General features: G+C 45.3%; 1 non-coding gene and 1 pseudogene across 1 annotated transcript; one reads left to right on the top strand and one right to left on the bottom strand.

Moving 5' to 3' along the window:
* Nucleotides 1-33,965: 33,965 nt before the first annotated feature.
* Nucleotides 33,966-126,640, bottom strand: LOC115331426 (annotated as a pseudogene).
* On the top strand, nucleotides 47,078-47,150 carry Trnas-gga. Its single transcript has one exon. It is a non-coding gene; the product is annotated as a tRNA-Ser (tRNA).
* Nucleotides 126,641-144,179: the final 17,539 nt, after the last annotated feature.

The raw sequence follows: 144,179 nt of genomic DNA, 5'->3' as shown, positions 1-144,179 counted from the left end.
CGCGAACGGTTTTTGAAAGAACTGCGTGTTGTACTCCGGGCGCAAAGGCTTCGTAGCCGTTCGAAGGGAAAAGGATTCGCGATGACGACGTAGCGTCTTGCATCTTCAGTAAGCTAGCGGTTCATGTTTCCCCGCTAAATTTAGAAAGGGATACATGAACGAAATTACTGTCACTGATGGATTTAGCGGGAAAATTGACGTCACGTGACATAAACACCAATTTAGTTTCCCGCTAAATTTAGCAGGACAGTTACTCCGATGGCGAAGCCGACCCCACTTAATGCGGAAATGGGCGCCTAAGAGTTGTGATCTAAAATTCATTATTTGATTAACTCGCCTTTCCACCTAATGCACTTCGTCATATTGTCACACGTCAAACATCCATCCGAATTTAAATTGTCTTTCACTCTTTAAAATGCTCGATTGATTAATTGGTCCAAATATCTGGAATAACCTCACTTTAAGGAAGTTAACAATAGTTAGCAAATTACATGAGACTCATGCAATATAGACGAATCCACTAGTGTCTTTGCAAGTTCATATGACGTTTTGCTTGTACGACCGAAACGGGGCCAGGTATTGTAATCAACGAATATATTTTTACCCATTTATGTCGCGAACGGGCTATAAAGGCAATATTTGTCCTTTTATACAGCGACAGATCGCCGTATTTGCACGCGTATATGACGCAATATGGAAGCATTTACGCCCTTATATGGCCATATATGGCAGCATTTGCCCACTTATGTATCGATATCTAGCCGTATTTGCTTCAATATAATTTTTCATATATAAAATATATCGGGGCCATATATAACATTTTCGCACGGGTGAGCAGTTACTACGTTATTGGAGAGGCAACATTACTTCTTCGAGGGTACGCTGTTGCTCCTTGTTTGAAGGGGCAACTTTATTTCACCAAGGTAAAGTCGTTGTTTCCAAGTTGAATGGGCAACTTCTCTTTCGCGATGGAGTTGGCTTGTTCCCTGGTTGGGGTGCCAACTTCACTTTCCTGATGGTGTACAGTTCCTCCCTGGTAGAACGGTGCATATTTTCGACCTTGGTGCCTTGCCCATTTTGCTGTTGTCCCCTTTGTCACCTGTGTGACAAAGGGGGGTAACGGCCTGTTACCCCGGAATTGTGCAATATTGGGCCCTTTTTTAAAACATGCAATCCAAAAGCACTAGAGGTTCAAGTTGCTACACGTACCCCCGGATGAAGAAGAGCACAAATTGTTTACTAAGAGAGTACAATCTACACCGTTGGATGAAGGCGTATTGTGTAATGTAAATGCATTAAACAAAGCGCCTTTTCCGCTAAATTCTCCCAGAGCGGTTTGGAAGCACGCCGTCCGAGAGAACATATCTGCATCGCGCAGTCCACGCTGTTGCACTTCCGCGCTGCGTGAAGGAAGAGGGCTGCCTCCGACGCACCGAGGTACAGCATTTACCATGACAGTAGAGATAATTTTCCCCGCTGTTTTGACGGTTATGCACAACAAAAGATAGCTGCAACTCACCCCCCCCCCCCCCATTCCAAAGGCAAGACCAATAGTCTCTGCTCGGCCAACCGTTCCAGTGACGTAAAAGCTGTCCGTGCCAATACCACTGGATTTTCGCAGATTTAGGAGTATTTTGTAGTAACGTTTCTGAATAAATTCAAACGTGCCTTAATCATTTTGATAAGCCCTGTGAGTACACAAGTGCGTTGTGTAAAAAAGTATAATAAACCACCCAAAGCCCCTCGAAACCAAGCATCACTAATCATGAAGCACGCATAAGGCACGAACACCCTCGATATTCTTTAGCGATATTACGCGAGCGCCGACCGGCCCGTAGATCAGCGTATCACCACGGCGTGAAGTGGCGAAATTAACTAGATTAAGCTCGTGCTCAGAAGCCACTCGGCGAAGTCTGCTAAGCTGTTCCCAGAAACGTGATGCACCCCTGGTCCTGTCGCCACCTCTCCACCACTAACCGGTGATGAGGGGGGTGCTTTTATCATTACGACCTTGCTGCCTAGGGGTGGCGGGGAAGCGGGGGGTTACTTATCCCCGGATTGTGGTGGAGAAAATGTTGCGAATAACAGGAGCAAGGGGGTTGTGCTTGAAAGAATAGCCTTGCAGATAACGCAGACTTCGGCGCATGCCTTCTGCACACGCGGTTAATCTCGTTGATTTCGTCACTTCAGCCATGATGATGCGCTGATCCATCGCCGGTCGGCGCTCGCGTGATACTGAGAAAAACTCGCGTGGCTCCACAAGATGTTTTGTGCACCACGCGTTTATCAGACTGATCACGACAGGCTGTTCTTTTTGTTCATCATCTTATTACATCACTTAAACAAATCATGGTGAGCAGTAGACGAGCCATATATTGTTTTTTCGCTTGATCTGAAATTTCCTCTATTGTGTTATGAGCCGTCGTATCTGAACCATATATATTTTTTGTTTTTTTACTTTCTTTATTGTCGCATACAGGGCTGGCGTGGGCGAGTACTGGGGTTGTAAGTTGGACAATTAATGAGAAAATCGGCGAGATCAACTACCGCTGCGATTTGCCAGCGCCAAGGTCAAGCGCGTAGCTGCGATCGGAGACCTCGCGAATTTTTCGACATGTGTCCAACTTAGGGCCTCTGATGTTCATATCTTTAAAGTAAGCAATATAGTTATTAAAGGTAAGGGGAAAAGATAAAAAGAGACGGTTCAAGAGTGAAGCAGAGTTGGACTTGCGGATACACAAAAAGAGGCACGGTGGGAGATGTGGCTGCACAAACCACTATCGTTGGTTGTCTATGAACTGCGATAGTATTCGTCTAGGACAACCTCAAGGACGACGCCTAAGACGACGTCTAGGACGACGTCCTAGAGGACGATATCAAAGACGACGTCTAGGACGACCTCTTTAACGACCTCTAGGTCGACATCCAGGACGATGTCGAGGACGACTTCTTGGAGGACCTCTAAGGCTGTCTTGAGGACGACCACTAAGATGACTTCAAGGACGATGTCCTAGGGAAACGTCAACGACGACGTCTAGGGCGACCTCTAGGACGACCTCTAGGACGACGTCGAGGACACATTTTAAGGTCGTCATGTCATTCGAAGAGGGTACGAATGTGAAGGAGTTTGAGAATGGGAGTTGAAATTGTCCACTAAGCATACCTATTGCGCATTACGAAGTCATAATATCCAAGATATCCGGGGGGTAGCTAAAGAATGCTATCGCATCATTACGGAGGCAAAATAAAGTCACACACAGAAAAACACATAAACAGAATGAGGGCAATGGAAACAAAGGGGGCAGCAAGGTGACCACCAGATAGAATACAAAAAAGAGATACCGAGAGAGCGAGAAAGGTAGATACATACACATTAAAAGAAAAAGAAGGACAGGCAGAAAAATTGATACACGAATAAGGCTAAAAGAGGGACGATAAGGCAAAAGACAACAAGACAGAAGGTGACACTTAGAGAAATACAAAGGGCGACAAAGAGGGAAATAAGAGATAAAAGGGACAAAGACAAGGAGACACCAAGAGCTATGTACAGATAATGATAGAGAAAGAACGAAGAAAGAGAGATGAAAGCACGGAGAAAGAATGAAAAAAGAGATACTCAGAAAAAAAAAGACAGGGTGGAAAAGGCGTGGGAGCGAACAAAGATGAGGCATAGTTCCTCCCCGCCGACCTCTCAACAGAAAGAACAAAAATTCTGCAATTTAAAGCCCGTTCAACGCAAAATATTTACGCGACAAGAACTAAAAAAAAGTAGCGGCATGTCAGGGTTCGTGGTGGCGGCAATTTGGTCGTCGGCACTCACTTTCAAAAGAAAAGTGAAGGAAAACAAGATTAAATACAGAGAACACTGTAGCTTATGGCAAGAACAAAGGAGTGGAGGCCAGCCACGAAGTCGACTTGGGCCTCAGGGTTATCGGAGTTTTCCATCTGTTGCGGTAATCTAAAGTGAGGAAAGAAAAATAAAGCACAAATCCTCCAATATTTATTTTGAGATCTCAAAGCACAAATCCTCCACTATTTATTTCGAGATCTCAAAACAACTTTTTCGCTAACTAGATTCGATTTAGCTGCACTCGCGATGCTAATGCCCGAGTTTCACTATATCACACATATATCTCTGAAAAAACAGCAATTTGATAGTTTGTTTTTCCTGGAGATTATTATTACAACACTCTGAACAAATATTTGGCTTTTAATGGTGATATTTTTAAAGGCAAGAATCCCGAGCTCGTAGTTTTATTTTTGGCAGTTGCTCACGCTGATTGAGAGTTCTCGCATTCGACATGCTTTCTTGAACGAAGAACTCGCGCTTGAAGCCTTGCAGTAGAATTGTTGTAGACTACAAAAAGCTTGAAATCAAAACATAACGCGAAAAAATCGAAGGGAGAATGAGCAGATATAAGTATAAAACGATGTGAATACGTTAAAAAAGCGTAGCTACTTTTGTAGTGCAAATGAATCCCCGAGATGAGATCACTATGGAGCATGCCATTTCTAGCGCTTGAGACATAATAACTGAGACCCTTAGCCAGTTGCCTGAAAGCCGCGTCCCAGCAAGTCGCGGACCGCTCTCTGCCCGCGAGCCGCGTGTTTGAGACCCCTGCACAAAAGCGACAACCAACAAAAAACAACAAACAAAAAGCCGACACCGGCCGGCACCATTGCAGGAAGCAAGCAATGGTGCCTTTGAAAGGCTTTCAGCCTTTCGGTGATCCTGAAGTAAGCATGAGTGATCGCAAGTCAGCCAAAAGAACTCTCGTGTTTGAGGCTTGTCGGTGCCGTTTATCTTTGTTTGTCTCTCTAGTGGGACTCGAACAAAATACATCGTACAAAAGACACGGCGTTCCACGAAATACCACGAAAGTATTATCTGCGGATACGTCTCGGGAGTCGTTCGACGCATGTTTGCCTCCTACATGTGTATGCTTGTAACATGTCTGTAGAGAGTGTTTTTTGTATGACCAATGCGACCGGACCGTCACAAAGTGTCAGAGAGTGGAGAGTTTTAGAGCATCGTTAATGCGCATCTAATGTGCTCCCTCCGGTACGAACTTGGCATGTGCGAGTCTTCCGCGGTAGCGTATTTGCAGTTCGTACCGAAGAGCCCATCGTACCGTATAGGATGTGAAAAGATGGTTTCCTAAGTCTCTCTAGTATCTATAGACTCTCTTTTGTGGGATCCATCAGTATTGTGGTCGCGATTTTTTGTGTAGTCTCACTACAGTCACTAGAGACTTTTCGGGAACCGTTGTTGCAAACTCGATATGATACGATGGGCCCTCGGTTACGTACTGCGCATGCGCTATCGCAGAAGTCTCAGATATGCGCAGTTTGTACGAGAGGGCCCATCGTACCTTATCGGATGTGCAAAAACAGTTCCCTAAAACTCTCTCTTATGAGCTTTGTATTTTACACCATGGAGTGTAAACCCATGTTTAACGGGCACGTAAAAAGCCTTGAGAACACACTTAAAAAAAAAAAAAGATTTTTTAAATACAAATCGGTTACAGGTTAATTTTAGCGTATTACTTTTAAATATCAGGTGCTTTTGACACTGGCTTATCAACAGACACGAAAAAAAAAATACAACGATTTGGCATAATCGCAAACTAAATGGTACACCTGCCTTGTGCGTGCCACTTGTGGGGGAGTGCGTGCAGCGTGTTTCACTGCTCGGGTAAGGCTTGACAAAAGCGAAGAAATGTTGCGATTCTGTATAATACGTCACGACTCTCTGCTCTCACCAAACGCAAAGGGAAAGAGAGGCTTGAACGCTATTTTGAAAGCGCTGTTGCGGCTACTTGGCGCATCAGTCGGAAATGTAGTTCTGATATTCGTGATCCTGAAAACCAAATAAAGATTTTTATGTTTTTTTTTGTTTTTTGTTTTTTTTTAATTCAGAATCGCTTGAGTTTTCCTTTAAGGCCATGTCCAACGAGTCGTTGAGGAAATCCTCCTTAAAGTGATCCTCGGATAACATTCACTTTTGTATTCCGTCGTCGTTGCACCGTTCCGTTGGAGATGATCGTCTCGCCTTCTTGGCGAGAGGAGGGAGCCAAGCATGCCAGACGCCTCGGGACGCCCGCAGTGCAGACGAAGACGACTCCCTGGTTTCGCGAGTCGTCTTCGCCTGCTCTGCGTCTTTGATCGCGTTACAGCTGAGGCCGCCGTTCTCGGTTCATGTATTAGCCTTCTTGTTGCTTCTTGCCTCTTGAGCTTTAGGCGAACGCATATCACGTTGTTTCGCAGTCCCCTCGGCACGGCGCAGTCGCTCCTCTTCCTCGGAGGCATGGTTGCATTATCTGAAGAAGCTCCCTTCTCGCGGAGTGCGCGTGATGCAGATTACGTGGTCTATCCGCAACAACCAATGGCCGATCCGTAGGTTGTATACAGAACGATGTACATACAAGTGCGGAAATATAACTCAGAAATTATAAAAAAAAAGTGATTGGTGCTAATCGGAGTTACCAGAATGGCTTGCTTTGTTTCCGACAGCATCTAAATCACTGCACGCTTGAAATGTAATAATCGACTTTGAGCATTAATACCGTAGCAGTTCTATGGCTCACTCAAGCAAATATTCGTGGTTTTCATTTTTGTGGGCGCCAAAATGGTCTTTGTATTATTAGTGTTTACATACTTGCTACTGAGGCTTCAGCGTTGCACCAAAACTTAATACTTCGAGATTTCTAGTGACAGGGAAGTTGTTCTATTCCATCTGATTCTTGCGTTTCGAGCTTCTATTGACTATGGACGGGAGGTCATTCTGCGCTACCTTACGGGTGTTTAGTCTAGTATGTTTTCGGCGCAGGAAGAAGAAAGCGTGTGAAAATTTGATCGAGCATTTTATGTCGAAGCAAAAAGAACAGATGGTTAATTTTCGGTACTCAAAACTTCTCAATGCATGGTCGAGAGTAATAACAATGCCAAAGTTACAAAGCCCTTTTGTAACAAAGAACATTCGCCTACTATGCAGTGCCAAGTATTCAACTGTTTTTTTGGTTGTGAGTGACCTGAACAAAAAGGAAATACATAAACGATGCGGTAGAACGTTCAGTGTGTGCACCCGAAAAAATGATAAAAGCAGTAAACACGATGAGACATCAGAGGCATCTAGATGGCGTGAGCTGCAACCGGATTCAAGGCATCAATTTCACAGAACATTGGTCCATTGTAATGTTACAATTTTACTGTAGGTCAAGTAACAGCCAGAAAAGATCTTTATGGGCCACTGGAGCGCATTCGTATAGACAGAAAGCGGCAAACGACGTTCAACGGAACATTCAGCTTGCTTGCATGGTGATGCAAGAACGCTCGTGGAGGGTGACGTTGCACGAATACACAGCACTAGTTTGGTTCAAAAGCTTCCGATTTGTTTTTTTTTTTTTTTTTAACATTTGGAGAGGATGATTTATTCATGCAATGAGCTAAACAGAAAGACATACCCGAACATTATTGTACAGGGCGTTTAGGGACCATTGTTTTAAAATAATGTACCCTTTCTGCAAGGTCTTTGAGATAAAAACAAAAACAGAAAACACAGCCTTGAGCAAAATTATGCCGTTGGTGAAGACGTCACAGGCTCGGCGTTCAGCACGTACCGGAGCGAAAAGTTAAGTCGTCTTAAGTTGCGCAGAATGCCGCATTTTGCGTAAAATTCTGATTACGGTGAAACGAAGGAGGCTTTATCGCGCACTTCAGACTAGTGGCGATTGTAAGAGTTTGGATTCATTCATCAGGACTAGTTCATTAAACAAGGCAAAATTATATTCCTGAAATCACCGGCACGAATTTACTTCATTACGTTGGTTTATCGGCGCAAACGTGGCCTTCTGCGCTAATGACGGAGTCGCACTTGCATGACATACCTTGACAGTTCTCCGCCAAGAATACTAACGAAAGAAAAAAGATGTTGCCCTTATGGTCATCAGAGCGCCAGCTTTCATGCACCACGTTGATGCGCCTTAACTTTGGCGGATGATTATTTTACTTTAGCTTTTAAAGCATTTTTTTAATGAGTCAGGTGTCTGCATGTAATGTTTGATTTTTGCATGTCACTCTAATGGAACGAAAGCCTTTTGTTTCCGCGGTCCCCGTTGTAGATGATAATATTTTTCCAGAGGGATACTTGCTAGACACCTAACGTGCATCGCTCAATAGTAATACACGACCACACGCCGGTATGACGCTCATCTATATCGAAACGGGCACGGGCGGTTATTGAACCCAGGAATCGTGTGTTCTGCATCGCGAGATTTCACTCCATGTGGTTCGAGCTGCAATGCGTTTACACATTGGGCAACCGATCTCCCTTGTATATTAAAATAAAACACGAAATTTACGCAAAATTCGCATTATGAAACACAAGCACATCGTTGAATTAAATGAAGAAAGATATATGAAGAAGACGTCGTATTCTTCTCGTTTAGGCATTTCGTTTCTGCCGCGATCATTTCGTAGATTATGTCCGTCATGTGATTCCAACTTCGGGCATCCAACCCAAGTTAACTTTTGCGAGGGCGGTCACCATTAGTACAGAAGAAAATATATACTTAAACTAGAGGACGTTAGCGAACAAACAATGGTTTCTGCCACAATATGTAAGCGAAGTTAACGCTCTTTGCAATGTGCAAACAAAAGACTGCATGCTTACAAAGCCGAAAACTTTTTATCGGTCACTGTGCGTCTAGAGAAATAAAAACAGAGGTCATAAGTACCCATGTCAATTTTCAAAGTTAGACGCTGTTCTTAAGTGTCGCTTGTGCAATTAAAAAAAAAACGACTTGCGAATATGAATATATTCATATTCTATATTAATAACCGGGGTCATCATTTTAGAGTGCTTTACGATTTCAAGAAGTCACCAAGAAATACAAACATTGAAGATTAATAATTTTTTAGTGACGTCTGCCCACTTGGCGAGAGCACCAGGGCGACCCGCCGATATAATCTATTGCGTCCCGTTCAAAAATAGACAATAGCTAAAAAGACTCAAGCCATAAAAGCAATATATTACGACGATGCTTCGTGCCTATTTGCCAATTCTACAAGTAGCATCTCTCTGTCATTTTCTGTTAGAAGGCAAGTTGCGATACCGTGTCATCGAGAAAATCAATAAATCCAATCTGCCGTGTGCAACCTCAAGAAAACATTATCGACTCAAACTGGAGATGTAATCTAAGGTTAGTCATCCGAAGAACCGTCTGAAGGAAAGGCATTTATTTTTTGTTGGGACCAAAGCTCCTGTACCAGGGTTGCGCAGAAATACTCAAAAATGTATTTGTAAATACAAATACTGGGATACTTTAAAATAGTAGCTAAAATACGGATACTGAAATATATTTGTAAAAGAGTATCGCGATACGTATCGGAAATATTTTTTGAATAGAGGCAAAAAGTAGTTGGAAATACAAATACAGGAATACATTTTCGGGAGGGCAGAAATAAAAATACAAAAATACTGATACTGCAATACATTTTTCAAATTTATTTGAGACCAAATTAGATGAAGCTTGGAGTTGGAAGTGGACGTTTTTGATCCTGAAATTACTTTCCCGTAGGCTCGGCACTTTGTCTTGAAGAAAGTGATTTGGGACGACGAGGAGTCTTCAATGGGCTCAGAAAAACGTTCCACCAAGGACTGACCGTGGTCCCTCCCCTGACATTCTGTCTGTCTGTCTGACGAGGGATGCCGAAAGACTTAGACCTCTAAATAAGTTCTCTGTCATCCTAAGTCCCATCGAAACGTCATCGCACCCCTGTCAAATAAGAACGCCCCTGTCAACATTTATCGCATGACGTCACGGTGGAATGAACTGGTATTCTTTATCTGTAGGTGTGGCCTTGAACGTGAAACTTTAACACGCTGCTGTATGAAAGGACGATACATACATTCGTCGTAGGTTACCTCGTTGAAGATCGTGCAGGATTTTTGAGAATGGTGGACCACCTGAAACATCCTCGGACACATGTATTCTCTTCTGTTAGGGTTGAAAAAACGATACGGTGGCATTCCTGTTGTGAAGGTGCTTCCTGCTGACCCTCCGCCACCGACGCATGGATTGCAGTCATCAAGTTTCGCCTTGCATACTCCGAATAGAGACCTCGTGGATTGCGATCTGATATTGCCGGCAGAGGTGCGAGCTCTCTGAGAAACAGCGCGCTCAAGACGATCCGCAGGTGTACGAAGTCTGGGTCGGCACAGCGAGGACACGTCTGACCTCCTTCCTGGGTTTCGGGTCACCAGGCAGCGGGTCACTTTCACGTCGGCTGATGACGCACCCTTGAGCCGTGCACAGTGGCGTACTAACTTGCGGTACTAACTTGATTTTGAGTGGTGGGGCAAACCCAACCGTCCCCCCCCCCCTCCCCCCCCCCCCCCCCCCAGTGCCGGGGGGCGGTGCCCTTGGTGTCCCTTGGGCACAGCCGGGAAGTGTTTGCCCTGCCCAGTGGCGGCTGTTTCAGGGGAGCAAAACACATGCCTTGCCTCCCCACTTTCAGAGCTGGGGAGGGGGGTGGGGCAAGCGCTCCCCTTGCCCCCCCCCCCCCCCCCCCGGTTGGTACGCCCTTGGCCGTGGAATATTACGGGCGCAGCCGCAGACGCCTTCAAATATCTGTTGAACTTCACTGCGCGAATTATCCTATACTATTTCAAGTCAGCCAGTGCCAGGCTTGTACTGCAGCGGACTGTGACTCAGCTTTGCCGGATGGGTGTACTGTGTACGTTAAGGCAAGAGAGGCGGTTAGCAGCGGGCTTTGGATGCCCGCAAACAATGACTCAAGAAACCCCTACCTAAGGACCTGCGGCACAAGATGCTCTGACTCCACTCCTGGCACGCCACCTAGTTGAGTCCCCGACTGCGCAACAGTTCTCAGAAGAGAGAAGAAGGCGCATAGAAAAATAGTTTGGAGAATCGGAAGGAACCTTGGTCAGCATGGTAACAATACGCCAGCATCTCCTTGACCCTGGAGTCCTCAGAAATAAAAAAAAAAAAATCGTTCAGAATTTTTTTTTGAGGGGGAGGGGGGATGGAGTATTTCTCAAGAAATGTAACGAAATACATTCCACCCTGATTGTATCGCGATACAAAGGAACATTCAAGATGTATTTCGATACAGAAATACAAATACTGGTGAAAAAATGTATCGCGATACAGAAATACAGATACGAAATATATTCCTGAAATACTATCGCGATACATTTGTATCGCGATACTGCCCAACCCTGTCCTGTACACATAAATTCTTGCATGTTGGCGGTTTCACTCGAGCCTATTGTGAAAATCGATGTCGGTATCTCGTCTATCAATGACGTTTGAACAAAGTTCGTCATGTCAGAAAAACAACATCTGTCTAGAATCCTAGACAAGCGGACTCGATATAAGGACGAGACACGCAGGTCAAAACATCAGATCGGTCATATGATGCCTTTGAAACAAGATCCAATATGTCTGTGCGCCTGTCAATTACCCGGAAGTTGAACACAGGTGAGCGCAAGTGTGTGGTCGGCACCTGGAGGAATTCCCTCATATTGCCGACGAAGCGTAGGAACGATCAGACGTTGCATCGTGCTTGTCTTTCACTCTTTACAGGGCGTGTCCCTTTACGTATCATCAAACATCAACGCTGTAAGGCCTCGGTATACCGTGGTATTTCCGAGTGGTTTATTTTTACAAGTGCACCGTCACTTAGCGAAAAAAAAGACGTGTCGGGATTGTAGATGGGAGCAGTAAAACAATTAGATTAACATTGCAGCATTTAAAATCTAATAATACATCTTAAATTTTATGTCGGATCGATGTTTTTTTTTTTTTTTTTTGGGGGGGGGGGTGGGGGGATTAAATGGAAAATGTTTTGTTGTGGGTTATTCGGTTTTCTGATGCAACGAAAGTAGAAAACGGACGAGATAAAATAATTCGTACAAACTCTTCCGTTTTTTTTTTTGTTTGCCTAATAAAGTGCCACAAGATTCGGCAATTTTTCTTCTATGCTTAATTCTAATAAATTAATTCCCCTCAACAGCCCCCCCCCCAGAAAAAAAAAAGAAGTTGCTATTTGCAACGAACGAGTAAGTCGAATATTTCGTAACAACTTCAAAATCAAATACACCATCTAGTCACACCTTCATGGTAATTTAGAGTCTGAAAAAAAGCGAAGCAAATTTTACGAATTCATTAGAATTCCCCTAGAACTATTCTACCCAGCCGTTATTCGTTGACTTAAATGAACTTGCTTCCGCGGTCACAAACTTCCCACCAAGTAACAATTTCGCATTTGTTTTCGCAATCTGCAGCTCTACAACAACAAACAAAATTCCTCTCTAAACTCCGACACTAGTATCAAGGCGAAGAGACACAAAATGAACACACGAGAAGGTTGCACACAAAGATGACCAAAAAAGGAAAACTATTTTTAAGAACCTCGTTTCCATGCGATCATAAATCACGTGTTATGCATTCCGTCTCCTTTTAACCAGGTCGTCTTTCGAACCTTGCCACTACTTCGAATAACGTATTAAAGTCTTATAAACGATGGGTAAGACTACTTTCTTCGATTATACGTATTTATTCACTTGGTGCACCTGGCTAGAGTATTGCGCATCGTTAAGTAAGCCCAAATGAGCGCTTCTAATCACACTCCACTCCATCAAAAGTGTTTGTTGACCTAGACCAACTACGTCGAAGTTACAGAAAATGTTGGCTAGCCGACAAGTCTAGACTTTCCCACAACCGTCAACTAGTGCATTCAGACCACTCCGCTCGCCTGAACGGAACATCCCCGTGTAGAGGGTAGACCCATGTCAACCGTGCGCGATGGGCAACTTGTCCATCCAAGTGAAATGGCCTATAGACGCTTTGCAGCCGCTGTGGATGGACGCCGCCATAACTGACCTTCAGTTTTTGTTTCCTCTTATTCCGTTTATTTCACTTCATCATTACCATAGCAGGCCAAATTATTGCCATATTAGATTCAACTGTGTCCTTTTCTGAAGCATCGGCCCTTGTAGAGGATCGTCAACTACCGTTTCAGTTGCTCGGCATCTCGGTAAGACAAGAGAAGGTCAGTAATGGCGGCTGTAATTTGGCGCGTGTGTAAAGCGTCTATACTGGTATTTATTTCAGGTACCGCAGCAAAACTTCTGGCTCTTCGCGGGGCACCTTTTGTTTTCACCTTCATGTCTCGAAATAGCATACGCGTATATATAGGTGCGTTTTAGGTTAGCTTTATATTATTTTATCAAGAAACGTTGGAATTGCCAAAAGCATCGCTTATTCTTGTCACAACCAAGCCTTGAAGGAACTACTTTTCGCAACACATGAATAATACTCAAGATCTTTTTTTTTTGTGACAAGAAATTTGATGTCACTTAGTCAACTGGTGTCAGCTACTCTATGAACATAAACGACCATATCAGTGTCAACCAGTTTTCTAGTGTTAACCAGGTCACTACTGTCGAGTATTAAACTCACCGGAACGGTCGAGAGGACAGTGACGCTGCTCCCGAAATCGCAATAGGCACGCAATCTCATAGATTGCTCACCAGTTGCTTCAGTTACCGGTTAAAGCTCGTTTGGGTTTAACAAGTATTAGAGAGTTTTAGGGAACCGTTTTTGCACATCCGACACGGTACGATGGGCCCTCCGTACGAACTGCGCATGCGCCTGTCTTCTGCGATGTTACCGTAATGCGCTGGTGGAACCGTAAGGTGCCGTAAGGCAAGACCGGCACGACCGGCACAACCAATGGCCGACATGGACAGTCTCGTTTGGTTGGCAAAACGGCTATTTCGCTGGCGGAGAGAGCGTTCCGGGGCTCCAAACATGAATAAAATAAATCGTGGCAGTGCCTGGCAGGAGCGCCATGTGTGACAGCAAGTTCATAAAGTTTGAGTCAGCAAATAAGAAAAAGAATAAAGAACAAAACGCAATAGGACTTTTTCAATAAAATAAATTTGTGTTTAGCGTTGCCGGAAATCGTCTGCTAGGTAGCTCAGTGGATTGGAGCGCAGATTTCTTGAGCTCGTAGAGGACCGGTAGTGGAGAGTTTGAATCCCGCTCGGCGAGGCACCATTTTTTTTTATATATATATTATAAGTTTTTTTTTTTTTTGTTCTTTTTATACAAACATTGGGATGTGCATTTTGAGCACTTATCGCCCGTTTTTTACAGCTGTTGCTATGACTGAGGATTATCTGTAGTGGCCACAGAGTGATCAATAAGCCTTCTGCATCAAGGCTCTGGACACTTTTTTAGTTTAAAAATTGTGCATGAATTAAAAATTTCTGTACAAATGCTAATCACATATATCCTATAAAACGAGCCCTTTGAATGTTGGGTGATAGTTCTAATAAGTGTACAGCAGTAAAGTTACAGGTTTTCCTTGATATTTTCTTCGTGGCCGTACCGTACACGGCGCAACGATCGGTACTCGGGCGTACGACCGTGATCGTCTGCTATCTGTACCGTAAGAGAGCAACATGAGCGCCGCATCTACCTCCGTCCCTCCGCCTCCTCCTCGCAAGCGGTTTACAGCAGAAGATATCTTTCAGGGACAGAACGAGCGGGTTGGTATGGATAGTAAACTTGAGGAAGAAAACGATGTTTGTCCGTCCTTTCTCGTTTTCTTCCTCAAGTTTGATATCTTTCTCCTTCGGGAGGTGCTAGGCGCTACTCCTTTTTCGCTCTAGCACTTTGGAATGACGCAGCGTTGAAAAAGAACTTCTCGTTGCAAGGAGCGAAGGAACCGATTAACCTCCTCGTAAATAAAAATAGAGATTTGAGACGCACTGAAAGATACGTCACTCCAAAAATATACACACTGTATGGAAAGAAAAACAGAAATCATTACATTTCTTTCTTATTTAACGAACTCCCAGAGTCCCTTATGAATATAGAATCCACTAGGGTACTAAAAAGGAAACTAAGGAATTGGTGTCAATCATTTGAGCTGTAGATATCGTAGCCTAGCCGTTGGAGATGTTTCGTGCTTTTATTTCATGGTTGCGTGAGTAGACTTGGCTATAAACACCTATATTTCATGCTCTAAAAAGTCTAAAGTGTTCCTTTTTCTATTTATTTGTGCTGCTAATTTTGTGTTCCTTTCATTTCTTTTTTTTTTTTTTGTGGTGCGGAGTGTTTTTTTTTTTTTTTCTCGTAACAACATGTATTGTAGTTGGTCGTCTGGCGCCACATACAAGCAGAACGCTGCTTTTGTGGGCCAGCTCTTTATTTTGTATGACTTGATCTTAAAAAAATATTGAATTACATTGAAAATTGAACTGAATTATCTTTGTACAAGAAAAATGGCCGCATCAACTTGGGAAAGTGAGTATAATTTGGTTATTTTTGTATTTTCTTCGAGATTTAATATTTCTAGTTTTATTAGTCCATAGCTTTCTTAAAAGGGCGATGCGACGATTTTTGTATTTTGCGCAAATACCGCTTAGAACGGACCCCTGACGTCAATGACCTGTGAAATACCCGTTGGTTTTTCACCACACGCAATCGAAGTCGCAGAAAAAAAAAAAAAAATAAACGAGCAGAGTTTACTCTTTCAACTCGCAGCCAGAACGAATGGCTACGTGATCTGGAGCCGATTATATGCCACCAATGTTAATCATGGCCATGCGCTGGGGTTGGCAGGGCACAGGACACGTGCTGAGTTCCAGACATTGTTATGGTTCGACTGTTGTCGTCATTGCAGCGATAGGACACAGGACACTACCCGAATGCTTCTCGAGCTATTGATTATCACGAGCCCAAATCGAATGTCCCCGCCATGCTCGGGTCCGATCTATGAGCCGCATTCAAATATCGTCACTGGGCGGTACTGCTACCGCCGAGCTACGTCATCAGATTTTGCGAAGGAGAGATTGAATGAAAACACTCGGTTTTGTCCTCGAAATTACAGCACAACAAAGGAGTTTCTTGGTCAGTGGCGTTGCGTGCGAGTATCCTCGAGTCCCACTAGTGCCAGTAAGGTCGTGTAAAGTGAAAAACATTCCAATTGAATATCGTTGCACCGCCCCTTTAATACTCGATCCTGCATTGGGCTTCGAGGCAAAGAGACAGGATCGCTAGCAGACGACTTCGAATGTTGATGATAAGCGAGCGCGAGCGTGTTCTTATGCCAAATCGATTTTGCTTTCGGCAACGTTTCAGCATATCAGGACGTGTTTGGTGTAAACATCATTTTTGGTTGATGTAAAACACCGAATCTTGCCCGCTGAGAACGCATGATTTATTAGAAAACAAGTTACCATGTACGGTCGAGGCATTATTTTATTCCCCAAGTATATAAATCTGGTAAACTGAAAGAAAAAAAAAACCAAAATACGCTGGCACATCATTCGTGGTATCCGCACATCATTCCTGGTATCACAACTTTTTTGTTTACTCAAAAGCTACGCCAAGTTGAACGTCCTATGCCTTGCCGCCAGCAAGCGGCTTCTCTTAGTGTATCGGTGCTCGGTGGCACCCGAAAGAAATGCGACTGACTCCGTGTCACGGCACACCTAAAAGAATGTTTATTCCCTCGTGCCCCTGCACAAGTCATGGGCCCCACGGCACGCGCGTGCGTGCCTCGCTTATAGAAAGCGGGAAGTTCAAAAGAGACTCACGCCACACTTAGTGCGCAGACAGTCGTACAAAATCACTTTTTCTAAATTTCTTTCGCTGGATAGAGCCAACTCCAAGTCACGGTCAAAAAGATCGAGCGCCATTGTCGTCGGAAAGCTCGTCTGCTTCTTAGCAGACGAACATTTTAGAACTTCGCTGTGCCAGGGGCGACACGCCGTGGTGCGCCAGGTTTTGTATTACGGAAGCGCATTCATTCCAGTAAAAAAACGAGACGAACTATAAGTAGGTATACTATATTTTTCGTTCTCTATATAATTAGGGTGCGATATTTATTTACTTGAGTTTCTGCGATTTGTGCAAACACACGCAAATTTGTCTTTTCTCGATGAGGCAGATGCAGGTTTCCGTTGCCAGGGGGCGCGACCTGTACCGATCGTCTGCTATCGTCTGCAAATACGGTTCCCCCAAAGCCGTTTCAGGGCACACGATCGGTCCACACGCCCGATCCAAGGTATGGATCGTTTTTGTTTATCGATCGTAATATGTTCCGGTTCCCTAAAACTCTATATTATCTCTGAAGAATAGCTGCGTGACACTAGGGCACACCGCCCCTGATGCACTCAAGCGGAAAAAGAAAGTTTCTTTACATATCTGCATAGAAGTGTTTAACGGGAAGATGGGGTCGGTCCTGCATTCGAGAAAAACACACTTAAATTGTTTTCATTTGGCCATTAGAATAACAGATATCACAATTATGTTTCAATGCGACGCGCCAGAGATCCGTAAGAGCAATTTCAAAATAGGGCTGCCCAAGGCTAGGACCTCTCTAGCCTTGGGCAGCCAAAAGATACGTCCATGACGTTACGTACAGCGACTGTCTTTCACGTTTCCTCGCGTTCAATAATACTTGCGCAGAAAATAGTTTGAATACTCGGGTTCATGGGGTAAGAATCCACTAGAATTCACTTCTAACTCATTTTTATTTCAAGAAGCTCTGTAGCGTCCCTTTAATCGGATAAACACCGATGAACAACCAGCTGCTAAACAACAAGCGCCCAACATGGTACTGCCTTAAAGGGAAAATTAATAGCAATACGAGAGGAGTTAATGAAGTTTGTATTATTGTCATAAAGGAGTAGAGATTGAGCTATGAGACTCAGATGGGAGCTCAGTCGTTCTCTACAAATTCTCCATCCCAAGTCATGCCTTTTTCCAGCGATGGACAACCTGCCGGAGGTCATAATTATAGAACTTTGTGAGTATTCAGGAATTCCTCTGGTTCACCAATCATTTGTTCGTCATCCTTGAAAAGTTTTCAGGCTTATTTCGCAACACTGCAAGCGTGTGCGCCATTTAACCACACTGTCATGAACTTGGCATGGACTCCAAACACGGCCACAAGCTCAAAATGAATCACATTGGCATCTCTTTTCTGTTTTAATTTGTCAAAGTGATGACAAATTAAAGTAAGAACTTTTTATTAAACAAATATTTTTTTCAATAGAATGAACACGTTGCCTACAACAAACACTTACGATGGAACAAAAAACGTAATACTTTTAGTGGGTTACAAATATCACAGATGCACTTAAAGCTTTATACACAAGCTCTTATTAGAAGAAAAAAATAATTACAAACTATCATGCTGAAGAAAAACGAGCAAAAATAGTAGTGCACCTGTTAATATAAAACCTACAATATTTATCACCTACCATGACTGAAGTAACATCACCTACATGACTGAAGTAAAATGAATGAAAAAAGTTAATGCATTTGTTAAATAAAATCTAAATTAATCGCTAATCAGATTTAAGAGAAAAAAAGGCAATGCACAAAATGAATGAAAATGAAAGCTAATTTTTTTTTTCATTCTGCAGTTTTCTTTTTTGTGTTGGAGGCTTTGTTTTGAGTGTAGGAAGCGTTGCTGCACTTCGTTTACAGGTTTTCTTTCACGGACTTCCGAGTTTCTCCAGGGAATTGGCAGTAACAAAAGCTGAAAAGAGAAGACAATAGACAATTAAGAAACTTGCCTTAAGACTCCATATTTACATAATACTACTTAAAATTATTCTTCAGGTCCACATAATTTTAGAAAATTTCACAAAGAGAAACCAACAACAAAAAGTTAATCATCTAAATATATTGAGCACGGGGACCAATGACTATGTTTATTGGCAACTGTGAAATATTGCTGCTGTGAAATAATGTAAAACAAGGTATTTCGTCAATTTGCAATGCATTAAAGGGATCATGAAACAAGTTTACTGCGGAAACAGTCTGGAGCTCGTTACTTTTATTTCTTTTACCTTATCACAAGTACGAGAAAACACACCGTGATCCCTCAAAATGTCGCGAGTGCACTGCGTAATCAGAAAGGAAAAAAGGGTCCATTTTTCATCATGCAGCTTATGGTGGCCACAGGAACTACTGGCTTGGCGCCAATAGTGGTCGAGTTTGCGAGTTGAGCAGGTATCTGCCCAATTTGAAGCTAAGGTTTTTATAAAAGTTGTCATTCACTCATTTGGCCCCCCAATTCATGTCACACGCACGTGACCTGGAAAGGACTCTAAAGTCTGAGGGGCCCCCCAAGCTTGAGTCTATTTAATTTTTTTAATAAAACTAGTGCACCTTGGAAAAATTTGTTTTCTCATCTTCACTGCACATGCGATGGTGAGATACTGCCACACTTACTTGGCCGAAGTCTGAAGACTATTTCATAACCCCTTTAAAAGCCTGCAAACATAACATTCTTTGTGACAGGGACTCTCAAACTTTCTGACATCAGCGAACAAAAATTTACTATTGTTATTGTTAGCCGAGGAGCCCCTTCCCCTCTTGGCATTGTTGCAATCGAGTGTATGAGAATGGTGTAGGAACGATTGAGGAAGTTCAGGTGCTGAAAGAACCCTCAGTATACGTACTAGGAACCCGGTTCGAGAACCAGTGTCTCAGGATATTTGGCTAGAAAGTCGGAGATAGCGTAGCTAGACAATAATTTTAAACACACAGATGACCACATTTTTTTTTAATTTTGATTCTGACATCTATTTTATATTATAATTCAGGGTTTACTGATATAAAAGCAACTGAGGCCATACTGTACAAAACAATTACTTTAAAAACAACTGAACAAGCTGAAAGTTTTTGAAAGATTCAGCAGCCTAAAGCTGGGGTAAACAGTCAGCTATCTTCAGAAAATTGTACACAAAAGTAAACAATACTGAAGCTTCGTTAAGTTTAATCGCTGATATAAATCGAGGATCAAAATTAAGCAGAAGGAACATCAGAGTGGATTATAATCTAGGCAAAAATTAAAGTATGCTAGAACTGGGGCACATTATTGGAAACCAGAGGTGTAGCGCAAGACGTAATGACACAAAAAGACAAATACCTCCCCCAACATAAGCCAAAAAGAAACAACCATCTATGAGTACCGAGACACAAGTCCAATGGTGACCAGACAAAAGCTCACCGGACAGAAGCTCACCCGTTTTTTTCGTAGACCCACACAATAGCTCAGCCCCTTTTTTTTGGCTACCCGGTGAATCACGAGCTGGGCCAAAGTGCGGACGCAATGGACATTGCACTATTTTTAGAAGAAGTGGTACCCCATCTCATGCAACGGTGTCGACAGGTAAGCCATAACAGGCACAGAAGCAACGATTTGGGACAAAAATTTAGGTCACCAAACTGAGGTGAGCTGAAGCTGATAAGATCAATCTGGGTTGACTCAAGGTATGCCACAACCGTCTGGAAAATATTTGCAAGGGGCTCCAGATACACCGAGATCTACCAAGACTGCTGGAGGCAGCCTGTACGGGGCTGCATTTCCTTCTAACCAATCGATAAACTTGTTTCCAGTCTAATCAACAAACCATGTGCCTATCAGATTTAATTCATTGTTGTGTTTTAGTGTCGCACAGATGCACCTAAGTTGTCTGCAGTCGTGTTAAGACTAACATGAAATTTTCACGTGGTGAGCTTTTGACCGGTGAGCTTCTGTCTGGTGAGCTTTTGTCCAAGATTTAAGTCCAATATATGTCAAGAGTAGACTTAGTATTTGTTCCTGTTAAGTTTGATTGCAATAGTGCCTTGCCATTTCTTCTTTACGGCAATTTACTCACCTATCAAGTCCTTAACTCCCTTTTTAGGAAGCTTTCCCTTCAGTGCCGACCCAGTAAGGCAGCAGTTTGTCAGGGCCTCAGTTCCAAATACCATGACCACGAGTTCCTGAACGTAAATGGATGGCTGCTTCGTGTCGACATGCTTCAACTGCGCTTCAGGAAGCGGAATGTCTCAAAGGTTATCTGAAACATAAAAATAGAACCAAATACGGTCATTACATCCATATGAATGCCTTTTAGATAAGCGCATGTGCACGAATGGCCGTGACATGCTGGTGGTAAGGAAGTGTTTGATGAAGAGAGCTAGCTAATAGTAAAGAGGGTAATAAGGCTAGTTTGAACATTTACTATATAAAGTCCACTGGTTAGGCTAGTCACCATCACATTGGCGCAAAGCATTTTTGTTTAATAGGGCGATTGATGCCTCACTCACACGCTTTTTTCCTTTTTCCCGAATTTCATATGCTTCATGCAGTTCTCTGCTTGTTCTGTCATTGTATTTGCGAGAATCTTAACATAATGCAATACCGGGGAACAGAGGCATCTGCTGCAGTGAATGGCGAGGTGGCCAGACAGGCTGGCTCACGTGGCAGCCACATGCTCACGGGCAGGGTCATTCACACATCTGGCCCATATACACTGCCCCTCACAATATTGGTATCTGATACACAACGCCCAAAACACACCCAGCAATTTTATCCTTGTGTTTTATGCTGCAAGGCTAAGACGGCGGGGCTTGGGCCTGTTGATTCTGTGGCAGAGCCAAGCCATCCTATTGTGTGCCGAAGACATCACAGTAGTGCGGTACCGCTGACCGGCTTCCTTGAATTGTGTGACACTGAGTGTACATACCTGCCAACCTGTGGACTTTCAAATTCGTAAAAGTCGCGCGGGTGCGGCAGGGGGGGGGGGGGGGGGGGGGGGGTTACGCGAAGCGATGTGCAGCTTAATTTCAGCCTGGCCAGCGTGCGAAACGCTTACATCACACGTGTACGTGCTACACAATCCAAACTTCTCTTGCTTTTTGGGCGGCATGAAGCACGGAAATTTCGACGTGTAGGACTTCAGGAACACCTGAAAGTACCTCTTTTGAGGTTTCGAGTTCGGCATTGCGCCGCGAAGCCACAGTGACCAGGAGAATGCTACAGTTACACGTGCAACAAACACAGACGCCATACTTTTTGCCTCGAAACTGGCCGAAACAACGAGGCCCAACAACGTCTCAACACGCCGAACCAACGTGCACCTGTGCACCGTTGAACACACGAACAAAGGCTTTGAGCTTTGGATTGGTTTTCGATCCGTGGCCACCAGATAGACTGATAGTAAAAACCACGACGCTGCTGTGGACGGTACCTATCGCCCTCTTGTGGCAATGCAAGATACCACCAACAACGGAGTTACAAAAACAACAACAAAAAAAAAAATAAAAAAATTTTTTGGTAAGATTTGAAGCAAGATTCGTAAAATCGTAAAATTAGTCCCAATTGGTACATTTTACGAAAAATTCGGAAGAGTTGGCAGGTATGAGTGTAAGTATGGTACCACATCTGGTCTCACATTGGGCCTCTCACGAGCAGGTTTGTTTATGCCTCAACTTTATTTAACAAGCTTTTGGCGACCTGAATTATACACATCTGCAGGTAGCTTGCTTCTGGATAAACAAACCCACTCGTGAGAGGTCCAATGTAAGACCAGCTGTGATACCATACCCTCAGTTTCACACAATTAAGGGAAGTCGGTCAGCGCCACCGCATTCCTCTGGTGTCCTTGGCATCCAATAAGATGGCTCGGCTCTGCCACAGAATCAACAGCATAGAGCAGCCGTCTGAGCCTTGCAGCATAAAACACAAGAATAAATTTGTGGATGCATGAATGAACGTGCCCATGAGCACGTGGCTGCCACGCGAGCTAGCCTGTTTGGCCACCTCGCCATTCACTGCAGTAGATGCCCCTGTTCCTTGGTGTTGCACGATGTTAAGATTCTTGCCAGATACAATGACAAAACAAGCAGAGAACTGCATGAGGAATATGATATTTAGGAAAAAGGAAGAGTGTGTAAGTGAGGCATCAATCGCACTATTAAACAAAAATGCTTCGCGCGAAGTGATGATGACTAGGCTGGCGGAAGGGGCCTATATAGTAAATTGTCTTTCCAAATAAACAACAGTTGCGAGTGTGCCAAGGTTAATAGTAATCAATATTATTGATTACTATTAGCTATATCCCTAACAACCATGCAAGTGTCCCTTGAAGAGAACATGCACATGGACTGTAGTAGGTGCCTCCAACTATAATTACGCTTCTCCACTCTGTGATTGCAGCCTCCGGAAGTTTTGAATTGGCAATCTTGCAGCCTGCAGCAGTCGACTAGGGAAGTAATATCGAAGCTGAAGAAAGCATCCTCTGTCGAGCACATTCCAGGCTTGATCTGCGTCGTCTATTAAAACAGTTTCCTGTTTGTTTGTTTTTTATTTTGAAAATGCTAGTCCTTAAAGGCAACGCCCAGAAATTTCTAAGGAACTTCTACACATTATGCGATCGAGCATGAAATGTGTCCCACAGTGGATACAGTAAAACCCCAATTATGCGTCCCCGGTTTATGCACGACTGGACGAGTCAGCAGAAACTCACTGATTTCTTTTGAAGTTCCAATGTGATGATAAAGATTGATTGGCGCCTCTATTACACAATTTCTAGGTTACATTCATAGTTGCATGAGGGTTCTAGCTTCTTCAGATTCCAGCAGATGATCAGCTTAAAGGCTGTTTGGAAGTTCTGCATATCTTTGTCCCGTAATTGTTGTTTTTTGGATTATCCAATGTTCTCACGCAGTCTCCTGAAAGTCATATAATCGAGGCACCACTATATCCTCCAGCTTTGAAAACGCCTCAACCGATTGAATGCTGCGTGCCCTAAAGTGGCTGAATGAGCACTTCCGCTGGCCGCATTCGTGGAGTGTGGCAGCATCACTCGGAAAATCATCGAAAGATAGTGGTGAACCTAATACACTATTTCCATCCAGTTCCCAGAATTTATAAGGCGTGCGTAGAGGCAATGAGGGATATATCTGTTGCAAAAATTGTTCCCTGGGTTCTAACAGAATTATATTTAGGTTATGAAAATGATCAGCAGAAAGCAGTCCCGACATTGTTGGGATGGCCTAAGCCTGCATGAACAGACACCCCATATACAGCATCTAATTAAAAAAAGAACCTTTTAAAAAAGAGGACGGGTCTGCTGAAACCTTGCAAACCACGAACAAAGCAAATCACCGAGATTTAAGGACACGACAGAAACAGAGACAACACGAAACAATTCAGAAATGAAACGAACAATACAGTTAGCGCTGTCTAAAGAACCATTACCTTTCTATGCCTTAACATCGCTAAGCTTCTTCCATAGATTCCAATGCCTACCTCTTCGCACATCCTGGTGGAATGTGGAAACTTAGGCCTCACATTATAAGGTCAGTAAGTATAGCTATGGTTCTAATAGTTCAACCTCTCCAATAGGCACATTTTTTGCTAGAACATATGGTTCGTTCACACTTCTAAAAAGCAGTCTTGCTGCCGACCGAATTTGGTCACCAAAAAAAGACCAAACTGTTCAGGCTTAGCAGAATGGACAATTGGGCGAGTTTACGGCAGAGATCATTATAACTTACAGTGCGACTAGGACAAAGAGAGATAAAGGGGAAAACACGGGCCAAGCGCTTAACGAGCAACTGATTCGATTGAAAAGGAAATACATATGATGATGCTGCTGCTCGTACAGGCATGCCCCTCCGTGGTCCTGGCGCTTTTTCTTTCACTCAACACGATACCAGCCGAATTACCCGAGATCCAAAAAGCCGATCTCGCTCTTCATCAAAGTCACTGTGGGCTGGCTCACACACAAGGATCCGTTTTGTGTTATGTAGTACGTCTGCATCATTTCTCGGGGTAGTTTCTGGTTGTGTCGGAACATCACTGTCGTGTTGTTCAAAAGGGGTTGGCATCCGCAATCCCGGCAATGCATTGTGAGATGTGTGTGAGCGCGGTTCCTTTCATAGAACTGTGGTGTTTTCGTAGTCTTATATTAAGGCAACTCCCAGTTTGTCCTATGTAGGCACGCCCACAAGAAAACGGGATCTTGTAGACCACACCGTTTATGCAGGCGACAAACTGCATTCCGTGTTTGATGCTGCAGCGGCTGTGAGATGTAGGATCGTCATTTCTCGCACGTTTGTTGACTGTAGAGCACACAGATCTAAGCTTGTGGCGGGCGGAAAAAACAACATTCACATTGTATCTCGTGGCAACTTTCTTGAGTCCGTGGGAAAGACGGTGGATGTACGGTATGACTGAAGTTTTCCTTTTCTCTTTCTGCTCGAGGTCACATTGCTCGATCTCTGGATCTGTTTTAAGGTATTTCACAATTTTTTCGCAAGCTGAAGTAATGACCGAATTAGGATACCCCGAATCCTTGAACCGTTGAATTTGGGACATGAAGCTGGAACTCAATTTGTGGATGCATGTGCTTGTTAAAGCTGTCCTCAGACAGGAAAATGCAATGCCTTGTGTGACGAGTTTGGAGTGGGCTGAAGTCCACATTCATCGGATGGCAGGACAAGGTGTACATACAGAAGTCCGCAGTATGCATAGGGTCGAGGGTAGCCTCTGTGCTCAGTAACATCTTCCTAGGCAAGATCCATCGGGATCTGGAACCTTGCTTGGAGAAAAACACCAAGAAAGTGTTTAGGTACGTAGACGATTATTTGGTGTTCGTTGAGAGGGCTAATTTCCATCAGAAGCTTGACGATGTGCTGAAGATCTTAACGAAAAAAGGGCAAGGACTTCGATTCACCTATGAAGCCCCAAAACAGAACCTTATTCAGTTCCTGGATCTCTGCATCAAAGAGGGGGATGATCATGTTTGCATGTGTTACAGTCCCAGAACAGCAAAGGCTCTTCTAAACTTTCAGTCAGCCCACTCTAAACTCGTCAAACAAGGCATCGCATTTCCCTGTCTGAGGACAGCTTTAACAAGCACATGCATCCACAAATTGAGTTCCCGCTTCATTTTTTAAAATTCAACGGCTCAAGGATTCGGGGTATCCCAATTCGGTCATGACTTCAACTTGCGAAAAAATCGTGAAATACCTTAAAACAGATCCAGAGATCGAGCAATGTGACCTCGAGTTGAAAGAGAAAAGGAAAACTTCAGTCATACCATACATCCACCGCCTTTCCCACGGACTCAAGAAAGTCGCCTCGAGATACAATGTGAATGTTGATTTTTCCGCCTGCCACAAGCTCGGCTCTGTGTGCTCCCCAGTCAACAAACGTGCGAGAAATGACGATCCTACATCTCAGCCGCAGCAGCATCAAACACGGAATGCAGTTTGTCGCCTGCATAAAAGGTGTGGTCTATAAGATCCCGTTTTCCTGCGGGCGTGCCTACATAGGACAAACTGGGCGTTGCCTCAAGATAAGACTACGAGAACACCACAGTTCTACGAAAGGAACCGCTCACACACATCTCGCGATGCATTGCCGGGATTGCGGATGCCAACCCTTTTTTAACAACATGACAGTGATGTTCCGACACAACCAAGAACTACCCCGAGAAATGATGGAGACATACTACATAACACAAAACGGATCTCTGTGTGTGAGCCAGCCCACAGTGACTTTGATGAAGAGCGAGATTGGCTTTTCGGATCTCCGATAACTCGGCTGGTATCGTGTTGAGTGAAAGAAGAAGCGCCAGGGCCACGGAGGGGCATGCCTGCCTGAGCCGCAGCAGCATCATATGTATTTTCTTTTCAATAGAATCAGTTGCTAGTTCAGCGCTTGTCCCGTGTTTTCTCCTCTGTCTGTCTTTGTCCTAGTCGCACTGTAAGTTATAATGTTGAGGCTTACTGCTCCCTGCCGTTCCCATATGATGTATCTGAAAAATCAGTTTCCTTAGTACAACCCTGCCGTGCCAGTGTGCGTCGGCGGAGGAAGTTAGGAGGTCAACTTTTGACAAACACCATGCATTATTTTGAGTAGGTTACCTATGCTCATTGCTCAGTGACAACCAAGAAATATGCGAGCACCGAACGAAAGCTGTCCACAGCACGGGGTCTGATTTTCGTCTTGGCGAGAGTGAAGGAGCTAAAAGACTGTTTGCAAATATGTTGCCTGTCAGTGCGAGAAAAAGAAGAGTTTGGGAAGTCATCGCACTGGATTTTCTGTGACCAAAAGGGGGACCGAGCAGAGCACAGATTTAAGATTAATAATTAGTGAAGCATCATCAATCAGGTGCGACTCGTGTTCTCACCGAATGGGCAGTCAAGGCTGACATGACACTCGTGTTCAATCCGCGCTTCACACTGACTCCTTTTAGGTGACATGGAAAATCGGTGCTAAAACCTCAAGTGCGTCTAAATTGTGTTGGTTTCGCCTGCCATGAAGTGTCAATCACCGACGAAAACACAACAAAAAAGACACTGATGTATCGTCTGCTAAGCGAGATTTAAAATGATCTGTGAACGTCTGCTATATCACAAAGGATGCAATAGACCTTTTTTAAAAGCTGCACCTACGTACCCTGGCACCAAAAGACAGTGTGCTGTCGCAAACCAACTGTAGCTGAGGACAGAAAAGGCCGAGCGAGACAAGGAAGGCAAGCGGCAAGGCCATTGCAAGCTGACGAGGCATGTGACAGAGCCTTGCACGAGACATCCTCGCGTCGCCGAAATTCATTTTCTTGCTGCACATAAGCTGACATTCCCTGGTGTGACATATGGCAATACAATTCCTGCCTTTTGTTCTGATTAAAAAGTTTTCTCCAGCAAAAAAGAAAAAAAAGATCAAAAAGGTCTTTGATCGATCCGCTTGCCACAGGATATTCCACAGAGTTCTGACACCTAGCGTCAAAAGTCTGCGATTGTGGTTCGAGCATCAAAAAAATCTGATCAAATTTTGACGCCCAGCGTCAAAATGTCGTGTGAATGAGCCATTAGGGTTAGGAAAAAGACAATATAAAAGATTCACACCTTTAACTGTGATGTGAAGAAAAAAAATTGTTACATACCATATTCTACACAATATCCTCTTGAACCACAGGGCCTGCCACTCCACGAGTCTCCATAGCCGCAACAAGGGGTGGCACACCTGCCGGTAGAAAGCATCAAATTATGAGAAAATTACTGGTTAAACAGTCAACACTGAAATCACAGGCGCTTTGAAGTTACACACATGTGACACCTGGTTTAACATTAAGGAAAATTAAAAGTGCACACGATTAAAGCAAACACTGCACCAAACTTGCTCCTAGACTTCAAACTTTTAATATGAATGGTGGGAAAGCATGAAGCTGTGAAATCCAAGCCTGAAATTCCATGCTGGACATGTGTATACTCACCATAAAAAAAACATTCGTGAAATTATCCGAGCCCTTTAACTTGCACTAGAAATATTGCTCTCCCTTCAGACTGCTTCGCCACCCCAATACCCCTCAAATCTCATTCCCTGACCTTAGTCAGCTCAGTTCAGTGGCTGTCACTTTTATTTTCAAAATTTCTCTCCTAGTCCACATTCAGTATTTTTGTGCATATTTCACTGCTTTTGACAAGGGCACTCACTGTCAACACGCCGCTTCACAAACCGCTCCCAAATCGAGTAAGAATGCTGCTGCCACTCTATATCATACTATGAGTGGCCCCATTTCACCTATGTACAGCTGCAACTTTAAAGAGAAATGCACAAGCTATTCCTGTAAGGAGAACAGCAAATTGAGGCATGAAAATTGACACTGTGTGTAAACATAGAGACAGTCAAACTCCAAACCCAAGCAGGGTCAGCTCTCGCATCACGATTCAGTGCTTTACCATCACAGATATTGCCTACCCTGATTTTGAAAAAGTCTCTCCTGTATCAGCATTCAGTTTAACTAAAAAAACTTACGGAATCACAAAGAATGGTAGCAGCAGTAGTACTCATTTTGGGATATGAAGAAGCTTGTCGACCATTTAACGCAGGGTATTAAAGCAAAGTGTAGATAAAAAAATGTTTTAAACTTTATTTTTTTGCTTTGTATGCATCTTTGTAAGTATGGCCTATGGGCGCCGCCATCTTGCTTGCTGGGGGGTACTTAGGTACACTGTGGGTCGCGCCATAATCTGACTACAACGTCGTCTCAAGGCATCGTAATTAGGTTATGGCGCAGCTCACGCGCTCTCCAGCTAGGAAGATGGCGGCGCCCAGGGGACATACCTGCAAATGTGTATATGTAATCGATCACTAAAGTTATCTTTGGTGCAAATGAACTTCTAAGCAAAAAATCTTTTAGGTTGCGAATTTGCGGCATCGAGCAGTTAGGCCTGGACAAATAGGTTATACTGTTTCACCTTACATCCGGATGCAGAGGACGCTACGTTACAACCTCGACCTCCTGTGCTCTGGCCTCGGCCGCCCTAGCCTCAGCGTCCCCCAGTCAGGTCAATCCTGGTCTCAACCTGCTCCATGCTGGCTTCAGCCTCGGTGGCCCTGCCCTGGCTTCGGCCTCGTTGGCCCAGGCTTTGACCTTATTAGCCCTAGCTTCGGCCCCGGTCTGAGGCTCACTGGCCCTGGTCTCGACATTATTGGCCCAGGTCTCGCCCTCCTTTATCCGGTTCTCCTTGGACCTAGCAGAGGCCTCTTCAGCAGAGGCCAGGGCAGGTACAGCGAAGACAGGTCCTCGAGCTTGTGATGCAACGTCCTCAGGATCCCCAGAAGATGCACGGAGCTATAAACAGAAAATATAAGCAGTAATGATAGATTATCAGAGTTGTACAACGAAGTATAACATTGGAAGTCCTAAGCAACTGCTTCCCAGAAGTGACCTCTGACTGACCCGCAAAGTTGCATTCCCGTTGCCCACCAACTTTTTCTAATGCTGAGGAAAATAACATGATATGTCACCTGCCCTCACAGTGCAAAGGTTACTGAAACAGTATATCTACAGTCTCCAATTACTTCAGCGTTCTGAGAAGCTTGCAGTTTGCATGAATGAATAATTGACAAGTACACTTGAAAAAGCAATAATGACATTGATTAAAATATATCTAACCAAGCACCAAAATGGCAACATTATATAAATCTGATGTGCTCTCCATAAAGCTAACACTTTCTAACAAAAATGTTGTTATACATACCCTGTGACCTTTCAGCTCCTGGCGAAGCTTTTTGAGAAGCTTGTCGTCCACAGTCTTTTTTTTTTTTTCTTGTGGGCTGCTTCTTCTGCAACGAGTGATTTCAATAAAAAAAATCAGCAAGTTTTTGCAAAATTTCGAAAGACGTTGCGAACGTCGCTGTTGAAGCCGCAGGATCACAGCGTGGTTCATGTTCCGAAGTTCCGCAATTATAAGCTGCGCCATTGTAAACTCATTTCCTTGACGTCACACTTCAAGCAGAAGAAGCTCTTGTCGAAAAAATAATCAGCGACGGACTCACCCGGTTTGTGTCCGCCGGAGTATCATCTCGTAGAGTGCGAATCGTCATCATCGGGGAACACCATCTGTGGTTCTTCAGCCCATTTCGACCAAGTTTCCAGTCGCTTCCCGGTCGTTGGATGCCACTCAAGCCGTCCCGCTCACCTTCGATGAAGCAACAGCGAGCGTTATTTCATCGCTCCACCCGGACTGCGCTGCGCCGCCACCGTGTTTATATGCGCCTCCCAGTCCCGCGCACCTCACGGCGCTCGCTGCCGACGACGAGTCAGAGAAGGCGGGAATGGACGCCGTCAAGTCTGGCATCGCGGTCACCGATGCGAAGCCCGGTTGCGACGCTAGGGTCCGTACGAGCTCACGGTGCGCGGCCATGGCTGTGCTTTCTCGTCGAGTCAACGGGAACACTGAACGGCCTCTCCTCGGTGGCGGAAACAATGGACGCGCATCACGGCCCGTGAAGAAGAGTCACGTTCGTCGGCGTGAACGTGGCTGTCGCAGCCACCACTGTTCCGGGAAGGCTCAGCGGTAATCCCACTTCTGAATGCTAAAGTTTTCGAAGTAACATCATCGAACGTTCATAAAAAAAACTGGTTTATTTAAAGACAACAAAAGTGACGGCTGAGCAATCAGGCACCATCTGGATGATTGTATGGGTATGGATACTACTGCAGCACCTTGCAACGCACTTTGTAACGGGCGGTAGCTTGCGCCACCTAGCTTAAGTCTAAAAAGCGATGTATTTGCAAACGTGGTGTCACGCTCACGACTGATAGAAATACCAAGAACTCAAACGCGTCACGACAGCAAAAGACCCCAAATCATTCGAATTTTAACACTGCAATGAAACCACGCGGAGCTCTCAGACGCAGACACGATGGAGCTTGTTTTTTCTGCGTCGACGAAACTCAGGAGCATCGATTTCGCGACCCGGTGCACCACTACACAAACTGTACTGCTTTATAATCCGACTGAGAACTATCGACGACAGAAGATTGCTCGTCGATGTTGGTGGGGCAAATAACACGTAGCACTGATGATTAAACGATGGAATCACAGACGTAGTCGGTCATGCTCGCATATTTGTTGATTGTCACCAAGCAATCACTTTCTTTGTACGCGGTGTTCGGATTCATCCGCCAAGCTCCTGACTTTTGCGGGTTGCGATCTGATATCAGCCTCCCGAAGCTGGTGGATCAAACGGTAGATAGCGTATCTCACTCGCTGTTGCAGGCTGCTCACCGCGTCCGTGTAACCAGAGCGAACTGGAAACGACAACTACTACGCTGAGACTGCAGTGGCTACCTTTCACATTCTTGAAGGTATCAACTGAACGTACCTTTCACAGTTTTTCTTGCGCTCTTGTGAGGGGTAACCACTGCGTCAACGCAACTATTGTTGTCGTTTCCAGGCGGCTCATTTCTTGATCGCCACGCCGGGAAGCTACGCGTCCACAGCGTGTGCGCAACGTATAATGGTCACTACACTCATTCTGGGACGGTGCAATCGCAGACGTAGTCGGTCACGCCTGCCACCAGAACGCTGAGAACTTGATCAGGGGGCTCACGTACAGCACTGAAACGCCACAGCGCTCGAAACAACGCGAGCTGCTGACGCCATTTCATGACACAGACACAGCGACGAAGCCCAATGTTGTCCTCATTTCATGGTGAGCGCAGCTAAGCATACTCGGTGCATGCTCCGATTATCCTTTCAGCGCACTTCCATGGTAAACGTTTCGTTCACTAAAAGAAACCTTAGAGAGGCAACTGATAAGTCGCTGCACGAATACTTACAAGATCCTTCCAGCTTACTTCCATAACGTCCTTCTAGTGCACTAAAAGATACCCAGGGCAGGCTACTAGTAAGACGCTTCGCATGAACTTAGAAGCTACTTAGGTCTTAGCTAGTTTACTAAAAGTATACTCTTACTGTACTTACTTCAAGCATACTAAGAAAGGACACTAATAGTACAAGCCTACTTCTGGCTAGCATCCTTTAAGGACAATTTTAGTATACTTCTTGAGAATGAGTATCTTAAAAGATCGTAAAGTATACTTAAAGTAACCTAGTTTTCGCTAAGGGTAATGCCGCATTCACGCCACAGCTGCTGCGACAACTTCCCTCCCGAGTGCGGCTCCAGTCATGGCGACCACGACTGTGGAGGTTACCTTCGGCCTCAAATAAAACGGGAAAACGTACATCAATAACCGCCACCCGTGCACATACAGGACAGAATGTGCACCACTTACTCCGACTGGAATAAGCTTTCGTCGTCTGCTTTCTGATCTGTATTAAGCGCCGTTCGCCACGCAAGACGCTTGGACAAGTGCCAAGGCCAGCCTGGTGTGACAAAATCCGTCGACTTCAAATTTCCCCAAGACAGGCGCTTCTATGGAAGTCTGACCGAAAAATGACAAACAAGTCTCAAAGTCTGATCCACGGGTTTTCCGTAGTGAGATAGTTAGTTGGCTTGATGGCGTCTATTTTCATCTACTCTAGAGAAAAGGCTATCGCCAAGCCAGTCGTTACTACTGACCTCAATTGCCGCTACGTACTTTACTTGATTAACGACCATTGGTTAATAAGGAATGTTAAATTTTATAGGCGAAACAGTCTTCTGTGCTTGAGCAACTGGTTTAGTGCAAGCCCCGAAGGCTCAGTTTTCTTCCACGCGACACCACTGATTCGTTCGCAGATTTCTATGAGTATGTGTGTTTTAAGGAGTGAAACCTGACGTCCGGAATGAGCGTGTAGTCAAAAAACGACGTGAACGCGCAAGCTACACACGAGGACCAACAAGGTCAGCATCCGCTGCCCCGTCGTGCTGGAGCTAAAATGCGGGAAAAAAGTACACTCCGAAAGAGTGGAAACGAGAATATTTACCAGAGTTGAGCTCTGCACAATACAGCACCAGAGAAATGACAATACATAGACACGTTGGTGACATAGTACTCATAGAGAACACAAAAACATATCTCTGCTTTGGAGACTTGGTCATGTCTCGAAGATGCTTCCCAGAAGGGACGGTGTTACCCAAGGCTGTGTACTTTGACTTTGCAACTGTGTGGTTCTACGGTGCCCTGTCCAGCGTCTGTATCTGCTCGAGACAGATTGATCGCTTCCATCTTCGGCCATGAGAGGTGCTCAAAAGAACAAGGAAGACGAGGACGCAACATTGAGCACGACATCATCAAGTCAGGGAAACTGGCATTTAGTATTGATAAGATAAAAGGACAAAGATGGCACCGAGCGGTCCTAGTCTCTTTTCCTACAGTGGTTAATGATCGATCCTGTAGTAATATATGTTTTTCAGGAAACTTTTGTAGCAATGTTTGTTGTGTACCTGTTTATAAATCTGGAAGCCTCTGATGAATGGGCTAATACGCTCTATTTTATTATTTTTTACTCTTAAAAACCTAATTAATTTTAGATATCTCAAGTGAAGAGAGCATGTGCATGACGCGTCACTTCCAACCGTGAAAGATTTATTTCAAAAACAAGAAACCATAAATCAACCTTAAAAAAGAAACGACGGACGACGTTTTGCTTGGACCTAGAAACTTGGCGTTCCCACTTATGAAGAAGCGAGAGTTTTCGCAAATCGTCGAATACAACTCCGAGAATTAAAAAGAACCATTTTCAACTTCAACACGCAAGAGCGACTAAATTCGAAATGTGTTGAAGCACATAATAATAATCCAATAAACGACAGCCAATCTCCAAAACGCCAAAGTATGCTACTCACACGAAATAAGGTGCCAAAGAGTAGCACCAACTTCAGGGCCGTCACCTATGGGGTGCCGCCATCGTCCAAAACAACGACGCCAAAGACACCGGTGCACACGCCAGGAGTGCTCTCCAGGAGCTCCTCGCAAGACCCGGGTGCGAGGCGAGGGCCATGCCCCTGGTGTCGTTCTGGACGACCGCCAGTCGGCAATGGCTTTCGAGGACGTGCACCAGCACCCAGGTGGCGTTGACGTTGGCCGGGTCGCACGTGTAGTTGCCGGAGTCCGCGGCCTGGACGGCCGGCAGCAGGAGCCGGGACACGGCTGAGCCGTTGTGGCCTTGGCGACCACGACGTGGCCGCCACGCTCGAGGTTCACCAGGCGCTCCTTTTGACCAGGAGACGAACACCGGGGCCTCGGGGCTTCTGCTGATGCTGCACATCAGGTTCAGTGCGGTTCCGGCTTCCACGTGTATGTCCGCTCCTCCCGTGATGCGAACCTTGGGCACTGGGGGGAAGGAGGAGGGGGTGACAAATCCAAATGGACAGCCGGTTTGGAGTCAGTGAACATTATGCAGCATTCCTTGGGAATTTGCAGTGTCTGAGGAATCACTTTCAGGAAGAAGTCGGAAATATAAACTACGTATATAGGGCCTTGATTTAGAACCGGACAAAATAAAACCATAATAATCGCTTGCGATTTACTGGCGCAAATCTGCTGCCCAAACTGGTTTCTCGTGCGCATGAGCGCGTTGACATGTGGCGAGGAGGATAACTTTGGAGTGGTCGGGGAAAGCTTCGAGACAGCTGTCACTTTCGCCAGCTCTTCGTATTTTGTACTGCAAACACGGCCCAAAACCGCTTGACCAAGAAGCAACAGTTGAAGCCACTCTCTTATATAGACACACAAACTACTTCCAGCGAAATAGTTTCCATCTGGCAGATGTCGATAGAACTGCTGCAAGAAGTCAGCGCCAACAAGGGCATTGAAAACAGGTACAGTACCATATTGCGAAAACATTCATTCGGAAGACCGTTATGTCAAGGTGATTTAACTCAATTGATTGTTCGGAGGGATACAAATAAATGTTAGGGGTTTAGCCACTGGATATTTGACTTTTATCTAGATTCATTACGACTAGCGGCGTGATTTATAGTTACGTAGTTAAGCCCGGCGGAAAAAAAAAAGAAAGCAAATTTCAAACTAGTACCATATTGCCTTTTCAACCAGCTCGCCTTTGTAATGGCTCCGTTTTCACTTATGATGAGATACAAACAAGTCATAGTGCACTGACCGACGGCCCTGAGGGTAACCACCTGCCTCGCCAGGAAATCGGAGTTGAGCAAGCACTCGTAGAGGCCCGCGTCCCTCAGCTAGGCGTCCCTCACCTTCAGCGCCCAGCCGTTGGAGCCCAGCACTTGTGCCGTAGATAACCGCTCGTCCGACGTATGCCGGTCGTCCCGTCAGCAGGTGGACGTCGCGCAGGCGTATCCACGAGACCAGCACACGCTCACGTGGCATCATCGATGGGAAGACACATCATCGACGACTGCACTCGGTGAAAGAACATCGTCGGCCAAACACCCTGTCCGGCGAAGAAATTCTCTCACACCAATACCACCCAGTAGACCGGGCCAGCACAATACGTCACCATTAGTGGATTCCTGTACTGCCCCAAGCGGCAAACTTGCCGAGCCTTGAGAGCTTACGTTAGGGTGGTTCTCTAACATCACGATCGGGGTCACGTGGCTGACGGCGCGCGTTTGCAATGCGAGCTGAGTGGAGGTGCCGAAAGCGTTGGTCGGCTCGAAACGCCTCCGCCTTTTCGCCTGCTTCGCTCCTCGTCAAGTGAAAACAGAGCTCATTCGCCCTTGCGACCAATCTCCGCAGCAGGCGGCTGCCATGAAATTGCAAACGTTCCCCATGGTTTGGGATGGAGCATCTCTTAAATCTAGCGGCTCTCTATTGCTAAACCTCGGCAAGAGTACGCAGCAAAGAGGCAGACGCGTGTGTCGTAGTGTTGCCGCGGGATAGCGTCACGCTCGTCGTGAGGCATGACAGGCGTATGACAGATGCGCGCCTCTTCACAAACGGGTGCACAAACTTTCCAGCTTAAAGATCACACGAATAATAAAGCAAAATGAAGATAACTCCGTAAACTTTTGTCACCTGCCAGATCAATCTCTCTTGTTATCCCCCCCTTCCTAGCGTCTATTGTTCCATCTACATTTTTAAGCCCGAATGCAGGTTCTAAACCAGTCTAGACTAGGACAAGTGCGTTTTCGTAAATCCCCTTCATGTTTTGACAGCAGCGCAAGGTGCGTCGATGCAAGAGGCACGTGCAACTTGCAGCCCTTGGGAAGATCATGGTGGCACAACGCACCGATGAGCTAGATTCCAGACGCCATGTTCTTCCCAGATGTGGCGCGCAGCCCGTGCCTCCAGCATTCCCACAACAATGAATGGCGACATTTTTCCCAGGATAAAGGGGCTTTAATGTTTTGTGCACACTAGCTCCATCTGTCATTCTTTATGTTATAATATCCACTTTAAACGAGGCGCCAGCCATACAAAGATACCTTACTGCCGACTTGTGTATTGTTGTTGTTGTTGTTGAAAGCATCTTTATTGCACAAAGGCAGGAGAGAGGGAAGGGGGTTAGGGGTGAAAAGAGATAGAGAAGAAGTAGGAGTTAGCTGTGTGACCCTATTCCAGGACTCCACTTGCTTGCGCCGCCTTGGCCCGCCGGATTAGCAGCTGTTGCTTAACCGGGTCCTCGCTTGCGAGCGCCGTATACCACTCCTCTTCGCTTGCTTCACATTGTGAAGTTTCTTCATTCTTCTCGCAGGCCCACACCATGTGGTATGTGTCTGCCTTTTGCCATCCGCACCACGGGCACGCTGCCGACGCGTATCTGTCGGGGTACCAGGTGTGTAGCTTGTCTGGGGTGAGAAATGTATCCGTCTGTAGCCGTCGAAGGATGTGTTCCCCTTTCTTGCTCAAGGACTTATGCGGTGCTGGAAATTTCTTACGTGCGAGTCGGATGTCCAGTAGACATTTGGAGAACGACCACCGCTCCTCCGTGCCTGAGGCAGGAATAGAGTCCCGGCTCGGAAGAGAATCTCGGGCTGTGGCGTGAGCCACCTCATTTCCTGGATGCCCCATATGGCCTGGAGACCAGATGATCTGAGCCGCCTGCGGGGGGTGTCTTCTCAGTAGCCCGGCCGCCACCTCCCCCACGGAACCCGCGGTGAAGTTGCGAACGGCGCCTTGAGAGTCCGATATTATAGTTGCTTTTGGGTTGCAAGTGATAGCCAGTGCGATGGCCACCTCTTCGGCTTCCGTAGCACAAGACACTCTGAAGGAGGCTTTCGTGACGATCTTCCTCCCGCCTGAGGTAGCCACGGCTGCCGTGGCCACCCCACTAACAGGCCCCGCGGCGTCAACGTAGAGGGTGCCTGGTCGGCTATCCCAGGTCCGAGCGAGGGCCTCGGACCTTGCCATACGCCTTTCCGCGTCCCGTGACGGGTGTTCCTTGGAATTCTGCTTGTTCGAACACCGGCTCGAATATGGTCATCCAGCTTGATCTGGTGTTGTAAAAAGGCGGCGTTCGGGTTCGCCAACTCCAGCTTGTCGAGCAGCCAGCGACCGCTGTCCGTTCCTCCGAGTCTTCTGATTTGCGCTCCAATCTGGGCGTTGGCCAGCTACTCGAAGGTGTTGTGAACTCCCAACTGAAGTAGCCTTTTAGTGGCTGCATATTCCGGCAGTCCCAGGGCATTCTTGTATGCTTTGCGAAGCAGTACGTCGAGCTTCTCTACCTCCTTCTTGGCGAGGTTTAAATGTGGGGGTTCATACATCACCCTCGACACTACAAACGAGTGCACGAGCTGCATGGCCTCCCTTTCTTTAAGTCCGTGGTGCTGGTTGCGAATTCTTCGCAACATGCCGTTGATCTGTACCGTCACCTTTGTGAGCTTGTCAAGCGTACTCTTGTTGTTCCTTCCCTGTGGGATAAGCTGTCCCAGGATTCGCACCTCCTGCGGCTTGGGAACCTCTTGTCCGTCCATCTTGACATTAATGTGAGTTATGAGTCCTTCCCGTGGGTTCCTCAAGACCAGCAACTCCGATTTCTCCGGCGTGCACTGAAGCCCTCGGCTCCGCGCGTACTCTGCCGTAATATCGGCCGCTGCCTGCAGCCTCTCCTCCACTTGACCGTCGCTCCCGGACTTGCACCAGATCGTAATATCATCGGCATATATCGCGTGCTCCACCTTTGGGATATTCTTCAGCTTGTCTGGTAAATTTATCATTGCCAAGTTGAAAAGTAGGGGGGAGAGCACCGCCCCTTGCGGCGTGCCTCGTGACCCCAGTGTTAGGGGGTCCGATCTATAATCCCCCAGTGAGAGAACCACTTCACGTTTCGAAAGAAAACTTCGTATGTAGTTATACGTTCTTTCCCCGCAGTTAATTTGACTAAGTCCTTCTAGTATACTACCATGTGTAACATTATCGAATGCCCCTTTGAGATCAAGCGCAAAAATGTACCTTGTTTGTGCCCGCACCGGGCTCTCGAGTAAGTCCTTATACAGCCACAACAACACATCTTGCGTCGACATGTGCGGGCGGACTCCAAACTGTGTATGAGCCAGTAACGAATTGTCCTCAATGTGCTTGGTTAGTCTCGCATTGATTATCCGTTCAAACACCTTTCCCAGGGATGATGCTAAAACATTGGTCTGAGGTTCCCCAGACTTAAAGGGAAGCTGAAACACTTCTTGAAAAAAACGAGCTAGAGGTGAATTCTGGCGTATTTTTATCCCGTGAATCTGAATATCACTTTTGTTTTCCCCGAAGATGCAACTAAAAGCGAGAAAAAGCGAAAAAACATTCGACCAGTCGTGACGTCATACTAGGATCTTCGGGCCTCCAAGCGCGTGTCGCTCGTGTGTTCAGCGCGTGCAACGGCAAGCTTGCCATTCCCCGCACTGACACCAGTCGTGACGTCACTTTCTGACCTTTCTGAAAATAGCAAGAGTGCGCGTGCATAGCTTTGACAGGCGCTGAAGATGCGCGAGAGCAGATATTCCGAATGCTCCTAGTGTGACGTCACGCCCCGGGAAGGAGGGGCTTCGGCGGTACTTTAAAAATTAATTTCTGAAGCCTCCGTGCACCAAATTGAAAAATAATCTTGATATTCCTGATCCTGGAGGTAGAATGAAGGCCATTGAAATGCTTTTCTCAAATAGAGAACCGCTTCAGTTTCCCTTTAAGTCTTTTCGTGGTTTTGGAATAAATCGTACCTCAGCTTTAATTCCAGCTCTCCGGGGTGGTACCCGTCCTCCAATATTCCTCGTTGAAGTGGCGCACAAGCTCCCGCAACGATCCTTCGTCCAGATTGTATAACTGCCTCGCTGTGATCCTGTCCACCCCAGGCGCCGAATTCTTCTTCTTCGCCGCCAGTGCAGCCTCGAGTTCCCCCAGCGTTATTGGCCTATCGAGCACCTTGTTCAGTTTTCCCTTATAGTCTGGTTGGTCAACCGGGTGTCCCGGCACAGGTATTTCCTAGCCAGACGCTCCATAATTTCGTCGCCTTCAGCCCCCTCCTTATGCATGAGGTAAGTGATCTTTTTCTGTGCCACCGTTCTTGTACCCTCCAGATCCCCCAGGGCCCGAAGAAGTTTCCAGGTTTGTGCGAGACCTAAGCTGCCTTGCATCCCGTCACACAGAGAGTACCAGTTTTGCCTTGAAAGTCGCAATGCATAATCCTCCGCCTCCTCATTCAGTTCCGCAATCTTCTTTTGCAGCTTTCTGTTGCCTCTCTGTCTTTTCCACCTCTTCGTTAATGACCTTCGCGCCTCCCACAGGTGCAGCAGATGTGAGTCCACTTCCGGGTTTTTCTCAGTTGTGTCCACCACCGTTGTATACCGCTCGAGGCTTTGGACTAATTCCGCTGTCCATTCCTCGATATTTTCAATGGTCGCACCGCTTCGCCCTCTTTGCTGGCGCCACTTGTCCCACTGTACAATCCTTGCTTTACCGATCTTCTTTCTGCCAAAGTCCCATGTCTCCCAGCTCGTACACATAATGTAATGGTCACTTCCGAGATTTTCCCGGTGTTCACCCATCTTGGATTCCGGATGCCTCTCACCATCGTCAGGTCGGGGCACGTGTCCCGGCACCTGCTCGTCCCGATCTGTGTTGGCGTCTCCGGGTCCGTAAGCAGGGAGAGTCGCTCCTGGGCAAGCACCTCCGCGATTCTTCTGCCTTTGGCGGTAAGGTGGCGGTACCCCCCCGCCGGATGTGCTGCGTTGAAATCACCTGTTATGACGAGCGGTTCGCTTCCTGCTTTGCAAGCGAAACTCGTGAGCAGTTGCTTGAGGTCCGATCGAGTGGCTCTAGGGTTACTATACACACACAGCACATGTAGTCTGTTGTTCGTTCTTCCCGAGGGGATTAAGGTCACATACACATGGGGAATGCCCGTTATCAACGGTTCTTGTACCTCCACCAGATATTTTTTATGGACTAACACTGCCACATACTGGTCCGCATAGTGAGTATCGTAGCCCTTAATTCTTACATTCGTACACTTTCCAAGTTCTTGAAGAGTGATAACCGCAGGGGGTTCAGCCGCTTGCGCCGCCAACAGGCTGAGGCCACCCCTTTTCCGGCCGATTCCCCTGCAGTTCCACTGCCACACACTCAGTTTCGGTTGAATCCGCATGTTGAGTCCGTGTCCGAGAAGCCCGTTTCAGAGGGGGTTGGTGTACTCCCTCTTGGCCGTCTTCGCTTAAGTTCCTGGCTGTTTCTCATCTCCAGTCTCTCAAGCCTCTTGTTAGACTTGCTCTCCAGAGTCTGCATTCCCGTCAGGAACATCCGCATCTGCTGTTGCATCTGCTGAATTGTCTCCTTCAGCTGCGCGACTACTGTGCGGACTTCCCGGATTAGTTTGAAGTACACGTCTCCCAGTGTGGTTTGCGGCGGCGGGATCGCCTGCTGTTTAGGAGTATCCGTTTTCCCCGCTTTCTTGCGAAGTCGAGTGTTCTCCTCCATCAGCGCTTGAACTTGTTTTTCTAGCTTCTGCTCCGCTTGCGACTTCGGTAGGGAAGGCCATTTGATTGTGTTGGCCAGATCCCTACCCTCTGTTGACGCTTGCGTCCTTCCATTCTTCATATTTGCCGCGCCTCTTTCCTGGAGGTAGTTCCTCGATCTGCTTCTCCTTTTGTTTGGCGTCACTTGTTTACGCGTCTGACTCCGTGACTTCGATCTGCTCTTCATCGACACATCCGATATTGTAGAGCTCCACGCCACCTGTCGCTGTCGTCTTCTCCGGCTCCAGCTCCTACTTTTCCTGCTTTTTGCCGCCATCTTGGGCATATCGGGTCGGTAGAACTTCTGCTTGCATTCTTTAGCGTACGTACGATGGGGGCCCCCACATAGTGCGCAGAATGGTACACATTCATGTCCTTCTTGTGCTCCTGCCTTCCCGCAAGTCTCGCATGCGTATCCCCGTGGCTTAGGACAGACATCCACCCGGTGCCCAGTTTCCCCGCAGTTATAACAGGCTGCCCTCGTCTTCCTGTATATGTAACACCGTTTTTCTGTTCTATCAAACATAATTGTGAATGGTACTCGGTTCCCCAGGAACGTAACTAGCGCCGATTGTGATTTCCCGAGTCTTCGGGCCTCCAAGACCTCTGTGGTGCCTGCACGCGTAAGGCGCTGTATTGTCGCGTTATCCAGCCCTTGTCGGATCCCATGGATTATTCCTCTACACGTCTCCGCCGGTCGGGTGAGATATGCCTCGACCTCCAATTCCAAACCGGGTAGGTGTAGTGTCCTGATCTTCTCGAGTCGCGCCGCGTCCTCGTCGTCATTAGTACAGATAATAAGAATATTCTGAGCGCCAAGTAGTCGAATCTTGTAATCCTGCTGTAGTTCCGTTGCTACCGGCCCTAACATCGCTTCGCCAATCTGGCTTTCAATGCTACGGAGTTCAAATGTCCGCCTGGGCTTGACTACCACTTTCGAGCGATAATGGCGCAAGCTTGGAAGCTTAGGGAATTTCGTAATGTCGGCATTAGCCTCCCTTACTTGCATGGGTGGTGTTGGAGACGTCCGGTCCTGCTGCCGGGACTTCCGGTCTCGGAGCCGTAATTTCGTTACCCAGCTTGGGTCATCCGGGTCGGCTCCGTCAGCGCATAGCCCTGTTCCCTCTTCAGGGCGGCTCTGCAGCCGAGCAGGGTCTATGAAGCTATATTCCATCGCCGCCGGATCGTACCCTCTTATCGAATTTCCGCGGCTCTGGTCTTCCTGCCTCGCCGAAACTTGCTCTTGTGAAGCCACCGGTGCGGCGGCCGGACTCATCATCGTCAGGCCGAGCAGGACGGCCGCCACCGGGATGGAACCGGCTCGCGGCGCGCCGGGCTTCTGCTAGGCTTAACGTGGCTGCCACGAAAAATATTCGTAAGTCCAGTGAACTTGCACTCACCAACGCGAAACCGGTACCGATGAGCTCTAAATCACTTAAGGGAAGGCCATGCTGTCGGTGACCGTCGGCAGTGGAGACCTAAGGCCACCAAAGCCGGTGGAAAAACCGTATCCAACGGAGCCGATAGAAATTGCGTCCGCTCGGGCCGGCCTTCTTCTTCCTTTCGACTTGTGTAAGGTAGTGCCGCCATTTGTTGTAGGTCATGGCCAACTTTAACCATCTTATCCCTGAAACTTGGGTCGCAATTCAGACGGCAGCAGCGTCGCGCACAGCAATCATAAAGTTATGTTCAAGATAAACGAGTAACCGGGTGATATGTGCGTGAGAAACTTCGGATTAAAGGCTTTAAAACTCTAATTAAGAATCTTTTACTCACTAATATTTTGATGCAATTATGTCCTGTATGATATAAAGGGTGGTTGCAGTGATTGGAACAGTTTACAACGATCCAGAAAAATAGGTGCCTATAGGTATATAGAAAGCACAAAATTTCACTGCGTGTGCGTTGAGGTGGTGCATTTGATATAAAATATTAATGTGTAGCTCCCTTTCAGTGCAATATGAGACCAACAGATTGTCCTGCATGGTGGAGGATAAAACACAAGATGGTTTAAATCGGGAATAAAATTCTAATTTTTATCGTCATTTAAATTACACTAATTTTACTGGTCTGTAAAACTTTTCACTCAAAAATAATCACGAAAATATTTTTTACTTACAGATTATCTTTTATTTCAAACATTTATATCTGTGATTGTTTTGTATCCAACTCAAAAGATCATTCATCAAGGCAGACTTTAGGAGGCTGAAAACAAACAAAAAGCGGCGCTCTCGTGAGCAAATCACGATTATGATCTTTCTTTCTACCTTGCACTACTTTTCTTAAGTTAAGTGAAGTTTTATTACAAGCGAATCACAAGACGAAAAAAAAACGTATTACAAGCAAATCACAATGCAAAACATGTTGTTCGAACTGTTTTGTACTTACTAAAAAACTAATCAAGCTGCATTTCTTCGAGTTTTTCGGGATTTACAGAAATCAAAAACTCTTAATTGAAGTGCACTTGAAATGTACAATAATACTTTCATTCACATGTTTCAAAAATTGTTATGAATGGGTCAATAAATTTGTCGTGTTCGAAAATATATTTAGTGATAGAAAATTGTTTTTTAAACCATTAGCACTATTGTCCAGGTACATATACTGCTTATGGACTAGTTTGGACTAACCAAAGTTCGTAACGTCGCCCCGGGATGGCGCCACAAGCACGATGGCTGTGAAAACTGACTACAAAACATCTTCTGCAAGTGCCGACAGATGGCGGAAGTGGTGAGGTTGCGCTCTTTGAACACTCCCGGAAGCTCATGCCGCCGGCTTTGGAGACACGAGGACGCACGCGGGCTGCGGTTCCGTTCTTCGACCCAAAGCATGTGTTTCAGCCCAACTGATGTAGTGTCCTACATCAGTTGGCACTCATCGTGATGGGGACTCCATCGATGGCACTCACTTCATCGATGGCACATACAATGCCACTCATCGTGATGGGGACTTCAAACGTTAACGTTAAAGGCAACATAACGAGTGGCTGCTAGTGCGCATATGGTTTTAGTACAGACTGACGTTGCGCGTAGACACTAACGAAGTCACGTCGCGCAACGGCACCACTAGAGATTTTATCTTCAGTCGCCACGTACAGTGGACCATTTTATTTAATAATATCAAGCGACCGTCGACCGCCGGGACGACCAGTGCCGTGTCGTGGAGGCGTGCAGCGATACGGGAGAGATTTAGCGCGTGCGCACGAAGCCCTTTCTAGTGGGAGCGATGTCTGCTAGGCTATTCCGTTGATCGCACATAGATCCTGCTCCGTTGCAAGGGCGGGCACGGCACTTGCAATGTCGAAGTGCATCGCCGATACGCCCCTCTTGGAATGCGTGCACAATCCTATTGACGGCAGCCTGTGTAACCCCGACTGTTGTTGCGATATCCCTTTGCGTCATGCCGCCTATCGATATTCTCGCAATACGTTTCCGTGTTTCTATGGGCAATACAGCAGGCATAAAAATTTGCGCGCGCCCGCTGGTAAAAGAAAAGTGTGACTACCCGGCTACACAAACTAGATAACGACAGCAACAACGCAGCTGATAATACAAAACAGCAAGCGGAAATCCTGTCCATACTCCGTTTCACTTTGTGTTCTGCCGCAGCCGACGCTACGAGTTATCTTGGCCAGACCATCGCTAAGAGTGTGTCACGTGGCCGACTAAGGGTACAACTGGACGTAGAAGCGCATTGTCACGTATAGGCAGGGTGAAAACACTGGATTGGTTTTGAGGCTCGTAGCATTGGCTGCGGTATATAGTTCAATGCATCGTTGCATTCAGTTCGTCACGTCACCGTATTTTTCATTTCTTTTGGTGAACACAAAGTAAACGCAAACATAAAATAATCGAAAAAAAAACTCGAGATGACGCGCGGTTTATGCCACGCCTGATCAGTATCACGCAAGCAAGCACCGCTCTTTAAAACTTTGCTTAAAGGCGGTTAGCTATGTCAGCAGATAATCAACAGGGGCTTTGTGCGGTCAACGGAATAGGCTAGCAGACGACGCTCGCACAGGAAAGAGCGGTGTCATCGCATCCCTTCGCGGCACCGCGCTGGCCGTCCCGGCGGTCGATGCTCGCTTGATATTATTAAAAGCTTGGGCCGCTGTGCATAACATTCAAACCACAGCATATGTGGCATACTTCACGTTACACGGGTGGGCCAAGGACATGACTTGTCCTCCGCATGAATAAACTCACGTTCACAGTGAATAAATACGTGCAACGAAAGGGCTCTGGTGTTTTATGCACATCGCGCGCACGTCCTTCATGCACAAGATAAGTAAACTGATCTCCTTGCGCCAATGAAAAGGGGGGCTTAGAGAAGTTTCACCCCACGGAAGAGATTTGAGAGGCTGCACTTAGCATTCTTTGTTATGTATAAAACCTGCGCGAAATGCACGCATTTCTTTGAAAATCAGTGTAGCGGTAGCAAAGCTCTCAGGCCATTTTTTTTGGCTACATTATGTAAAATCAATCAAACAAGATATAAATCAAATCAATTTGACTTAACTAAAATGAGTGCTTTAAATCAAATAAAGCTTATTCAGATCAAATAGATTATATTAAAATAAATAAAAACCTAAAATATCTGAGATGAAAAAAAATCCAGATTTGTTTTTCCCGCTTGCTAGGGTGCACGGCGCAATCGTTTTCGAACGACTGAGTTAGCGATGTTTCGAACGCGTGGCGCCGTCTCTCGATAGACGTGGAAAGTGGATGACAGACTACTTCTGCTCTCTGCGATTTTTTGTATCTGGCACCGAGCATTACAAGCATCGCTAACTAGGTCGTTGCGAATCCCTCATTCGTCAACATTTTTTTTTCACAAAAAGGAGCTATGCCTTAACATTTTGTCAGCGAAACCGACCACATCGATGCACTTTTGGTGAAATGTTCAGCTTTCTACTTTGTCGGCTTGTTGTTCTGTGTAAGATCCACTGTACCATCCATATAAAGTGCATAAGACATAGTCTCACTGAATGTGATGCGAACTACGGACGGAATGAAAAGAAATTTGAAAGATGGGTGAGAAAGCATGCTGTTTGAGCCGAACATAGTGTGAATAAGATTTCCGCGACCTGTCGCTTGAGGAGGTATTTCTGCTATTCAGATCCAACGATGCCTTTGTTTTGATTGAGAAATATCTGCCCCAGCCTTCGTTCTAGTCTCTCTATGTTTCGAAAGAATGCAATTAAAGTCGTTTCCGCATCCACCAGGTGCATCATCAGAACTCCCCTGATTTCCCCGAAGGCACCGTCGGTACTCGAGCTCTTTAGTCATCCTAATTGGCCAATGAGAGTACTGGAAAACGCTTTCGCATTGATGAGCATCACGGCTGCAACTAGACACTTTTACACGGTGTACACTAACGCTTCGATCCTAATTGGGATGGCCCACATAAATAGTGTTCTTAGTGTACCGCGCTAAAATCTGCTAGAATTTCCTACAGAGGTGCCCGAAGGTAGTGGAAGCTTTCGCTAAGATTCTGGAAAGATGGGATCACTCGAGTAATTCACGAACACTCTAAAACTGTTTTTCCTATACCGTACCTGTAGAGTTAAATAATAGTTTGTGTCCCTGTAGCGCTTAATTTGGGCAAAATAAAGTAAGGAATGGCTGTCAAGTGTGTTTTATTTTTTTTATTTTACTGTTATTTCAGTTGTAATAAAGGCACAAATAACCCAAATTAATGTTTGATAATTTTTGAACAAGAATGACGATTTCTGTCATTCTCGTCTATATTTTTGGATAAAATTTGGACAAGAATGACGAAAATATATTCTGGTGAAGGGGAATAAGAGGGACAAAGGACAAACACAAATCTCCAAACACAACTAGGTGAATGGTACGCGACCGAAAAATCCGCCTGGTCCGGATATCGAACCCGGGACCTCTTTATTTCCAGTGAAGCGCTCTACCAACTGAGCTAGCCAGGGGTTAGACATCAGCAGAGCGAACGGGTTTTATCAGCTGCCACCAGTCTAACACCAGCAAGTGTGAAACTTGCATTTTAAGGTTATGATAATAATCCAATTAATTGCAAATGTGCAAGCGAGCTGGGCAACTGAGCTAACCCCTGGTTAGCTCAGTTGGTAGAGCGCTCCACCGGAAATGGAGAGGTCCCGGGTTCGATACCCGGACCAGGCGGATTTTTTAGTCGCTCACCAGTCACCTAGCTGTGGTTGGAGATTTGTGGTTGTCTTTATTCCTCTTGTTCCCCTTCTCCAGGGATTATTATCGTCATTCTTGTCCAGCTCGCTTGCACCCTTGCATTTAATTGCATTATAGACATTACCTTAAAATGCAACCCGTTTACCCTTGTTGGGTTTAGACTGTTAGCAGCTGATCAAACCCGTTTGCTCTACTCATGTCTAACCCCTGGTTACCTCTGTATGGGATTCACAAAGAGGTTGTCGACGCTTTCCACTTATTGTCTTCCCGCTTTTCTTTGGAGGATCTGTCTGTGGTAACCAAGAAGACGCTCAAACGTGACTTGGTTTTAAGTTTGTTTCTTGCCCCGCTGTACAGAAGTGTTATTTGCAGCGATGGTCGCCATGTACTCAAACGTGTTAAGCGTATGTGTGTACCACCCGCTTTCAAAACTTTCTTTTTCACATTGCATAGCATAACTCTCCCGGTTAAAGCTTGGCTTAGAGAAAAGGGCGTGGGTGTGCCATGGCCGGTGGAGTACATGTTGTGTAAAAGACCCGAGGCCGTCGTGCACAATTTTATATTATGCTGGGACGCAGACTTTTGGGGGGGACGTCCTCCAGCGTGCGTTAAAGAAAAAGTTCTGTATCAGCCCGTCGGGCATACGTTTTTTGAGCGTAAGCGGCGACGGTCGTGTAGCTTTTGATATGTTCTTTCTTTTAGGACTGTGCAGCATATGGCGGTCATGCAGGGCAGTGCGTCACGCCGACCCCAATACGAAAAAAGTTCAGTTTTATTTCTTTGACCTTGTTAAACAAATAGAAAGTGTTTTTTTCCACCCGTGAGCTCAAGCCCAAATGGCTAGGCCTTTGCAAAGAGCTATTGGAAATAAAAACATTTTAACATAGCCTGCGAAAAATTTGCAGAGAATTTTTATAATTATATGACATGTGTTTTCTGATTTATGCAATAAAAAAGAAAAAAAAAACATGGTTAGATTATTTGGTTAGACGGTCTGCTGCAAATAGAGAGGTCCCGGGTTCGACACCCGGACCAGGCGGATTTTTTCGGTTGCGCACAAGGCACCTAGTTGTGTTTGGAGATTTGTGTTTGCCCTTTGTCTCTCTTGTTTCCCTTCTCCAGGGAATATTTTCGTTAAAGCCAACAATAATTTTCCCATAAATTAAACCAGTTTTATTTCTTTTGACTCCGGAGGTTTTATGCATTCAGACTCTCATTTAAAAAATGCACTATATCTTCGGGCACTTCTGTAGTAAATCCCAGCGCGATACGTGGAACCCGGATTTTCGCGGATTGTTCAAAGTGGGATCGAGGCGTTAGTGTACACGCGGTAGTTACACACAAAGAAAAAACGAACTGCCTTTTTTTTTCCGGTCACAAAAATTCTTAAATGACGGCAAGTACCACAAAATGTTGTTTAACTAAAATACGGACGCAACCACCGGAAAACACCGATGATCGATGTTTTCAAGTATTCCTTTTTTGCAAATACAATTAACGATTGGAATAAGCTTCCCGAACATATCGTAAGTCACAACGATGTTTCAGTGTTCGAAGACGCCGTTAGACTTTTTTACTCTGTTTAAAGAGTGAGCATATTGCCTTGGTGTTATTTTATCTTTTTTTTTCTCTCTTTTTGGGGTTAAATATGCATATATTACGTGATACTTTAAATATTGTACTGCTTTTTTTATTTTTGTATATAGTGTTTTTGTACACGGCACGTACCCTCAGTTATTAGTTATTGGTGATAATATTTGTCAGTATATTGTCATTGTTAAATTTATTCTCACTTTTTACGCGCATTTAGTGCTCTTGTTTTCTATTTTACGCTCTCGGCGCGTTTTGTATTTAATCTTGTAACCGCTTTATTGTTCGTAGCTCTGTTTGAGGTATGAGTCTTATTCTTTTGTGTGTGTGTGTGCGTGTGTTTTTTTCCTCCCTGCCACGGCCCCACGGGCCAGCAGTATGTACAAATAAATAAATAAATAAATAAATAAATATAGTTCATCAAGCAGGGCGAAACGCGCATCGTCACGGCGTCTCGTTGCCTTTCTGGGCATGCTATTTTCGGCTAGACCAATCAGGGGAAGGAGAACAAATATATGGCATCAGATAGTTTAACGCGTACCACGTGTACACTTTGCAGTTGTCCCTAGAATGAAGCGATACTACCCCTAATCGGGCTGATTAACCTGGCGACCTTCCAGATCCTTCCATACTCACGAGATCCTCTCCCTCGGTGCGCACAGGTGGTCGAGCTCGTCCTCGCCTACACATCTAGGCAGATGACCTCCCCGTTAACCAATCGGAGTACAGCGCCTCGCTTTTTCTCTCCCACTCGTCGGAGCAATCAGTGTCTAGCCTCGAGGTCACGCTTTTATCTGGCCTTCACGAAATGTCGAACGCCTTGCCGAAGAACGTTTCACGTTGAAATTGCGAGATTACGGTGCATTCAGAGTTCGCGATTGCTTTAGCCGGATATAGCTAACGCATAAAGCCGATGAGCGTCGTGACGATGCACTTTTGGCGCTGCTTGATTGGCTGCGTCGTATCGAAGCGTCGGCTACGGTTGGACTTGAACTCAACTGAAGTATAGGATATTACGCGTTCCACACGAGCACATATCGGTAGCGTCAGCAGTACACATGACGCACATCTCAGGCCACCCAGAGACGACATACAAGCTAGCGTGCAATAACAGAAACCCGGGCTCACAAGGATTGCGCAAACATGAGAGCCGTCGCGCCGCATTCGCCCGCATATCTACACAAAGTGCCAAAGCGAAATAGTGGAGTCCAATCTAAAATGCGTGTACTGAAGGAACTTCTGTTCGTCGTGTATATCTACAGCAAACGTGTCTAGACGGAGTTTGATTTTAATTCAGACCAATTTATTACAAAAAATTTGTAAGATATCCTTTAGTACTCCTGACAGACTGGTATAAAATGGAAATTACATCGATTGATTGGCGGTTGAGCAATCGGCCAATCAGCGCGTGACATTCCGAGCGTGGAGTGTTCCACGCGCGACAGATCACACGCTGATTCACCGTTCGCACGAAATGTCAATCGATGCAACTGCCATTTAATTTCCATTCTGACAGGGGTATAATACCGTTCCTGTACGTGAGTTATCCTGTTCGAGATAAGTTGAATAATTACTTCTTTCTTTCACCTTTTTAGTTAGTGAAATTAAACACATGGCTTCAATTAGAAGCTGGCTCAGATGGTGTAAAACCGCTAAATATATCTATTTTAGGACGAAATAAAGCACGTAGGGAACGCAAGGTGCACCAAATTTACCACTCCTGCAGCATTTGCATAGCTAGCGGTGGGGAATCACGGATGGTAATTCAATCATTCTCGTTTTGCCACTGCTAGCTTTGCGCCTGCTGCACGAGTGCTAACTCTGGTGCATCCCCGCGTTCCCTACGGACTTTAACTCGTTCTAAAGTTAACTTTTTCAGTTGTTTCTCATTATGCTCAGCAAGTGTCTAAATTTAAACGATATGTTTAGTTTCACTAATGAAAAACACAACGAACCAATTTTAATTCATTATTCAACTTATCGCCAAGATTAGCAACCTATATAATGCCCCTCCCCCCAGTTAGCGCACATGCACAAAGAGCAGTAGTGTATTTTGTTTTACTGGACATTTACTATAACTTTCTTCGAATAAAAAGCAGAAACCCTGTATACTGTCTTTACAGGCAAAATATAGAGATGATATGCAAAAAACAAGGGTCCAAACTTGATGCTCTATTCCTCCTCATGCATGTTTTGCTTCTTCGTTTACTTTTACCCGCTTCGCTCGGACCCGTGGTCTTGACCGCGGCGACTTCATCCTCTTCAAACTGTTCCTCAACAAGTTCTGGCAAGTATTGCGGTGAAGTCGACCGGCGCGACTATCGATGCGGATGCGGATACCGTAAGCCGCCGGCATCATCCCGTGCGTCGCCTCCCCGTGTTTCGCTTCGGTCAGCCGACAACGCAACCGCGCGCACGTCGTCCATGTTTAATAATGAGTCGACCGTCACTGCTCGGCGCTGGTCGAGCAGTGACGGTCGACCAACATATGCTAAGTTAATCCCGGACTTGAGGGCGCTTCCCCCTTCCATATAAATATACATGTAGTACCTTTCATCATCGTCGTCATTTATATTTATTTAAGGGCTGACATCTAGAACACGCAAGGACGCTTAAATAACCAAGGACCCGCCATGAAGTCAAGCTCAGTGACGCCGGAAATACAACTCAATTCAGACAGCCTGGCGCATCGACGGTACTTTCATCGGTTGCGCACCGCTCGGTCGGCAAGTGAGGCTTAGTCTTTCTGCACCCTGCCTGTCGTCTGTTTCGTCTGCACGCTGTTAACCTGACTTTCAATACGATCGGCGCACCCAAAAAAGTTTCGATGCTAACGCGTAGTCACAACGCGATGAAAGACAATGAAAGCTAGCTGAAAGCGGAGCTTTTTGCGGTGTTCACAACTTGGTACCATTCCCAGCGCTCGTGCGTATAGGCTCGCTTGCTAAACCTGCGCTTTGACAATTCGATCAAGACGACGCTCCTGGCCCTGCGACTCCTACACAGTTACACATTGCCTTTCGGCTCCATGAACTGACAAGTGGAAGGGAGAAGGCAAATAGTACGCGTGTTCTCCGTGTGGTGGAGCCATGCACCTAGGCGTTGAGCACAAACCTGCCATGTAGTGAAGCCAACCATCTCCTCGCAGGATAGACTCCATGATGTTACACCAAGAGCACAGACAACAAGGCATTTCAACCTTCTTGACCGACAGTTTAAAGCTCCAGGCCTGCTTACGGTTCTCAGCGAAATAATATTTATTATTCTTTTTGCCATTCACGCGCCAACGAGTTGGTGCTAACTGTTCGCACGATAAACGGTAGCGCCAGAAGCCCCAAGCTACCATTGAAGCAGACGATGTGGCTTTATTTTCCTTGGTTTCGGTCAACGTCACTAGAAGAACTCAGCTCGGAAACTGCCACAGGAGCCCTCTTTGAATAAGTGGCTCCGATCCGTACTTGAAAACCGAACTAGAAGCGATCGCAGCGGCGCTGTCTCTCTCGCAGCGGCCACTTCGGGAACTAGACACCTGCACGTACCGGTTGAGTCGAGTGGCGCAAGGGCCGGTGGAACCATCTTGAAGCGCCATGTTGCAGTAGGTACATTAGGCAACTTTTATGTTTTGTCTCGCGCTAAAGAGTGGTGCTATAATCGTATCTAGTCCGGTCCCGATGTACATGGGCGGTCCGGGTTTTGAGGGAGTGTCTCTTAACTGAGTGTTCTGGTAACGTTGGCTTCGGTAGTTTCGCTATATGGGGCGTGCTGCCACTATTTGCTGCCATGACAGGGGGAGAGAAAAATTTTCGTTTCTCCCATGTTTACCTTCTGTCCGGCTGGGTGAGCGACGACTGTTGGCTCACTAGCCAGAAATTCCATGGGATCTATGCTCTCCAAGTGTGGTGCTCTTAATTTGATAATGCGTACCTGCACAAACAAAGTGTCTCATGTGAAGTTATTTCAATTATCGACAGGCAAGGGACGCCACCGACGTCACCAAGCCAGGGTGATCGCAGGACGACGGCATTGGCTGACGATGCTAGCCTACTTCGATATGCTGCCGACAGATGGCGCAAAGCGACAAACTCGAGAAGGAGGCGCTTCGATCACTTCAATCGACTTTATCTGTACAGCGATGAGTCATCATTCATACTTGAAAAATTCCCGAGGCGAGGAAAAAGGAAGAGACAAACGCAACGAAGTCTCGAGTAAGAACATTCACCAGCTAGCCTGTGCCACAACTATTATTTCGATGGGACATTATGGCACGTACAAATGCAATGTGCACGGTGATAGGGGAAAGAAACCTTGTACCAAATTAAGTAAGTTAAAACACTAGAAAAAAAAAGACACTCGCATCGTGCTAATGGAAGCGTAAAAAAAGCTTTTGGAAGATTGTCTGCTAAAACCAATTGCCGGCTCGTCAAATCGTGCGGGGTAGCTCGACATGTAACTTCGCACTGGAGGGAGATAGGTGCCTACTGTCGATGCCTTGCCGTTCCCCGAGTAGTTCAACGCGTTTAGGGATTTGTAGGTTTTAAGGTGTTCGCAAATATATGGTTCAGGCTCGTCGAATATGTTGTCCATGAGACGCATCGAGGATACCTGCGGCAGATTTGTCATTTTCTTGAGGGACAAATACTCTTTTATTTTTTTTACTAAAGGAAAGAGGAAGGGATGTCGATCTAATACAAGTAAATTTCAAGAGATGCCGCAGATAGTTCTCGGCGATGAGACATTTAAAGTATGCGCTACTCGCTGAGGGTCCTCAAGAACAAACAAATACAAGGCGAACAGGAAGTAACATTGCCCCCGGCAAGTTCGGTTATTTTTCTTTTTTTTTTTTACCTCCGCACACCGTGTATGTAGTCTCAGCAAAACTCTTCCGATGCAAGGCGGTCGCTTCCCAAAAAGTATTTCACATGTTGCTAAAAATATATATATTTCATATGTCTTCAATAGCAATCTAAACAATACATTCTAGACTAAAAATTGGAAAACAAACGGCGGCTAGGCGGCTCTATCTAGCCGCTCGTGCATGTTGTAAGATGGGGCATCGGGCCTGGGCATCTCGTGGAGAGGAGCCGATAGGCATAGTGTATGATGATGTGAAAAAGCGCAAATGGTTAGGAAGGGAAGAAGGGGACAGGACAGAGCGCATACATACAACTGACGCGTATTGAAGGAATTCGAAAAGGACGAAAAGGGGGTGAGGGAATCGAGTGATAAAAAATACCATCTAAAAAAGAAAGAAAAAAAAGGAAAAGAAATAAACGCAGTGAAAGCATGTTTAAATAAATAAATAAAAAAAAAATTCCTCAAATTAAAATGGTAGGTGTTGAGAAAACCATGCGAATTTTTTCGGGTATAACTGTGCTTTTGCTGAGAGTGCCACAGACGGTGCGCTAATACATGAACCTGCTTCTGCCAATATAGTTTTTGCCTCATGGCGTTCACGAGCTCTCTTGTTGCGGGAGTGCCTAGGGACTACCGCATCGTCGAACATCGGTGAACAACCACAGACTTTCACGTGAACAGCTAAGTGGCCAGATGGTGATGATTTGAGCGAAAGGGCATGTTCCTGCAGTCTCACATTTAAACACCGAGCAGTTTGTCCCACATAAACTTTTCCATAAGTGCACGGGATTTGAAACACATTTATAACGCAGCAGCTGGTATACTTGTGCGCAAGTCTTGCGTCGCGTTGTTCAGTGGTAGACGGGGAGGTGCTTAATTGACAGACTCAGAGAACATAAATATTCATGCGGGAAATTGCAAGCACCTGGCAACTTAGCAGCGCATTGCGCGAGATACAGCTGCGAACCGCTATTCGGAAACACACCAGTCATGGACAGATCGAAAAATAGAAACAAGCGAGAAATCATAGAAGCCTTCCACATAGCATCAGGGAAGCACGGCACGTGTGTCAGTGATCCTTCCATTGCACTGAACAAAAAGGAAATTGAACTGCTGAGACAATACATAGCATAACGAGGCGGATACCAGCACCAGCTTCAAGTTCCCCTCTCACACCACAAAAACCGAACGTTTATCAGAAAACGGGAAAAACACCACAAAAATCGAAAGTCCACACATCTTCATGAAGACATTTATCATTATTTCATAGCGTTCGCTCTTTTTCAAACTCATGCATTGGGAAACTCATGCATTGAAAAGGAGGAAAAAGAAAAGAATAAACAGTTGTTAGTCTGCGCCCATTTGTGTTCGTTGTGTTTCTCCTCATCTCAATGTAAACTCATCCTTTTCATTTCAATTTTTAGTCACGCGTTTGTTCTGTAGAACTTCGCAGCGCAGCACGTCTATGAATGTTCAGTGGTGTTTTTGCCATGTTGAAGTTGGGGCAAAATCTCGAGTTTCTTCCATGCCGAAAGAATAATAGGTATTCCAAACCTGGAGGCTATACGCTTCTAGTTGTGAGATAGGCGGTGGATGTACATAGAACGGCAGGCCTACGTTTATATTCAAGTATTTCACTCCTTTTTTTCGGGATACGTCAGACATTCAGGGATGTCAAACAAAAATATAATTGTATATTCAGAATCTCGGAGTCATTCTGCATGCAAGTCGAGGCTTTTTTGGGCCGTGTGGTAGCATGCTTTCATGAGTGCCGCTCTAAGACAAGTCTTTACAATCCCTCTATCTATAATCTTGGAATGTTCCGAATCAAAAGGAACAAGGTGTTTCTTTGACTGTGGTTAATACATACAGAAAATGTGGTTATTTTGAAATATAAGCTTCAGGCCGAAAAATTAAAGCATGCTCTTTGTTGGTAACTCATTTGTAAACTTTAGACCTTGAGCGTTATCGAGCAAGCTATAGCGTATCTCTGTACCAGAATGCAGTGCTTATATCTGGTTGATCAGAAAGTAATTCTAAAGAGTTGTCTTAGCGCGGCACTTATAATATTATGCCACCAAACGGCCCAGAGAAGCTTCGACGAGCAGGTAGATTCTGGATAACCAAGTTCATTTCTGTTTGAGATCTCTGAATGCTTGACGCATCCCAACAAAAGGAGTGAAAGACCTGAATATAAACGTAGGCCTGCCGTTGTTCCGTATATCCACTGCCTATCTCACAAATTGAAGCGGATAGCCCCTAGGTTTAAAATACCTATTATTCTTTCGGCACCGGAGAAACTCGACAGATATTTTCCCAAAGTCAACGCGCCAAAAAACACCGCTGACCAGTGTGACGCAAGACACGTGCACCAGTACACTACCTGCTGCGTTGGAAATGCGTATCAAATACCATGCACTTGTTGAAACGCTTATGTGGGGCGAACTGGCCGGTGCGTAAATGTGAGACTGCGAATTTCGCTGAAATCGTCACCATATGGCCACTCAGCTGTTCCCGTGAGAGACTGTGGGCGTTCCCCAGTGCTCGACGATACGTTAATCCTAGGGCGCTCGCACAACAGGGAGCTTGTGAACGCTATGAGACAAAAACTATTCTGTCAAAAGAAGCGTCATGTGTTCGCGCACAGTCTGTAGCACTGCCAGCCAAAGAACAGGTTTACTTGGAAAAATTCATGTGAATTTTCTCAGCAGCTACTATTTTATTTAAAAATGTTTCTTTTATTTGTTTATTCATTTAAAAAAGCTGTCGCTGCTTTTATTTGTATTTACTCTTTTCTTTTTCTTTCTCCTTCAAAATGGTTCTTCTTTATCAGTCATGAATCCCTCACTTCCGTTTGGTCCTTTACTAATTCCATCAATACACTTCAGTTGTAATTAAGCGCACTTTACTGCCCCTTCTTCTCTTCCCAACCATTTGCGCTTTTTCACATCATGTTGAACCAACTAGCCCTCCAGTTACTTTAATGAGACAGAGTGTAACTTTTATTGGAGGCACCTACCCAGCGTGCTGTGAAGAGCGTCAGCCACACGCCGACTTTCTGCAGGCCAGGCAAGTCTTGAGCTCCAAGGCACCCTGTTCGACACCGATTCAGTCAATTCAGTGGACGCCGCCTTGTAAACATGGGGAAAAGAACCGCGTTGTCACGGCAATGCCATGGTGACGCAGTTATTTGCGCCGTTATTTACATAACGGCACCCATTAACTACGTTTCCTATTGGCCATGAGACTGACGGGACAATTCGTTGGTACGCCTACTTGCCGTTCTACTTCGTTCTATGTAAGGCGAATACGGACACCACCTCCTGCCCCCTATAACCTCCTTGGGATTATTCGAGATAATGTCCTGCACAAACCCCATCGAGCAACACCTGAGTTGCCATTTCTCGGGTACGAAGCCTGTGAGTCGATCTGGGTTCTTCGTGAATGCTGAAGCAGCCAACATGTCCAGTTCATGTTCAAAGTACGTGCTCTAACATTGGTGGACTCGGATGACACGTGCAACGGTTGTTAGATGGCGTGTACTTTAGAAAAGGGCCTATTGAGATTACAAAAGAACAAGACAAACAAGAAACAAAGAACAATAGTATACAGACAGGAAGCTATTTGTGTGCCGGTTAGAGAGAAAAATGGTGGCCTACTACAGTTTATTAGTGTTTAATTTATTTGTAGGGCTGCGCACTTGCTCGATTAGCGTAGCAATTCATCGATTAATGGTATAATTTGATTAATTTTTTTTATCCGCCTAATTCCTTAAACTAAAAAAAATGCAACACATTTATCACACAGAAATGGACAAATAGACCTGTATAACGGCAAGCTTTAAGTTTAAATTTTGAACTGAAAAACTGTAGAGGCGAGATTCTAACTGAACACAAGTGGAGAATGTTATGCCTGCGTCAGCCACTTCAACGCCGCTGCGAGTTTCAGTTTCGCGCAGAAGTGTCCGCTCTGAACAATCAAGCGATATCATTATTGCCGTAGAATATCAACGAACCTCTTAGCGGCTGCGGCTGAAGTAATCATTTGTGTGTCTTGATATCTTTTAGTCGTTCTCAGGCACTCATCAAGATTTATTTAAGATCTGAGATTGTGCGTTCCGCCACTTATCACGTATTCAGCTACTGGAAAAAGATATAAATTTGACTCGTTTTAAATTATTATGCATGAGAATTAACGAAACATATTAATCGGTTAATGAATATATTAAATGATGGTGATTAAGCGGGTTAACATATTTATTTGACGTCTACCCTTATTTATTTCTCACCAATGTGGTCAGATTAAGGATCAGTCACACATTGGAGATTCCTTACGTTTTCTTACGTTACGTTACGCTATGACTCACCAAGAAATCCGTGCCTTGTAAATCACGTGCAAGCTTCTTCGGCAATTGGTTGTTACGCTTCTTACGACACATTGATATCCCTCTGACTTTCGACGTAAGCAGACCTGCGCTCTCCTAACATGAGGTAATGTAAGCAATTGGGGCTGTGTGAACTGGTCCTTATGTGACGTTGTGACGTAGGCGTACGTGAGTTGTGACGTAGGCATTTGGTAAGATATAGTTACCTTCCAAAGGAGCCCCTCAACATGCTAGTCGTCACCCACGGTTTCGCAACGAAACTCGTTTACGTGCATCAAACGTTCCAACGGCGTTGCAGTCGGACGCTCACCCTCTATCGCCAGAAAGGAGATCATTACTATTTTTTTGTGCGTGCAATTATTTAACCGCGGTTATAATAGGGCATTGGGTATAGCCTCTGGTTCAGAAAAAGATAGTACGCCAAATTGCTAGGCAATTGTGTTGCGTACGTGAAACATTCTGGCATCATGTGACACCATGTCACGCGACTTCAATTTCCTCGTTACATTTAGCGGGGAAACTGAATTGGTGCGTAGTTCAGGTGACGTCATTGCGACGTCATTAGAAATCATGCGACGTCGCAGGCCACGGCTTCACGAAATACGCTTTCACGAATTCTTGCGCAACAAGGCAAAGAACGTTTCACGCTAAGGAAAAAAGGCGTTACTTTTCCCCCTATGTTGCAATCGCGTTAGAATATCGTACTGGCTACCCTTCTTCACTATAGCGGCGGTCACACCGCGTACAGATTGTACAAAAGACAGTCTGCAGAAGCTGTCTGAGGCGTGCTTCCGCCTTGACGACGGTCATCTCCCACTGGTCGTACAAAGAGCTGTCTACAGACATGCCTAAAGCATACATATATGTGAAGCAAACACGCTTTCGATATGTTGGAGGCGCTGCATGCGGATAATTTTGTCAACGTGTCTGGAACGCATACCGTATGTTTTTGTATGATGAACGTATGATGAACGTATGATTTGTATGATGAACCTGCGACATAAACCAAAAAAAGAAAAAATATGCCTTAGTCTTAAAATTTGCAAGGCCTTCAGAATTGGGACTGGCTATCCCGATGAAAAAGAACTTTTCTTCTTGAAGTCAAGTGGGCCAAAGGCATCACTCTGTGGTACTCGCTACTTTTCGTAAAAAGCACCGGTACCATTACCTCCCTCCCCCCCCCCCTCAAAATATATTTGCAAGGGTGTTACAACATTGTTAATATACGTTTTTTATTAGTAACGTAACTTCCAAACACGCCATCATAAAGACTGAAGTCATCGAGAACCTTGATATACATTGCACTCCCTTTGATCCCCTTTTTCTTTCACTCCTCAAAGAAATAGAGAACGAGCACCCCCCGCTCTTCCACACATTCCTTGCAGTCTCGTTGTGCGTCGAGAAAGGCAGGGATAGCTTTGATTTCTAAAAGCGCGACTGCATTCGGTTAATGCAGCCCCTTAATGAGGCTTCGATCTGTTAGCTTTCTGATGCGAAGCTCTTATTTTTAAGAAACTCGAGGGACATGGCAATCTTAAGACGGATGTAACTATCCCAAAACTGGAAGCGGGATGGACTCCTTTTTTTTTGAAAACGGATAAGAAATACTTTAAAATGGGGAGAGGACGTTGGCGATACTATCAAAAAGCCACCAGTAACATTTCTTACTACTGGACGAGGTTGGCTCTGTTATAAAATGCGTTAGAAGTACTTTGAAATCGAGGAAGGCCCGGATACGAGTTAATGCCGAGTATGCTGTTTTTTACTGTTCTAAATAATCCATCGTCCACGCACTTCTTAAACCAGCGGTCAGTGCGGACCACTGCAAAGATAAAAGAAAGCCTGCCAGTAGGAAAATACATTAGGGTAATTAGCGTTGGTTTTAAAGGTCCTCCCGCATAACGAATCCATGAAATGTTAATTAATTCGCGCGTGGAAGTACAGCACCTGCCGACGCAGCGGCGGGAGGCAACGAAGTCACAAAACCAAAGTGAAAGCCATCCCCCGTCGAGGCAGAACAGTTTTCAGCAGGGCAAGCGAGAGAATCGCCTAGTCCTCTTTGTGTACCCCTGTGTTTTATTATTAACAAATTTTAAAAACCGGCCTGGAGAAACCCCCCTCCCCTCAAAAAAAAAAGAAAAGCGAAAGGGAAAATTAATATTTAATCAAGCTCAGGTTGTTCAGGCTACCATACAAAATATGTACATAAAGTTAAGGAATATAAGCTCTGAACATGGTGAAAAATCGCGCATAAAGAGACACGCAATTTTTAATCATGTTCAACGTTTACCAACTCGCCCAGCGTACTACTCTTCTACAGTATATAAGCTGCCCAGTCAAACAAAAAGGTTCATTGGGGAGTCTAAGAACGTGCAAGGTAATGTCCATGCTCAATATTTTAATTTGGCCTCTTCAGAATTCTAATAACTTGCTTTAAACAGCATCTGACAGGTATACCATTATAAAAGTTAAGACGTTTTGTGATCATGTCAAAATATAAATCGACAACAATCAACAAATCAATATTACTTTCAATCACAATGAAAAGTGTGGCAGTGCACTTGGCAGGCTGTCCGGCATAATGACATTTTTTATGGTCTTCGAAAGAATACCTTGTAAGTAAACTATTGAAAGCAAATTGTTCTATCTAACAGATATACGACAGTTCATTGCGAAGTAGCAGCTTTGTTCTTTCAAGAACAGGTCCAGGCACTGAAAATTACGTTGTTGCAATCGGTCCTTGACTGTTGAAGGGATGTCAAGGTAATTTAATTAAATCGTACAATTCAGCTTCAAATCGCCACCTATTAGAGCTTTCCCGCTTTTCCTTGACACACTGCGAACTACAAAGAACGGCTAGTGCAGGTAAGAAGAAATGAAAAAAAGTGAAAATTCAATTCAATTCAATTCATTTTATTTACTCCCATTTTTACATATGGGTGACGGAGACAGGGAAAAAAGCTGCAAAATGTGCAGCTTGACAAAGCCCCTGCCCCCTATCGGCAGATCGGCAGACAGGAAACGTTTACAGAAACATTTTAAAGGCGAAAAAACAAAACAGGCAGTTCTATGAAGGAGAAAAAAGTTTAAAAGTTAGAAGTGAATATTGTGCGTATTGTTTTCTTATTTAGTGCATCAAGACAGACATGGTGGTCTCTTAAAAAGTTCAGTAATGTTGGCAATGTATGCTGTAACATTTGAAGCCCATAATTTGTTCTAGGACGAGGTACTCTCAGGGACCCGGCGCTACGTACTCCGTATACCGTATTTTTAACACTTAGTCTAGAAAACCGCAGTAATGGGTGGTTAAAATACTTAAGGGATGCCGCGTATACTGTCGCAAGCTTATATTTGTAATATTCTTGTTTTTTTATTACTTTATGCTTACAGAAAAGTGGATCGGTGTGTGCGTAATACGACGCATTGGCTACGACTCGAATTGCTCTCTTCTGCAATAAAAAAAGTTTATTAAGGTTTGTACTGGTCGTGGTTGCCCACACCAGGTTACAGTAGGATATACGAGAATGGAACAATGCATTATAAATTAAGAGTTTAATACTAGATGGTAATGTATGGCGATGCTTATATAGAATTCCTACGATATTTGAAAGCTTAAGTGTAAGATTTTGAATATAGGAGTCCCATAACATATGTTCATGAAAAATTATGCCTAAAGTTTTAACAGTGCTTGCAAATTCAATTTCCGAAGAATTCAACATTAACTTTACATTAGGATTGCACACTCTACCTTTTGATTTAAAGATAACGGCTTTTGTTTTGGTTTCATTTATTTTTAGGGAATTTGAGACAGTCCATGAACTAAGCTTTTGCAGACATGTGTTTGCATCGGCTATCATTATATCAATATTGTTCCCTGAAAAAAATATACTAGTATCGTCGGCATACATGACAAATGGGGCGTTACTTGCGATAGCGACTACATCATTTATAAATAAATTAAAAAGCAGTGGCCCCAAGACACTACCTTGAGGTACCCCTGTTCGGACTGCTTTCAGCATAGAAGAAAAACCATTAATTTCAACTGTTTGCATCCGACCGCTTAAGTAACTTTCAATTAAAACAAGAGAATGCCCTCGAATGCCATAGAAATTTAATTTTTTAAATAGAATTTTATGATTTATCCGGTCGAAAGCTTTTGAAAAATCGATAAATATCCCCAACGTTAAGAGTTTGTTTTCTATATTTTTTAGAATAATTTCTTTTTACTGTGGAAGAGCTAGTTCAGTAGAGCGGCCTTTCCGAAAGCCATATTGAAAATCAGTAAATATCGAATTTTTTTCACAAAAGTTGTTAAGTCTAGCGTGTATAATCTTCTCTAAGCCCTTAGAAAAAACGGGTAGGACTGAAATTGGTCTGTAATTGGACATGTCATTTCTATCTCCAGACTTATATAAAACAGACACCTTCGCAATCTGCATACCCTTTGGAAAAACGCCAGTCGAGAGCGACAAATTAAAAATATGTGTGAGGTACGGCGTAATGATGTCAATCACATATTTTACCGGCTGCACCTGTATACCATTAAAATCAACACATTTACTGTTTTTGAGGTTTAAAAACACCGAACGTACTTCACACTCATCAGTAGGAAATAAGAAGCAGTTTTCTGCTATGCGTTGAGTTGAACAAAGATCACCACTTTGTAACTGAACAGGGGAAAATAGATTCGTAAGATAGTCATTAAATTTATTTGCTAACTCTACTCCACTGAAAGTTCTACCATTTATTACAAGTTCTTTGATAGTGTTTGCTTTACCGTTACGATTTAGGATATTATTAACTTTTTTCCAGATAACGTCACTTCTATTTTCAATTTAAAACATTTTATAGTAATATGCACTTTTTGCTTTTCTTAACATACTAGTTACTTCATTCCGACACTTTTTAAACATTTTAAGCACATCCAGGTCTTTCGTCCGCACGAAACGCTCATAAAGCTTGTTTTTATTTGTTATCATTTTTAGTATATCTCTGGTAATCCACGGTTTTCTAGACTTTTTGTGTGGCGTTATTTTTCGAAGTTTAAAACATTCTTTATATGATAGACAAAATGTATTAATAAACCAATCATACGCTTCATCGGCCGAATCCATTCAGAGTATCCCGTCCCAGTTTTGAGATTCCACACGGTGTCTAAACATATCTAGCGTTTCCGCGTTAACAACCGGAGAAAAAAATGCACTATTATGACACGGTTTTTCTAGGTTTTCGAAAGCAGAAAAAATATAAATTGGAAAATGATCACTGACATCAGAGCACACAACACCCGCGGTAATCCGGGTCAGAGGTATGTTTGTAATAAATAAGTCAAGAACCGTTTCACTACGTGACGTCACTCAAGTAGGATGCGTGATCACATTAGAAAAACCGTAAGATTGAAACAAAGAAGAAAACTCAACTTGACAAGCGGTAGCACAACTCATATCTATATTAAAATCACCACCCAAAATTAAACTGTAACCGTTTTCACCAACTAACTGAAATACTCTTTCAAGAAATCTCAAAAAAGCAGATTAATCACCATTTGGAGGTCTGTACAATACTGCAAGTAGAGTGTTTCCGAGTTTCACACATAGGGATTCGTAATTTTTAGTCATAGAAGTAATGTCTGTCATGAGACTGCACTGAGTATCTTTTCTTACATACATGGCTATTCCGCCACCGCGCCTTGAGCAGCGATTTAAATAAAATGTCGAATAATTATCAAAGTTCAAAACATTTGATTCTTGCATATACCACGTCTCGGTCAGCATTAGCACGTCAAAAGAAAATCCGAAGTCATTAAGAAGAATGCCAAGCTCATCGCCTTTATTACGTGCCGAACGTACGTTTAAATGAAAAACAGAAAATGGTTTTACTTTCTTGTTATCAAAAACCCTTCCCAAATCGGAAGGAAAGCAGACGTCCAAGTTGGTCATCTTCACAGAAACAAAACAAGAAGAATACATAAACGCCTCAGCCTACCTTATCTACAGTCTGTCAAGGTCATCTCTGTCCTTTATCGGAATGGCACGCATGCCTGCAGACTTTCGAACAAAAACCTTTCCATTCCCGTACCACGCGAAAGCGTAGCTTTTTTCTTTAGCCATGTCTTTTGTGGCCCGAAGAAGTTCTCTGTTGAAACGAGTGAGGTTTTCTTGAATAAATATACGTGGGGTAACGTCCTTTAGAGTGCTTCTTTTCTTCAGCCATATGTCTTTGGTGTCTTGTCTAACAAAGTGAATATTAATTCAGGGAACGTGGTCTTTCCTTGCCGGCAACCTGTGTACAGTTACAACGTCGGAAACCTCTAGGGGAGGAACCTCTATTTTGTCAGCAACTTTATTTAGCTCGGTAATCGAAGTCCTCATTTTCTGTCACCGGAATGCCGTGAATCTCTAGATTCAAACGCCTGCTTCGGAATTCTAGGTCATTTACTTCTTTCTGGAGTTCACCGTTTACTACTCTGCTCATTTTTTCTTTTTCCTCCAAGTCTGTTACCCTTTTTCTCAGTTCTTTGATTTCAGCTTCTTGGTGTTTGATTTTCTTTTCGAACTCGTCGAATTGCTTCGACAGAAACTGGACAGACAATTCCATGCTGTCTACTTTCTCTCTAAGCAGAGGGAGACTGTCCAGCTTTTGGTTGATGGATGCAAGTAAAGATTTCACATCAAGTTCAGGTTCCTCATCCTCACTGTTATTAGCACGCTGTCCGACGCCTCTACAAGGAGGACACCGCCGTGTCGACTTTGCCGCTTCACTTTTCCCATTAAAGGATTTCTTTTTTTATACCGGCGCATTTCCCGAAATGGTACCTGCACGCGCACATGCTACATTCCACAGGCCCGTCATCCTCAAGGAACGGTACCTGACAGGATGAACAGGCGTCAGACATCGTTCACACAACACGAGGAAACACAACACAAGACGTTACTGCAGTCCCAGTGGCAGCGGCAGCAGTGACAGCATGGATTCGGTCAAGATGAGAGAATAAAGAAGTTTACCAACCTGCAATAGGCGTGTTGTTCGGTTAGCAGTGTTGACAAGACGCTGCCGCCGCTGCCAAATGACTAGCACGGAGAAAACCGCCGCTTATCTTGCCTCGACGCCCAAAAACTGCGCTTCCGCAGACAAAGTTCGCCACGGTTTCCAAGCTCGCTGGCACTGTAGCGCAGGGTCAATGATGACGGGGCAGGAGATGGTTCTCGAAATCAGCAGCGTCGAAGAATCTAGACGACGGCGAAAAGCGGGCACAGGCCTCCGAATCGGCAACTCGACGCCCAAAAACTGCGCTTGCGCAGACAAAGTTCGCCACGGTTTCCAAGCTCGCTGGCACTGTAGCGCAGGGTCAATGATGACGGGGCAGGAGATGGTCCTCGAAATCAGCAGCGTCGAAGAATCTAGACGACGGCGAAAAGCGGGCACAGGCCTCCGAATCGGCAACTGCAATAGGCGTGTTGTTCGGTTAGCAGTGTTAACAAAACGCTGCCGCCGCTGCCAAAAAAAAAAAAAAAAAAAATGAGAACGTTACTAGTAAAGTTAGATCGCATCACAAATCAGAGCAAAATTACCGTAACAATTCACTTTAATCATTACTCCCCCCTCTCTAACCATTAGTCTCATCGACATCACCAACCAAAATATGGCGGCCAGCTGGCAGACGACGAATCTACAAACCACAAGCTCGCGAGCAAAGTACAGAATATTTTATTTTATCTCGCAAAAACGAATGTCACAGCCAGCGTTACAATCAAAACGAGCCACTCTACTTCCGGGCGCCTTCCATGTAACCTCTGCGCTCAACCTGTCTGCGCAACCGACGACGAGCCCGCGTGAAACATTTCTTCCTTCTTATTGGCTTGGATGTCTCATACCGCCGGTTGTGGTCCACGCCGATACTTTACGTACGGAGCAGAGGCCGTCGCGCTCTTCGAATGGACATTCATTATTCATGGGAGACATGTCGCCGCGACAACCATCGTCTCACCCCGCAGTCTTTATGTCGTTCTCTCTCTTTTACAGTCAAGCCAAGTCAACGAGGAGCCAAGAGAAGTACAATCCGAATGCGCGATTGCGCCGCGGACTAAGTTACGAGGGCCGGTCAGAAACACGTGAGCATATAAGAAGGCAACTTGGCCCTCTATGAGGTCGCTGAACGTGAACTGGGCCCTCAAAAGGTTGCGTGGCCTCTGCAGATGCATTGGAAGGAGCCTAGGACACGACTGAAAAGTGGAGCGACGTAGAAACGAAAGGAATAAGCGAAGAAACTAGAAATATAACGCATAAATTAAAAGAAAACGAAGGAAGAAATCTCGCATGGTCTTTCTTCTTTCCCTTATTAGTTGCATATTTCTGGCGAAATAACATTAAAGTGCACAGTGCGCACAAAAGGAAAAAAAACAAGAACCGCCCTTGCATAAATAGAAAAGAGGCTAAGATATGAAGGATTAAAGTGAACGCGTTATACCTAGGGCTCCGTGCTTTCGGATAAATTCGAAAAAACTCCGAAAAACACTCGCCGGTAGAATTTTTGCCAATTCGGATTTATCTCATAAACTCCGAATTGTTATGTGCCCATGCCACCACCCCCCCTTCCCCCCCCCCCCCCCACACACACACAGCAGAAAATAAAGTATATATATATATATATATATATATATATATATATATATATATATATATATATATATATATACTTTATTTTCTGCTGTGTGTGTGTGGGGTGTGTGTGTGTGGGGGGGGGGGTATATATATATACATACATATATATATATATATATAAATATGTGTGTGTGTGTGTGTGTGTGTGTTTCAATTTAAGCAGCGCAGTATTAATGGTCCTGGGAAAATGAAACCATAATAATCTTTCAAGCCTCTCACCGTTGTCAAAAGGGGGTCTTACGGCTTGTCTCGTCAAGGTTGGTTCAGGGAAACAGGTCATCGTACCATTCGTGTCACAACAAAAGCCACTCTTTGGCTTCCAGTTTGGGCCGTGGGGTTCGGGATTTAGAGAAAGGAGAGGGTATGTTTCTGGGGGTAACTGTGAAAGCTATGGACCGTAGAGATTGTATAAAGTAGGAAGAGGGACGGTTGAAACTTCTCTATTACATGCTTAAAAACTCCAACTTGCGCGGCCGCGGGATAGATTGATGGGGTGACTACGAGTTTCCTTGCGGCTGCCTCCGGCAGTTTGTTGATTTTAAGGTATCGACGTTTATCGAAGCCGCACTTGTGTGTGACTTTTGTCGTGGGACAAGTTAGTATTGCCAATGGCACTAACGCCAAATTCAAATGAAGAAATCTAAATATATATATTGCTATATTATCCAAGCATCAAGAAGCATGCAGGAATTGGTGTTCCACGCGCCGCACGTGCTGGCCTCAGCAGTAGAAAGTTTTCTAAAGAAAACCCCAAAACAAACTGTATCTTGCACGCGCGTTTGTCAACGCTTTGTTTTGGCTATTTAATTCGAATATTTGATTTGGGAAAGGCGTGCGCTTGTGGCGCGTGGAACACCCATCCCTGCATTCTCTTCGATGCTTGGGTAATATTAGGGGCGAAATGTTTCGGTGGCGCCCTCGTTTTTTTTTTTTTTTTTTTGCGAACAACAAGTTCGATGATGTTTGTAATAAGCATGGCAGAAGCTTGAAATAATAGCGTTCTTGAACCAGCACTGTCAACACCGTCAAAATTGAAGTCCTCACGTTCCTCTTATTTCCCTCCGTGAGAACTCCTTTCCTGACGTCAAAGTCAGTTGTAAATATATCAGCTTGAACTTTAGAAGGAAACTAGAACAGAAAGAAAGAAAGGGCTAGATAGGACACAAAGCAATTTCCAAGTATGTACCAAGAAGCTCAACTCTCAACCGTTAGCCATATTCAGCATTCGCCCAATCGTGGAAGGCCGACCCCAGCGACGCTTTCGATCGCGCACGTCGCCAAGAGCATATGGTCTATTGATACAAGTGCGTTTTATTTTTTATCTTGCATGCGTTAGCATGACGAAAATAATCCCTGGAGAAGGGGAACAAGAGAGACAAAGGACAAACATAAATCTCCAAACACAGCTAGGTGACTGGTGAGCGACCGAAAAAATCCGCCTGGTCCGGGTATCGAACCCGGGACCTCTCCATTACAAGCACTATAATTAAAAATGCGTTAGCATCCGGTTAGTATTTACTCTTCTTCATAAAAAACACTGCGAAATGAATCTCCGAATTTCGAAGAATTCGGGATTTACGAAAACTAAACTCCGATAAGCGCCGATTGTTTGCTAAAAAATAAACTCCGAAAAACACCCTCCAAATTTCATGAGAAAGAAAACTCCGAAAATACGGAGCGCCAGTCATACCCAACGGAATGCAAACGTCGTATAAAACATTCCGACATGTTTTGCGGGCTGTTAAACGAAGAAAAAGCAGGCGCGCAATGACACATATCTAGGAGCAAGTCCTGCTCGCGTACATTATTCCCTTCAAGAACCGGTGTTGCGGGGGTAAGCTACTAGCTCAGAAAATGGGTTCGGCTGTACAAAAAAGCGAGTGCTACAATTGCCAAAAACATCAACTATTTTTCTTTTTTTGCCGCGATTAATGCGGCATCGGGGTTGTGGAGACTCAAAGCATTGGTTTTCACCGCCTCTTGTTTGCCGACATGTTCTTTAGGGGCGAGCTCGTATCGTTTGAAGCTAAGAAGAGGTTCATAACAGAGTCTATTCAATACACTTTGCAGGAGTATCTGTCGTGTATCGCTCAACTCTAGCCTGGCCTGAAAGAGTGAGTGGTTAGTTCGACAGCAATGCAATATGTACCCAGGGTGTGCTGGGAATCGACTTCTTTCTTATTTTCCTACTGTACCGTCTTACAGATTTCCTCGCGTGTCTCATTTACTATTCCCTTCGTTTACTCTTTTTACACTGTCTTCCAGCGCGCGAATTCATTAGAGATCGGTCGTCGTGGACCGATCAATATTCCAAGTAGAAAAATCAGAAAAGAAAAGTGAATAATAAGCAGGGCGGCTAAGCGAGAGCTCGAAGGGCAGCATAGTCGACAGATGCTCGACTAGGCAATAGCGTCGAGCGCACATTGAGAATAACCAAGACAGAGAACGCAGTGTGTTTTCGTTAAGGGTACACTGGCGATTTTTTTTTTAGCTATCCCAACTAACTATGTTTTCTCAATTCCCGCCCTCCATCCTTTGCGGTATGGTATTTAGTGCCGCGTAGTTGAAAACATGTATTGGGAAATCGACAAGTGAAAATGATGCCAAAACCAACAATCAAATATTCCCGTGCTTTTCAGTTCACTGAACATCCGTGGCAGGCAGGCCTGACTGTCGAGCAGGCAATAAAAAAAATGATATATGCCGAGCATTTGTTCCGTTATTTTGCCCGAGTGCTGGATCGAGAATCCAAAACGTTTATTGGACACCACGAAACTGCTTGCAATCAGTTGGGAACAAACTCTACGGCGCAATGAGAGATATACAGTTTGCAAGGCATCAACCAGGGGGTCTTCACGCCTTTTTGTTAATAAAAGTCGCGTGACTCTTTTTGGGGGGGGCGTTTTTTCGGCTATAACAGGAGCGCGTGTTAACCCACCCCCCTCGCTGCGTTAACGCAACTACGCGGTGGCAGTCTGCAGAGTCACATTACAAGATTGGTAACCCAGTTTGCCTACCCGTAAACGCCGCTTCGTGGCTGCCAAGCCTACCCGCTCGCTGAGCGATCAGCTTAACGATCGACGAATTCAAATAACACCAACCGATGGAACGCGAAGAAAGGGAAAGGGAACACAAAAGGGACGTTGCCAAGGCCACCCATGCCACGCGGTCCAAGACGGAACTTGTCGAACACTGCTGGACGACAGGACACAGTTTCGACCTGGACAATGCGACGACGCTGGCCCGAGAACAAAGGTGGGGGCAAAGAAAATTCGTCGAGTCCTGGTTCATTCGCCGTGACTCATCGGTGTGCAACACCAACCGTGGCCCCCTGCCGGACGTTTACGGGGACGTGTGTGATAAGTAGACTGGTCGACCTCACCTCATTTATGTCAGTGTATACTGAAGATGCCACCTGCATAGGTGGCGAAACGTCTGTACCGTTTGTTATTAATTTGTTATGTTAAGCCGGAGTAAACCTTTTCAATCAAAGGGAAGGTCGCCTGGCCCTCACCGGCACAGTTACGTGACGTAGCAAGGTGGTGTTACTGGAGCGTCTCGTTTCCTCCCGTTTGATGCTGTGCAGATATTAAACCCCGTCCGATGATGCGAACACTTGCCTGCCGCTGGCGGCACTTTTTTTAATATTGCCAATTGATCCGTCAAGCTTGAAAAAAAAAAACAAAAAAAAAACGCGATGAGGACACAAATTTTAGAATCATTAACTTCGTGAAAGAAAATGGTATTTTGGCCTAATATTCAGGATACTATTTTAGCGATGTTTGTTTGTTATGCTTAGCGCATTTTCAGTTGAATAGGTGACCGGGGAAAAAAACGCTCAAGTACTCCTTTAGTGAAAATCTCATCGGATTCACATGCACAAATAATAGACGCGATAAAACAATAAAACAAATGCAAACAACCATTAGCGAACACACAAGGACGACGGCTTAAGCATAACTTCCTGCCTGTGCGGTACATCCAACACTGCGTGCATACGAAAGATGCCAGTCGATAACGGAGCGCACGGTGCGCTTTTGCCTTTATTGATAAACAACCTCACGTTGGGTTGTTCAGCAGGTGGCGCTGCGCCACTAACCCAACTCAGGGGCGTCCTGCCCATTCAGTATTTTTTTTTTCTCAGAACAAACAAGCTCACAACTTGCAGACGGCACACAACAGACGCCTCGCCTCCAACGGCGGAGCTGTCTGTTTTTGATAACACTTCATCGCACGCGCAGCCGCAAAGAACGCGCCCTGGAGACGGATGACCTGCTTGGTTCTTATAACGTCTCAACCCATAATCTAACAAACGTAATTTAAACAAAAGGCTATTGTATTTTTTTTTTTTTTTTTTTTTTTTTTTTGCTTGGTGCTTTTGTAATTATCTGCTTCACACTAAGCCTGACAGCAGCCAACGCTGCAATGCTATCGACCCGATCGGGCAGCGCAAAAAATGCGCCATCGGGGCGCTCGTTGCCTTTTATACTTTCGCTTTCAGGAGCTAAACAAGTCTCGCGGAATAATTTGCCGAGTTCCTACGTATTTAATGCGGAAGCATGAACTGTCCCATGAAGCTAACCGGCGTTATCAACTGTGAACCTGCGCCAAACCGCACTTCAATTTCCCTGTCCCATGGACCGGGGCCTGCAGTCTGTATCAGCGAATTGATGGCAAGCTCCCATTGGCTGTCGCGCGGCAGAGTTCCAACGAACTCCACCCCAGAGAGAATCCCTCTCCATGGCGCAGCGGCCCTGCCGCCTGTAAGAGGGAGAGGGGGGCCAGGCTCTTTCAGAGCGGCCGGCCGCAGAGCCCGCCCGCGCAGCCTAACCAGAGGTCGCCCGGCGCGGAGCTTGTAGGAATACGTTACGTATACCAATGCTTTCACATTCCTACACGTTAGCAGTCACTAGCGTGTTTGTCGTTTTCGTGCGCGATTGTTTTACCGGTGATATCGAAACACCATGAAGACGGGCGCCGTGACGACGCACTTTTGGCTCTCCCTGATTGAATCCATCGTATCGTAGCGTTGGCGGCGAACGAACCTAATATGTAACGGGGCATAAACCAACTCCACTCATTGACGTCACGCCACTGCGGTGCCGCTATTGTCGGTACTGAGCATGCGCAGACGCTTCACTCCTCCCGAATTTGGTTTCTGTGCTCGCGTAGTGCCCACACTTGGACAGGGCAAAGCGGGCTTATTTGGAAACGCTGCGTTGGTGTATAATGCGTTTGTCTATTCGAATACGCGATACAACTACAAATGCTCCCCCTTTCACTCCCTCAAAATAAATACATTATTCTCCTTCTCCTTCAAAACTTTTCTCCTCGCATCTAACTCGTCGTCTAGATTAGTGCTCTCCCGCCGCCATCTTTGATCCCGTGCTAGATCTGCCAGGCACTCAGCAACGTTACTAGAAGCACTCAATTGGGAAACTGGCATAGAAACTGCTCTGAAAAAGTGGCGCCCACCTGTACTCGAGAACCGAGCTAACGGCGATCACAACGCCACCATTTCTCCCGCAGCGGCCACTCGAGGTACTCCACGTGCCTTCTATTTTGGCTTTATTCGGCCAATTTTGGCCTCGAAACACGTACGGTGGAAGGGGTTTCAGGGGTGCCAACCGCGCCTCCCAAGCGAACCTGCGCGATTTAGCGTCGAAGTTAAGATGCGCCTTGGTCGAGACGCGCTACCTGAAATCACCGATGAAGCATGGTTTTATAAAAACAATATAGTTGTGCTGCAAAGCCTTGCAGACTAAAGATTTTAGAAAACATCACGCGGCCTTCATTTTGTACTAAACTCCAAAAATAGGTACTACAAAAAGAGCTTTTTTCTTTGTTTTTTTACGCAAAAACAAGCTTTCTAAAAGCTAAAGGTGACCCCAGTTAAAACAAGCAATAAAAAGTGGCGCTTTTGTCGAATTTAGCTCGGTCTCGGTGGACGCCAGCGGTCCAGGTTTCAATGGTGAGTTTCCCAACTGAGGGTGCTAGTAACGTTGGCACGCAGGGGGCTGCGCCCAAAACCGGGAAGTCATTTCTGTGCTCTATTCATGGCGATGTTGTATTCTTTTTCCTTCCTGCTCACCCTCCATTTTTTCCTCACTCGCTTTGACTTTCGCTCTTTCCCAATTTTTCTCGCTAAGGCATTCTCCTCAAAAAAGCAAGAGTGCCGGAGACAAAAAAAATAAAAATAATTGTGCGGTCAAATTAGAGAAACAATTTGCTTTAGACCGGACATTCCTAGATGCCTCAAAATTGTCACGTCAGGTAGAGGGATGAAATGTAACCAGCTATATTGTACGGATTTACGCCGTGCTAAATTTAGCGGAAAGTGGTTACCCGGTGAATTTGGTGGGGAAGCTGATTCGTGACGCTAAATTTACCAAATTTTACGGTTAATCCGGAACTCACCCCAACCCGTCATTCAATACCCAGTGCAGCTTGAAACACGCTGCCCAGTGAGTGTCATTCGACTTCGTGCGCGGCATTAATATGCATCTTTGAAGTGCGCAAAACAAGTATTTGAAAAATAATGTATTTACAGCTCTTGAAAAAAAAAATTGTACTCGAAGTTTCCCTTTTATGCTCGTATGATCCACGCGGCGTCAAAGTGGCTTTATAAATTCCGTGGCTACGCACTACGCTGTAGCACGTGCTAAGTTGCCGTTTCGTAATGTCAACAGTAGGGGCGGCGGGGGGGGGGGGGGGGGGGGGAGAGGGGGGGGGGGCGCTTTTTGCAGACACTACCGGGACGTTCGATACGGCGGAAACAACCCCTCGACCAGATCGTTGTTACCACCTCGACTCCTAAGCTGTGTGTCTGTAAGCGTTAGCTAGGCGGTGCTCCAATCGTGCAAAACGGCAATCGCTCACTTTTTTACAGCTATCAAAGTCGTTGTTGGCATGGCGCAGGCACTCGTCGCATAAAAGTACTCTGGCAGCAAAGTAAATCGTTTCTTTCTTTCTTTTTCTTTTTTAGATTTCGTCGTGTAACTTTACTTTAAACGTCACCGCTGCTTATTAAAATGAGATTTTACTTCATCGCCTTGGCGCGCTTTGTTGCATACAGTTTTTAAAATTGCGAGAATTTAAGTAATTTAACGATGAGACCAAAATGGAGCAAACCAAATTACGGATGCCCCGGATCGCAGGGAAAGGGCGGACACAAAGGACAAGAATGCGACAAAAAAGACGACTGTGGGAATTAAAGAAAGGGAGAAGATTTCTAGCAAAAAAAAAGTACTAACAAGTAATTAATTGACAATTAAGTAGTAACAATTATATTAGTCAGAATTGTAATTTTGTTAACTAAAACAAACAAAACATCTAATCAGTTTCATAATCAAAACATTACGCCTTCATTACTTTAGCAGAATTGTGCCCAAACCGTAAAAAACGCAGAAAAAAAAATGCTATAACATGAAAAGGGCCCAGTTGAGAAGACACTGAAATAATGAATTGGCCGCTGTCGACACACGATACCATTCCACGCGTAAAATAAATATAAGGGAAGGACCAAGTATGCCGACCAAGTATGTCCTACTATACAGCATAGAGTCAGATAGAAAAGAAAAGGAGATGGCAGCTCTCATCGCGCGTTCCCGGCTCCAAAATTAACTCCCGCAGAGACTAATTGTTCTGCTTCCGTCCACCACTTGGAACTAATTAGGACACGTGTCCATGGGAGGGGAGGAAAGAGGGCAGACGGCTGGGCCAACTGAGCGACGGAGCGCACTAGTTCCCATGATACGACGGAACACAGATAATGCTCCAGTCTCGTGGCTCCAATTGGGCGTCGGGAACGTGTTTCGTCTAGTCGTCTTCTAATAGATCGTTCAATCAGATGCTGTAAACGGGCTTGTGTAAAAAAAAAAAAAAGGCAAGAATGGTTTATGGCGCCCCGGTTTTTCGTGACGTCTTCGTGATATGTATAGGGTGTTACAAGCGGACCTGCCTCTATAGGAATGAGCCGGGAAAATTAGTACATGCTTATAGATAGCTCAAGCGTTCACCGAATGTGCGCTGAGCAGGTCAGTTTTATCGTGTGGAATTACTAGGCGTAGCTATCTTCCTCTTAAAAAAAAAATATAAGCGCGAAAAATTTCCAAGGTTAGGTTTTAGGGCGCGTTCGGAAATGACCGAGTTGGCGACGCAGTTTATTTGTGGCGCCATCTCTTAATGGGCGCAGCGAGCATACGAGTTACCCTGCACACTCTAAAAAACGTCTGTGCGTCTACTCTCACGCACAACACTCGGAGAACCGATCAGCGCAACTTACGGAGTCAGCACAGCGAATGACGATGTCGAAACATCTGTTTAGACAAAAAAAAAAAAAAACGCAGACTGAGTTGTGACATTACGCAGTGCAAGCGTGACGTTTTGCATTGTTTAATGTCACAACTCAGACTGCGTTTTTGGGTCTAAACATATGTTTCGGCATCGTCGTTCGCTGAGCTGCCTCCGTAAGTTGCGCTGATTGGCTCTCCGAGTGTTGTACGGGAAAGTAGACGCACAGACTTTTTTTAGAGTGTAGGCTGCTCGCTGCGCTCATCCGGAGATGGCGCCTTGAGTAAACAGTGTTGCCAACTCGGTCGTCTGCGAACAGGCCCAATCTTGACATTGGCAAGTTATTTACTCTGATTTTTTTTTATTTTTTTTACAGAAAGAATGTTACGCCTTGAAATTGCTCTCGGTAAAAACATGCCTGCTCAGAGCATTTTCGGTGAAAATTTGAGTTTTCTTTCAGCAGGCTTTGATGTTTTCGGCTCGCTCAGCAGCTGAAATTTCGCTTATGAAGTTATATACATGTGAGGTGGAACTCACTTATACTTTTTTTTTCGCTGAAATGTGGAAGAAGGACTTCTGTTAAAACGGTTAAAATTAAAACTTTGTTACAAATCTTGAGTTTTATTCTATGGGGAATAGAATAGAATGAAAATTCTAGGAAAAGTGAAATGTCTACGCGTAATAATCTGCAGAAGAAATGTACCTTCCTGGTTTACTGTAGTCACTCGGAGCTTGAGGTATGCAGGCGTGGTTAGACCCTAGCATCTCATTATCACTCCTCAGCCAATAAGATTACGGGATTCACCTATAAAAGCACCACACAGCGAATCCCGAAGTACGAAATGCGAACACGATAAGCCGTGCCCTTGCCTTTCTTAAGCTGTCCCCGGCTCATTGCTTCTGCTCTAGAGTATTCCTTGCAACAAGATGCGGTTAGGTCGTGTAGTTATCCTTATAAATGCGTCAAAATGCTCCAGAGACGACCGAATCAAATATTAATAAAAGCTGGTAGACTTGCCGTGAATTTACATATAGACATATTTCCTTTCCATGTCAAAGTATAGACCGTTAAAAAAATATCGCCTTCGGCGTTCTGCAGTTTTTGCTGGGCTGTGCAACGCCTCCTGAGCATGCGCTGCAGCTCTGTAGTGCGGTTTGTCACGCGCTGCGGATACATTCACAGCTCAGTTACTCAGCATTTATCGCCCGGGCAGTGAAAAAATCTATAGACCTTTCAAGTGGCAGTCTCGAACGAAGCAAGCGGACAAAAAAAGCTGAGTTACTGAGTTGTGGACGCATGCGCAGCCTCCGATATAACGCACAGCAGATCAACAGCGCATGCTTGGAAGGCGTTCCACAGCCCAGCACTCAAAGATGGCAGAGCGCAGGAGGCGATTTTTGCAAAGGTCTATAGGGTGACACAAGCGGACCTTCTGCTGTGGGTCAGCATATGTAACAGCTGCAGATAATCGCCAGACACGTGAAAGATGTAAAAGAGAAGATTGTGACGGACTCACTAATTGCAGAAACGAACGGGAGACTGACCAAAATCGAACAAACAGTGGACAGTCAGCCTGACCAAGCTGACAGCAACTGTGACGGCCTTCCAGGATAAGATTTTGCCTCTTGAAAGGAATGTCGACTTTCTAATGGCTAAACTTGACGACTTAGAAAACCAGAGCAGACGTAACAATTTGATTGTGTACGCAATTCGAGAAACAGCGGATGAGGATAGCACCTTCCTCGAAAACCTTGTGAAGATTGATGTGTTTGAAAGTATCCTGAAAGTTCAAGCTGTCGGAATAGAAGGAATACATCGACTGGGCAGGAAAAGCCCAAATAAAACCAGGCCAATCATTCTTAAACTACTCGATGGTAGAGACAAAACTCAAATTTTGAGCAGTTGCCGGCTATTGAAGTGTTCGGCGTATAGCAATTCGCACGATTTTTCCCATCGAGTGGAACAAATTCAAAAAAATCTATGGGAAAGTGCCAAAGACCTACAAAAAATGCCGATAAAGTTATGTTATCTCTCTACAAAATAGATATAAATGGCAAGGCTTTTCGCTGGAATGACACTGCGAACGAAAGAGTGCGACTAAATTATACCAGGCAAGAAGATACTAAATGACTATGGGCCTGTACCCCCCCTCCCCCCCAGTTCTAGACTGGTTTCCGTCAACTGCTCCCGGAAATAATCCTTGTACTGTAACTAATAATCCCCGCGCTTTAACTAATAAACCGCTTAGATTAATTACCTTAAACGGTAGAAGCATTGTAAATAAAACGGTTGAATTCGAAGATATAATTTTAGTTATGACCCCGATGTAATAATAGTTACAGAGACTTGGCTCACGGATAGTGTATCTGATACCGAGATTGTTCCGCAGTCTCATAAAATTGTTCGTAAGGACCGTTCCTCCCGGAGAGGGGGGGGGGGGGGGGGGGGGGGGGCGGGGTCGCAATCGTTATCAAAATTAGCGTTGATTTTTTTCCAGCGAAATACGAAGTTCACAGCTGAGGATCTATGGGTGAAACATTTTTCTGTAACTCATCTCTTCTTGTTGGAGCTGTTTACAGGCCACCAAGTGCTGGCATAGCTGTGATGTATGAACTTCAAGACTTCTTACAGGAGCAATTTAAGAGTTTCATGAATACAATTATGGAGCGACTTCAACACCCCAACCACCATTCGATTGGCCTTCGATGACTATTGTGGCCTCTTGTAAACATTCCGATGATTTAACTGAAATTTCCTTCGCATATAATCTAACAGAAGTAGTGTCAAGTCCCACTCGCATCACAGATTCTGCTAGTTCGATACTCGATCTTGTTTTTGTTTCTCAGAATTTGTATGTTGCCGATGATCACTGTGTGGTCACAGAGGGCTTATCAGACCGCCATATGATTGTTTTTGATTCTCCGGGATTTGTCTCTAAACGTTGTCCTGATAAGCAACCGGAGTTGAAGGACTATAATAGAGCACAAGACGAAAGTATAATAGATGGCCTCGAGCTATCGTTCGACAGATTTGCTGATAAGGCTTCAGCTCCGGCATGCGATGTGAACGAACTATGGTGCACTTTTCAAAATGTGGTGCACACGTGTATAGAAAGGTTTGTGCCACCACGTAGGAAGGTCCGCTTGTGCCACCTTATAAATAAAAATAAACGCCGAGGATGGTTGCACTGTACGTAATAAAACCTGCACATAATACAAAGCATAGTATTGTACCCATTTCTTTGTTTTCCTTAAGTCAAAGGTCCCTACGCCCCCAAACAACGTCTATAAATCACTTCCAGAATTTTTTTTATATTTTTCAATGAGATGGTAAACACGAGATGAACACTGGCGAGATGAAAAAAAAACACTAAAAACGCAGTGACGATATTTTCACGTCAAACGACAGGTACTGGTGATGATGAAATGATTCTCAACTCGTCTTTTTTTGTGAGCAACAGTGATTAAGGTTAATATTCTAAGGTTGCCAATTCACCCAAAGCTGGAAACCGCTTCAAGCCATTATTTATCACCTTATAACATTCTCGAAGTCGTTTAACACTTTCAATAAAATATTCACGAACGGCGCGAGCGCCTACGTCCGCGTCACTTAGTGCAATTCTACTTTCCTTTATACTGTTTAGTCTCAAGAGCATGATTATATATTGTGTGTCATGGGTAAAGTATCAATCGTTAAAAACTGGATGCCGTGTGGTGATAGCATAGGTTCCTTTTTAAAATGGTCGCTGGAGCACGTTCCATTAGAGGAAAACATTCCAGCAATCCAAGAAAACGTGTTCAATACCTTGCCGTTTTTTGCATAAAGTGCTGTTGACCGTCCAGTAAATGCTAATTCCCTTTTCCTCTGAAAATGACTTTACAGACAGTGTTTCACTGCGCAAGGAAAAAAGAAATGTTTTAGGCCCAGGCAGAAGCAGTGTTCTTTTATCACGTTTCAGTACGTCTGTTCCTGAGACTCCAGTTATAAGGACCGGTATTGGGGTGCAGTCATCAGAACATCCTAGAGATCCTATGTAAACATTCCGCGCGATAGAGATGACAGATATTCGAAGGAAAAACGTCCGAAAAGATAACGACACGCACATACTACCTTTCTCAGAAAACCGACATTAGTCCGCAGTGCACACTTTAAGTCGACACTACAAAACCCGGTAACACATCAAACAGCTTGGTTTGTATCACTGTTTGAAAAAAGGGGTTTGATTAATTGCGTATAAACATGAACCGAGAAACAATTTGAGGAATATTTAGATGACAATGTCCGACACCGCCCGCTCTGGGCGGAAGAAACAGGTTCGTTCGGCTTGTTCGTTCCAATTGAGATGCCCAGATAAACACTGCGAAAACGCAGTTGATACGTTAAATATTGGCTCTCGAGCAATATAACACTTGGAGTACATACCACACCTTTGGTATCAAAAAAAAAAACGAATAGTAGCTTGCGCGAAAATGGAAACATCCTTCCCCACGTGCTCTTCAGCTGACGCTTTCAGTTTAACAGTTTTTTCCTGCCAATATCGGACAGACTCGCGGTATCGTTCAAGGGAAACGCCCAAGTACTTGCGTGGCACGCTAGACCATAGAATTGTTTCAATGAAACTTGGGGCAGTTGCCCACTCGCCGTGCCAAAGCCCGTAGCATTTCGACCAATCGACGGCACAAACAGTGAAATCGCAAAGCCTCCTCGTTAGTGCAACGGCTTTCGAGACCTTCTGTGCATTCGAACAAAAATGAAAGATGTTTACAAACCTCTGTAATGCGAAATTAGACCACAGCTCTTCAGAAGGAGGAGGGAAGGGTATGCAACTCCTCCGTACCCTCTCCTCCTCTTCTTCTCTCCTCCTTCTCTCTTTCTTCTCTCTATCCTCATCCTCACCCCCATGAATTTCTCAATTTCCCACTAAGTTTATCGGGGAAATTCAGTTTCTGCTCTAAAGATTTAGCGGACAAATTCAGTTTCTCGGCTAGATTTATAGGGAAAATTTACGTCACGTGACCTATACACCTATTCAATTTTCCGAATTTAGCGGGAAATTTTCTCGCTAAATCTTAAGGAGAAACAGAATTTCGCCGTTAAATTTAGCGGGGAATCGAATTTGAGTTGAAGTCACGTGACGTCAATTTTTCATACGAAATTTAGCGCGGTTACGCCGATGTCGACGGCGGCGCCGCGAAACACGGAAACGAGCGCCTGAAAGCTGCGCTCTCAAAATAGCTGCGTCATCCAAGTATGCCAAAAGCTTAACTTCACTTTTATTAAGAATGAATCCTCGTATGCCTTCACACTGAATGACGCATTGGCAATGAGGCTCCACATAGAATGCGAAAAGCAATGGAGATAAGAGGCAACCTTGCCGCTCCGAAGAACGAACATTATTGGGGAACTAACTTTTTTATTAACAATACCATTTGTTGTGAAATTTACCTAGGCCATATTTACGCCATTAAGAATCACTGAGCAAATGCCAATATATTCTAAAATACAAAAAGAAGCCCATCGTGGAACAGCCGGTCGAAAGCTTTTTCTAAATCTATCTGGATCAGTGTTATTTGCCGATACGCCGCACTACAAACTTCAAGAATGAGTGTGCATGTTTGTTTTATGTTTGTGCATGTTTGTTTTATGAGTGTGCATGTTTGTGCAAATACTGCGGCCCTTGATCCCGCCAGTCTCATGAGGCATCACAATTTTCCAAATTAAACTCTGCAACCTACGTGCTAACACCATCATTAGAGTTTTATAGCCGACAGTGGCCAGAGCAATCGGCCTATAGTTTATAGTACTACGGAACTTAGCGGCGTCATCACTTTTGGAAATAGGGAAATTATGTGTTGACAGAGGAGACAAGGGCAACTCATGGTCCTGATAAGACTGACAAAAAATGCGGTGCAATATTGCCACAATCACCGGCTTAAACTTTTTCTAAAATGACAATGCTGCGCTGAGCCCATCCTGTCCCAGCCACTTTCCGTTGCTGAGTTCATCTATCGCTCTCTCGATCTTAGTTACGCTGATTAGCTCTTCCAAAAACTGCGCGGGGTCGCTATCTAGTTTATGAATATAATGCAGTTAAATGCCAAGCTAAAAGAGGCCGGACAAGAATCAGAAAAGTAATATCTGGAGAAGGGGAGCAAGGGGTACAAAGGGCAAACACAAATTTCGAAATACAGCTAGGTGACTGGTGCGCGACCGTAAAATCCGCCTGGTCCTGGTATCGAACCAGGGACCTCTCTGTTCCCAGTGGAGCACTCTAACAAATGGATAGCTAGGTTCGACATTGTACATGCTCCTTTTAAAAGTACAACCAATCACGTCCGATTGGTTGGAAGCAAAAGTGACGTAATTTCCCGAGAAAAATGTGGGCGGAATCTGCTAAACTGAGTGGAGTCGGCTACCAGATGTGGCAACAAACTGACGTTTCGTTATGTACCGACTACGTTTCAAAAGGCACAGTACTTGCCTGGAAGGAGGTGTCATTGTCAACCATGTTTTCGGCGGCGCGGCGTCGCGGCGTCGCGGTGTCGTTAATTCAACTTCTTTAATCGAGCTTTTTTTTTTTTTTGCCGGAAAGGCTGTATTGTGAACACCGCGATGCATTCAAACTCCCGGAGATTTTTCGGAAGCAATACCACCCGCCGAAGATCGTGGTCCAGTGATTGTGCGACGAAGTGCGCGAGGAACCGGATGTGAGGAGAGTACATAGCTCGTTAACGGTCATGACTGTGGAGCTTCAAGTGTTGTGCGCACTGCGCTTCTACGCCACGGTGAGCTTCTAAGGCATGGCGTCGTCTCGGGGTTTAGCGTGGATCGATCCACTTACCCGAGACGCCGAGCGAGAGGTTCGACGCGGAGAGGGGCTTCAGGCTGCTCTGCAGGATACCTGGCGTCATCGGTTGCGTGGACGGGACCATGGTCTCCATCGTCGGCCCGTCCAAGAACGACCCCACCGTCGCGAAGGCGGCGTTCTGGTGCCGAAAGTACTTCTACGCCCGCAGCGTGATGGTGGTAAATGCATTGATGTTACGCAGTCAAAACGCGCCCCAAATATGTAAAAAAAGAAGTAACGTCGATACGGTGTAAATATGCCGTTTTATGACTGCGGGCTGTGGGGTCTCACGACTGCGCGAGCATGTGCTCTACGTAGCATGTGAGCCGTGAGACTCTTCTCTCAAAAATAATACTTGTCCGTTAAAACGTGCAAGCTTCCATAAAAAAAGCATTAAAAAAACATTATTTCTGTTTGAAGGTAGTTGTACCTTGCATCCAGGAAGGTGTGTTGACATGCATGCGTCAGACGAAATAACTTGAAAGGTTCTCAAATGTCGAATGCTTTGTGAACCATAAGTACAATCTACTACTTGTGGATTCAGGTGATCACATGTCGATATCTCTCTCACTTTCAGGGGAATGACGCCGACTGCCGGGTAATGTGCATCGACCCACTGTACCCTGGGTCGATGCACGACTCCTTTGTGTGGCAATTTTCCTGGCTCCGAAACCGACTCGAGCAAGGGCAGCCGCCACGCGACGGACGGTTCCTCTGCCTAAGCGTGTTCTGCTCTGCCCGTGCCTAAGGTCACAGCCACACCCCCAAAAGCAACAAAGCTTTCATCTGTCGGACGCAAGGGCCTAATAATGCGCTTGCATACAACACAGCACCCCTAAGGAATCAAGCACAAATTCCATACGATCCCCCAAGAAAACACATAGTTACATCAAAATAACAGGGAGTGTGCAGGCAAGCTGGTGCTAATTGATCATTATGTAAACTGATACTGTAGTGCAGAAATATTAACAATCTTTTAAGTCACACTTAAGTTACATAATAAGTGACATAGTTGCACACACCTGTTTTTTGTTGTTTTTTTGCCTTTCGTTTTAAAAAGAAAAGAATGTAATATGTCCCATCCTCTACCTGTGCAGGTGACCGCGGCTACCCCTTAGAGCCTTGGCTCATCGCCCCTGACCCCGGGAACCATGCGACGTCCACCGATTGCGGCCGGTTTTTCAAGGCGCATTCCTCGGTCAGGTCTGTCGTGGAGCGCTGCATCGGGCTGTTGAAAAACAGACGTCGGTATCTGCAAAGGCACCGGGCTCTGTATTACCACCCTTCAACAGCCACTGCCATTATTTCGGCATGTGCAGTGCTCCACAACATCTGCCTTGCATCGAACGAGTTAGAACCGGAGTCAGGCTCCTACCCTGAAGTGTCAGAGTTAGAGTCTGAGCCGAGCTCGGACGGTTCTGAGCCGAGCCCGGAGGGGTCAGCGTCGGCTCCCGAGAGGCTGGCTTCTGCCGGCCCTCCGGTCGGCCTTCCGGTCGGCCCCTCGGACAGGGGAAAGGCTCGGAGGCAGCGCCTTGTCACCCCGTTTGGAACCTCCCGCAGACGTGGCCGTGCGGTGTGCCACACGCAAGGAGTCCGCCGCCACGACGGTGGTCCCGACCACCAGGGACACCGTCAAGAAGCCCCTCAGCGCCCTCGCCACGGTGGCCCCAGCATAGACGCCGCCGGCGACGGGGAACCTCTTGCCACTACGACTGGGGTCGTGACCACCAAGAACCCCGTCACATCCTTGCCCTAAGTGAACCCTCCCCGTGGAAGCCGTAAAACGCACACTTCGCTTCCTGCTCCACAGTCATGGCCGTCCATAAGCCACTCAATCTCTTCAGCTCTTACACCTTGTGAAGTTCGTCGCACAGCCAGCGTGTTGCCTCTGGATACGTGTCGAGTGCATCGCTGTGATATCAATACAGCCTTTTTTTTATTTTATGAGCAGAAGGCACGAGACGCAGTGGACAGTGGCAGAAAAGGTTCGGAGGTTTAGTTGCCAGAAGAACAGGTCATTTGGATTGCCCATGCAAAGAACTGAGAATTAATTTAGACTACCTCTATAAAGAAATGTTTGCTTTTGCAGAGATTGATTTTTTAGTTGCTGATTGAACCAGGGATATTGTTGTCGTGGGCATTGTTTCATTTTCCCTGGAGAAGGGGAACAAGAGAGACAAAGGACAAACATAAATCTCCAAACACACCTAGGTGACTGGTGAGCGACCGAAAAAATCCGCCTGGTCCGGGTATCGAACCCGGGACCTCTCCATTACAAGCACTATAATTAAAAATGCGTTAGCATCCGGTTAGTATTTAATCTTCTTCATAAAAAACACTGCGAAATGAATCTCCGAATTTCGAAGAATTCGGGATTTACGAAAACTAAACTCCGATAAGCGCCGATTGTTTGCTAAAAAATAAACTCCGAAAAACACCCTCCAAATTTCATGAGAAAGAAAACTCCGAAAATACGGAGCGCCAGTCATACCCAACGGAATGCAAACGTCGTATAAAACATTCCGACATGTTTTGCGGGCTGTTAAACGAAGAAAAAGCAGGCGCGCAATGACACATATCTAGGAGCAAGTCCTGCTCGCGTACATTATTCCCTTCAAGAACCGGTGTTGCGGGGGTAAGCTACTAGCTCAGAAAATGGGTTCGGCTGTACAAAAAAGCGAGTGCTACAATTGCCACAAACATCACCTATTTTTCTTTTTTTGCCGCGATTAATGCGGCATCGGGGTTGTGGAGACTCAAAGCATTGGTTTTCACCCCCTCTTGTTTGCCGACATGTTCTTTAGGGGCGAGCTCGTATCGTTTGAAGCTAAGAAGAGGTTCATAACAGAGTCTACTCAATACAGCTTCCAGGGGTGTCTGTCGTGTATCGCTCAACTCTAGCCTGGCCTGAAAGAGTGAGTGGTTAGTTCGACAGCAATGCAATATGTACCCAGGGTGTGCTGGGAATCGACTTCTTTCTTATTTTCCTACTGTACCGTCTTACAGATTTCCTCGCGTGTCTCATTTACTATTCCCTTCGTTTACTCTTTTTACACTGTCTTCCAGCGCGCGAATTCATTAGAGAGCGGTCGTCGTGGACCGATCAATATTCAAAGTAGAAAAATCAGAAAAGAAAAGTGAATAATAAGCAGGGCGGCTAAGCGAGAGCTCGAAGGGCAGCATAGTCGACAGATGCTCGACTAGGCAATAGCGTCGAGCGCACATTGAGAATAACCAAGACAGAGAACGCAGTGTGTTTTCGTTAAGGGTACACTGGCGATTTTTTTTTAGCTATCCCAACTAACTATGTTTTCTCAATTCCCGCCCTCCATCCTTTACGGTATGGTATTTAGTGCCGCGTAGTTGAAAACATGTATTGGGAAATCGACAAGTGAAAATGATGCCAAAACCAACAATCAAATATTCCCGTGCTTTTCAGTTCACTGAACATCCGTGGCAGGCAGGCCTGACTGTCGAGCAGGCAATAAAAAAAATGATATATGCCGAGCATTTGTTCCGTTCTTTTGCCCGAGTGCTGGATCGAGAATCCAAAACGTTTATTGGACACCACGAAACTGCTTGCAATCAGTTGGGAACAAACTCTACGGCGCAATGAGAGATATACAGTTTGCAAGGCATCAACCAGGGGGTCTTCACGCCTTTTTGTTAATAAAAGTCGCGTGACTCTTTTTGGGGGGGCGTTTTTTCGGCTATAACAGGAGCGCGTGTTAACCCACCCCCCTCGCTGCGTTAACGCAACTACGCGGTGGCAGTCTGCAGAGGCACATTACAAGATTGGTAACCCAGTTTGCCTACCCGTAAACGCCGCTTCGTGGCTGCCAAGCCTACCCGCTCGCTGAGCGATCAGCTTAACGATCGACGAATTCAAATAACACCAACCGATGGAACGCGAAGAAAGGGGAAGGGAACACAAAAGGGACGTTGCCAAGGCCACCCATGCCACGCGGTCCAAGACGGAACTTGTCGAACACTGCTGGACGACAGGACACAGTTTCGACCTGGACAATGCGACGACGCTGGCCCGAGAACAAAGGTGGGGGCAAAGAAAATTCGTCGAGTACTGGTTCATTCGCCATGACTCATCGGTGTGCAACACCAACCGTGGCCCCCTGCCGGACGTTTACGGGGACGTGTGTGATAAGTAGACTGGTCGACCTCACCTCATTTATGTCAGTGTATACTGAAGATGCCACCTGCATAGGTGGCGAAACGTCTGTACCGTTTGTTATTAATTTGTTATGTTAAGCCGGAGTAAACCTTTTCAATCAAAGGGAAGGTCGCCTGGCCCTCACCGGCACAGTTACGTGACGTAGCAAGGTGGTGTTACTGGAGCGTCTTGTTTCCTCCCGTTTGATGCTGTGCAGATATTAAACCCCGTCCGATGATGCGAACACTTGCCTGCCGCTGGCGGCACTTTTTTTAATATTGCCAATTGATCCGTCAAGCTTGAAAAAAAAAAAAAAAAAAAAAAAAAAAAAAAACGCGATGAGGACACAAATTTTAGAATCATTAACTTCGTGAAAGAAAATGGTATTTTGGCCTAATATTCAGGATACTATTTTAGCGATGTTTTTTTGTTATGCTTAGCGCATTTTCAGTTGAATAGGTGACCGGGGAAAAAAACGCTCAAGTACTCCTTTAGTGAAAATCTCATCGGATTCACATGCACAAATAATAGACGCGATAAAACAATAAAACAAATGCAAACAACCATTAGCGAACACACAAGGACGACGGCTTAAGCATAACTTCCTGCCTGTGCGATACATCCAACACTGCGTGCATACGAAAGATGCCAGTCGATAACGGAGCGCACGGTGCGCTTTTGCCTTTATTGATAAACAACCTCACGTTGGGTTGTTCAGCAGGTGGCGCTGCGCCACTAACCCAACTCAGGGGCGTCCTGCCCATTCAGTATTTTTTTTTTCTCAGAACAAACAAGCTCACAACTTGCAGACGGCACACAACAGACGCCTCGCCTCCAACGGCGGAGCTGTCTGTTTTTGATAACACTTCATCGCACGCGCAGCCGCAAAGAACGCGCCCTGGAGACGGATGACCTGCTTGGTTCTTATAACGTCTCAACCCATAATCTAACAAACGTAATTTAAACAAAAGGCTATTGTATTTTTTTTTGTTTTTTTTTTTTTTTTGCTTGGTGCTTTTGTAATTATCTGCTTCACACTAAGCCTGACAGCAGCCAACGCTGCAATGCTATCGACCCGATCGGGCAGCGCAAAAAATGCGCCATCGGGGCGCTCGTTGCCTTTTATACTTTCGCTTTCAGGAGCTAAACAAGTCTCGCGGAATAATTTGCCGAGTTCCTACGTATTTAATGCGGAAGCATGAACTGTCCCATGAAGCTAACCGGCGTTATCAACTGTGAACCTGCGCCAAACCGCACTTCAATTTCCCTGTCCCATGGACCGGAGCCTGCAGTCTGTATCAGCGAATTGATGGCAAGCTCCCATTGGCTGTCGCGCGGCAGAGTTCCAACGAACTCCACCCCAGAGAGAATCCCTCTCCATGGCGCAGCGGCCCTGCCGCCTGTAAGAGGGAGAGGGGGGCCAGGCTCTTTCAGAGCGGCCGGCCGCAGAGCCCGCCCGCGCAGCCTAACCAGAGGTCGCCCGGCGCGGAGCTTGTAGGAATACGTTACGTATACCAATGCTTTCACATTCCTACACGTTAGCAGTCACTAGCGTGTTTGTCGTTTTCGTGCGCGATTGTTTTACCGGTGATATCGAAACACCATGAAGACGGGCGCCGTGACGACGCACTTTTGGCTCTCCCTGATTGAATCCATCGTATCGTAGCGTTGGCGGCGAACGAACCTAATATGTAACGGGGCATAAACCAACTCCACTCATTGACGTCACGCCACTGCGGTGCCGCTATTGTCGGTACTGAGCATGCGCAGACGCTTCACTCCTCCCGAATTTGGTTTCTGTGCTCGCGTAGTGCCCACACTTGGACAGGGCAAAGCGGGCTTATTTGGAAGCGCTGCGTTGGTGTATAATGCGTTTGTCTATTCGAATATGCGATACAACTACAAATGCTCCCCCTTTCACTCCCTCAAAATAAATACATTATTCTCCTTCTCCTTCAAAACTTTTCTCCTCGCATCTAACTCGTCGTCTAGATTAGTGCTCTCCCGCCGTCATCTTTGATCCCGTCCTAGATCTGCCAGGCACTCAGCAACGTTACTAGAAGCACTCAATTGGGAAACTGGCATAGAAACTGCTCTGAAAAAGTGGCGCCCACCTGTACTCGAGAACCGAGCTAACGGCGATCACAACGCCACCATTTCTCCCGCAGCGGCCACTCGAGGTACTCCACGTGCCTTCTATTTTGGCTTTATTCGGCCAATTTTGGCCTCGAAACACGTACGGTGGAAGGGGTTTCAGGGGTGCCAACCGCGCCTCCCAAGCGAACCTGCGCGATTTAGCGTCGAAGTTAAGATGCGCCTTGGTCGAGACGCGCTACCTGAAATCACCGATGAAGCATGGTTTTATAAAAACAATATAATTGTGCTGCAAAGCCTTGCAGACTAAAGATTTTAGAAAACATCACGCGGCCTTCATTTTGTACTAAACTCCAAAAATAGGTACTACAAAAAGAGCTTTTTTCTTTGTTTTTTTACGCAAAAACAAGCTTTCTAAAAGCTAAAGGTGACCCCAGTTAAAACAAGCAATAAAAAGTGGCGCTTTTGTCGAATTTAGCTCGGTCTCGGTGGACGCCAGCGGTCCAGGTTTCAATGGTGAGTTTCCCAACTGAGGGTGCTAGTAACGTTGGCACGCAGGGGGCTGCGCCCAAAACCGGGAAGTCATTTCTATGCTCTATTCATGGCGATGTTGTATTCTTTTTCCTTCCTGCTCACCCTCCATTTTTTCCTCACTCGCTTTGACTTTCGCTCTTTCCCAATTTTTCTCGCTAAGGCATTCTCCTCAAAAAAGCAAGAGTGCCGGAGACAAAAAAATAAAAATAATTGTGCGGTCAAATTAGAGAAACAATTTGCTTTAGACCGGACATTCCTAGATGCCTCAAAATTGTCACGTCAGGTAGAGGGATGAAATGCAACCAGCTATATTGTACGGATTTACGCCGTGCTAAATTTAGCGGAAAGTGGTTACCCGGTGAATTTGGTGGGGAAGCTGATTCGTGACGCTAAATTTACCAAATTTTACGGTTAATCCGGAACTCACCCCAACCCGTCATTCAATACCCAGTGCAGCTTGAAACACGCTGCCCAATGAGTGTCATTCGACTTCGTGCGCGGCATTAATATGCATCTTTGAAGTGCGCAAAACAAGTATTTGAAAAATAATGTATTTACAGCTCTTGAAAAAAAAAATTGTACTCGAAGTTTCCCTTTTATGCTCGTATGATCCACGCGGCGTCAAAGTGGCTTTATAAATTCCGTGGCTACGCACTACGCTGTAGCACGTGCTAAGTTGCCGTTTCGTAATGTCAACAGTAGGGGCGGCGGGGGGGGGGGGGGGGGGGGGAGGGGAGAGGGGGGGGGGGCGCTTTTTGCAGACACTACCGGGACGTTCGATACGGCGGAAACAACCCCTCGACCAGATCGTTGTTACCACCTCGACGCCTAAGCTGTGTGTCTGTAAGCGTTAGCTAGGCGGTGCTCCAATCGTGCAAAACGGCAATCGCTCACTTTTTTACAGCTATCAAAGTCGTTGTTGGCATGGCGCAGGCACTCGTCGCATAAAAGTACTCTGGCAGCAAAGTAAATCGTTTCTTTCTTTCTTTTTCTTTTTAGATTTCGTCGTGTAACTTTACTTTAAACGTTACCGCTGCTTATTAAAATGAGATTTTACTTCATCGCCTTGGCGCGCTTTGTTGCATACAGTTTTTAAAATTGCGAGAATTTAAGTAATTTAACGATGAGACCAAAATGGAGCAAACCAAATTACGGATGCCCCGGATCGCAGGGAAAGGGCGGACACAAAGGACAAGAATGCGACAAAAAAGACGACTGTGGGAATTAAAGAAAGGGAGAAGATTTCTAGCAAAAAAAAAGTACTAACAAGTAATTAATTGACAATTAAGTAGTAACAATTATATTAGTCAGAATTGTAATTTTGTTAACTAAAACAAACAAAACATCTGAAGCAGTTTCATAATCAAAACATTCCGCCTTCATTACTTTAGCAGAATTGTGCCCAAACCGTAAAAAACGCAGAAAAAAAAAGTGCTATAACATGAAAAGGGCCCAGTTGAGAAGACACTGAAATAATGAATTGGCCGCTGTCGACACACGATACCATTCCACGCGTAAAATAAATATAAGGGAAGGACCAAGTATGCCGACCAAGTATGTCCTACTATACAGCATAGAGTCAGATAGAAAAGAAAAGGAGATGGCAGCTCTCATCGCGCGTTCCCGGCTCCAAAATTAACTCCGGCAGAGACTAATTGTTCTGCTTCCGTCCACCACTTGGAACTAATTAGGACACGTGTCCATGGGAGGGGAGGAAAGAGGGCAGACGGCTGGGCCAACTGAGCGACGGAGTGCACTAGTTCCCATGATACGACGGAACACAGATAATGCTCCAGTCTCGTGGCTCCAATTGGGCGTCGGGAACGCGTTTCGTCTAGTCGTCTTCTAATAGATCGTTCAATCAGATGCTGTAAACGGGCTTGTGTAAAAAAAAAAAAGGCAAGAATGGTTTATGGCGTTCCGGTTTTTCGTGACGTCTTCGTGATATGTATAGGGTGTTACAAGCGGACGTGCCTCTATAGGAATGAGCCGGGAAAATTAGTACATGCTTATAGATATCTCAAGCGTTCACCGAATGTGCGCTGAGCAGGTCAGTTTTATCGTGTGGAATTACTAGGCGTAGCTATCTTCCTCTTAAAAAAAATATAAGCGCGAAAAATTTCCAAGGTTAAGTTTTAGGGCGCGTTCGGAAATGACCGAGTTGGTGACGCAGTTTATTTGTGGCGCCATCTCTTAATGGGCGCAGCGAGCATACGAGTTACCCTGCACACTCTAAAAAACGTCTGTGCGTCTACTCTCACGCACAACACTCGGAGAACCGATCAGCGCAACTTACGGAGTCAGCACAGCGAATGACGATGTCGAAACATCTGTTTAGACAAAAAAACGCAGACTGAGTTGTCACATTAAGCAGTGCAAGCGTGACGTTTTGCATTGTTTAATGTCACAACTCAGACTGCGTTTTTGGGTCTAAACATATGTTTCGGCATCGTCGTTCGCTGAGCTGCCTCCGTAAGTTGCGCTGATTGGCTCTCCGAGTGTTGTACGGGAAAGTAGACGCACAGACTTTTTTTAGAGTGTAGGCTGCTCGCTGCGCTCATCCGGAGATGGCGCCTTGAGTAAACAGTGTTGCCAACTCGGTCGTCTGCGAACAGGCCCAATCTTGACATTGGCAAGTTATTTACTCTGATTTTTTTTGATTTTTTTTACAGAAAGAATGTTACGCCTTGAAATTGCTCTCGGTAAAAACATGCCTGCTCAGAGCATTTTCGGTGAAAATTTGAGTTTTCTTTCAGCAGGCTTTGATGTTTTCGGCTCGCTCAGCAGCTGAAATTTCGCTTATGAAGTTATATACATGTGAGGTGGAACTCACTTATACTTTTTTTTTCGCTGAAATGTGGAAGAAGGACTTCAGTTAAAACGGTTAAAATTAAAACTTTGTTACAAATCTTGAGTTTTATTCTATGGGGAATAGAATAGAATGAAAATTCTAGGAAAAGTGAAATGTCTACGCGTAATAATCTGCAGAAGAAATGTACCTTCCTGGTTTACTGTAGTCACTCGGAGCTTGAGGTATGCAGGCGTGGTTAGACCCTAGCATCTCATTATCACTCCTCAGCCAATAAGATTACGGGATTCACCTATAAAAGCACCACACAGCGAATCCCGAAGTACGAAATGCGAACACGATAAGCCGTGCCCTTGCCTTTCTTAAGCTGTCCCCGGCTCATTGCTTCTGCTCTAGAGTATTCCTTGCAACAAGATGCGGTTAGGTCGTGTAGTTATCCTTATAAATGCGTCAAAATGCTCCAGAGACGACCGAATCAAATATTAATAAAAGCTGGTAGACTTGCCGTGAATTTACATATAGACATATTTCCTTTCCATGTCAAAGTATAGACCGTTAAAAAAATATCGCCTTCGGCGTTCTGCAGTTTTTGCTGGGCTGTGCAACGCCTCCTGAGCATGCGCTGCAGCTCTGTAGTGCGGTTTGTCACGCGCTGCGGATACATTCACAGCTCAGTTACTCAGCATTTATCGCCCGGGCAGTGAAAAAATCTATAGACCTTTCAAGTGGCAGTCTCGAACGAAGCAAGCGGACAAAAAAAGCTGAGTTACTGAGTTGTGGACGCATGCGCAGCCTCCGATATAACGCACAGCAGATCAACAGCGCATGCTTGGAAGGCGTTCCACAGCCCAGCACTCAAAGATGGCAGAGCGCAGGAGGCGATTTTTGCAAAGGTCTATAGGGTGACACAAGCGGACCTTCTGCTGTGGGTCAGCATATGTAACAGCTGCAGATAATCGCCAGACACGTGAAAGATGTAAAAGAGAAGATTGTGACGGACTCACTAATTGCAGAAACGAACGGGAGACTGACCAAAATCGAACAAACAGTGGACAGTCAGCCTGACCAAGCTGACAGCAACTGTGACGGCCTTCCAGAATAAGATTTTGCCTCTTGAAAGGAATGTCGACTTTCTAATGGCTAAACTTGACGACTTAGAAAACCAGAGCAGACGTAACAATTTGATTGTGTACGCAATTCGAGAAACAGCGGATGAGGATAGCACCTTCCTCGAAAACCTTGTGAAGATTGATGTGTTTGAAAGTATCCTGAAAGTTCAAGCTGTCGGAATAGAAGGAATACATCGACTGGGCAGGAAAAGCCCAAATAAAACCAGGCCAATCATTCTTAAACTACTCGATGGTAGAGACAAAACTCAAATTTTGAGCAGTTGCCGGCTATTGAAGTGTTCGGCGTATAGCAATTCGCACGATTTTTCCCATCGAGTGGAACAAATTCAAAAAAATCTATGGGAAAGTGCCAAAGACCTACAAAAAATGCCGATAAAGTTATGTTATCTCTCTACAAAATAGATATAAATGGCAAGGCTTTTCGCTGGAATGACACTGCGAACGAAAGAGTGCGACTAAATTATACCAGGCAAGAAGATACTAAATGACTATGGGCCTGTACCCCCCCCTCCCCCCAGTTCTAGACTGGTTTCCGTCAACTGCTCCCGGAAATAATCCTTGTACTGTAACTAATAATCCCCGCGCTTTAACTAATAAACCGCTTAGATTAATTACCTTAAACGGTAGAAGCATTGTAAATAAAACGGTTGAATTCGAAGATATAATTTTAGTTATGACCCCGATGTAATAATAGTTACAGAGACTTGGCTCACGGATAGTGTATCTGATACCGAGATTGTTCCGCAGTCTCATAAAATTGTTCGTAAGGACCGTTCCTCCCGGAGAGGGGGGGGGGGGGGGGGGGGGGGGCGGGGTCGCAATCGTTATCAAAATTAGCGTTGATTTTTTTCCAGCGAAATACGAAGTTCACAGCTGAGGATCTATGGGTGAAACATTTTTCTGTAACTCATCTCTTCTTGTTGGAGCTGTTTACAGGCCACCAAGTGCTGGCATAGCTGTGATGTATGAACTTCAAGACTTCTTACAGGAGCAATTTAAGAGTTTCATGAATACAATTATGGAGCGACTTCAACACCCCAACCACCATTCGATTGGCCTTCGATGACTATTGTGGCCTCTTGTAAACATTCCGATGATTTAACTGAAATTTCCTTCGCATATAATCTAACAGAAGTAGTGTCAAGTCCCACTCGCATCACAGATTCTGCTAGTTCGATACTCGATCTTGTTTTTGTTTCTCAGAATTTGTATGTTGCCGATGATCACTGTGTGGTCACAGAGGGCTTATCAGACCGCCATATGATTGTTTTTGATTCTCCGGGATTTGTCTCTAAACGTTGTCCTGATAAGCAACCGGAGTTGAAGGACTATAATAGAGCACAAGACGAAAGTATAATAGATGGCCTCGAGCTATCGTTCGACAGATTTGCTGATAAGGCTTCAGCTCCGGCATGCGATGTGGACGAACTATGGTGCACTTTTCAAAATGTGGTGCACACGTGTATAGAAAGGTTTGTGCCACCACGTAGGAAGGTCCGCTTGTGCCACCTTATAAATAAAAATAAACGCCGAGGATGGTTGCACTGTACGTAATAAAACCTGCACATAATACAAAGCATAGTATTGTACCCATTTCTTTGTTTTCCTTAAGTCAAAGGTCCCTACGCCCCCAAACAACGTCTATAAATCACTTCCAGAATTTTTTTTATATTTTTCAATGAGATGGTAAACACGAAATGAACACTGGCGAGATGAAAAAAAAACACTAAAAACGCAGTGATGATATTTTCACGTCAAACGACAGGTACTGGTGATGATGAAATGATTCTCAACTCGTCTTTTTTTGTGAGCAACAGTGATTAAGGTTAATATTCTAAGGTTGCCAATTCACCCAAAGCTGGAAACCGCTTCAAGCCATTATTTATCACCTTATAACATTCTCGAAGTCGTTTAACACTTTCAATAAAATATTCACGAACGGCGCGAGCGCCTACGTCCGCGTCACTTAGTGCAATTCTACTTTCCTTTATACTGTTTAGTCTCAAGAGCATGATTATATATTGTGTGTCATGGGTAAAGTATCAATCGTTAAAAACTGGATGCCGTGTGGTGATAGCATAGGTTCCTTTTTAAAATGGTCGCTGGAGCACGTTCCATTAGAGGAAAACATTCCAGCAATCCAAGAAAACGTGTTCAATACCTTGCCGTTTTTTGCATAAAGTGCTGTTGACCGTCCAGTAAATGCTAATTCCCTTTTCCTCTGAAAATGACTTTACAGACAGTGTTTCACTGCGCAAGGAAAAAAGAAATGTTTTAGGCCCAGGCAGAAGCAGTGTTCTTTTATCACGTTTCAGTACGTCTGTTTCTGAGACTCCAGTTATAAGGACCGGTATTGGGGTGCAGTCATCAGAACATCCTAGAGATCCTATGTAAACATTCCGCGCGATAGAGATGACAGATATTCGAAGGAAAAACGTCCGAAAAGATAACGACACGCACATACTACCTTTCTCAGAAAACCGACATTAGTCCGCAGTGCACACTTTAAGTCGACACTACAAAACCCGGTAACACATCAAACAGCTTGGTTTGTATCACTGTTTGAAAAAAGGGGTTTGATTAATTGCGTATAAACATGAACCGAGAAACAATTTGAGGAATATTTAGATGACAATGTCCGACACCTCCCGCTCTGGGCGGAAGAAACAGGTTCGTTCGGCTTGTTCGTTCCAATTGAGATGCCCAGATAAACACTGCGAAAACGCAGTTGATACGTTAAATATTGGCTCTCGAGCAATATAACACTTGGAGTACATACCACACCTTTGGTATCAAAAAAAAAAACGAATAGTAGCTTGCGCGAAAATGGAAACATCCTTCCCCACGTGCTCTTCAGCTGACGCTTTCAGTTTAACAGTTTTTTCCTGCCAATATCGGACAGACTCGCGGTATCGTTCAAGGGAAACGCCCAAGTACTTGCGTGGCACGCTAGACCATAGAATTGTTTCAATGAAACTTGGGGCAGTTGCCCACTCGCCGTGCCAAAGCCCGTAGCATTTCGACCAATCGACGGCACAAACAGTGAAATCGCAAAGCCTCCTCGTTAGTGCAACGGCTTTCGAGACCTTCTGTGCATTCGAACAAAAATGAAAGATGTTTACAAACCTCTGTAATGCGAAATTAGACCACAGCTCTTCAGAAGGAGGAGGGAAGGGTATGCAACTCCTCCGTACCCTCTCCTCCTCTTCTTCTCTCCTCCTTCTCTCTTTCTTCTCTCTATCCTCATCCTCACCCCCATGAATTTCTCAATTTCCCACTAAGTTTATCGGGGAAATTCAGTTTCTGCTCTAAAGATTTAGCGGACAAATTCAGTTTCTCGGCTAGATTTATAGGGAAAATTTACGTCACGTGACCTATACACCTATTCAATTTTCCGAATTTAGCGGGAAATTTTCTCGCTAAATCTTAAGGAGAAACTGAATTTCGCCGTTAAATTTAGCGGGGAATCGAATTTGAGTTGAAGTCACGTGACGTCAATTTTTCATACGAAATTTAGCGCGGTTACGCCGATGTCGACGGCGGCGCCGCGAAACACGGAAACGAGCGCCTGAAAGCTGCGCTCTCAAAATAGCTGCGTCATCCAAGTATGCCAAAAGCTTAACTTCACTTTTATTAAGAATGAATCCTCGTATGCCTTCACACTGAATGACGCATTGGCAATGAGGCTCCACATAGAATGCGAAAAGCAATGGAGATAAGAGGCAACCTTGCCGCTCCGAAGAACGAACATTATTGGGGAACTAACTTTTTTATTAACAATACCATTTGTTGTGAAATTTACCTAGGCCATATTTACGCCATTAAGAATCACTGAGCAAATGCCAATATATTCTAAAATACAAAAAGAAGCCCATCGTGGAACAGCCGGTCGAAAGCTTTTTCTAAATCTATCTGGATCAGTGTTATTTGCCGATACGCCGCACTACAAACTTCAAGAATGAGTGTGCATGTTTGTTTTATGTTTGTGCATGTTTGTTTTATGAGTGTGCATGTTTGTGCAAATACTGCGGCCCTTGATCCCGCCAGTCTCATGAGGCATCACAATTTTCCAAATTAAACTCTGCAACCTACGTGCTAACACCATCATTAGAGTTTTATAGCCGACAGTGGCCAGAGCAATCGGCCTATAGTTTATAGTACTACGGAACTTAGCGGCGTCATCACTTTTGGAAATAGGGAAATTATGTGTTGACAGAGGAGACAAGGGCAACTCATGGTCCTGATAAGACTGACAAAAAATGCGGTGCAATATTGCCACAATCACCGGCTTAAACTTTTTCTAAAATGACAATGCTGCGCTGAGCCCATCCTGTCCCAGCCACTTTCCGTTGCTGAGTTCATCTATCGCTCTCTCGATCTTAGTTACGCTGATTAGCTCTTCCAAAAACTGCGCGGGGTCGCTATCTAGTTTATGAATATAATGCAGTTAAATGCCAAGCTAAAAGAGGCCGGACAAGAATCAGAAAAGTAATATCTGGAGAAGGGGAGCAAGGGGTACAAAGGGCAAACACAAATTTCGAAATACAGCTAGGTGACTGGTGCGCGACCGTAAAATCCGCCTGGTCCTGGTATCGAACCAGGGACCTCTCTGTTCCCAGTGGAGCACTCTAACAAATGGATAGCTAGGTTCGACATTGTACATGCTCCTTTTAAAAGTACAACCAATCACGTCCGATTGGTTGGAAGCAAAAGTGACGTAATTTCCCGAGAAAAATGTGGGCGGAATCTGCTAAACTGAGTGGAGTCGGCTACCAGATGTGGCAACAAACTGACGTTTCGTTATGTACCGACTACGTTTCAAAAGGCACAGTACTTGCCTGGAAGGAGGTGTCATTGTCAACCATGTTTTCGGCGGCGCGGCGTCGCGGCGTCGCGGTGTCGTTAATTCAACTTCTTTAATCGAGCTTTTTTTTTTTTTTTGCCGGAAAGGCTGTATTGTGAACACCGCGATGCATTCAAACTCCCGGAGATTTTTCGGAAGCAATACCACCCGCCGAAGATCGTGGTCCAGTGATTGTGCGACGAAGTGCGCGAGGAACCGGATGTGAGGAGAGTACATAGCTCGTTAACGGTCATGACTGTGGAGCTTCAAGTGTTCTGCGCACTGCGCTTCTACGCCACGGTGAGCTTCTAAGGCATGGCGTCGTCTCGGGGTTTAGCGTGGATCGATCCACTTACCCGAGACGCCGAGCGAGAGGTTCGACGCGGAGAGGGGCTTCAGGCTGCTCTGCAGGATACCTGGCGTCATCGGTTGCGTGGACGGGACCATGGTCTCCATCGTCGGCCCGTCCAAGAACGACCCCACCGTCGCGAAGGCGGCGTTCTGGTGCCGAAAGTACTTCTACGCCCGCAGCGTGATGGTGGTAAATGCATTGATGTTACGCAGTCAAAACGCGCCCCAAATATGTAAAAAAAAAAGTAACGTCGATACGGTGTAAATATGCCGTTTTATGACTGCGGGCTGTGGGGTCTCACGACTGCGCGAGCATGTGCTCTACGTAGCATGTGAGCCGTGAGACTCTTCTCTCAAAAATAATACTTGTCCGTTAAAACGTGCAAGCTTCCATAAAAAAAGCATTAAAAAAACATTATTTCTGTTTGAAGGTAGTTGTACCTTGCATCCAGGAAGGTGTGTTGACATGCATGCGTCAGACGAAATAACTTGAAAGGTTCTCAAATGTCGAATGCTTTGTGAACCATAAGTACAATCTACTACTTGTGGATTCAGGTGATCACATGTCGATATCTCTCTCACTTTCAGGGGAATGACGCCGACTGCCGGGTAATGTGCATCGACCCACTGTACCCTGGGTCGATGCACGACTCCTTTGTGTGGCAATTTTCCTGGCTCCGAAACCGACTCGAGCAAGGGCAGCCGCCACGCGACGGACGGTTCCTCTGCCTAAGCGTCTTCTGCTCTGCCCGTGCCTAAGGTCACAGCCACACCCCCAAAAGCAACAAAGCTTTCATCTGTCGGACGCAAGGGCCTAATAATGCGCTTGCATACAACACAGCACCCCTAAGGAATCGAGCACAAATTCCATACGATCCCCCAAGAAAACACATAGTTACATCAAAATAACAGGGAGTGTGCAGGCAAGCTGGTGCTAATTGATCATTATGTAAACTGATACTGTAGTGCAGAAATATTAACAATCTTTTAAGTCACACTTAAGTTACATAATAAGTGACATAGTTGCACACACCTGTTTTTTGTTGTTTTTTTGCCTTTCGTTTTAAAAAGAAAAGAATGTAATATGTCCCATCCTCTACCTGTGCAGGTGACCGCGGCTACCCCTTAGAGCCTTGGCTCATCGCCCCTGACCCCGGGAACCATGCGACGTCCACCGATTGCGGCCGGTTTTTCAAGGCGCATTCCTCGGTCAGGTCTGTCGTGGAGCGCTGCATCGGGCTGTTGAAAAACAGACGTCGGTATCTGCAAAGGCACCGGGCTCTGTATTACCACCCTTCAACAGCCACTGCCATTATTTCGGCATGTGCAGTGCTCCACAACATCTGCCTTGCATCGAACGAGTTAGAACCGGAGTCAGGCTCCTACCCTGAAGTGTCAGAGTTAGAGTCTGAGCCGAGCTCGGACGGTTCTGAGCCGAGCCCGGAGGGGTCAGCGTCGGCTCCCGAGAGGCTGGCTTCTGCCGGCCCTCCGGTCGGCCTTCCGGTCGGCCCCTCGGACAGGGGAAAGGCTCTGAGGCAGCGCCTTGTCACCCCGTTTGGAACCTCCCGCAGACGTGGCCGTGCGGTGTGCCACACGCAAGGAGTCCGCCGCCACGACGGTGGTCCCGACCACCAGGGACACCGTCAAGAAGCCCCTCAGCGCCCTCGCCACGGTGGTCCCAGCATAGACGCCGCCGGCGACGGGGAACCTCTTGCCACTACGACTGGGGTCGTGACCACCAAGAACCCCGTCACATCCTTGCCCTAAGTGAACCCTCCCCGTGGAAGCCGTAAAACGCACACTTCGCTTCCTGCTCCACAGTCATGGCCGTCCATAAGCCACTCAATCTCTTCAGCTCTTACACCTTGTGAAGTTCGTCGCACAGCCAGCGTGTTGCCTCTGGATACGTGTCGAGTGCATCGCTGTGATATCAATACAGCCTTTTTTTTATTTTATGAGCAGAAGGCACGAGACGCAGTGGACAGTGGCAGAAAAGGTTCGGAGGTTTAGTTGCCAGAAGAACAGGTCATTTGGATTGCCCATGCAAAGAACTGAGAATTAATTTAGACTACCTCTATAAAGAAATGTTTGCTTTTGCAGAGATTGATTTTTTAGTTGCTGACTGAACCAGGGATATTGTTGTCGTGGGCATTGTTTCATTTTACGAATGCTTCAAAGCAGCCTGCCTTCTGCTCCATTTTATTACCTGTTTTATGGCCTTCATCAAAGTTAGGTGATTGTGTTATCTCAAGACAGTGCACCAGTAGTTTTGTTTTGAAAATTGCTTTTTTTCTTAAAGAAAAACTTGTAACTTCATAAATAAAAGTGTGATAAGATGGAACGTAATATTTCATTCTCGGAATTAAAGCTGAGTATCGACTGGAGCCATGTAAAAACCTGAGCAATCTGAAGCATATATCACAGATATTTTGTTGAACATTCTCGTCTTATTTGCGCACAATAGTTAAATCTCGAAAGAAAAAGAAATATTCTCTGACTAGCATACACTATATAAATACTGGACGACTCTGAAAGAAGTATCATATATGTTGCTCCGAACATTCTTATTGAGCGCAGCAATAGCAAATTCTTGAAAGAAAAAAAATATTCTGACTAGAGCTGCACCGTATAACCACTGGGTCACTCTGAAGAATTATATAACATGTTTTAAGGACACCATGAAACACATAGTCTCTAGATTGCATTTCGTCAGACATATGACAATGCTACATATAAAAAGCATAAATGAAACGTTCCTTTCTTACGTAAGACAAAACAAATGTAGCTGCTATTGCAACCCATTGCTAGACTGCAGGCCTCTTAAGTCCTTGTATGAAAAATTCCTTGACACTAGACGTGAATGCAAGAACACTCCCAATAGTTAGCGGCGGGTTAAAAATTAAGTGGAGGCTCCCCCACCTCTTCCCGCTTCAGCAGAGCAAAGCCTGGAGAGGAGCTTGCTTCCTCTCCACTGTTCGTTCTGCTAAAGTGCAAAGAGGTGGGAGGAGCTTCCACTTCACTGTTAACATGTTTCCGAGTACAGCTGTCGCTGTTCGTCAAACACGAGACATGGCTTGCTTGAGCATAAATCTGTCTGTTGCCCAGCCAATAATTTCTACTTGCTTCACGGGTCATAGACAAGGAAAATCGAGAAACCCAGCTCTTGGCGATTGCTGTAAACTGACTATTGAACCACTCTCAAAGGCTGCACAATTAAACGGCGGGCTGGGCACGTGTAAAAAATAAATAAATAAATAAATAAATTTAAGGTTCGGTTTCATGTGGGGCGGGGGCTGCGACCGGGGCTGTGGCCGGGGCTGCGGCTAGAGCTGCGGCCAAAGCTGAGGCCGGAGCAGCGGGCTGGGCTGGGGCTGTGGCCAGAGCTGCAGGGTGGGCCGGGGCTGCGGGCTACTCCAGTGCCCTGCTGGCCAGCAGGAGGAGCAGTTGGACCAGAGTCCTGTGGTTGTTCTCGAGTCCCACAGCCCTCCTGTCTAGATTACCAGAGATGCGTTCCATGACCTCGAGGAGCTGAAATGGCAAAGGAGTTTCATTAACATTGAGCAGCATATTTCCATACACCCACAGTCTGCCAAGACCTTGCTCATTCCACAACTCTGTTTCATTCTGAACCATTGTGGACATGCACTGCTTTCTGTGGCCTCGTGGCGGCACCTTGGTCTGAATATTGTTAGTTGTAAGTGCGCGTAAGCTTCACTTTGAGCCTGTACCCGGCCTCGGAATTCCCTCTGCTCTGCAGCCTGCTCCGCGTTCTGTTGCAGCAGCAGGGCCTGCTGCTCCACGGCCTGGGTGGCAGCTGCGTCGTGCCGCTCATGCCTAGACTGCCGAGGGTGGCGCGAGGCACGGTGGGCCGCACCCACGGCCCCTGGCCTGGTGTTGCGTCTGACAGAAAACCGAGTATAGGTGATGATGGTGGTCATACTTGCACCACTGATGATATGTCCCAGTTTCCCTAGCAAGAGAGCTTACCTAGTGAGGTGGAGGGCACCTGCTCGGCTGCCATCTGCCGCCTGCTGCTGCTTGGCCTCTCCTGGAAGGGGAATTTATAACAACTCGTGAGAACACACAGCCTTGTCTGTGCTTCCCATGTGTTGACCAAAGATTTTGACGAGCATGCATTCTACTCGGGGGAGAACATTTTGAGAATGCCACCTCAAAGGCTTTATCACTTTGTTCCTCTGACAACATTACCAATGAGTACCGGGATATATGTCTACTGCTAGCATATCATCTTCCCAAAAATTACAAGCAAGACACCACGGGACTTTATTGCAACAGCCAGGGGCAAGGTGTCAAAAATGACGCATGTCCCTGTTTGAGTGTCAAACATTAGATTTTGCCACTACATGGACTGATGTAATGTCTTCCGCTAGAGCTCTTAATATTTCCAAAAGGCCAACGCCTTTCTAAGATGCATCCTCATTGATATTCCGCGGTGCAGCGCATTGGTGCCCGCTGCACTGCACCCTTTGTTAAAATGATGGTAATTGTTGAAGTACGTACCTGCTGGTCGTCCCATTCGCCAAGGATCCGCACCCCAGGGGCCCCGAGCGCCGAATCGGCGCCCACCAGCGTCAGGATCCTGGCCAGGGACGACGCTAGTGGGGGCACAGGCTAGCTCCCACCCCCGGTCCTTCTGTTGAAAACAAAAACGGCTCAATACATTTCTTTGCACTATCAGCAGACTGCAAAGATTACCTTGCGGCCTCGTTGAGCTGTGCAGCTCGCTTCCGCGCCTTCATCACGCGCCGGGACCAATGCTCCTTCCACTGCTTGGAGCTTTTGGTTGGAGGCCCTAGCGCATTCAGGCGCCGAGCGAGCTGCTCCCACAGCCGCCGCTTCTAGTCCGGCGTCAAGGCTTCGGAGAGTTCAGTGGCATTGCGCGCGAGCGACGGGTGCTCACACATGAAGGAGAGTTGCTCCTCCTTTTGAGAAGCCATCACTCGCGCGCTCCTGGTTGGTTCCGCCGACCCCTCCGCTGCCCCCGGCAGCCCCGGCTCCACGTGGTCCGACATTTTGGGTTGAAGAAGGCGCGTAGCGCGCATCCCGCATAATATCGGAAAAAACTTTCTCTCCAATTAATTCTTAAATGTATTGCAAAAGGACACAAAAAATCGGTTTGTTTTAACAACGCCCAAGAGGTCTTTATTATTTTTCAATATTTTTACCTGTCCTAGAACAGATGCGACGGCCAGCGACGCAGAGGATTGGTTGCCGTTCGTTCACTAAACGCAGGAAGTGCTCTCCGCGTCTTAGTAAATCCTATTCCGTATCCCGCGCGTAGAGACGCCTCGGGGACTGCGGAGCTCCTCCCGCTCGTCGGTGGTTGACTTCGGACGTCGCTCAAACGAGTGACAGGTGTCAAGTCTGCGATGACGTAGCGGCGTCAAAGTGGGCTAAGCCTCCACGTGACTGTTGCTAGGATACGTTCCTCCTTTCCATTACGTCACTTCGATGTACCTTTTCTCAGACGTCGAACCCAGTATCCCTAGATACCCAAGGGTTAGACGTCAGTAGAGGAAACGCGTTTTATCAGCTACCACCAGTGTAACACCAACAAGGGTGAACGGCTTGCACTTTAAGTTTATGATTATAATGCAAATAAATACAAAGGTGCAAGCGAGCTAAACGAGAATGACGAAAATAATCCCTGGAGAAGGGGAACAAGGAGACAAAGGACAAACACTAATTCTCAAACACACCTAGGTGACTGGTGCGCGACCGTAAAAATACGCCTAGACCTGGTATCGAACTAGGGAATAAGATCGCGATTCGGTTACCGCTAGCGTATTTCTTTTCTAGCACGACGTCCCGCTTCGTGGGCGTTTCTCCGACCCGCAACTTCTCAGCCCGGGCTGGGGAAATCGCCCCTTTATATCCTTCATAATTACTTTTTACAAGCTTCGCCTAGATAGTGCTGTTGTCATCGTTAAGGACGCCGGCGTCTTTTCTTCTTCGGCAAGTATCGAGCTGTAGTCCCATTTCTACTTATTGCTCTTCCATCTTTATTTGACACGCGCTTTGTATTGCGGCTATTCCTACTTGGTGTTTAACCATTCCCACCCTATACAAATTTATTTTTATGACACGATTTCACTTCTTGTATTTGACTTCCCACCCTGTCAATTAGTTTTCTATCGTCCAGCAGCTTTATGTTGAACTTCCGCAACTCTTACAAAAAACTTCCATACTTCTGGCGTTGACCCACGGTAAACCTCACCAAAAATGGTCGGTGAACAATACAAAATAAACGGCATAGTCATTACTAGAATATCTCTCCTGAGAAATAGGTCTTATCTAGTCTGGCGTGGCTGATCACCTGATAATAAGTGAAGATTACACGGTACACACTGGCCAAGCATTCTACGTCTTAGAGCTCGTTATCTTTAATTAATTGGTTTAAAAATTGTCTGGTCTTATCTGTCGTTTACGTTTGACCTGAATGATCTTCATTCGTACAAACACAATTATAATCCCCAAGTAGTATAAGTAGTCTTTCCGTTTCGAGGTAGTTCGAAATCTTTTTAAAGAATGCTCGCCGCTCAGTTTCCACATTTGATGCCGTAAAGATATACCACCCTCCACTTTAAACTGGAAAAGGAAAAGTCGCAGAGGACGAGTCGTCCTGATACGGAGATATAACGCGTTCCTCAATGATCCCGCTTGCCTGCTTAAAGAATAAACAACGCCCTCCTTACATGCCGACAGAATGGCTCACGCACTCGATGTACCATAAAGTAAAAGGTTTTACCATCACGTCTAATTGACTCTCGCTTTCCACTGTGGTTTCCTGAACTGCTTCAACATCCCAATCGTTCTCTGTAAGAACGCGTTTAAGCTGATACTGTGCCTCGCGCCGCGAGACCCCGAACGTTCAGCTCCTACGCAAAGGCCAGGCGGTAGCAATACTGGAATTGCGGGTCGTCAGTCCCGCCTGTTGTTGATTACATGTCACTCTTTCATGGAGCAGCACTAATCCCGGTAAGAGGCTCACTGTGGTAGGCCCCCATCGAGGGTCAGCTACGAGGACCGCAGCATGCCGGTGTAGTGTCCCTTTTTCGCGGGCAGCTGCCATTGAGGCCCTCGGACCTGAAGCCCCGGGTTCCTTGAAATTTTCCGCACCTTCGTTTAGCTTTCTTTTTTCATTCGCGGGATCTTTTTACATGGTCGACACTTCGTCGTTGACCTAGGCACCGGCATCAAGCCCCCCCCCCCCCCCCCCCCCCCGAGTCTCCGCCGAAGTTGGTTACGTGTGTGTGTCGTGTGTCCGCTGAAGTTCCTGCTTTCCTTCTCGGTTCCCACAGGCATCGCCGCAAACATCAAAGGACCTTCGAAGTCACGCCCGCTGCCTTAGTGCCCTCCGCTTGGCTCGGTGCTTTGGCTTTCTCAGTCGACTTCGATGGTTTGGACGACTGAGTCGCCGGCTCCTACGCTTCCGCTTCGTCCATTATAAGATCTTGACTTTCGCTGGCTCGGCTGGCTACTGCGCTGGCATACTACCGCACACAATCCTGAGCAACGTGGCCGAAACCACGGCACTGCGTGCCGTGGTTTCGGCCACGTCGGCAGTCTTGACAAATATGCCCTGCCCGATGGCACCACAGACATAGCCGTGCGCGACCAGGTACGACGACGAGGATAATGCCCCGGTTGATTCTAAGCTGGTGAGGCATGTTTTTCGGCGTCACTCCTTCGTCTAGCGTCAGTGGGACGATTCGTGTGGTTCACTCGATGTAGTCTAAGCCATCCACTCGCCATTGTTCCCTGGTTGGTCACCTCGCCGACGGACCAGAACTCTTTCAAGGCCTCGCGGAGCACCTCGTTGGGCACTTCGAAAGGTACCTAGTGGAGCTTCACCCAAACTCTTGCCTGTTAGGGTACACAGCAATGCACAGCTTGCGTTTTAGTCAGCCAGCCCAATTTGAGCAAACTTTGCTTTGCGGCCGTGCTCTTTATGATGCACAGCCGCACGTGGTCCATCTGGCACACCCTGAGCCCTGCGGCGCCCTTGAGTAAGTCGACCTTTTCCAAAGTCTCCCTTAAGTGTCCAATTCTCTGTGGCCTGGCATTTGCAATTGCAGTGCTGGTAAACTTGCTGTTTCGCTTTATCGCCCGCCGGCAGTTTCGATACCGGACGTCCGTCGACGACCGTTATCAAACCATCCGTGCGTCAGCACTGCTCGGCCTCGAAACAAGTAATAATAAAAATAATATTGTTTGTTCGGCCTCCGAACAAACAATAAAAGAAACAGCTAAAGTTTGGTATTTTGAGATACAGCCGGCATTTCGCAAACACATCACACATGCCGAATGTCCTAGCTTTTTCTCGGCCTCTGACTGGCTGAGCCGGATCAAGATTGCTCTGACGTCAGAGCTTGTCTCCACAGACACATGTGATGCCCCCCGCGTAGCATAAACGCCTGCTTTCCGTTTATTTTTTTAATATTTTATGAATTGTTCTTATAAATAAAGTTACTGTCATCGTTTTCCAAATGTCGATGCAATAAAACACAAACATGGTCCTACATAAACACAGACACAAGTAGCTATTGCCGACACTTACGCCCCACTAGATATGCCGTCGCGTAAAGAAACACCCACAAGTGTAGACGCTGCGCGCAAGTTTAACATAACTAAAAGATCGAGCTACTGGTATTCTCAAAACGCGCGTGTACACATACGCCCGCAAAACGACGCACATAGAGTAGCTCAACGTCACACCTCGCGAAGTAAAAAAAAACTCCCCGTTAAAGGCCTTAAAGGAAGCGTGTAAAGCCGGGGCTTAAAGTTATTTCCTCCCGTTTCCGCAACTTCTTTTTGCGGAGGCACGTATTCAGGGACCTTTTCTTAAATCCCTTCACTGATCCCCCCACCCCGTCCCCACATTTTTTCTTCCTTTTTACATTTATGCAACCTTCGCATTGATCGAGGCAATGGAGACGGTGTACGGTGTACGCTTACGGCTCTGGGAAATACCGGAAGCTATCTAACCTCCTCTCTTTTATTTTGTTGTCGACCGGATTAAACGGGGAAGGGGGCGTTTCCAAACCTCCGTAAGTCATGATAACTCCCGGAAAGTTCAGTCGTACATATACAAGGGCTATTATGTGGCAGCCACGTGTGTGCCTTGCCTTTATTGTGACCATCGGTTACAATCCCACACCGCTGCTAGCGGTGAGATGCATTGAGGATAGTGAGGTATATCCTGAATAAACTATTTAGTAAGAAACAGCCCATTCGTTCTTCTTGACCACAAGATGGATGTGCTGGCTTTTTCAGAAACTTGCTCTATTAATAGCAATGACGCGGCTCATTTTGAGCGTTATAGCTGTGAGGAAGTATACCATACAGATCGAAGGGGAGGAGGCGTTTTAGTTTACTTTCGCGATAGCTGCCCTACAAGGTTATACCTGAGTGTTCAAAGGTTAATGAGTGCTGTGAATTTATTGTCTTGAAATGTGCTGGATCTCTTATTACTCGTATGTACCGCCCCCTTTCTGGATTGGTAGCTGATCTTGTAAACTGTATCAACCGATTTCTTGAATAAGTTGGTTTATTAAACTTGCGGGTTGTATTGATTTCTGATCTCAATATAAAACCACTGTCCCCAAGTCTCATGTGTATTCTTTTTCCGGGTGTTGTACATATATTTGGATGTAAAATGTGATAAACAATCCAACACCAATTACGTCAAGTTCCCAAACGTTAATTGACATATGTATTACTAGTTACCCAATTTAAGATATGATTGCTGGTATTTTAACGTGTGACCTTAGTGATCACCTACCAATATTTGGCTTTTTGACAAGTATGAAAAAGAGTGCAAATAATTCAGCTCACACAATTCCAGCTTTACAAAGATATATTAACACCGATAGGATAAGCTATTTTTATAGTATGGTATCAAATCTACACTGGACTGATGTCTTCAAAGGAAGTAATCCAAATATACCGAACGATTTATTTGTCATCAAAATAAAACGCTGATATGACTTGGCATTTCTATTGAAATCTGTCCGTAAGCACAAAAAGTCAAGGAAGCCATGGATAACGACGGATTCATTTAGAAGGATGAGTAAAAGAAACCAACTCTATCATAAATTTATCAAACTAAGGGATGAAGCTTCATTGGTACAGTTAAAAAATATGGAATATATTGGCAGCAATCATTTAAAAAGCAAAACTACTTTATCACGAACAGAAATTTCCAGCTATTTCTAATGATCCCAAGAAAATATGAAAGCAGGTAGGCAGCTTCATTTGTCAGTCAGCCAGTAGGTTACCCATAGATATCACTGTTGACGGTGTTACCTATGCAGGTGCAACACTGTCAAACGAATTTAACTCCATTTTCTAAGCTCGGGTGGGTCGTGTTATTCTAATCTGAACACAAAAAGTAATATTGGCTATTATTTTGTGGTTGCAGAAACAAATTCCATTTTTCTTTCACCGATTGCTGAGGGGGAAATTGTTGCCTTGTTGCAAGCATTAAATTATAATATTTCGGCAGTTCATTATGACCTAAAACCTTCGCCGATTAAAGCTGTGTTTCGCCTCATTGGTGCACCTCTGACTCGTATTTGAAACATTTCTTTATATTGAGAAATCTTTCCTGATAAAATGAAGGTCGCTAGAGTACGTGTTTTGCATAAAGGTGGGTCATTGCATGATATGAAATGTTGCAATGTTGAAATGGTAGTACCGATATGACCCATATCGGTACTACCATTGTTTAAACAAATCCTGGAACAAATCATCAACGGCAAATCGGTCTCCTACCTAGCTAAGAAGAACTTAATTGCACTACAGCAGTATGGGCTTAGAAGAAAAAGTCTACAGAAATTGCGTTATTAAACATAAAAAATAAATATTGAATATTTTGAAAGCAAGTTATATAAAATCGGAATTTTCCTAGATTTTTGAAAAGCTTTCTACTCTATCAAAAATGATGTGCTTCTTGAAAAACTACCATTCTACGGAATAAGAGGTATCCCATTAGACTTAATTCGAAATTACTTATGCCATCGATTACAATAGACTGTCATCAATGGATTCCAATCTGAGCTGCAGCAAATAAAGTATGGTGTTCCCCAGAGGCGGTTTGCTCATCTTGCGGCAGCGGCCGCGGCTGCGGCCAAGAGAGATTTTTATGTCACGTGACCAGCTCCATGGAGACAAGAAGTACTTAGCGTCCCTGCACAATGGCGGAGAAATCCGCATCGCTTCAAGCACAAAAGCCTCGTTCCGCTCGCAGAAAGCTGTCAGCAGGAACTTTCAACTGGAGTCTAATTGACCGCCCTTATATACTGTACGAGCGGTAGATACAGTTACGGCCCGGGAGGGTAAATATGAGCCAAAATAAAGAAAAAAAAAAACACACGAGATAAAAGGGTGGCAGCATACTGATATACCTCCGCCAGCGCCGGTGGCTCGCGCCTTCTGCTGTGGTCGAGCAATAGAACATAAAAAAAAAAAAAATCTGCTGTGATCGCGAGGTTGCAGCGCCGGTAGTTGACGTCGCGGCGTGAAAGTCCCGGGTTCAAATCGCGCTAGGAACGACTTTTTTTTTTCATTTTGCGCGTGTCTTACTTTTTAACTTTGATCCTTTTTACGAATCATCCACTTGCAATACTGCGCCTTACTCGGTTTTTACTTTTAGTCCCACCTGTTCAATCGAAACACAGGGAAGAAAAAAAAAAAAAAATCAAGGCAAGTAACGCGCTGATACAATCGTTTCATAATGTTTATTAAAAATAAACCAAGATAACAGCATCGGTATGTCTTTCACACAAACGGAGCGGAAACAAACATCCTTTCCCCAGCAACTCCAATTTTATGTGTTTTTATATATACAAAGCTCTTGCTACGATTCTTTTCAATAAGAGGAGACGCCTATTTAGTACTAATAAATAGCGCAGTTGTAACAATTAAAAAAAAACTTCCACAAAATAAGCAGAAAGAATACAAAAGATTAGCAGCTGTAGATGCATTAATTGAGCGTAATCCTATAGGCAAGGCAGCGAGTCAAACGTCTGAGAAAGTCGTAAAACCGACATAAAAGATACACTTTTAGTTGCATAGAATGTGATAAAAGTTATATGTTTACTCTTTACATTCTGCTCTGGCAATCGTTTTGTAATATTAACATATTACTTGTTGAATTTTAGTTAGAACAACAGACGATCACAGCCAAATGCAAAAACAAATCTGGCGTCGACTTCGCAAACCATCTCTCTAACGCAAACACACTTTGGATCGACGAATCGAAGTAATAAGAGCAGTTGGAAAGCGGAAACAACAAATTCTAGATAAATTCAGCAGCACAGTTACCTGGCGAACGAAGAGACAGGCATGGGAAGATATTGTCAACTTTCCGCGGTGTGCACGGCAGATGCAGGAGGCGTGGCGGAAGTTGGTAAAGGAAGCCAATGACATGAATGCGCTCTTCCGAGGTCATGAACAACGAACTCGTGAGTCAGAACAGCCCACCCAATGATTTTATAGAGCTCATTGGGCCTTGTCTACATTCTTAGTGGGAGTGCAGTCACATTCAAAAGGAAAAAAAAAAAGTGGGTTTCTGGCGCGATTTGAACCCCGGACTTTCACACCGCGACGTCAAGTACCGGCGCGCCAACCTCTCGACCACAGCAGAAGGTGCGAGCCACCGGCGCCGGCGGAAGTATATAAATATACTGCCACCGCTTTTATCTCGCGTGTTTTTTTGTTTTTTTTTTTCGAGGGGGGGGGGGGGGCTTATATTTACGCTCCCTGGGCGTAACTTTACTTGCCGCTACTACACTCTAAAGGGCCGGTCAATTGAACTCCAGTTGAAAGACCCTGCAGTCAGTTTTCTGCGAGCGGAACTAGGCTTTTGTGCTTGAAGCAATGCGGATTTGTCCGCAATTAGGCAGGGACGCTAGGTAACTCCTTGTCCCCATGAAGCTAGTCACGTGACATAAAAATCCCTCTTGGCCGCAGCCGCGGCCACGGCCGCAAGATGAGAAAACCGCCCCAGGGGTCAATTTTAGATCCGTTGCTTTTTCTCTTATACATAAATGACCCAGTTAACATAGCACAACTCCAGATATATTATATGTCGACGACATTAATGTTTTTATTACAGATAAAAATTCTTATCAGCTTGAGAACATGGTAACCACTTGGCTCGAACGTTTGTCACTGTGGCTACAGCTAACTAAACTAGAATTGAACATCAGTAAAACAAAATGCATTATCTTCGAGTCGAAAAATAAAGCATATGACCATAATATTACAATAAAATACTAAACCGAGATAATTGAGAGATTGCCCTCTTACAAATTTTGAGGTGTGTGGTTCGAGGAAACGCAAAAGCGGTTATGTCACATAAACCGTGTTTGTGGTAAAATACCTAGATCAGTTGGTATTCTGAATAGAACAAAGCATTTCCCCAACTGGCTCAAGCGTCAAATGTACTGCAGTCTTGTTCATTCACATCTTTATTGACTGTTAGTTTGGGGGTCTAGTATAAAAAGCAATCTTAATAAACTCGTTATTGTTCAAAAGAAAGCAGTTCGCTGCATCGAAAACTTTCCTTCTATAGTCAGTTACCGGTTAAGAAGGTAGCGGCAAATGCCCCTCAAAGGGAATCTGATATCCCTCCGCCACCTCCGCATCCAATAGCGTCCCACCGTTTCCTTGACGTCGCGGCCAACGCGCGAGGAGGGTCTTGCCTTTCTGTACATATTTGCTTTATTTTTCGACTTTGACTTAGCATTGTGGAAGCCACGAGAGGGAGATTAGAGTTCTCCTCCACCGACGGAAACAAATACGACTTTCGGGGATTAGCTTCCCCCCCCCGATGGATACAAAGGCTGCTTTCAGGGGCTCGGTTCCCTCTCCGATGAATACAAAGGTCGCTTTCTTAAAAAGTGGGATCGGAGACAAGTGGGAATCCATTGAAGCGGAACAAGGAGCGTTTCCAGTGAACTCTTCTTTCGACTGCGGAGAGATTTGAAACGGGCGCATCACACTTGTGGGAGGAGCTTCTCCTACCTTCTTGACTTGTAACCGACTATAGAGAGGATACCGCGCCTTATTTTTCAAAGTATTCCTTATTGCGCGTTGAACAAATTTTTATTGTTGAATTTGCAATACAAATTTACACACATATCGAAATGACTAAGCGGCATTTCATGAGCAGTATCCTCGCAAAAAAAAAAAAATGGAGTTTCAGAAAAGAAAATATGTCAAACCAAAGACGACTACTTATTGTGGATTACAAAGCTTGGAATAGCTGGTACCTGAATTTTTAAACAGATATTGGGAGAATGAAGATATCATTATATGGTGCTATGTCGTTTTATAGCTTTAAAAATCGTGATAAAAATTACTTTCTATCCGACTCTCCTTAGTGGTCACTTGAGCCTGTCATCCTGTCATTTTGACTTTGTTATTTATTTAGTATTGCATAAAGTAATGTTTTTTTTATAGGCAGGTGTAAGTGATTTGTATGGTAAATGCGTGACCGCTTTTGATATGTCCACCAATGATTAGTTATTTGATGCGTTTTCTTTAAGCGTTTTGTTTTATTTTCTGCTGAGTGACGGGTAAGGCGATCGCTAGATCGCTTTTTGCGTGCTGAACCTGGACGCAAAATTTGAATAAAGATATTATATATTTTATTTATTTGTACATATTCATTCATTCATTCATTCATTTTGGCATTCGCACATTCGTTCGTTAGTTGCTCCGCTGTTCGTTCAGTAAGAAAAAAACTATGTGCTTATAAAGAAGCCCATTGACCCACGGATGTTGTGGGCACTCTAAGAATACAAGGCCTCGTCCTTCTTTTGTTTTGCAGTTCTACGTTTTTACAAGGGCTTTGTACAGTCATTAGCGCCTCTGCTCGGGCATGACTTCAGAAACGTGATTTGCTCTATTTCCCACTCCCAGGCAGTAAACACCACACAGCTTCAAAATGAAGGAACGGGGATCAATGTGCAGGAAATTGGAGTTATCAATACCGACAGCATAACCTTTGAGGGACATAAAATATTTGAACAGCTTAAAAAAATGCTCCGCAAAGATTAAAAGTAAAACTGTTTTATTTGCGTTTTTGTTTTTTTGTGAAATTTGTTGATTTGAAAACAGCTATAAATGAAAGCAATATAATAATTATTCGTACTATCTCTATATTATTCACTCAAATCACTCGACTTTGACGACCCTGCCAAAAAAAAAGTTGTGTTGTACAATATTTTCCAGAACAGACAGCGAGTGAGCGCGTCCTTTCACTTTCATATAAGTGTCGCGTGAGCATATCTCTGAATAGACCTTCTACCAAATTATCCAAGCACCAATGAGCATGCTGCAAGTGTTTTTACTCGCGCGGCACGTGCTGGTGTCTGCAGTAGCAGTAGCAACTATTGGGCAGGAATACGGGGCGATTTATCGAGCTTGTTGACTCCGCAGCCCGGTGTTTACTAACACAGCATAACGAGGAAATTGAACCTCGCCTAGCACGTTCGGGGCACGTGCGCTTTGCTCTGACCAGTGGTTTAGTCGCACCCTTGGAATCGTCATCTTCGATTTCTCGGATCAAAAACAAACAAGAAAATGGGTTTTGTTGTCCCCACTGCTGAAGCGTACCGTTAGAGGCGTTGTTATTTGATCTCCTCCCCAATAAGGAGTATTCACTGGGCGCCATATTTGTAGGTGCTGTCGAGAGCGCATGCTCAGGGCAAGCCCACATTAATAGGTTGCTAAGACCGGCCATTTTGACGATGTGAAATGCAAGTTGCAAAAGAACCCTGGAAGCTAGCCATCAGCACACGCTCATCAGTCGCGCACACAGCTATGGCCGCCAGTGAATACTTCCTACACTTCGTCTCATCTTACCATGGACTATTTTTAGCCGCGCACGAAAAAAGCGCGAGCTAATTGCTTTGGATGAAGATTCGGCGGCTCCCCGAGCGCTGGAGCAATGAGTGCTCCAGTGAAGGCAGTCAAGACTAGCCGCTCGCGCTTGCATAGCCCTTGGAGTTAGTTGATGGTAAGGTGAGACGAAGTATAGTGACTGTTCTAAAGAAGAAAAAAAACGCATAAAAAAAGTTTTATATTGTACGCGCGTTCGTCAACGGCTTATTTTGGTTATTGACTTCTAATGTTGCATACGGAGAAGGCGAGCGCGTGGACCGACATTAACAGCATTTTCCTTGGGGCTTGAGTATTTTAGCAATTCGACGAAATAGATCTTTCTGCAATCTCCTAGGAGACGTCGCGGAGAAGGGAATTGTCGGGTTCTTCAAAGTTAAGCGCGCGTCGGCTCAAGATTATTTTAATAGCCTGGAAGAGGCACAATTCATTCTTGCTTATAATTAGGACAGTGGTCTTAAACTCATTTGAGTGTGGGGCCAGATAGCCCCCCCCCCCCCCTAGAAAGGTTGATGGTCAACGTAAGATGGGGGGGGGGGGGGGTTCAAGATATTGTCAAAAAAGATACCTCGTGTGTTATATTTTTTTTTAAATTCACGGTTTCGCTGTGATATCTTTAGATTTGATATGTTTATATGACTACTTCATGTCCCAATGTGATAACAATAATTGAAATGACACCACCCCTCTAACGTGCTCGCAATTTTAATGGAACAATAATCTGCGGTGGCAGCGCAGAGAAACAATCACACAGCAGACACTGAGAAAGACAAGGACATGCGCTAAACTTAGAGAGTGTCGAGATGTGCACCCAAAGCAGAAATGGCTTGATTCACTTCTGAGGGAGTAGATTTGTTATATTGGCATACCCCTCAGAGCACCATGCCGCCAGTTAAGAAGATTGATTCATTTTTGGTGCGTCAATTCCTATCTTTATTGCCAGCAGACAGGGAAGGTGGATTTGTGATCATGCCACGGGACTTTTTGAAACCAAGGCCGTTTTAGCCATCGACTCGGCTTTTCAGCGTAGCAATAGCATCTCATTAACCAAGGTCAAAAGTGAAGCTAAAAAATTTCGTAGTGAGCTAGAATCAAAACAGCTTTGCTCCTCTATTGAACGCAGTAGGAACCTTAGCTTAGAGTTTTTTTTTTTTTGTTCTGCGCAGAAACTTAAAAAGTAGATTGCCCATTAAGGGTGATTGTACCTGAAAAGGGGTCGTGGCAGAAGTTTATTGCCTTATTCTTACAGGAGAAATTAAGTCTCTTGCCAGTTGAGGATCCTTTTATGCTGAAAGATTCTAACGAGGTGATGGATTTTCTAACAAACTACAATGATTAGCACCTCAAGGCCATTTCAGTGGACATAAAGGACCTTTACAACTTTCTTCCGCAGAATGAGCTGTTAAAGTGTGTGGAAGAATGCATTTACTCTTTTGTTGATATGGCGTTGCAGAACATGTCGGGAATTTCCCAAACTGGTTTCCTTGAATTGCTCAGTGCAAACCCCTGATTTTTTGCAAAAAAGCAGTGGTATGCATCGGTTAATGTATAGCACCATGTTTGAGTAACTTTTACCTCGCGTATTGGGACCGGGTCCTTTCACGTTGCTTAGATTCTTCTACTGCTGTGAAGGCGTTTCGCTCTGTTGATTTTTCGATTCTGTTAGATTGTGCAGCTAATGACTTTCAGATATTAGTTCCTAACGTCATTTTGTGTTTGAAATTATGTATAGATCCACTAGAAATACCTCGTGTGCTCTCCGCAGGAGGTTCCTTGCACATTTTGGACCTTAGAATATTTTTTCGGGGCATCATGTATGCTGGTTATACGAACAAACCGAGATGGAAGAAAGCTCTTTTTAATATTCAGTCAGCATACTCCAAGCTTGTTAAGTGACGCATTATTAAGTTGTGACTCATCAATTCACTTAATAAGCCTTTTTTTCATTCGCTTGAAGTTAGTTTTGATGCTCAAATCGCAATGTTAAAGCCAACAAAATATCCTGGTACATTACTTACAGCCGTTGATGAGGATTAATATTAAAGGAAATAAGATGGGGTGAACGCCCTAAACGCAATACAGAAAAAAAGGAGGGACGTTGTTCTCTGTATACATAGAGTTTCGCACGGTTTCAAAAATAGAGGTAACCGCATTAGCATTGATGTTGTTTTTTTAGCACCAAATAAGCTTCTCAGCCTGTGCAGGAATGTCAATAAGTCGGCACACCGGGAAGTTTTTTTTTTTTTTTTTTAAAGCACCAAAAGAGCTTTGCGAATTTCACTGAAGAAGTCGTGAATTCAATCCCACTCTCATGTGGTAAGGAGCATTTTCATCACACCTATGGAGTCGTCGCTGGAGATTTGGGAAACCACTGTCGGGATTGTGGTTGTGTAGCACATTCTGAAAATTGTTCCTAATAGGTAGAAGTTGAGACCCACTGGCATGAGAAATAATGAAAGCGCAAAAAATAGACCATCTGAAGGACAAGTGTGTAAGTAGTTCTTCCATTGCGCTGTCGACAAAAGAGCTCCACATTCTATCTCAATGATAGCGGTGAGAAAGAGAGAGGACTTGTAAGGGTTTCATTTTTTTCGTTTCTTTCTTTTTTCTTTTGCATTTTCCTACTTTATTGTCTTGTCTTTCGCTTTTTTCCCTTGTATACTGTGCTATTTCTTCTGCTTATCACTTTCTGGAAAGTCAACCCAGAGATTTAAGAGAAGAACGTAGTAGTCGAATACACAAGACTTGTAAGTTCACCGCGTGCGCTTGTCTTTCTGAGTATCGGGTGTGTGATTGTTTCTCTGCGCTGTCACAGTACAATATGGTTCACCAACTCACTCAAACATCCATCTATTAATGAAACAAGAGAGTAAGTACTCTGTTATTCCCGTTAGTAAAGCTCATCATGTCAATGAAAGATAATTAGTTAATTTAACTTTTCTTGCTTTCTTGACAATTTGTTTTACAACAACCTGAAAAAAAATATCTGTTTTTTTCTGGCGATATTTTTTTAAAGTAATAACCCCAAACTCGTAGCTACATCTTTGGCAGTTGCTCCTGCTGATAGAGAGTTCGCGAAGCCGAGATGCATCCTTCAACGAAAAGCTCGCGCTCGCAGACTAGAAGCGAAATTGTTGTTCATTACAAAAAGCTGGAAAGCAAAAAATAAACCGAAACAAATGACACATAAATGCAGACAGGTATAATCTATGTGAATAAGTTAAAAGAGCAAAGCTACTTTTCGAGCGAAAATGATTCGACGAGTAAAAATCGCTATGGTGTATGTCATTTCTAGCGCTAGAGAAATAGGAGCCGGAACTGGCAGGCCACACGCCTGCGGGCCTCGTCCCAGTGAGCCGCGGACCGCATGCGATCCGCGGGCCGCGTGTTTGAGACGCCGGCATTAGGCGCTCAGAACATACTTAAAATAAACTGAACACGAAAATATTTTGGCTTGATCTGTTTTGCTTTATTTCTGCCATTTTATGTCTTCTGAAATTGCAGAAGGTTAAACCAACGTCAACTGTTTATTTGATCCCTAGATAATCCTACTGTCCGTATATCGAAACCTCACAACGAGTGAAACAAACGATGAGTGCGCCACATTTTTTCCGGAAGGGTCTTTTGCGCCCAGGCTATCGTTGAATGCATCTTCAGATTTTGACTGCGTCACCCCAGCAGCTTCCTTTTCTATTATTGAAGCGTCCTTACAAGCATAGAATACTTAGATCTGCTTTATTGTGACCGGTGCTTCCGAATAATCCTTTGCGGATACCTCTCTCAGCACGCAGCTCTCGGAGAAACGTATCTGCAAATACCACATATTTCGAATTGTAATCTGAGGACTAAACATGTTTAAAAGCTGAAATTTAACAGGTGCGGGCTATCAACATGCAGGAACGATACAATGATTGGTTTTTCTTTTTTCATGTTGTTTAATTTGATGAGATTGGAAAGATTTCATAACAAGTGAAATATGTCAATGTTTTGATGTTATAATAAAGTAAAAGGAGGTGCGGACGAGCTGGACAGAGTAAACGATAAGAAACCACGAAGATGGGGAACAAGGAAGATACAATAACCAGCACAAATATGTAAGCAGAGCTAGAGCTGACTGGCGCGCGCTGAACAAAGCCGCCTGGTCCTGGTATCTAACCTAGAACGTCCCCATTTCCAGTGGAATGCTCTGCCAACTGAGCTAACCACTAGTTAGACGGCAATTGAGCAAACAGATTGTATTAGCTGCGACAAGTCGATCCCTTGAGAAGGGAAACACGGGACACAGAACAAACACAAATCTCCAAACACAACTAGGTGAGTGGTGCGCGCTGGAGAAAAAAATCCTCCTGCTCCGGGTATCGAAGCAAGAACCTCTCCATTTCCAGTGGAGTGCTCTACCAACTCAGCTAACCAGGAGTTCGATGTCAGTGGAGCAAACGGGTTTTATCAACTGCCACCATCTTATCACCAACGAGGCTGAACGGCCTATAACATGAATGCAATTAATGTAGAGGTGCAGGCCGGCTGGAAAGAGTAAACGATAATAATTCCTGAAGAAGGGGAACTACGGGGACAAAGGTCAAACAGAAATTTTCAAACACAGTTAGTTGATTGTTTGTGCGCTAAAAGTCACTTTGCAATGTTTGGAAACTTGTGTTTGTCCTTTGTTCCTCTCGCTTCCTTTGTCCGGGGCTTATTATCGTTCATTTTGTCCAGCTGGCCCGCGCCTTTGCATTAATCGCATTAACATCATAAGCTTAAAATGCAGGCCGTTCAACTTCGTTGGGTTAAGACTTGTGGCAGATTATAAAACTGATTTGGCCCTACCGACGTCTAACTCCTAGTTAGACCGTTGGTAGAGCACTCCACTGGAGATGGAGCGGTCCCTGGTTTAGTGCCAGAACTAGACGGGTTATTTCAGCGCGCACCAATCACCTAGTTGTGTTTGGAAATTTGTGTTTGTCCGTTGTCTCCCCTGTTCCCCTTCTCCGCGGATTATTATAACTTATTTGTATGTTAATGTTGATTTATGTTTAATACAAGCTTCTTTGTGAACGAATACAGCAGGAATGTGCAGAGGTGTTTTGTGTATGATAATTGCTATGTTCAGGATAGGCACTAGCTGCGGACTGCGCACATTGTGCGGGCAATCTCCTCAAAATTTTTATCTTTAACCACTAGCTTGCCTGTGCCGATTATACATTAGGTGAGCACTATAGTCCGGAAACTAGAGTATCTGCCGTCAACGTGAAATTTATAAATTCGCTTCGCTTTCGTTTTATGTAGGAGCCGCCAAATAAACCGAGAACGTGTAGCTTAATAAGCTTAAGCATTTACCGGGGTTAGCCCCCTTTTTTTTCTTTTTTTTATTGCATAGTGGTTGTGTGGTTGTTATTAGACAGAAGGCGAGCCTGTACCGAATGTACAGTCATGCAGATACTAAATAGCTCCACTCGAGCGGGGATGTTTTTCTAAGGAGCGCTTCACTGGTGGCTTATGTTCGAACTAGCCCTGACGTCCGGACTCGTTCATGTGGAGAAAATAAGGGGAAGCTAATCAACGCGAACTGGCATCATTATCTGCCGTTTCAAGAATCCTCTCTCGTCCTCAATCAAACCGCGGTGACACAGACAGAAATGATAACGGCATTTCTTGTTGATGGCTCCCCCCTCTTTGTTCCACACGGACGAGTCCAGACCTCAGCGCTAGTTCGAACGTGAGCAACCAGCCAAGCTCTCCTCTGAACGAAAGTTCCGCTCGCGTGGATCTATTCAGTATCTGCGTGACTGCACAGCACTCGTAGCTAGTCAAGATTAAAACGCACACACCTCTATATTGTTTTTTTTATAGATTTGTGAAACTAATATATTCATGAACTTGCTTCAAATTAAAAAAAAAACGAATTAAAAATATGTGGCCCCTGGTCTGAGCTTATCAGCCACGTCAAGTGGAATGAACTGCCATTATGATAAGCGCAACCTCCACAAGTAATAGCGCATCGTTTGAGTAAAAGACAAAGACGTTGAACAACTTCTCAAATCATCACAATTATCGCAATTATACCGAGACAACAAAGGTAACTACCTCACAACACATTCATGACCACTAATCAATAGCCCGACCCGTTTGTAGAATAAAACATGCCTCACGAAATTTCACTGCTACAAAAGAAAACCTTAACCTGATCAGCTCTATAGATGTTAAATGGTTGTTCTAACAATAAAAATATAGTCCTCTGCAGCATGAGATCCCGAAGGCAAATGCTCAATTCAATATTACATCATTATTTGTATCTCGTAGCGGAATGAAACTTCACGACACATGTGCCTTTGTAAACTCGTATAGTTTAATTTTAGAGCGCAGCTCTTAGGCGCCCGTTTCCGGCTTGAGCGGCGTCGCCGTCGCCATCGGCGTAACCACGGTCACCCCGAGGTCACGTGACCTCCCAGGTCACATGACCCCCCCCAAGGTCACCTCAAGGTCACGCGACCCCCAGGTCACCCCAAAGTCACGTTACGCCTCCCAAAGTCACGTGACCCCCCAAGGTCACATGACACCCCAAGATCACGTGACCACCCGAGGTCATTTGGCCCCCTCCCCAAAGTCACGTGACCCCCCTATCCCCCCCCGCAGTCATGCGACACCCCCCCCCCCCCCCGGGGTCACGTGACCCCCTCCCCCCGAGGTCAGGTGACCCCCCCGGAGCATATTAAAGAATGAGGGGAGGAGGAGGAGAAGGAGGAGGAGGAGGAGGGGGTCTACCCTTTCTTCAGTACCCTTTCCTCCTCCTCCTCAAGAGCTGCGCTCCAATTCGGCGTTACAGGGAGTTGTAAACGGCTTTCACTTTTTAGAGCGCAGCAATAAGGGGCCCGTTCCCGGCTTGAGCGGCGTCGCCGTCGGCGTCGGCGTCGCCGTCGCCGTCGGCGTCGGCGTCGGCGTCGGCGTAGCCGCAACCCTCGTAACCCTCGTGAGGGTTACGAGGGTTACGAGGGTTAATCTCATGAGGGTTACCCTCACGAGGATCACGAGGGCCACGAGGGTTACTTACCCTCGTAACCCTCACGAGGGTTACGAGGGTTAGTTACCCTCAAAAGGGTTACCTTCACGAGGGTTACCCTCACGAGGGTTACTTACCGTTGTAACCCTCACGAGGGTTACGAGGGTTAGTAACCCTCGTGAGGGTAACCCTCGTGAAGGTAACCCTTTTGAGGGTTACGAGGGTTAGTAACCCTCGTGTGGGTAACCTTCACGAGGGTTACCCTCACGAGGGTCACGAGGGTTATGAGAGTTACCCTCACGAGGGTTACGAGGGTTAGTTACTCTCACGAGGGTCACGAGGGTTATGAGAGTTACCCTTACGAGGGTCACGAGAGTTACCCTCACGAGGGTCACGAGAGTTGCCCTCACAAGGGTTACTAGGGTTACCCTCACGAGGGTCACGATGGTTACCCAGGTCGTGACCCCCCCTGGGGTCACGTGACCTGGGGATACCCCCCGAGGTCACGTGACCCCCCGTTGACGTCATAGGCACTGATGACGTCGTCAGTGACGTCACTGATGACGTCACCGGCATCCGCATCGTCATCGTCATCATCACTGATGACGTCATCGGTATCGTCACGTGGCCCCAGGTCACGTGACCCCCCGACGTCACGTGACGCCCCAAGGTCACGTGACTCCCACAAGGTCACGTGACCCACAAGGTCACGTGACCCCCAAGGTCACGTGACCCCCCGCCCCCCGAGGTCACTTGACCCACCCCCCAGTACCCTTCCCTCCTCCTCCTCAAGAGCTGCGCTCTAATTCGGCGTTACAGGGAGTTGTAAACGGCTTTCATTTTTTTATATTTGATTCCTCAAATCTGTGGAAATATGGACTGGATGGCACGAATGTTTACGGTCATTGACCGCCTTAAAAAATGCGAGACATTGAGTTTTAAGCATCTACTTATGGCAACGTAACGAAAAAATTTTGGGCAAATAGTCGATAACAAAGACAAAGAGCAAAACACGACGAAATATGCGTGAAGCTAATAAAGAACTCACTATGTTTCTTACTGTCAGTGACTCTGGCCCTTGCGACCTACCATTATTTTGCTAGAATAGGGAAGTGGAACAAGAGCCCTTTTTATGTGGGAACTGAGTGGAGATTTAAAGGGGTGCTAGAAAGGTCCTTGGGTTCAAAGAAAACCAAAACTGGAAGTTTTAATATGGGTATTTTAAACACGATGTGACGCAAGATTTATTTGGATCTTATTAGTACAGGAGCGTCGTAATCGGCACTTAAAATTTCGATCTATAGCCCCGCCCGTTGCGGCGCGCCGAGCCCAGAAGGGCAAATAGAAAAACCAGCTACAGTGACGTCCTCGGCGGGGTCCGATGACCCTTGCTCGCCACAAAACATGCTTGAGGGTGCCGACAATGACGTTGCGGCGCCTTGGACTGATAACAGAAGGCAGAGAGGCTCGCTGCATTCCCAGTGGAAATCGCTGCTGTATTTTGTTTTTCAAAATTAACGCGGTTTATGTTCACTTCTGCCCAAGGTAATTTCGATGATTCAATTCACGGGACAAAACGCCATACAAATAAACTTTAAACTTAGGAACATTAAAAATTATAGTTCATCCACTTCACGTGAATATCGATGACCCGCGAAGCTTTTATATTTACGACAACTTTGTGACAACTATACGACATCTGGACGATTTACATATGATTGCAATGAAGACACGTACACAACTTTTCTGTTTAATTGTCTCTATTTAATTATTAGTTGCTAATGTAATCACTTATGGGCAAGTTCTAAACACAAGTTTTTGAGGCACTCCTCGAGGACAATTTTTTTTTTTTGCTGATTGAGCTGAAGTTATTTTATTAAGCGAAAGAAACGAAGGCTAGATCAGCGCGTTCTTCCCTCAGCCTTGTCACAGCGCACTCTTAGCTAAGATGAGTTGGTGACCGGTGACCGTAGATGATAACAAGTGATCAGGACCTCACTATCTAATAATGCCAAAAAGGTTGACTCGCGCGGGTTGCCCCTTTTTTAAATTATATTTGCCACGGCCAATCGAAGCGAAAGAGTGCCGTTTAAAAGGGAGTTTTAGATGCGGAGCATCTCTAAAGCCTGGTTCAGACAGTTGCGGTTGACTGCGTTTGACTGCGTTGCGGCAGCGAGAAACCAGGACATTCCTGCTGCTTATATCGCGTGCCAAGATGATTCTTTGAATTGGATTCCACGCTTCATACGAAGCACAGATGTGCCGGTGCCTCGTTTTCGGTTCTCGCCGCAACGCAGTCAAACGCAAGTGTCTGAACCGGCCTTTACTCGGGTCTATGTCCCGCGGCGTCGTAGTCCGCACTCGCATTACGCATGCGCAACTCTCCTCCTTCCCTCTCTCCAACAGCTGCGCGTTACTCTCTCCGCTGTCTCTCTCTACCAGCTGCGTGCACTTCGCGTGCGTTCGCTTCTACTCGCACCATGCGCGCATGCGCAGCTCTCCTTCTCTGGTCTCCTCTCCTTCAAGTGTGAATATAAGCAGTGGTAGCGCGCGACACGCGTTCAGTTCACCGCTGTTGACTCCACTTCACTCCGTTCTTCCGATGAAGTGTGATGGAAGCAACAGTCCTGTCCGTTAGTGGGTTGGCGCAAGCAAGCGTCAGCACCACCCCACAAACTAACAGCAACGCTACGTCCACTGAAGACAAAGCTCCGCAGCGAAGGGCACGCGACGCTCAGCGCAAACGCTTGAAGCGAGCGGCAGACCCTCAACTACGGCAACGAGAACCTCGATGCTCCGCATCACCCCACGGTTCCCCTCGGGAAGATGGTGTAATTTTTTTTGTTAACATCCATGGACGCACTTTGCCAGATCCTAGCACATATCAGCTTCGCCGTAAAAGTATTTGGTTATCGTCAATTTAAGACCCATATAAAGATTTATGCTTGAGCACCCTGGTTTCAGTTGCCACAGGCGAATGCAGAGCGTTGTGACGAGCTTTTGCGCCAATCTCTCATACACGGAGTTCCATTGACACGCAGTCGATCGCAGCCGCGAGACTATACGGTGTGAAAGTTCAACTGCTCCTTGCGCACCTACTGCGTTCTAGCAGTCTAGTGTCAATTTACAGTAGTAACACAGAGCCATGTATTGGGAGAGTTTGGCCATGGATTTGTTTCAAAAGGCGACCATACGGGGGCCGGGGCCAACCATAGGCCGCGAAACAGGCCCTAGCGGTGATCATGAGCTCTAAATATGCAACTCGACTAATTAAGCCGTGTTAGCGTCGCTCGAGTAAAAAGAGATAGCTCTTTGTGACTGAGAACTTGGCCATGTGAGGTTTTCGTCGCATCCATATTCAACGATAGAATAAACAAACGTGCGCTTTAAACCAGGGCCTACTTGCTAGAAACAGCGTCGCAGCTGAGACAGGGAAAAAGAAAGCACTGCCAAAGCAAGTGCACGAGCCGAGCGGGACTCAAGCCGAGTCTCAAGACGCTCGCGCGCACCAGTCGTTGCAGTGCTTTGTTTCAGCCTATGTCAGCTGAGACGCTGTTCTAGCAAGCCGGCCGAGAGCAAACTGTCACCGAGACTCCGATATTGAACGCATCTATTTCACGTTTTAAATGTCGTTTCCAATATTGTGATTTCGCGGTCTCATAATTCGTCAACGTTGTGTCACAAGTTTAGTTAACGCTCCAACCACGGGGGCAGTATTTGGCGCTGGCGGCGGCCTTCGCTCCGCCTACTGGCCAAACTCTCCCGATATACGGCTCTGTAGTAACAGCGACAGCTGCGACACGTCACGGCAAAGTCGTTGGGCATCGGCTTCGTGTTAATGCGCCGCGAAAAAAAGCGTTGGGAACAAAATCGTCATCTGACCAATTTGTTCCGACCCCGTTTGTTTCTCTCCTGTTGCAGTGTGCGCGAAAACGCCTCTCCCGGCACGAGCTTTCGGCATTCGCTGTGGTACGGTGGCATTTTGTTATCGGCTCTTTTTTATTTATTTTTTTCAAGAGCGCGGGCAGTGGGGATTGGGTACTTCAAAGACGCAATGTGTAAAACGGGTTGTTAACGCTGTGGCGCGCCTCTACACAAAAAAAGAAATTGTTGAGTTTGTTTTTCTTAACGCCACCGCTTCGCACGCAATGGACTTGGTTCGGGTCCCGCGTTCGGAGGACGACTTTTTTTTAAAGAATATGGCAACAGCCACGACGGGCACCCTACGCACAACTGCGGCAACTGCAGCATCAAAACCAACGACGGGCATCATTTCAAGTGATTGGAAGAGCCGATAACTGTTATCGCTAAAACAGCGCGTTATCCTCACTTGGGGATCACCGCGACATACAAGGCGAATATGGAGGAACACAGCGAAAGTGCCTGCGTGGCTAATCTTGGGGCGATCCTCCTGGCTTCCCCGAATACCGTTCAGCCTGAACAATCGCAACCTTGCTGTAGCCTGCATCCGTTTCCACACTGCTCGCAGGCGAGCAGTGGGGAAAGGTAGAGCGGCAGACAAGAGTCATGTGACGGGCGCCCCGGTGCGGCGATACGCCGGAACACACTTTTCCCGAGGGATGGAATGTCCGCTCCTGTTTCCCGCGTTCCTCGGCATTCATCGAAATGTCAGGTTTTGTGAGTATTGAGGAGGCTATTGTTGTAAACTGTAGACTGACTATAATGTAATCAAATGCTAAGGTGCCGGGATGACTGGAAATTTATAGGTCCGGGTTCGACAGCCGGACCAGGCGGATTTTTGTTAGGTCGCGCACCAGTAACCTAGCTGTGTGTGGAGATTTGTGCTTGTCCTTTGTCCTTCTTGTTCCCCTTCTCCAGGGATTATTTTCGTCATTGTTGTTCAGCTGGCTTGCGCCTTTGCATTTAATTGCATTATAATCATAACTTTAAAATGCAAGCCTTTCACCCTTGTTGGTGACAGCCAACAAAACTGGTGGCAGCTGAAAAACCTGTTTTCTCTACTGACGTCTAGCCCCTGGTTAGCTTCGTTGGGAGAGCGCTCCACTGAAAATGAAGAGGTCCCAGATTTAATACCGGGACCAGGCGGAGTTTTCCGGTCGCGCACCAGTCACCTCGCTGTGTTTGGAGATTTGTGTTCGTTCTTTGACCTTCTTGTTTTCCTTCTCTAGGGAATATTTTCGTAACTGTAGACTGACGAGAGAGTTGGTTGAGTCCGAAAGAATACTACACAGGTGGGACAAGAGACGACGTTAAACTTTGAATTTGTACGTCGCACTTTGTCCCACCTGTGTCTTAATCTTTAGGTGATCCTCGGAATAAGCCATATTCACTCTGCAAGTCTGCTAAGGTTAGGGTGCCTTGAGCGCGTCTCCTACTAATGTGTCTAGCGTGTTATTCCGCTCAAACAATGAAAGTGGTCCCAAAGTGGCGAGAAATGACGTCATAAGAAGCCTGAGTGCCACGCTTTCAGATTTCGCGATCGTAGTTGGTGCTCGTAGAAGTTCCGGCAAAAAAAGCACGAGCAATCGGGAGTGTCACTGTCGTCATGGCGTTCCAACTACTGGCTGCCGAAGCTTACTTGGACATTCAAGATAGAGATCGACCTGCAGCGGAACAGGCATCTGGCACAGCCACCACACCGACTGTGACGTCTCCAAGATCGCGGCGAGCATCAGCATGACACTTGTATAACGTCATCAGGCCGAAGTCAAGTGACCTCTTTTTTGGACGCGGTAAGCGTACCGGGGAAACGGGTCCTATGAAGGTTACTCCAAATATTTAAACTATGCACTCTCGCGCACCGCGCGACCTGCGGCGGAGTCCAGGAGGACGCTGTGGAGGTACACCCTCTGTTCTCCCAGCAGCGTGGTGACGTTGCAGACCTTGGGGCCCTTGAGGAGGTGATGTTACTCGTCAGGACTAAATCCCCGGGGCAGACTCTCGTTTGGAAGGAGCACAAGACTGCCCGGGGCCTTATCATGGCCTCGGTAGGACATTGAGGCTTTGCCATCACCCAGCTCCTGCAAATATTTAAAAAAATGGTTGCGATCTTTGTTTTAGAAGTTTTATAAAGCCAGACATTCAGTGTTTAAGGACCGATCGTCTCAATGGGTCGAGAATATATTAAACGGACCTTTCACAAGTAGATAACTAATTTGTTTTTCACATTTTCCCGCTAAGTTTAAAAGAAATTTAAGTTGTGTATACGTGACGTGAACTACACACCAAATCAATTTGGTGTGACGTGACGCAAGATCACGTGACAATAAATTGGTATTTAGGTGACGTGACGTCAACCAGGGTGTCGAACCGGTCATTATTTCGGTTCGGTTCGTGTTCGTGCTCAGTAGCATTGTATTTTGTTCCGGTTCGGTTTCGGTTTAGGGTAGCGCGCATAATGTCACCTCGGTTACCGGTTTTAATAAGCGCAAACCGTTTAGAACCGGTTCCTAACTCGACCTCTGAATATTGACCGAGCACTTCCAGCAGCCTTTTCTGAGCATGATATACTTGCAATAGACCCATCGCAATACTTCTTCCTCTTCAGGCAGATCTGAAAACTTTGCTCAGTGGCGTGCGCCAAAGACATCATTAATGTGGCAAGGCTATTACTTATATATTACTTTTCTTAAGTGAACTATATATAAGCGATCGGATTTTAATTTTTATGGTGTTTTTTTGCACACGCAGCTGTGCAGTATGTCAAACTCTGCCAGAGGAGGGCGTAAGACCTTTCAAAAAAAGGAAGAGCTTGTGGTCGGTGCCATCTTCAGTGTTCGGGTGTATAGTGCGTGCTTTGCACGCTTTCCGAGGCGCAAACACGCACGTGCTTGGCTGTGAAGATCACACACTGGGCTGTGGTTTTGTAAACAGTAAAAAGGTTTCTAGCTAGATTGCCTGCCCTCCGTATGTTTTGGTTTGTATTGCTCTAAACACACGTTTTTTTTTATACATGCTACCTGTTTTCGGCACCCAGTAAGCTGTCAAAGCTATGCCCCAGAGTGGGTGATAGGGGAACGAGAGGAAACAAATGTGCCGTAAAACACAGAAACAGGGACGTCGAGTGCGCAGTTGGGGTAGTCCATCAAAACCCGTTAAGCTGTGGTCATGTATACATTGAACCAGACTGGCCGATGTGCCAATGACCGGGCACGCGCACACGCACGTGTAATGAAATGTTACTACATCTTGACAGCGCTTCGGGTTCCGCGGAAATACGCTGTTCTAAAGACCTTGTGGCGATGCTTTGTCTAGTCTTTTTGTCTTTTTTATCGCAAATGACGTTCTATGCCAATGGCCCGGTCTGAGGGACTCAGACCAGGTCTTTATACCTGTCAGCCACCGAACAAAGCTCCGGTAATGCCACCACAGCGAACGACGTTTCTCGAATGCTCAGTTGATGTCGATGAAAGAGGACTTCAAGCAAAAATGAGAAAATGGTTGAACAGGCGACATACTCGCCATTGCTAGTCTGACAAACCTACAAAAAAAAAGTAAACAGACACATTTTCTTCTCCTCTCCCCCCCCCCCCCCCCCCCTTCCTCCCACTGGACTCCTTCCAGGGCGCGGTGCGTCGGCGAATCATCGCCGAGTAACGTTACCTCCGACAACCCATGTGCTTTTTGCCTTTTCTTTTTTTGGAAGTTAACACTCCAAGCACATTGAGGAAAAGATTGGCCTTTATTGAAAAGAACCACAGGCGACCCTACAAACTGTACTGCCGATGCAGCGCGGTACTTGTCCCCCCCCCTTCCTTCAGGGATCGCTGCACTCAAGCGGAAGGTCACGTGGCGCGCTCTCGGTGCTCGATTGGCTAAATGGCTCATCGACTGCAACTGTGGTCCATCTTGAGGTTAAACGTTCGCAGACGCGCAGGTCCCCCCGTGCCTACAGTGGTGCAATATACTCCGACACTTGGACATTTCGTAGCCAAGAGGCCAAGCGGTGCTTTGAAATCGCCGCGGCCGCTATCGCGATGCCAGGCTCAATACAAGAAACAAAGGAAAGTTGAAGATCCCCAGACAATGATGTATTTTTTAGTATTTATGTAATAAAAATAAAATGTAAAAGTATCTCACAGTATGTAGGATTAGTCTTGGACACATAAGAAAAATATACGCCCGGAACTTTTCTCATTTAGACCAATTATTGACACAATTGGCCCTGAACTGTTTTCGTTGAACCGGTACCCGCCACATCAGATTATGGTTTCGTTCCGGTTCGGGTTCAATATGAAGCGTTCGATTTCGGTTTCGGTTTTGTTCCGGTTCGGTCAAAAGATAACCGTTTTGATGCGGTTTTTGGTTCAGGTTCGGGTTCAGTTCGACACCCTGACGTCAACTTCCCCGCTAAAGTCTGTGTGGAGGTTGAATTAGTTCATAGGTCACGTGATTCGGGTCACCTGACGCCAGTTTTTTTGCGCTAAAGTTAGCGAGAAATGCTCGGACAGACCGACAAACAAAATTCCGTCCGTCCATTCAGAAAAAAAAAAAAAAATAGGGAAAGGAAAAAGTCGGCGTATGTGAGATGTAAAGTAAGTGAAAAACCTAAGATGTATGAACAACGTCTAGATAAGACGACCAAAGGTAAGGCCGTAGTGTTAGTTTTATGACGTCACCTAGTGAAGGCCAGCACGGAGAGCAGCTTGGACACGAGTGTTGCTTCAGCGTTCGACTGGAAATCTTTTGTGTGCACTGTCTGAACACAAGTCATGCCGAATGCTTGCGGAGCACTCGTGCCCAATGTGTGCACAGCGCTTGTTGCTTTCTGGTGACGTAGAAGCTCCGACACCCCGGCCTTACCATCTACGATGAGTAGAATAAATGCGGCACCTCTTTAGTCATTACAAATACTAATAAAAATAATAATAGTCTAGGTATGTTTATACAGCCGGAATTTAGTCAGCATTAATGGGCATTTCAATATCTCTGCTGTCGTTCAAAAATTTCAGTTCATTTTATTTATTGTTGCTCAAAACCATTCGTTCGGACGTATTACACGAGCGAGGATTTGGGAAAAATCATACAAAAAGCACAATACATATAAAACATTCGGTTCAAAAACAATCAAACAAAAAAGAACAAGAGTGTGTATCCAGTGCGGTACAAGAGCTTGCCTATGCTCTTTAACGTGCACCGTGCAGTAGTAATACACGACCGCACGCCGGTACGTTTCTCATCCAGATCAAAACGGGCAGGGGTGGTGATTGAAGCCAGGATATCTGGGTTCTACGGCGCCAGGTTTCACTCCACGTGCTCCGATCTGGTTGGTGTGGGCTAACCTAGTGCCACAGAATATACGTTCCTGAGTAACGACACTTGCACATCCTGGGGCTTTATATCATGGTTGCCAGTTATACAAATCTTTATCTGAAAACACAAAAAAACGTTTTTGGCCTCTAAAATTGTCTAAACAGATCGCGACAGAGCAAAGAAATATTACGTGATCTCCCTAACAACGAATGTCTCGCTGAAGAAGTTGACCATTTCAATAATAACGATCGGCAGTTCTGTCTCGTTTGTAGTAAGCGCCAAGATGACGGCGCCCACAGCAATATTGGGGAACGCAGTGCCGATAGTCTAAGCGTAGCCCATTTAGTGGCTCTAGGCTAGTCCACTCGGCCACCGATATTTATATGGGGATTGAAATCGACGACACCCGGTATCAGCTCAGTTTTAGAAGGGAAAGAGATACCGAAGTGGCCCAAAGGGTCGACTGAGAAGTAATAAAAAAATTAAAATTCAGCTAGAATAATTGAGAAACCGAAGAAAGGCAAGACCACGCAGAGAAAGGTACCGATACCAAGCTGGGGACGAGTCCCCGGTGATTCGGCGCTCTCTATATGCCGAAACAAACGCCCACTGAATAGGACCGAATCTGCCTCCTGCGCACACCGAGGGAAATTTACTACGCCGTCCATAAATCTAGTCTCGGCATTTTCTCCCTTCCAACGCCCCTGAAGAAATCTATGTGACAGATAAGGAAAGTGGTTTTCTCGAAGATGCAATTGTCTCGACGGAACTTCCATAGAAAATGGAAAGTAAAAATCAAAACTAAGCAAAAAGACTTTTTTTTTAGTTAAGCGTGTGTTTGGTGTAAACGTATTTAGGTGCCAACGCCGTCACAAAAATAATCGCTCCTGTAGGGTGCATGTTAGTACATTCTGACCGAACCGAAGGCTCTGAGACGTTCTAAAGCTACGCATGTAAACCAATATAGTGTAGCTGTACTATATGTGTATGTAAGATCCTTTAAATCATTCGATTGAGGAGGAAATATTTGTAGCGTCTAGTTTCGCACTAAACAAAATAGCAACAACACAGTTTCGTGCGATGCTACACTCGCGCAAGAGGACTCAGAGTGATATTACAATTTCCCGTAGCATTCAGTAAACTTGAGTACAAAGGCCTTTCGAAAATCGGCAAACCAGCGAATGATGAAGAGTACTCGACGAGTCCGAATTGGGAAGCTGATTCTACGATATTCAAAAATTTCTTTCTTTACCAGAAATGTTTCGAATTGGCCGCGAAACAAGTTATAAAACGCGCCCGATAAACGAGGAATACATGTTTAATATCCCTTTTGATGTGGAATGTGTGGAAAAGGAGGAATAGTCCTTATTTCAAGCAAAATCTGAAGATGGTGTCACTGCCACGTTTTACGTAACTGGTTCAAAACACACTTGAGCCGCGGTTTCGCTGCTAGTACAACACGCAGAAGACAACAGTCAGAGGCTTGGCTTTTCCTTGTAAGAGGAGGTGCGTCCGCAGTTTATTTTCTCGTCACATCTGCAGTGTACACCCTGTCTTTTGTTTGATGTATGATGAATACGGCTTTCGCGCACTCTTGGTGCACGGAACGCTGCGCCCTCCCCCCGTTTTCTCTTTTAATTCATTTGACTATTTACAACTTCAACACAGATTACTTACTTTTACGCTAATTCATGTTAGGTGATAACTGAGTTTTCCCCTCTGACTGATTGAGTGAATTGTTTTTCAGTGACTGATACGATCCTTAGGAGCATTCTTTCGTTCCCTGTTTATTTAAATATTATTTTCATTATCCCATGTGCCTCCCGGTGGCCTCGTTATCTCTCATATTAATTAAGAAAACTGCGAATGTTAACAGGAAGTTTGAAAGCTATGTTCGTGTAGAAGAAACATCGCTGAATATCGGTACCATGGGAGAAATAAGTTATACCTAATAGGGCCATGTTCGTCGAATTAAGCAACACAAAGACTAGCGTCTTCATTGTTTTCGGGCAAAATGTTCGTTAACAAATATTTTTTTATTTTATTTGTAAGAGCCTTAAACAAACGCTCTGTTGGACACTTACATTATAGTACAGGAATGAGTTGGTGTTTCGCTTTGTTTAAGATGGTTGAACTCCATTCATTCACCAAAATGTTAAACACCGTTCATTAAGACGCTGGAATTATGATGACTTTTCGTTGGCCTGCAACTTGCTCTTTCCTTTCCAGTTGCTAATGGTGAAACTTGGTATGGTACGCTACCAATAGAAGTCTTAAGCATCCGTGAGTACTCTGTCGTGCTGCATTAAAAGTGGCATTCAAAAAAGAAAGTATTTGGGCGGCTAGGTACCAATCAGCACACAATGCCTACTCCGCGCCTACCTTTAGGCATGCACTGCTTCGCTGACTCTTCGGAGTCAAATTGAAATATCTCGGAAATTCTGCTTGCTCTATCTTGTTCACCGGAACAAATGTTGACCAACGAGCGGTTTGTCGATTGTACTCGAACATTCGTCGTAGTTTGTCTTTCTAATAAAACTAGGCCGTGACCAAAATATCCCAAACGTAACACTTAAAATAGAAGTACGCCAACTGTATTATTTTGCCGCCAACCATGTTTTCGACCAGTCAAGGCAATATGCGGACCGCCATCACAAAAATAAGCAGAGCGAAAAAAAAAGAAGAAGAAGCGATCTGTCTAAAAACGCGTTCTGCTCAAGGCTACTGAAAATTACAATTTGTTCGCGCAATGTGAATGTTCGTATCGCTTTTTTTCAGTTTGTCTTTAACAACGCATTATCTGCTGCATCTTTTAAGTGGGTCTCCCTTATTGTCTCAGAGGTAGAGATGCGGACAAACAGACGTGCAGGACCTTATTTTAATAAAACGTGTAAGGCCGGTCACCTAGCGGAAGCAGCTCTGTTCCGCAAGTTCGTTTCCTTCCGTCATACAAACGCCAAATAAAGATGGAAACCTTCAGACAAGCCTTTGACCGATAGGGATATCAATTCATAGTTCATCCTAAAACTAAGAATGCAAAGCAGGAGGGAAAACAAACAAAGTATTTCTGCGTCATAAGTTCTACGCCCTCCAGACGTTAATGACCCAGCGGTAGCTGTCGTACTGCTTTGGCTAAATTCCTCTTACACTGCACGAACCAACGTCACCCAAGTATGGCAAACTGACATCACGATGAATAAATATTAACTCTCTCGTGCGTATTGTCTTCGGGCCTTAGTTAGCTGTTTATTATCTAATTTTTAAACAATCGCGTGAGCAATATCATTGCGATTGTGACTCTCACACAGAAGGTTACATTCAGTAACCCTACACAGCCCAGACCCTCGTTACCAGAAACACAAGGGGTCGTACCATAGTTTCTGACGCAGAGCATGAGAACGTCACGGCGCTCACGAAACATCGTCCACCACCGCGGACGCCACTTGGCCGGCAAGCCGCTCCCCGATTCATGTTGGCAGAGCGTCCCGCCGCCATTAGTTGCCCGCAATCTGAACGGCGGTCGCTGCGGGGACATCCATTAGTGCTCCGTTAGACGCAAATCCTGAACAACACACTGTGAACACCTTCCAAACGATTGCCACAAACGTTCGACGAAAGCCTCGTACACTCCACTGCATACGACCGCTAGACAAGCCGATCCGTGCCGGGCCGAGCCGAGCCGGAAGACTCTCAGACAACGCGTCAATATTACAACCGCGAAATACACTACCAGTCGAAGACGGATATTTGTTCATGGTACACTTCCTCAATTGCAACTAAAGGTGGAAATAAAACGTAGATTAAAGCTGCCACTGCAATAAGGTGAACCTAGTAAGAAAAATACAAAAGGTAGTTTGAGCAAAATTTTTCCAATCTTGCTAGCACAGTGTGATGGTTGAGCGTGTTGGTTATTAATTCACGATAAGGAAAGAGGGACATTTAAGACAAACAGACAAGACAGGCTTGTCTTGTCTGTTTTGTCTGTCTTGTCTGTTTGTCTTAAATGTCCCTCTTTCCTTATCGTGCTAGCACAAGCCTGAAAGAACATGTGCTGGCTAGCGCTCTGTGTATTTCGGGACGGCACCATGAAAGTCACATGACCCTATCGGCCAAATCGTATGATTTTTATAAAATCACCCGACGAATGGTGAAGAATAAAACTGCGCGAGCACCTTGTTCATTTTAATTTTAATGGTATTCGAAACGTTTCACACAAAAGAATACAATATTAAGTCGGTTATTGTTCCTTCTCAAGTAAGAAAAGGATATATTTGCGCTGAAGTTATAAATTGTTTTTTTACCGTACCTTTAATGAGTGTATCCTAATTGCTACAACAAAGCCGACATTTTAGAACGAACACACAAGTACTAGCCCTGTAGTGACGAAGCAATCTCATCCAGCTCGGCGTGTTTATGAATTATCTCTTTGGTGGTCAGCTGGTGACGCTCACATATAAATAAAGTTTCTAAAGAGGTGTTTGTTTCGTGTTCGCGAACAATGTCTGTTTATCGTTTGTTAGCCTAGGAGTACGCCGGCTCTCCAAACATGGCAAACATATATAAAGAAAAAGAAATCAGAACTGAAGGTAGCGTCCAGATAGAAGTTCTAACTTAAAATATTCGGCAGCTCGCCATTCGTAGACCTCGTTATCAAATATGCTATGCATGTTGCTAACACAACTCTTACACAAATTTTACATGTTTTAGATTTTTGTATTTCAATACACCGAAAAACTTAGCACTCACTCGTTACTTAAAGGACAATCCGCCAAAAAGTGAGAAATATTTTTTTAATATTCAAATAAACGAAAAAAAAGGGAATACTTTAAAAAGGAAAACATAGAGGCTGTTCGCACGAATGTTGCCGACCTAGTTGTATCCAATAAATTATTTAAAAAAATGTTAACCAGAAATGGAATGGGAAAGGAAGTGGAAAAATAATGTAAAGTAATGTAATGTAATAATGTAGAAGGGCAGCGAAGATCCTGTATTCGGTTGTAGACTCTGGAGAACCACGACGTTCATACGTCCGAAAATATCTACTAGATTTTAACCCGGCTAAGAAAAGGCGTCAAACATTTTCTCGCGTTTGTTATGAATTCACGTCGACCGTCCGCTCATCTACGGCCTACTATTATAGTTCGGGGACTCGCTGGGGTACAATTCTGGAACCAGGAAGGCCGAAATCAGAGAGAGGCAGGACTGTGTTCAACTTCGGTCGCGAAGACATCCCCGCGTTCCGAAGCTCGCGTCGACGAGCTGACTACGTGAAGCCCTGTCCATCACGTCACGACACGTGCCTCTTAAGGCGGGGCCTGTCGCGGCTTGTTGGCATGGAAGGATTCTTTGAGCGGTCGCCCACATTTCGTCGTGCAGAAATCGGAAGAACAGGGACTAAGAGCTCAGAAATGTCGCAACAAAACGAAAGAAATAGCATCTCTAAAAAAGACCGTTAAAACAACCGTGGAAGATAAGAACGATCGGGTTAAGAGAAAATGAACAATAACAGTGGGGCTGCAAGAAACGTATAGGCTGTTACTAATTAAAATAAAAGGTGCAGGAAAAGGAGAATAGAAAATACAGGTTTAATAGGCCGAACTTGTGTCGGTCCTTCAAACAAGAAAACGACCGTACAGTTTGCAACGGCGACGAAATGATATCAAACGTAGCAAATGTTATGAGCACGATTTCTTAACTCTCAACGCCGCTTCAAGCTAAACACAGTGCAGGACCTATGCATTGTGGGTTCTTCCCCTGGCCGTTTTGAATCTGGACGAGCATTTTAACAGCGTGCGCTCGTGTATCACTGCTACGCGATTCGCGTAACATGCTAGTAAGATTCCCCATCAACACAAATAACGATGTAGGGGTTGGTGAATACAAGAAATAATGAAAGAAAAAAAAACTTCCGAGGACACCTAAGCACTTTTTATGAGTTGTGAATGCGAAAGCATGAATGTCGTTCTTCCACTCCCATAGTTCGGCTGTGGTGTACTGGTCATGTTGACGGCCACGTTTAGCTACTGCCGAGGTTGCGGCTGCCGACGATATAAATGCCTCAGGCGCCGCCATATTCCTCGGCGTCGAGAGGAGTAGAAGCTACGCCTCCCCCCCCCCCCCCCTCCCCCCCTTCCTCTTCCTGCCTTGCCGCCGACGACTGACACGAGATCGGCGGCCGAGCGCGCTCCTTCCTGGCGTGCAGAGCCATATATTGCGAGAGATTGATCAATAGGCGGAGCAAAAAAAAGCCAGCGCCAGTGCCGAATATTCTCTCCGTGGTTAGAGCAAAGATTGAAACTGACACACAGCGACGACCAACCGGCAGACCTCGAAGTTTCATTATTGGAAACGGCATTTAAAGCGTAAATTAGAAGCGTTCAATCTCGCAGCTGCAATGATCGCTGCTACTCAGTTTGCACTGGTTTGAAGCGCACATTCGTTTATTCTACCGTTGAATATGCGCGACAAAAACCTGACCTGCGCCAAGTTTTCAGTCACCTAAAGTTACACCTCTTAACTCTAGCGACGCTAAATCGGCTTAAATTTGTGAAGTCGCATTTTTAAAGCTCAAGACCACCACTGGAAGCAGTTTCGCGACCTGTGGTTACCCACGAGAGGGTCGCCTTTTCAAACCAATGAATGACCAAAATCTCCCAATAAACTGCTCTGCTGGCTTGCGGCCGGAGCGCCAGGAAGAGCGCTTCTCTGTGGGGTGGCGTTCTCTTGAACTATTCCTGTCCTGGCCAATGGATAGGAGCCGTTCTCTGGGAATTTGTTTCCCGTTTTTCGCGGTTACTACAGCGGATACAGACGCTGCCGGCTCCTGTGAATTTCTTTAGCGTTTTTTCGCGGTTGCATACGCCGCCGGTTGCGCTCCATGGGACAGGTAATGCTTTCGCACTAAAAACACCTGAAGACAAGGCCAGGCAGCGGAGCTCTTTGAAGTGTGCTGCCTGTCCTTGTCAAAGGCCATTGCTAGTTGAAATAATTGTACTGTCAGTCCTCTTCATTAGTCTTTTATACTTTGCTTGATTCTTGTTTCTCATCTAAAGCGGAGACGTTTGACACTTTTGAAAAAGATTGATTTCCATATTTCTGAACTTGCACCCAACAAAATAGTGCTAAACACTGTCAAGCACACAAATCCGCACTCAGAATCATCCTCCACGGCTTTTAATATTGCGTCCGAAGTGCTTTTTTTCTGCTCCAAGAAAGTGCAGAAGTGAGAGCATCGTAACGCATTTTCGTTCCAGCTCAGAATACAATCTACTCTCCTTGTGTAAACGGATAACGGCGGCATACGGCGAAAAACTGCGGCACACCTCTAATCAAGCTGGAAGTGGCGTGTATTTACGAAATGACGTGGTAGGCGCTCTCACATTGGACTTCCCGCGAAGATGGCGACGACTTCCAAGTGCTTTTCCGCGCAGTCATTTTCGCTCATCTATAATTTTCCAGTGTTCTACGGAGCGACGTTCCAGGCAACGTCGTTCCTAGAACGCGTTCATTTTAGGAGGAACGGACGAGCGCCGCCGTTCTGCCTTGCACCGGTAAAACAGGAACGGGAACTCGTTACATATTCGAGAGAACGGCGGGAGAAACGGCATTCTTTTCTTTTTTTGCCTATTTACGTTAAAGTTTACCTAACCTTAGTAGGCATTTAGGCTTTTCAATGTGACTATTTAAACCTCCGACATCAAGGGACGGGGAAGTTTTGTAGAGATAGTCAAATGCAAATAACTGTAATAAATGTGGTCGTGGCGACTCGGCACGTGGTTCGATGGAGCTATTCTCACATGCTTGCTTTATTTTGTCTACTGATAACGCAGCACAATATTCCATGTAAATGCACGAACATTATGTTAACGGAACGACACGTTCAAATTTTACAAGTTTAATGGGAGCCCGCTCTTTTCAAACCACTGGAACTTGTCACGGGAACTCGTTCAGAGATTGAGAAGGAACCAGAAAACCATCTTTTGTTCCTGTTCTGAAGTAACGCGTGCAACACTGCTTTTCGCCCAGTATTTCAAGATGGCGAACATTAGCCGTGTGACCGCAAACACTCGAGTAATCATCGGTGTCGGATACAGTCCGGGAGCTCACGTTCCTCGCGGCGTGCCGATGCGGGTGGCGCAACCTCACGGAGGCTCTCTAAACAGTGGGGACGATCTGTCTTGCGTAGTCCTTCGGTGTAGAGTAGGGAAATCTTCACCTTCACGGTAAGTCGTGGCGCGGACGACGCTACAAGCATGCGGGTCCGACCAGCCAGCGCCACAAGTGCAACTTTTATGTGACTGTAATCTTTTTTTAAGTTTGCGTGTCCTATCTCCAGTTAAACTGATAAAGTGAAATGAGTGCGCCGTTGCCCTTTCGTTTTTAGTATGTTCTTCCAGCTTAACTGTCTCTGGATAATAGGTGAAGCGAAGTGCAGTCGGGCCACGGTAACATACAGACAATGGGGAATTTAGGTACCTCGGATTGAACAGCACTGCCCATCTGACCCTTCCTTTTTATCTTTTGTTGAAGAATTTTGTGTTATCGTACTTGTTTTAGTTGCGTCATATCAAGTTGCCCTCTGTATTGCAAAAATTGAATCAAACACGCGGTGAAAAAATAAATAAATTAAAACCAGAAAATAATATGAAAAAATAAGGAGCAGACTACTTATATAAGCAGAAAATAAATAAATACATAGATAAATAAAGGCTAGCTTTGCGATATCTGGCACCGATGTCGTCAACATTGGCGAAACTTTCTTGATGCAAACTTCCTTCATTTCAAAGCAGAGTCAATTTTGAAGTTAGAAATAAAAGTTCAACATTAGATTTCTAGTCGTAAATACCAACAAAACGGCTCAAAATAAGTAAACGAAGAAGGGAAGCTACGGCATAAGAAACACTCGCAGAGTGACCGAAAACCCACCAAAAAACAAACAACAACGAAAACCTGGCAACGAACTAGTTTGGCACGGGAGCGACAGATCGCTCAATAAAAATGATTTAAAACTACACATCTTTTTATCAATATGTCGTAAATAACAAAGAAATAACAAACCTATGCAAACATAATTTCGAACGCAGTCTTTTTTCAACTGCAATCGTATAAAACAGATCCCGGAAGGAAAAAGAAAATACTTGTAATAAGTTCGCTTTTGGTTTGTTTATATCGCATTTCATAAATTATCGATATAATATTCCTATGTCAAAGCAATCTAATTATAACTTCTAAGAAAATACCTGACGCTACAATTTTACAGTGGAAGAGCTTGATGAAAACGGATAAGTAAAACGCGAGTTCTTGCTTAGTTTCCTCTGCAACCCACCAAATGCCCAGAAAAGAAATATATATACATAAAATTCATTTAAAAAATAAAACAGAAAAACAAAAAAAAAACGTACCAGGTACTAAGAATACAAGTGTAGGGGCAGACCCACAGATCTCTATGACAATTGCTGGAACGCGCTTTCCGTTTCTGTTGTAGCTCCGCGAAGGCGGCCACCGGACGGCAATCTTGTGTCTCAAAAAACTCCGCCTGGTAAAAGTGGCGGAGGCTGGGCGGCAGCGTTCTGGAGGCACGTTTCCCCTCGTGCGCCGTCGTTTGCCGAATAAGCTTCTTTTTAAAAACTGATGTAGAAGGTCGTAGATGCATTTAGGAACACGTAAGAACAACGACTTTTGCAAATGATGGCTAACGATCAGAAAATATGTCTTCCAGCACGCTGCCGCCCAACCCGCCTAGCCTCCGCAACGTGCCCGCAACTTTCGCCGGCTAATTGTTTGGTGGCCCAAGTTGGCCATGCGGTGGCCGCATTCGCGTAGCGGGAATGCGCGGTCCCGCAATCGTCGTAGAAATCAGTGGGCAGACTACTATTGTAAATACTATCAGGCATATCAATATTCAAATATCCCCTTTTCCCCAAGCATATATACAAAAGCTTACAATAAATATGTTTTCTTGCCTTACACGAAAATACCAGCCTTGCGAACAGCACACAAGTCATAAAAGCAAATCTTTGGGTTGGTTGATGTCCAACTAAATCAGAGAATTTCTGCAGTTCCTTAATCTAACATTAAAACATTCATTAAAAAAGAAATCAAAACATTAACCACGTAGTTTTATAAAAACGCGCGTGCCCACATAAAGCTTCACCCGACGGGTAACAATCAATTTATTGTGTCCCGTTATCGTGAATTGTTCTCCGCTTTTTGAAACGTTTATCTATCATACTCCCTTCCCCTGATGGGCACCTTGTGTTGGGAATACGCAGTTTTATGTTTTCGGTTGGCCCCATATGTATCTCGGAGATCAAATCAAGTCCCTTTCCATTAATACCAAGCACTATAGAAATGCCTAACTAAACATAAGAGAAACGATTAGATGTGTAGTCCCAACAAGCTATGTAGTCTGCTCCAAAATGTTCCGGTCCGTTAGCTTCTTATCATAAAACAGCGATGCTGGAAAAATAAATATTGCTGATTCCACGCAGGTCACAGAGCTTTGGTTCCACACTAGAAAAGAAAGATTGGTGCCTATGGCGTCTCAATCTCATCTCGTTTTCTGGAAATAAATGTTGGTTACACTTTGTGGCCGGCTTTATTGTGGTGAAAAATGGTCCGCCAATAATTTCTCCGCTGTGTAACAATTGGGAAGAGGTCGGTCGGTATTCTTTGTCGGGCTCTCTTGGTAAGCTAGGTTCTGGTGTGGAGAACTACGGGAAAAAAGAGAGGCAGAAGAAAGAGAGCGAGCCAAAATTAGAAAACTTGTCTGTCAGAGAGGGTGAAAGAGAAAAGAAACCCTATTGGAAAATTCCATCAAGATACGTAATTTGGAACGCTGACTGCCAGTCAGCAGCCCTGCTGGAACGTGCCCTGATGGTCCATCAGATGACGTCTGACTGCCACTGCCAAGGGAATTTCATCAACAAGGCCAGCATTTATATAAGAGTAAAACTATGCGCACTCTGGAGTGCATTTCGAACGAAATGGCTATTTGCACTCATAAATATCGCCAAATGCCTCGACAAAACGAAATGTTCGAGAAAAAGAAAGAAGAAAAAAAAGCAGGTCCTCCGCGGATCGAACCCGCGTCCACTTGCGTACAAAGCCGACACCTTAACCCCAATGCTATGCCATCTTTTTTTTTCTTTATTGCATGGGAATAGAGGACGAGAGGACAGATCATAGGTTAGCTTAGGCAAACATTCTGATCTAGAACACTTTGATATTCATTAAGCTGGAGAGCAAAGGCAACCAGTCGGGCAGAATTTCGCGACACTCGTATATACTTTTGATTTGGGCTACACAATGAGTAAAATAAAAACTCACAGGTTTTGGTGCCTGAATGGCGTTTCTTACATCCATCCGAAATTTCCATATACTATATAAACCCAAGAGCATAATGAGATCATACGGCACAGTGTCTTCCGAAGAAACGGGCAGGAAACGTATTGAATGTGGTGAAATGTTAAGGTCTTTTTTCAACGTGCGCTGCAGGACATTCCAGAAGAAAATTGCGTCCCAGCAATCAATAAAAACATGTTCTGTAGTTTCTGGTGTTTTGCACAATAGACAATTCACTGCCCATGAAACGAATACCCCTTTTTCATTTAGCCATACTTTGGTCTGTAATACAGAACAGTGCAACTTAAAAAAATAAAGTTTTGGCTGCTGGAGGTATTCCCATATTTTTACGCGACATAATACATCTCGACCAGGCCAGTCTTCATAGATCGTGCGATAGATTGGTGTTGGGAAAAGAACATCCGCAAGGTCTCTATATAGTTTTTTCCTTGAAATAGTTCCGAGATATACCCTTGAAAATCTGACACTTAAGAAGTTGAAGGCGTCCACAACTTCTTTAAGGTACCCCACTAAACTTGGGGTTCGGCCTCCCACCGATGACACCAAAAATGATGGCAGGTGGGATGCCAGTGTCGTTTGAATCATTTCATGAACGAAAGGAGTCTCTTGATCTCTGAGAAAAAGAAATCTTGAAACCAATTGGCGGATAAACAGATGCGGCAGGCCGATGCCACCTTCTGGGATGCGTCGGAAAAGGTTGTCCCGTCGCATGGGCTCCCAGGTGGATTTCCATACAAACACTGCAAATATTCTGTGAAATTTTGGATGTTCCGCCTTTCACAGTGCAGTACTTCCAAATTAAACCAGAGTTTGGCTACAAGAAAAAACGTTGCAGATTGTCGACCTTGTGAAGATCGACATATCTCGGTGAGTACAGCGCTTAGCGCGTTGTTCCAGGTTGGTCGCCACATCCGACCAGTAGGCCGAGCTGTTTCTGATGTGCTGTATAGGCACTCCTAGGTATTCACAGGGCGTACAGCTCCATTCGATACCCTCGTATTCAGAGGGCGTCGTTGCCCAGGATCCGTGCCAGTAACCTCTGCATTTTTGCAGGTTCACTGCAGCACCAGTGGGCGCACAGAAACTGCGCGTGAGCGCTACAGCGTGACTGACACTTGCTTTGTCCCTGCAGATGTAGGCAATGTCGTCTGCGTATGCCAAAACTTTGGTTTCTACACCGCGCAAGGCGTAACCTTTCACCTTCTCGTTTTTGATGATACTCAGACACAGAGGCTCTAAATATAGAGCAAAAAGTAAAGGGGATAAAGGGCATCCCTGCCGCACTGACGACTCAACCGCTATGCTTTCCGAGACATTATTATTAAGTATTAGGCTGGTGTGACAATTAGTATACGACATCTTAACGCCCTGTAACATTATTTTCCCAACACCAACCTGTTCCAGAATCTTGAAAGGCAGATTATGTTGAACCCGATCAAACGCCTTCGCCAGGTCGATTTTGAGCACCGCGACTTGACTGACTTCAATGGACACAGACTATAAATGCTACGGACTACGTGAATGTTACTTTGTATTCCTCTTCCCTTAATTCCGCATGTTTCGTGGTCCCCTATTAAGTCACTGATTACCCGCTGTAACCGAGCTGTCAAAGTTTTAGCCCAAATCTTATAATCTACATTACACATCGTAATAGGTCGATGACCACCGACGTGGCGGAGTTCGATTTTGCCCTTACTCTTCGGAATTAAAACTGTGTGCGTACGTAGAAAGGAGGGGGGCAGCGTATTTGATTGGTATGCTTCTCGAAATAGTACTTGCAAAATTGGGCAAATTACATTTTTATGCAGTTTATAAAACTCAGAAATAATGCCATCGGGGCCGGGAGTCTTTCCGTTAGGAAGGCCATCGACTGCATTTTCTATTTCTACCAGACTAATGGGGTCTTCAAGATCCTTTATCTGTTCGTCTAGACGTGGGAGCAGGGATATCAGCCTGGTGAGGCATTTGGTGTCTTTTATATCTTCGTTTTTCCCAAAGAGTGAAGGGTAGTTTTCGACGAACACGCGCTGAATCTCCTGTTTATCTGTAACTATTTTATTGTTATGCACTATTTCTAAAATTTCCTTTGTCATGGCGTGGCGTTTTTCGTCTGCCATTGCTTTTTTGTGGGTTGCTCTCCTAGGAGATATCTTTCCGCTCGGGAGCGCACGACCGCGCCATGATATTGCTCTTGATATAGGCTGTCTAACTGAGCCTTTACATAGTGTATATCTTTTGCTCCCTGTCCTGGGTTTATAAATTCAAGCTCGTGCAAAAGACGCAAATCATTGAGTAGCTTTTTTTCTTCTTTATGTTTATGGAAACTAATTATTGTCGATCTTTCTATTGCCAGTTGCTTCAATTCTTCCTTGTAGCGCTCCCACGCCGCACTAACGTGCTGCTTCTAGCTAGCTACTTGTTTAAGCAGTTGTCTCGTGTCATTTGTAAACGTTTCATCTTTAAGCAGCTGAGAATTAAGCTTCCATAGCTTCCAATTGATGCGTTTTGGTTTTCGAGATTTCTGGCCTATTGTTATGGCAACCATGCAGTGGTCTGTAAAATAATCTGGTTCTACAGCGTAACTGTTTAATTTGTTCATGAGTTCTAAAGAACAATAAATCCTATCCAGACGGGCGTGTGATGCTTGCTGAAAATGTGTAAAATAAATGGTGCGTTCTCGCGACTGGAATTCCGCCACGTCGGTCAAGTCGCACTCTTCAATTAAGTCAAGTAACAAATGCTCGCTTTTGTCGAGACGCGTTCTAGCGGGAATCCTCTCCTCAGTTTTCCCGACACAGTTAAAGTCACCAAGCATGATGACTTTCCGATCACAAAGTGCATGGGAACGCAAGTGGTTAAAAAAAGTCACTCGATCGCTGACGTCGTTAGGGGCATAAACACAAATCACCCTCCACTCTG

Source organism: Ixodes scapularis, unplaced genomic scaffold, assembly GCF_016920785.2.
Source record: "Ixodes scapularis isolate PalLabHiFi unplaced genomic scaffold, ASM1692078v2 PGA_scaffold11__112_contigs__length_91849675, whole genome shotgun sequence".
NCBI classification, from domain to species: domain Eukaryota; kingdom Metazoa; phylum Arthropoda; class Arachnida; order Ixodida; family Ixodidae; genus Ixodes; species Ixodes scapularis.
The sequence above is the reverse complement of the archived record's forward strand: the minus strand, read 5'-3'. Positions and strand labels throughout refer to the sequence as shown.